Source organism: Carya illinoinensis, chromosome 3 (assembly GCF_018687715.1).
Source record: "Carya illinoinensis cultivar Pawnee chromosome 3, C.illinoinensisPawnee_v1, whole genome shotgun sequence".
Taxonomy (NCBI): domain Eukaryota; kingdom Viridiplantae; phylum Streptophyta; class Magnoliopsida; order Fagales; family Juglandaceae; genus Carya; species Carya illinoinensis.
In genome coordinates, this window is record NC_056754.1 from 19,642,320 (window position 1) to 19,766,949 (window position 124,630).

A 124,630-nucleotide genomic window follows, 5' to 3' on the forward strand; every position below is an offset into this window, starting at 1 on the left:
AGCATAGTCCCCTTTGTACTCCTATATATATCGTTGAATCTTTTAAGAAATTCATAAGTTTCATAACCTCTCTGAACTCTATCTCTTTCTCTCTCCTTTTGAAAGTTTTATAATACGTTATGGCTCTCTTTTTTTTATGATTTCATAACAAGTATTCAGTTGTATACTATTATCAATGCATAAATGTAGATATCATACAATTGTTTAAATAAGACTATCATATCTAGTCTTTCAAATATAATCTAGTAAAGAATATATTTTTATCTAAATCTATAAAATAATAGCATAAATATTTAGATCATAAAATAAACTTAATAATACTTAATATTAAAATTCTTGTAAACTATTATTATAGTTTAATCATAATTTAATACTTAATAACATATTTTTAAACCACTTGATTATTTGAAGTAAAACTAAGCTTTTGGGCGACCATATTTATTTAATTAAAAACCAAGCACATGTAAGACATAATACAAATTAATCAAAAAAAAAAAAAAAACAAGACATAATACAATGGGTTTTTCTGGAAAAATATAATCTAGCTCAAGATAGCATGCATATCTAACTTAATATTCACTTAACATAAGCCCAACTCAAAGCACAACTTCAAGTAAAGACCCAGCCCATAACCCTGTTTAAAACACAAAACCAATTTAAAACCAAGCCCACGAAAATACCAGTCAAATAACACTCTGCCACAGCTTCCATATGAAAGGGGCGTAATTGTAATTAAACATAAAGTTCTACCCTTGTACATGACTACATGTTAAGGGCTACCGGCTACAGATAACAAAATGCTAGGGATCTTGAATCGAGGCGAGGCGAGGCGAGGCGAGGCTACAGTGAGGCTGCGACTGCTAGACTTCACCGTTCACTGCAGTGGGGTTCTACTCTATTTTGAGGAGCAAGATCAACAGAGGCTTGTGTTGGTGTACATCTCGTGGGGTTGCTAGCTTCGTGTCATGCGATCCAACCATGGTTGGCGGTGCAAGGGTGGGGTGGCAGGGAAAACCAACGTTGATGATTCTTTCTACGTCGGGTAGTTTGTGAAGGATGGGAGGTTGAGCGATAACTGTAGAGCTTGGAGAAGATCAACGTGCACTGTATAGGTCATGTTGTCCATATGACTAATATAAGAGGGGGTTGAATTGAGTTGTATTAAAAAAAAATAATTATAAATTAAATATACAATATAAAATATAAATAAATATAAAAAATAAGGGTAAGAGAGAAGCAAACTTAATATGTTAACGAAGTTTAACTCTACTGGTTATGTCCTCGCCTCAAGCTACTCCTTGATGATCTCTAAATTTACTATTCAACCTCGTTCAGATGGAGATAGAAACTTATTATACCTCTAAACAATACTGTTACAAAAGATCCGTGTAGAACACCATCTACACTCGTAATCACTTTACACGTGGTGATTCAACTATTCCCTGTGTAGAATACTTTCTACATGCACAAGAGTTATACACACTCTTTTACTGATACAAAAGCTGATAGTGTGTAAGTTATCAGAGAACACTCCTCAATGAGTGAAATAAAAATAATACAGTGTAAATTATATCTCTCAAAATGAATAAGGGTTAAGGCTCAATACTTAGAGAAAAGAGAATGAAAGCTTTGAATGAATATTGTATGCTCTTGGTGTTGTAAATGTGAAGTTCTCAAATGATCTATTTATAGGCATATGAGACTTTATATTTAAATTTAAAAAGATTCACATGTCAAAGATAACATTATTCATTTTTCAAAAAATTCAAACATAATATTTTTACTTTTTGTATATGACAAAAGGAGTACACTTTACTTTTCAAAAATTTCAAACCTAATCTTTTTATTTTTTGCATATGACAAAATGAGCACATTTTACTTTTCAAAATTTTTAAACAAAAATATCTACCTTTTACATAAGTAAAAAAATGTATTAATCACTTTTGAAAATATTCAAATAAAACATGCAAAAGTGAAAGATGATAATCAATTATCTTTAATATTTTTAAAATTCAAACCATTAATCATGTAATGTACATGTGAAAGATGACAATTAATCATCTTTCAAAATTTTTAAATTTAATTTTCAAAAAATTCATGCACATGTGGAAAATGTATTTTAATGTTTTATGATAAAATATTAATTTTGAGCCTTAATCTTAATTTCAAAATTTTAAGAGATTTACAATATTACTCTATGATTTTAATGTAAACTTGTTTTATCCTTACTCATGTTTAGTTCTTTGATATGTTTAACTCCATTGTGTAAATAATTTGAACTTGAAATTCCTTTATTCTTTAAATTTATTTGTTATCATTAAAATTTATGTATAGATATATAATTACATAAAATTTGAAACTTTAAGTTCAACAAATCTATATACATAATATATATATATATACTAGTTGAGGTGCAACTTGTGGTGCACGTTTACTTCGTTGTATTGTTAACCTGTTTAGTTAAGTTACAAAAATTTGTCAGCAAAAATATTACACAGATATAAACAACAAAATAAGTTATGGATTTGTTTTTTTTTTTTTTTTTTTTTTGTGTCATTCTAGTACAGGCCCATATTGGACAGGATCGATGGAGATAATATTAAAGTTTTTGTGCCTCTATTGGTTGAATATTTATAAGTCTACAACAAGTTAAATCATCTCATTCTGCAACTAAATTGAGTTTTATAAATTTTAATATCCTTGTAAATTTTTATTCTTGTTTTTTCATTTTAAGTTTATTTGTCCATCAATCCTAAAATTTATTGTAATGCATTTTGTTTTTTCATAAATTAGTTTGTAACAATTAAATATTATGTACAAGGAAATAACTAAATAAATAAATATCTGAATAAATTGTCATAAATCTTTAATTCAAAAGAACTAATATTAAAAAAGAATACATGTTCAAGTTGAAACCCAAAATGCAAATTGAGATGCCAAAACTGAAGCAAGAAATTTCAAAAAGTTAAAATAATAGGAGAAAATAATTTTACTTAATAGTAAATAGTACAAAATGAAGAAAATAAATATGAAATCAATCTTATACTAACATATAGGCAGTGTAAATGATAAAAAAAGAAACCAGAATCTGATAAAAAATAAAATAAACAAATTTGAGAAAGTAACAAAAAAATAATATTATAAAAGTATTGAGATTAGATTTCTTGTAAAGTTCTATTTAATTTAGCTAAAAAAGACATTGTATCAAATTTTTTCCCAAAATTTACTTATTTTTTAAAAATCTCAAACATTTCATTTGTTATTTTTTACCTATTCTATTAAAATAACATTTTTCTATTCCTTTTTTATTATTATTTTTTTACTTCTATTTACAAATTTAAGAACTTAATATTTTTTCTTATTTTTTTAATTGTTACTTTAGTACATATTTTAAACAAAAAATTAAATCATTTTTCGTGGCTATGATAATATTTTTATAATTAAATTTTTTATATTTCCATAATTATTTAAATTATTTTTAAAATTATTATTTAAAACTATAATAAATATGAGTATAATAAAAAGTGTAGATATTCCTTTTTTATTATTATTTTTTTACTTCTGTTTACAAATTTAACAACTTAATATTTTTTCTTATTTTTTTAATTGTTACTTTAGTGAATATTTTAAAAAAAATTAAATCATTTTTCGTGGCTATGATAATATTTATGTAATTAAAGTTTTTATATTTCCATAATTATTTAAAATATTTTTAAAATTATTATTTAAAACTATAATAAATATGAGTATAATAAAAAGTGTAGATAATTGAAAGTAAATAAATACAATAAAAAGTTTCAATGATTAGAAGAAAATATTAATAAAAAAATAATATTTAAAATTAATTTTATACTACGTATAAACGGTGTAAATGATGAAAAAAGGAAACCAAAATCCTATAAAAAGCAAAATAAACAAATTTGAGAAAATAACAAAAAAGTAATCTTATAAAGGCATTCACATTAAGTTTTCCAGAATTTTTTTTATAATTTAGCTAAAAATGAGATTTCTTAAAATTTTTCTCTAAATTTTACTTATTTTTTAAAAACTTGTAACATTTGATTCCGTATTTTTTATCTGTTATATTAAAATAATATTTCTCTATTCTTTTTTTATTATTTTTTTAACCTCAATTTACAAATTTAACAACTCAATATTTTTTCTTATTTTTTAAATTGTTACTTTAGTGAATACTTTAAACAAAAAATTAAATCATTTTTTGTGGGTATGATAATATTTTTATAATTAAAATTTTTTGTATTTCCATAATTATTTAAATTATTTTTAAAATTATTATTTAAAATAATAATAAATATGAGTGTGATAAAAAAATGTAGATAATTGTAAGTAAATAAATATAATAGAAAGTTTAAATGATTAGAAGAAAATATTAATAAAAAATAATATTCAAAATTAATCTTATATTAACATATAAGCGGTTTAAGTGATGAATAAACAAATGAAAATCTTAGAAAAAGCAAAATAGACAAATTTGGAAAAAAAAAAAAAAAGTAATGTTATAAGGGCATTCACATTAAATTTGTCATAAAATTCTTTATAATTTAGGAAAAAATGACATTTTTGAAAAATTTTCTCTAAATTTTACTCATTTTTCAAAAACCTCCAATATCTCATTATCTATCTTTTCTCTATTATATTAAAATAATATTTCTTTATTATTTTTCAGTAAATATTTTTTACTTCTATTTACAAATTTAATTTTTCAATATTTTTTCTTATTTTTTGAAATATTACTCTAGTGAATATTTTAAACAAAAATTTACATAATTTTTTTGTGGGTATGATAATATTTTTATAATTAATTTTTTTTTTTATATTTCCATAACTATTTAAAATTTTTTTAAAATTATTATTTAAAATTATAAAAAATATAAGTATGACTAAAAGTCTAGATAATTGAAAGTAAATAAATCTAATAAAAGTTTAAATGATTATAATTATATAAATATTTATATATATAATATAATTAAAACGTCTGTATATAAATATATGTACATATATCTAGATATAAGTAAATAAATCTAAATCCTAATCCGGTAATAAACAAAACACAACAGGGGTAGAAAAGTAAGTTTTACTCTAACCCTAGACAATCCTATATGAGCATCGTTAACACCAATTCTCTCATTTCTCCCCCTTCCCGTTTCAGCTGCCGTCCCCTCTCTCTCTCTCTCTCTCTCTCTCTCTCTCTCTCTCTCTTAAAACTTTCATCTTCTTCTTTGATCTCTGTTTGTATTTTCTTCTCCTTTTAATCTTTTGTACTTTCTTCCTTATTACTCATATCTTGCGTTTATTTAATTTATTTTTTGTTCATTTTTGTTTGTTTAGATTTAGATTGTTCTTTACGGTATAATAATTTTTTTTTTTTAAGCTTTCAGATGTGAACCATTTATTTCACATATTTTTTGTTGCTTTTTTATACATCTAGATCAAGATTATTCTTTACGATTTTTAATTTTTTTTGTTTTTACTTTCAGGTCTTAACAAATATATTTTTGTTTGATTTTCTTTGTCGTTTTTTGTTTTTGTTTTTGTCTCTTCTCTTATCTTGTTCTTATTATGTCTTATTTTGTTGTTTGATGTTTGGATTTTTCAGATCTGTACAACAACTTATCCCTCACGGCCTCTCTCTGTATATTTCGGCATCTCGTGTGTATTAAGGCACTGTGTTTGGGTCTTTTTTTTTTTTTTTTTTTCCGATGGATATTTTCTGATTTTTTGGTTAGATTTGTTCTTTGTTGGTTCTTTCTCGCATCGTGGCTAAGATCCGCTGCCTATGGCCGCGCGTAGCAGCCCACGACCACTGTGGAAGGTGAGATTTTTCTCACTTGTGTATTATTTCACCATTGTGTGTATTAAGGCACTCTGTTCGGGTTTTTATTTTTTTTTATTTTAAATTTTTTATCTGATCGATATTTTTGGTTTATTGGTTGGATCTGTTGTTTCTTGGACAAACTTTTTGTTTTTCCTGATGGATATTTCTGGGTTTTTCAGTTGGATCTATTGCTTGTTGCATCTCCCTTGCATCACAGTTCACATCCGCTATAAATGGCCACCCGTGGCAGCCCACGACCATGTCGGAAGGTGAAAGTGTATTATTTTAGGGTATTGATATATATTATCAGTATAAATATTTTTCACATCTAAGAGGGAATTTTTTAAATCCGAGATTTTTTTTTTCAAAAATTTTGGAATTGGGTTTTATTTTTTTACTCTTAACTACAGTTTTTTATTTTTGTGTTCTCAGCACATATGAAGAAATTAGAAGATGAAATTTCAGAAGATCGAATTTGTTTGATGGGTTTTTATCTTTCAATTTTTTTTTGCTATAATACATATGCATATCATGTAATTACATAATGTAACAAATTCATTCACACAATACAATTAATTTTTAGAATACTGAGAAAAACAATAAAAACGTACTTACAATTTCTGAACGAGAGGGCAGAACACACGGGAGAACTCAACAGACGAAATGAAACAAATTCTGATATTTAAACTACAGTTCGATTCACTTTCTCAGATCAAGAGATAAACATTAAGGGTAAATGTGACGCCCCCAAATCCCCACACCCGAACACGGGAAAATCGAGACGTCCGGATGGTGACAACCCGGGTCACCATCCTATCGACGGGTGTCAAGTGTGTGCAAAGGCAACATATGTGCACAAAGAAACACGCAGCGGATAACGAAAGTCATAACTAAGTACCAGAATTTCTTCTTAACGTAATACAAGCTGTTTAAAACATACATAAATAAAATATTACAAGATACAAACATAGGTTTAAATCCAAATACAAAACATAACATCAGCAACTCGGCGGAGCCGCATCCTCGGGCTTAGCCTCCTCCACCTCATCCTCGAATCCTGCACCAAAATCTACGGAATCAAAAATGGTACCGCAGGTAAGTAAAATCCAAATACCACCAGATAAAAGCATATAGAACTCAAACAATATGCATGAAATGATGCCAATGCGCAAAACCCATAAAACATAATTTTCCACACACGCCAAAAATTCCATTTGGCCCAAAAACATAACCTTTCCAAATATCACGCCAAAAGTCACATTTGGCCCATATATCCGTCTCAAACCATTATCCATTTTATTCGTATGCACCATGACCTCCCCTAGGGGTCATCCGCACACCCTGGCTCCAGTGCCACACCGTAGAGTACCACCACGCATGTGACACCTAACGAGCGATGCCCAGTTCCACGCCCCGCGTGTTCGTAGCCAAGTATTCTCTAGCCCTCGCCAGCGAAAGGCCACGGAGTCGGTGCGTAAAGCGATGCCCGGTTCCGCGCCCGGCGCGTTCGTAGCCAAGCATCCCCTAGCCCCTGCTCCCGTCGTCGCCCAGCGACAACCCAGGGGACATCACTCAGTTTATTCCGCTCCCGAGTGACCAGAGGAGCTCCACCGAGATAATACCTCATCTCGGCTTAGGGTCGTGATACACACGCACCCGTAAGTCCACTTACGCCAATAAAACAGGCTTTCCTCAATTAAACAAAAACACACGTGCATGCACCATGTAATGCCATAACAATGCACAAAAATAACCAACCAACATAAATCAATAAAACAAGCAACTCCGTCCTCCATCCATCCGACCCCCGAACTCCTCGGACTCAGTCCGGAATCAGCCAACCAGCAGATAAAATAATTGAAAGAGCAATATATATTTAAATCTGAAAATAGGGTTTGGAAAATACTTACAGCGCTATATGGTATTTTTAGAAAGCTTGCGGCGTTGCAAACGGCGGAAGAAAAGCAACGTAACAGTGTAATTTACACTGTTGCCGTGGGTAATAAATTACCCATTTTCGAACGGGGACAAACCAAGGCACGAAATTGATAGGGAATGGTCTTGAGATATTTATGAAGCTAAAGGAAATGAGTTTTGGCCGTGGGTGGTGGTGGAAATGGCAGTCGAAGGCCAAAAAGGGGCTGAACGGAGTTGAGCTCGTGGGAGCTACTCCGGCAACGGATCAAGGCCGGAAATGAGTGGTTTAGGTCGGCAAGAGGTAGGGGAAGAAGCTGTGAAAAGATGGTGGCCGGAGGTGGTGTGACGGCGCCGGAATCGGTGAAAAACCGTATGGTTTGGAGGAGCTCGTGGTGGCTAACGGTGCCTTGGATGGAGATGAAACTTGGTGGGGATGTTCACCGGTGAGAGGGGAAGAAAACTGGATGGGTGGTGTAGGCCACGCCGCCGGCGAGCGGCGGTTCTGGGTTACGAAAGCAACCGGCGACAGGGGCAAAAACAGAGCAGGTGCAGCGACTTCCGGCGGCTCTCGAAAGCTAACGGCTGGTCCGATGGCTCTGAAAATTGGTGGGGATGATCTCTGGTGGAAGGGGAAGAGAATGGTGGTGACGGTGCACCAAACGGTGGCCGGACGGCGGAGAACTGACCGGTCAAAGTGGCGGCAACGGGAATGAGAAAAAGGGGCAGCTGGACGTACGTGGGAGAGAAAGGAGAAGAAAGAAGAAGAAAAGAAAGAAAAAGAAAGAAAAAGAAGGAAAAAGGGAAAAAGAAAAAGAGGAAAGAAAAGAAATGAGGTCCAATCCTCACTCCGGAGACCAAAAACCGATCCGCCGAAAACGATATTAAAAACCGTAAAACGACTAAAATAAATTAAACACATCAAATAAATTAAAACCAATTTAAAATACATTAATTTAAAATAAATAAACCAATATATTAATTAAATTAAAAACTACCTTTCAATGAAAATACACATAAAAACGGGTCATCACAGTAAAAAGACAAAAATATCAAGCTGGCAAAACAAAACGACATTAAGGAGAAAGAAGTAAACAATAAAATTAAGGGCAAAATCAAAAATACAATAATAAAAACCAAACTCTCGGTGGGAAGGCAGAAAGACCAAAAAAAATGTCGGTGAAATAAAAGTAGAATACAAACTAGGGTAATTACCAAATAAAATGAAGGGTAAAATGGGAAGAAAAAAATTGGACAAAAAAAAAAACTGAGGGGCAAAAAATTACTGTTCTTAACACTGTAGATCACAGATTGCCGCTTATATTACCACTATAGATATATATATGTGGTGGCTGTAGCGAGGTAGTTCACGGGGAGGCCGTGCATTACTAAGAGGGGCTGAACGTGTGGTAGTAGGGGGTTTGTGACGTGGGGCTAGCTAAACTGTTGTGAGTGGCAGTTGTGGAGAAGGGAGACGGACATGGGGGCTGCCTCTGGAATGGGGGCTGCCTCTGGAAGAGATGGATAACATAGAAGTTTAAATACATCTTTAATTACACTTATAATAATAATATTATTAGTTAATGTAATTAAGCATGATTAATTTAATAATAGAGTAATATTGCTAAAGAAACAATTCAAGAAATGGGAGGAGAAAGAAAGAGGAGTTATTTTGTTTTTTTTTTTTGGGATGCATGAGAGAGAGAGAGAGAGAGAGAGAGAGAGAGAGAGAGAGAGGAAATCACTCGGCTAATGGGAAAACTTTGATCGTGGCCCATTTGAGGTCGAAATGGCAGGACTCAATGAGGTCGAAATGTCATGAAGTTCGTACAGTGACCCTACAGCCAAAGGCCAACTGTCTAGAAATACGTTGTCCTCAATACTGTTTGTATGATGAATGAGGAGCTGTGATAGGTTTGTTTTATTGAGGATTTTCATTCAGCTACATCGCAAATTGCATGATATTAAACCCAATTTGACTTGGAAACATTGGTTGAATTGAGCGAGGGACACGTATCTCTTTTATCTTATCTTAACAGGGATGTCTGGAAAAGAGTTTCCCATCTCCTTTAATCTCGTCTCATCCCTTTCCATTTCCCAGCATCCCTCCTTCTAATTAACTGACCCAACATTTTTCTTTCATTGACCGCAACTCTGTCCCATCAAACAACTCACAAAACACTGAAAATGTCTTCACCTTGACACATTTTTCTACCGAACCAAACAAAAACAGTCCCTGTCCAATCTGCCTCCAAACAAAGAAACTGATCGCGCTGCCTTTGTATACCGCTTGATCATGCCTAAGCAAAGATCAAGGTCGTCTAAAGGGTACAGAAATAGTCTTTACGTGGAGTTCACTTAAAGATAGAGAATAGAAGTCTTTAAATTTAGGGATCATGTTCATGTAAGTGCAACAAATCTTAATTAAATTTGCCAAACGCATAGCTTACGGTTGAATATAAGAATTCAATTGATGTCACATATTTTAAAATATTTAAATTATTTTTTATTTAAATAATGAACATCCATGGTGAGAAATTGATTACGCTCGTGGATTATATATATATATATATATATAGATTTTTTCATTTTGAAAAGCGGTCTATTTACACATCAGACTATCTTCATAAGAACCCTACAACTACGTTAACGCGGAAATGTCAAGTAAAGGCATTGACTTGACCTCCACAGTCTACTAAACCGAGAAAAAGGAAAGCTACCGTGTAAATGCCCCAGTCTTTCATTGGAAGCGAAATTTTCCAATAAAGAAATAAAAGCATCGTGGAAAAGAAAAAAGAGGCAAACCCCAAATTCTCCTCTTAACACCACCAATCAAAGCCCAATTGGTGTTGAAAGGAAAAGCAAAGCAGATAGCGTCTGCTCTCTGTGTCTCAGTTTTTTCCATACTCCAAGGGTATGAGTTTTCATCCCTTGTTTTGATCCTCCGCTGGTTCTTGCTCTGTTTCCGATATGGGGATTCATCATAGAAAACGGCTACTATCAATATTCGGTGTCTACATTCCTCCTCCTTGTCCACCTTCACAACTACAGCCGCCACCACCACCAACACCAAGACCAACACAAAAACCAGGCCCTTTGCATGACAATCATTACAACCAAATGCAATTGATTAGGATCGGTATTTTTATAAGTGCATGCGTAGTTGGCGGAGCTCTTTTCGTTGCAGTTATGTTAGCAATTATCAACAAGTACTACTCGAGGAGGAATAGTTCAAGGAGAAGAAATTCACCAATACTTTTTGATACCCAAGAAGACTTTCTTGATGAAGATCATGGACCTGCGATCGCCCACCCCATATGGTTAATCCAAACCGTTGGTCTCCAGCAATCTGTTATTGAATCCATCACAGTTTGCAAGTATAAAAAAGATGAGGGGCTGATAGATGGAGCCGACTGCTCTGTTTGCTTGAGTGAGTTTGAAGAAGATGAAAGTCTCAGACTCTTGCCGAAGTGCAGCCACGCCTTTCACCTTCCTTGTATAGATACATGGTTGAGATCCCACAAGAATTGCCCCTTGTGTCGTGCTCCTATAGTTAGCGACGCTGCCGGTTGTCGGGTAACTGCAAGTGAACCTAATATGAATGTTCCAGGTCCAATCCAAGAAACCCAGGCAGAGAATCTTGAGAATTATAGTGGGGTAGAAAACAACAGATACAGAGAAGGAGGGACCAGTGAAGTTGGGGTTGGAGATGGAAAGTTTAGAGCTTTGGCAATTGAGGATGGCAGATGTACTGAAATATCAAACAAAATTATCATTCACAGTTCAAGTTCTAATAATTGTCATTCTCGAGCACGAAGTAACTTGCCTGACAATCAACGAGTCATGGAAGAAGAAATACAACCAATGAGAAGGTCAGTTTCATTAGACTCAACTTCTGCACTGAAGATTTATCATGCTGTGGCCAAAATTGTTACAGATCAAGGAAGTTCAAAAACCCAATCAACACACCAAAAAAGTTCGGGCAAGAAGATTGTTGTTGATAAGCCGGGGAGTGGAACCTCGAGCTTAAGCAAACTGGTGAAATGTCCTTCAGCTGGGCGTTCCCTGCAGAAGGGGCCGATTTCGATGAAAAGGTCTTTTTCTTCTAGCAGAAGGTTCATGTCATCCAGACATTTCAAAAGTGTGAGCTCAATACTTCCCTTCTGAAGATGACAAGGGGCGTTCCGTTGTGAATTGTTCCTTGGACAGGAAGAAGCTGGCTCCGGTATGAAGCATTCCTCGAGAAGATGGTTTTGGTATCAAAATTCAAGCTTTTGAAAATAATTAAGAACATATGGATCCAAATTAGTGGTTTGTAATAAATAATTAGATTCTGGGATCTGAAAGAATACTTTTTGGCTATTGTTATTACTGTTAATATCTTGGATCGCTGATGACTGTCGCATGGTTTTGGATATCAAATTCCTCTTAATCCATTCTACCTCATCTTATTTTATTTTATCTCAACATCCAAACACTATAAATATAAATATTTTTTAATTTTAAATTAAATAATTAACTTTTTTTATTTAATCATTACCTAATTATTAAAACTCTTATAAACTTTCAAATAAAATACAAAAAATAATTTAACATTTTCAAATTCTAAAATTAAAATAATATTTTAACTTTATAATATTTTTATTCAACTTTTTATTGTATTTTTCAAAATTCCATCAAACATATTAACTCAAATAATTTTAGTGTTATTTATAAACTATTTTACTATTATTTATTTCTCATCTCATTATCTAAATCGAACTTAAATTTCAAGAGAAACAAAACATATTTAAGAAGTAATAACCTTTATGCAGTAAATATAAGGATGTTAGTTTAGAAAAATATATACATATATATATATATATATATATATATATATATATATATATTTGATGTGCTATATCAAATAACGCATCAAATCACATTAATTTGATGTGTTATATCAAATTATAAAATTAATTTTATTATAAAATAAAACAAACATATCACATGAAACTGTTATAATATTACTATACTTAGAATATATTTATAGTACTATAATATGTATGGTAATATGACTTATTTTCTGCCATTGTTAGTTTATTGTGTAAATCAATTAATATCAATTAATCATATCAGTTTATGATTTTATTTTTATGAAATTTTTTATATTTGTATTAGTACTATTTAATTAATATAACTTGGAAATAACTTATGCTTCTTTTTCTTTTCTTTTATGTCTATGAAAGACTAATCCGTTTGGATACTAAAGTGTTATGAAGTATTCTTAGATATTTTTGGATATTTCATTCTCAAATATCCCTTAAATATAAAATATTTTTAATTTTAAATATTTAACATTTTCATCTAATCATTACAAATTTTTTAAACTCACAAAAAAATACAAAAAATAATAAAACCTTTTCAAATTTAAAAAAATAATATTAAATAATTATATTCAAATAAATTTTTAACTTTATAATATTTTTATTTAATTTTTTCTTTCTATTTTTTGAAATATAATAAAATATCTTAACTCAAATTATTTTACTATTATTTACAAATATTCTGAAATATTTTAAATATCTAAACGAATGATAAATGACTTCAAACTTGATTCCAAATGGCTTCATAGAAGACTTATTCAAGATTATTTTTAAAATCCATAAACTAAATAATTTACTGCACACTCGACTTAACAGTGCTTAAGGGCTTGTTTAGACGGTTAGATATTCTCAAAACTTCTTATAATTTTCTTCAAGAACATCATTTAAATATAAAATATTTTTTAAATTTAAATATTTTTCATTTAATGATTATCCAAATACAAAACTTAATACACATTTTCTAAACTTTCAAATAAACACAAAAAATAATATAATTCTTTTAAATTTTAAAATAAAAATAATACTAAAAAATAATATTTTAATTTTTTTAACTTTATTTTATTCAACTTTTTTCCCAATTTTTCAAAATCCTTCATTTTTTTTCGGCCTTATAAAGTTTCACACCACTTGAAATATATGAGTTCTTGACATTGTCCTCCTCATTATTTTATTTAATAATAATTAATTGGCTAGTTAACGAGTGACCAAGAGCTCCCATGTGATGCTCTTGGTCACTTATTTTAAAGCGTGATGCTTATACACCAGACTAGACCACACCACACCACACCACTATCATGTGTCAAGAGCCTATCAGAGTTTAGCAGGCAAAGTATATATTTTTCATAAATTCAAAATCATTCAAGCCATAATTGAATTAGTCAAAAAAATAATATAATATTAATTTTTTAATAATAATATTTTAATTTATTTTTCATATTTTACAATTACACTAATCATATATTAATTAATAATTTAATTTATACTTAAATTATTATTTCTCAACTAATTTTTTTTCTCAACTTAATTATACAACAAATACATTTTACCAACATTTCTTCTATCCAATAATCACATCTATTTAGAAATATGCGTGGCCCTGAAATGATAGATTGAGATACACTGGGGATGCTTGGTATGCTTTGAATGGGCTTCAAGCGCGGTACTGGGGTAAGGAAACTTCTGAATAAGTTCATATGCATAAATATTTGACAGCATCAAAATTGCTTACTCTGAAATGATTTAAGTTTTTGGGTACTAACATTTTTCAATATACTCCATTATTATTAATTACTTTATTATTATTTATCACCTACTTTTTATTACTATTAATTATTTTTTATTACTATTAAATATTCTATTAATCATTTTTACTTATTTTTTCACTACTATTCACAGCATACCTCAACACTTCTCAACACCTCCAACCTTATATTAAACAAACAAAATAAGCAATTTCCTGATTGAAAAATGGAAACAACGACACTGATTGATGCAGCAACGGAATTCACTTGCAGCGTGAGCAATGGAAACAACCCACTAACTAGTTAGTAAGGAATGTATATATGAAAAAAACCAAGTAGTATGATGAATATTACCACACTAAAGTTTACATGATGAATGTCTATTTGCGATCCCCGGAGACATCCCTTATGTGCATGCATATGAGAAGTTAATATAATAATGAAAAGGGATTACCCTCGGTGGAAGTATGCCACATTGCAAGTTGCAACCCTGTTTCAATATGGGCTGCCACATCAGCCAATGCCATGGGGGTTCACCACCGGCGGTTGTCTATAGAAGAACTGAAAAAGATACAAAGCATAAGCACCCAATTTTACATCACAAAAACAAAACAAACCCAACGCAAAGGTTTGTCATTTATTTAGAATAGTACTCGGGAAGTCCTTCACAAGCCCACTGGCAGGAGAAAGTACTAAAATACTACACTGCATGAACGGTTTTGGGAGCAGCAGTTCATCCTTGCAGACCAATAATACCTGCACAAAATTCAGTGGTAATATTTAACATCATGTGAACACAAGGTAGAAGACAAGATAAAAGGATATAGAAAAACCACAATGTAGATTTTTTAATAGATCAAATAGACAATATATGCTATTTCCTGAGAGAGTGAGAGAGTAGTGAGAATACCTACAAATGCGAAAACGAGGACACTTAAAAGAGGACACAGAAGTCCATATTAGAAACCAATTCAGAGGGATTAGGAGGGTGCTTCCCTTCGACGTCTTGAGCTTCATGAACTCTAACTACCAGCACCGCTCCACCTTCAAGAGAGCCCCCTAAATGCATCCAAATGCAGGTAGACAAACCTTGAAAAGTTGGTGGTAGGGATCCTAACATAAATGCTTCAAATTCAAAAGACTCGATTTTATATTTCAGGATTTGCTCAGCAATTATAGGCTTTGCAATCTTCCTTGCAGTCATGCAAATCGCTTATGAGAACATAAAGAGCATCAAATACTTATGAAGAGATATATCGAAGCAGTTAAATACCATAAAAATAGATCAAATGAAACTCAGGAGCAGTTGGACCTTGCAAGATATGGCCACATATACTCAAGAAACTTGTTTATCCAGTCAACCTTCACAAAAACAAACACAATTGGAACATCAAAAAAATTGAGATTTTCAAGACAAAACCAAATTAAAACACAGAATATGTGGCAGCATAATAAAGAAGTTATGAATAATACTGTACATACTCAGATCATAGTCTGGATTTTTCACCCAAAGTGGTATCTCAGGAAACATCCGCTGCAAAGTTTCTGAGTCTTGCTCTACCAAGGGACGTATTACAAGATCCTGATCAGACAGTATCATTCATAACCTGGGAGCAAGAAAATTCAAAGCCAACAAAAATAACATGATCTTTCATAACACATACATACTGCAGGAGATCAATAAGGCATTATATCACCTTTTTTCCCTCTTAATTTAATGTGTAGTCTAATCAACAACAAAAAAAGACCAAACTGAATTATCCACATTGGCAAATAACTAACTTAGGAGAGTGCTACGGCCACCGCTGGGGGTCCTGCTAGGCCAAAAAAAAGTTTTCTATTTTTGTTTTTTTTTTTTTCACATCATTTTTTTAATGTTTTTAAATATTTAAAAAAATATAAAAAATTCACAATAATATTAAACAATTTTTAGTTAATCATTAAGAAAAAAGAAAAAGAGAAAAAAATTGGGAATGGTACCTCTCAGCGGGATCCCCCAGCGGGGGATCTAGCATTTTCCAACTAACTTAATATACAACATGATTAGTTCACGTGTCAGTAATCCAATTTATTTCTTTTTTTTCTTTTTTCCCTCTTTTCCTTTCCTTTTGCTTTCTCAACAACCAAACAGAGCATTCGAAGGCTATAACTCCAACTCCAAACCTATATCCATTGATGAGAATATACAAAGCAATAAATATACATAATGCGTGTTTATATATTTATATATATAGAGAAAGAGAGAGAGGTACCTGAACATCGTTGGGTTAGAAATAGATGAAGAAGAAATATCCAGCAACAACACCAATAGAAATCCCAACTCCAAAACCGCCAAAAACCCAATATGGTACTGAAGATACCCATCCCAAAATTCAAACAAAGTTCTCCCACGAATTAAACACCCCCGAATCGCAACTTTCTCCCGCTCGCTCTCAACTGCTCAAAAACTCCAATGAAGAGAAAAAAAAAACCCCCACTTCCAGTTCCGTCGATATCTCCTCAGATCTCCTTGTATACTGTCCCTGCCGACTATACAGAAAGCTACGAGATAAAAATACAGAAGGAAAAAGAAACGAAACTGAGAGAAAAAGAAAAAACAAAGAGAAGGGGAGGCGGGAGTGTTCGGCAAGGGAAGAGAAAAAGGGAGAGAAAGAGAAGGGAAGGGAGAAAACGGGCTTATGCAAATTGGAAAGGGGGTTCGGCGAGGGTGGGAGGAAGAGGAAATGAAAGAGGGGCGCCGGAAGTTGAAAAACGAGGAAACACAGATGTGGTTGTTCTTCCGCATTTTGGAATAAAAAATTCCTTTGGCCTGTGAACAGTATCACGTCAAATTTGGAGAGTGAATTGGATTCACTGTAGCTCAAATCTTGAGCTGAGGAGTTATACCCACTCCAAAGCATTCAGAAAAGTGGGGCAAAACTTCAAACTGCGTCGGAAGTTTTCTGGAAATTGAGAATTAAGAACGGTATGATGGGTTGGATTTGGTTTTTTTTTTTTTTTTAGGTGCTTGAAGAAGAACGGTGTGATGGGTTGGATTTGGTTTTTTTTTTTTAGGTGCTTGAAGGACATAGCTATGCTAAGAATGCAGGAAAACATTTGGATAAAGAAAGAAAAAAAATCATCCATGTCCTTTTCTGTGGTGTCCCTTCGAGATTTCAAGCTTCCAAATAAACTCCATCACAACGAATGGTAAACAAAACCTTGCTCTTTGAACTCAGCTGAAGTATAGACTATAAAAGGTCAAGGGGAAGTTTGTAGGGTGGTTGATGAATATCAATGGACTAATTTCACCAGCATCTGGCAATGGATTGTCGAGTCTGAACATTTGAAGCCACACTTTATCGGTTTCCAAGCTGCATCCAGACACTCCTACAAAGGTTGTGGCAAACGATATGCTCGTCTCTTACATTACCCTCATATAATATTTGGAACTCGCTTTCTGGCAGAGGCGAGATTGCTCCTGATATTCTCACATCTCAGCTGTGACAAAGTCAACCAAGAGAGCAAAGATGTGAACGTCTACTTTACCAGTAGTCGCCACAGGAGCAGATTCCATTCTTGAAATGATGAAATCGCTTTACATCCCTCACAACAATCTCTCTGTTCACAATTTTGGTTATGAATTTCGTTGCTTCATGGCAATCCCCACACATCCTAAGATTCTTTGTGATCAGTAATCTGGTTCCTTGAGCCGTGTTTAAAAGACCGAAAGCAATAGCAAGCCTCTCGCTGTGATTACTCAACATTTTTTCTTTAACTTCCTCTTCGAGGTCATGCAAGACAAATTCAGTCTTTGGGGCATATCCAATGGCTCTCATCTCATGATCCAACTTATCCAAGAGTTGCATAATATCTTCATATTGATTGTGGCTCTTATCTTCCATGAGAAAAGCATGGAGCTTCCCTTTCACATCCACTACACTATACCCCGGTACTTTCTTCATCCCAGTCTTCTTCATGATTTTTCTAACACCAGCTACTTTGTCCCACTTCCTCACCTTGGCATAGTAGTTTGATACCAAAGCATAAATTCCCAAGTCATCAGGATTTAACTCAAGTACCTTCTTTGCCGCAATCTCTCCAATCACTAAGTTGCCATTTTTGCAGCAACCTGCCAGAAGGGCAACCCAAACAGTAAGCCCTGGTTCAGTATTCATGGAATCTATTAGCTTGTGAGCCTCTTCTACTCGACCTGCACGAGCCAAAAGATCAACCATACAAGCATAATGCTTTTCTGCTGGAGGTATGTTATATTCACTAATCATGAGATTAAACCAGTATTGACCTTCTCGCACAAGACCTGAGTGACTAAAGGCCGAGAGAAGAGAAGCAAAAGTTGCATGATCTGGTTTTAGATTTGTTTTTGTCATCTTTAGGAAGAGTGACAGAGCTTCTTTCCCATGACCGTGAATTCCATAGCTGCTAATCATTGCATTCCAAGAGATCGAGTCTTTGGAATCTATCTTATCAAAGAGAGTACGGGCCCAAGAAAGAGCTCCACATTTTGAATACATGTCAATTGCAGCAGTACCTAAAACTTGATCAATATCAAACCTTCTCAAAGTATATCCGTGTATAGACTTCCCCAATTTCAAAAACCCAACTTGGGAACATGCTAAAAATGCACTCAAAAGAGACACTAAATCTGGTCTATATCCACAACTCTGCATCTCTACCACGAATTCAAGTGCATTCCCTGCGAAACCATTTTGAGCAGAGCCAGAAATCAATGCACCCCAAGATGCAACACTCTTATAAGGCATCTTCTTGAACACACGATGAGCAAGCTCCAACTGCCCATTCTTTGCATACATATCCACAAGGCCAGTTTGAACAAAAACATCCGTAGAAAGAGCTCTTCGAATTAGATATCCATGAACAGAAGGACCTAATTTTGAGTCTCCAAGAGTCGCACAAGCCTGTATCAATCCCAACATAGCAACCCCATCTCCTTCCATTCCCTCCTTTTGCATTCGCCTATACATATCAACCGCTTCTATTGGCTGGCCACTCCGTGCAAGCCCACTTATCATAGTTGTCCAACAAACAAGATCCCTTCTCGGCATCATATCAAACAGTCCGATCGCTTCATCCATCTTCCCACACTTTGCGTACAAATTCAAAACAGAAGACATAATAAACACATCAAACTCGTACCCACAATCCAATGCTCTATCCCAAATCTCCTCCCCCGTTTTCAAATCTGACAGGCGCGTGCACGCCTTGAGGGCCACCGTAAAAGTCGAGCTATCAGGTCTAACGCCTTCCAAGATCATCTGACGATAAAGATATACGGCTTCAACAGGGAAATCATTACGTGAATACGCAATGATCATTGCATTCCACGCATCTGTTCCTCTGTGAGGCAATAAATCAAACACTTTCCTGGCAGATACAATATCGCCTATATTTGCGTACGACGCTATTAGTCGGCCATTGCAGCTTAAATGAATGGAGAGACCGGTCAAGAGCATGAGAGCATGGACTTTAGCTATGGACGCTTTGTCTTTACAGGCCAAGAGAAGAGGTTTGAGGCGTTTTAGCCATTGAATTGACTGCATCTACGTGTGGAAAGCCGAAAACTTTAACTGTGTGCCGTTCCCGTAGAGTTAATTTATATAGCCGTTTGAAAGAGAACAGAAATCTGAGAAACGAGGGGTCCTAATTTGATACGATCAGATTATTACGTCGACTTGGAGAGTTGTTATAGCACTCTCAAGGGCTGTGTATCTTGTTATTTTTATATAAATAAATAATAAAAAATTCTATCTACAGGCCACTTAAAGCCTGTGTATAACATATTTAGTAAATTATTCATATAACATAATTTTATTTAAAAGATAAATTATAAAATTTGAATATTATAAATAAAATAAAATTTTATTATTTAACTAATATGAATAATATATTCTACACACTAACTTTAGAATAAAATAACTCATAAATAATGCAATCCATATTATAGACACTCTCAAGAGTCTTTTTATTTTTTTTATTTTATTTACTTACATATGAGCTAAAACCAGCAGACCAAAAGGCTTGGTAAACTTAGATGAGTTGTTGAGGAGAGGTTTGGATATTAAAATCATCTCAATACATCTCATCTCATCTAATTATTACAGCTTTCACAAATTTATAAATAAAATATAATAAACAATCCAATGTTTTAAAATTTCAAAATAAAAATAAGATTTTAATAAGATTTTATTTAATTTTCAACTTTTATCTCGTCTCAAGTTGAACTGTATATGTGGAGAATGATTTATTTGAATTAGCTGCTGCACTTTTGATGCTGTGTTAATATGTTATGGATGTGAAGATGATGCACCATAGATGGTGAGGAAGATGTTGATCCATATTACCATCAATCTTCGAACGAAAGATAAACAAGCACACCATTGAGATCTCAAGGTTGTTGAAGAAGAATGAGAAGTTCCTCCTAACCTTAGAAGTCTAGGGATATGTTTTCGAATTAAATTGTTATCAGATTATTATTAAAGAATTAAATTGTCACGAATTTATAAGTAGTTCATTATTATTTTTTAACAATTCACTACTATAAAGTATTTTACTATTATTTATAGATGATTTGAAATATTCTTAATATCCAGATGAAGCCTTAAGTGGTCAAAGTGATAGGTGAGAATGTGCCGTGGGCTATAACTTTCATTATAGAGTAATGTTACGTATAGTTATTTTTACGCACTTTCTGTACACTCTATTGATGTAATTAGCTGCATCAATTTTTTTAATACACAACTAATCATATAAGTGATATGAGCAAAAGAACACGTAAAAGTTACTACATATAAAATTTTTGTTCATTATATAACTTCTTAACATTTGCCTTTTTATTTTTTTTCCCCTTTATAGGTTCTAATTTTGTTATCTTCTTAGGTTCTTTTAATTTTTTGATCTAAATATTACATATAGTCATGGAGTGCGTAAGCACTATGTAATCACTTTGAAAATGAGTGTGATTTATTATTAAAAAATTATTTTTTTATGTAGATTCTGTATTTATTCAATTTTTTTTTTAAATATTTACGTACTCACGAATATAAATATTATTTCTCTTTTAATTATTCTTACGCATCACTTAGGGTGTACCACTAATGTATAAAGTACTTTTGATTCCTCTACAAGCAAAATCTATATAATCACTTAGAAAATAAGTTTGGTTTATTATTAAAAATTTATTTTTTCTGTGTAGATTTTGTATTTATTCAGATTTTTTTTTAAATATTTACACGTCGTTTACGCACTCACGACTGTAAGTATTATTTCTCCTTTAATTATTCTTATGCATCACTTAGGTGTACCACTAATGTATATAGTACTTTTGATTCCTCTACAAGCAAAATCTACTAGGTTTTCAATTAAAGAATAAAAAAAAAAATTGAGTGCTCGGCTGCTCAACAAAATTATGGAGATCGAGGTAGCATCACGGAGTTCTCACTTTCATGCGTGTGGAAAATGATATTTACAGTCGTGGTTGTGCAAGCGGCGTGCAGTCGCTTTAAAAAAAATGAATTAATATGGAACCCATATGAAAAAAACTAACTTTTTAATCATGAACCCTACTTTTTTTTAAAGTAATTATGTAACATTTATAATTCTACGACTATATATAATATTACTCTATGCATATATAAATCTAGTTGCAAGACCCTGGCATTAAGAAGAACTGAAATCCAAGAAGCGAAAGAACCAACCGGCATCCGTAGTATCTGTTCATAGTGCAATGACTGAGGCCTCAAGGTCATGCCAACTTAGTCACATCTAATATTTTTTTATTAATAAATTTAATTTATAATTGACTATAGTGACTTTGATGTTTGGCTTTAAAATTGATACTTTATTTGTAAATATATTTATAATAATGGTACACTGTACAATTATAATATTTTAGAATTTTTTTATTTAATCAATTTTTAAAATATGATAGTATTTTTTTAAAATAATATTATTTTTATAAATTATTTTATCAAAATACTTTTCAATTAAAATATAATTGTATAAAAAATTATAAAAAAAATTTATGTATAAAATTAAATTAATAAATTAACTCAAATTCGTTTCAGGAAAGCATCTCTTTTACATACAGTAAAGCATCACTCCCGTGCTTTTGGAACTGACACATTTTACATCTCAGAACGAATTTGTTCTTTCTTAAGTGTGTAGAAAATTCATGAAAGAAAACCAAAGTAGAAAAAAAGAGATGCAAATGCTCTACTTGGATTCCCAAGCCACCTGATCCCAAAGCTAGTTTACCAGTTGAAATCGATCGAAAAACTTGCATGTGTGAAAGGTAAGTTTCCCTCCCCTCAGCCGTAGGCGCAACTGTTGAGAAGAAAAGCTTCCTACACTACCTATAGGCGACACGGATCGAATTTCTGATATGTTTATCTAACTCTGATACTCAGATAAAGCAGTGTTAAATACCTTTGATATGGAAGAGATTTATTCGTTATTCTAAATTAATTAAGCAGTGTTCTGTTTGGCATCAACGAATCAAAGTCAGCTTCGATCCATGACGTTGATGTTCCACTCTCTTGGGAGCTCTCATGGATATAGTATTTATTCAACCCCCCCACTAGCTGGACTAGTCGGCAAAACCTGGCCCTTAAACCTGTTTCTTCCTTCAACCTCGGTCTCTCTGCTTCTCTCTGAGACCCAGAAACAGAATCATGGGAGACCGCAAGGAAGACATACGAGGAGAAGAGGAAGGTTGTCAGAAAATTCCGAAGTTGCCTATACCTGGGAAGAGGAACATACTCATCACAAGCGCTTTGCCTTACGTCAACAACGTCCCTCATCTCGGAAACATCATCGGCTGTAAATATTTCTTACCTTTTCTTGTTCTGTCTACCTGCATGTTTTTACGTACGCTTTTCTTTTGATATCCCTCGTACTTTAAAGTGATCCTTTAGTATTTCAGGAGTAATAATATAACTAATAATATAACTCCTCTCTCACAATGATGGAAATTACTTTTCTTGAATGGTGTGGTCTACTATTGCTTCCGAAGTATTGCTACTTTTTGAAGTGCATGAGTACAATTCGGAGCACAAAACGGTATTGAATTTGTGTTAGTAGCACGCTCTAGAATATGGGGTTTGCGTGTCATGTGCAATTTTCTTTTTCTTTCCTTTTATTTTTTTCTTCTCATTCTTACTTACTGTGAACAATTGTGTAATCTTTCTCCTTGAACGTCTGGTTCCTTGTCTCTATGGCTATTTGAAGTGTATAGTAAGTCCGGCTCCATGAGATTAAGCTCATGTGGGCTTAGGATTTCTGAAGTGAAGTGAAGTGAAGCCAGTGATCAGGTGACAAGGGGAAAAAAGTTGTTTCAGGCCTCGGTGAGCAACAAGTGTTAATTTGACCTGATTAATCAAGATCGGGACAACAAGGCATTTTCACTTGTGATAATTTATGAGGAAGACATGATTTTCCGTTGTGGAGCATGCAATCATGGAGAATTTGTGAAGTTCAGATTGGCAATTTCCACCGAAGTGTCAAATTCCTTTGGCATGGTGACTTAGTTATATTTGTACTCTTTTCTCAACAAAATTGCATTGTGATTTCTAGAGAGGTAATTCATTATGTTGCTTCTTTTGTTGGTGTTTCTAAAGACTTGGACCAAAAAATCTGGCCCTTCATCCATTCCAATTCATAAATATAACCAAACCATTGCTCAGGGTTGTTCCGTGGTTTTGCTCACGTTGAATGGTTTTTCAAGCTAAATCTTGGTGTTTTTGTTAGTGACTAAGTTGCAATGTGAGTGAATTGTGTTCTTAGCTTGAGCGTTTCAGATAGAATAACTTTTCGGCTGAGCTTGATTTGTTGAATTTTTTTATAAATATCTTTTTGTTACTGAAATTAGCTGAAGTTGTGGCCCAAAAAGCTAAAGTGGCATGCATAATGTAGGTGTTCTAAGTGCTGATGTGTTTTCTCGATATTGCCGTCTTCGTGGCTACAATGTGATATACATATGTGGAACTGACGAGTACGGAACGGCAACAGAGACAAAAGCTATGGAGGAGAACTGTACCCCACAAGAGATTTGTGACAAGTAAGCAAACTTTTCATAGGACATGTTCTATGATTTCAGTTGAAGTTTTGATTATTGTAGGTTTACTTTCGTTTGCATACCAAGAAAAAAACATGGTATGTAACTCCTTTACTGATTGGCACTGTGTAACATTCTTCAGATAGTTTGTATAAAGTACGTTAAATATGTAATACCATTTTTTGTCCCAATGAAGATTGTGGTGAGGCAGACTGGTCTTACTTTCCCTTTAAATTTTTATAGATGTTAGTGGGTTACTTTTTAGGTCTCTAATTCTGTGTCATAGTGCATTTAAATACTCGATTCCTCGAATGGAGTCTCTTTAGGTTGATCTTTGACATTTCCTTATTCTTCTTCTTATTAACCTTTTGCTCTTGGTCGCTGATTTTAATAATGTGGCCTTAAAATTCTGTCTAAAAAATCTCACCTTGTGTTTTACAGATACCATGCAATTCATAAGGAAGTCTACAATTGGTTCAACATTAGTTTTGATGAATTTGGGCGCACATCAACTCCTCAACATACTGAAGTTTGCCAAGATATTTTCAAGAAACTGATGGAGAACAACTGGCTTTCTGAGAACACAATACAACAGGTACTAAGTTTTGTTCAGCTGTTATTATGGTTTTGTTTGCATGTAAAACTTCTCCTTCTCTTTTCTGGCCATTGTTCCTTTTTTGTTGAGTAATGCAAACTTGCAACATTTTTTGGTTTTTAATTAATTTTAATTCAAACAAAAAAAATTCAGTTCTATTGTGACAACTGCAAACGATTCTTGGCGGATCGGCTTGTGGAAGGCACCTGCCCATTTCCAAATTGTAATTATGATTCTGCACGTGGGGACCAATGTGAAAAGTGTTGTGAGATGCTAAATTCTACCGAACTTAAAGATCCTAGATGTAAGGTATGTGTGTCCTAAACATTATTTTAACTGAACCCTTTTTCCTTCCTTTTGATTAATGGTCTTTGCTAAAATGTAGTTAAAATAGTCTCACTTTTTCTCTCTGCAAATGGAATATGAAAATATGTAATCATTCTTTTGAACATTCTCTGGTTTCATTATTAAGCTGTATTTAACAGGTATGTCGAAAAACTCCACAAATTCGTGATACGAACCATTTATTTCTAGAGCTCCCACTGCTGAAGGATAAACTGGAGGAATATATCAATGCCATGTCAGTTGCAGGGTCTTGGAGCCAGAATGCCATTCAAGCCACACATGCATGGCTTACAGGAGGCCTGAAGCCCCGATGTATTACCAGGGATCTTAAGTGGGGGGTTCCTGTTCCGCATGAGAAATTTAAGGATAAGGTTAGCACATAACCTTTTGTTATTTTTGGAGATTCTCCTTTCTGTGGAGAAATTCCTTTTGATAGTAATCCTAAAGAAGTTTGCAGGTTGACATCCGATCTTTTTGGTTTCACTGATTTATCTTCTCTCTTCAATTTATGATTATAAGGTTTTCTATGTATGGTTTGATGCACCTATTGGTTATATCTCAATCACTTCATGCTACACACCTGACTGGGAGAAGTGGTGGAAGAACCCTGAAAACGTGGAGCTGTATCAGTTCATGGGAAAGGATAATGTGCCATTCCACACTGTAAGAGTTTTCAACTGTTAAGTTCTAATTTGCAGATTTATAATCGTTAAACTGCAACTGCTTGTGTTCTCTGTGCGTATGTTCTTGTTGCCATGTTTTTGTTTGACAAAATGGATCACATAAATCATTCCATTAAGTGTACCATCATCTGCATGGCCTCGTGTTAATTGTTCTACACACAGCCCAACTCTTGTCAGGATTTTTATTCATGCGTTCATAGTAATTGACATGCATATAAATTATATTAACATATATGGAGTCCATTGTAAGACTGTAATAAGTGAATTCTTCGAAGTTAGTATTGATACAGTGTTATTTCCAGGTGATGTTTCCATCCACACTTCTTGGAACAGGAGAAAGCTGGACATTGATGAAGAGCATTAGTGTGACAGAATATTTAAACTATGAAGCAGGTATATTTTCGGCAACCCAAAGTGGTTCTTGCTATGCCACACGATTAACATGTGATGATTTTCTTATGAAAGTTTTAGATTTGTTTTTTTTTTTTTTTCTCAATATCATCACGATAAATTATCATTAGCATCAGCATCGGCATCAGTATTGTTATCAATCTTGCATGTCATTGCAGGAAAGTTCTCTAAAAGCAAGGGCACGGGTGTTTTTGGCAATGATGCAAAAGGTACCAACATTCCCCCAGAAGTGTGGCGATACTACTTGCTGACTAACAGACCGGAGGTAAGTTGGGTTGATGAGGCTTCTGGTGATTCTTGATTTCTTTGCACTACTTGCAAATTCTAATGGATTGATTTTCATTAGGTCTCAGACACATTGTTTACATGGACAGACTTGCAAGCAAAACTAAATACCGAGCTACTGAATAATTTGGGCAATTTCATTAACAGAGTACTGAGTTTCATTGTCAAACCTCCAGGTTAGTAAACTGATTGCAGACACCTTGTTTCAGTGAATTTTGTATGGTAGGAGGAGAACACCTTATTTTTCATTCCTGCATCTTAGCATTCTGTTCATTTCATACTCATAACCTTTTGGATCCTCATAGGTTCAAATTTTGCATTCCATGTGTTCCCTTCTTTTTTGTAATGATAATTAATTGTTTCAGGACAAGGATATGGATCTATCATTCCTGATGCACAAGGGGCAGAATCACATCTCTTGACAAAAACATTGGCAGAAAAAGTTGGTAACTATGTGGAGCAATATGTGGAGGCAATGGAAAAGGTGATTAAATATAGTTATGATCAATTTAGTTTTCATGAAATAGAATTTTCTATTTGTGGAACCATTGCTTAATTATTCTCTCTGCATTGTTTACCTAGAAGGGGAATTAACTATGTTCCATGTGACAGGTAAAACTTAAGCAGGCATTGAAAATTGGAATGAGCATCTCTGGTGAGGGGAATGCATATCTGCAAGTAAGCTTGTTAAAGATGAGTGGTTGTTAATTTAAGCTTGTTAAAGATGAGTGGTTGTTAATTTATTGATATTTCAAATTTTCTTGATAATTTGCACTATTTTTAATTACTGTTTGTTCATCGATGTTAATGTAGGAGAGCCAGTTCTGGAAGCTATACAAGCAAGACCAAGCTTCCTGCTCTGTTGTTATGAGAACTTCTGTAGGGCTGGTTTATCTTCTTGCATCTTTGTTAGAACCTTTCATGCCATCATTTTCTCTCAAGGTATGCTTCACATTCTGCATTCAGCACATCACATTCAGAAGTACCTTCCAAATCGTTATCTCAAGATGTTTTCTTCATGACTGAATGATTCTACTTTTTTTCTGACACTCAAGGTGTTGAAGCAGCTTAATTTGCCTCCTGATAGTACACTTTCTCTGTCCGACGAAGCTGGAGATCTTGAAAAGGCAAGAAAACCTTGGGAAGTTTTACCTGATGGTCATAAAATTGGAACACCAGAGCCTTTGTTTAAGGAAATGGTATTTGTTTGATATTCATCCTCCCACTAATAATTTTCTTTTCCTATTTCCCCCTCTCTCTTGCCATTCTAAATAATTGTATCCTAACCTTCCTTCTCTTCTGTACAGAAAGATGAGGATGTGGCATTCTTTCAGATGAAGTTTTCTGGAAGACAAGCTGATAGGGCTGAATAAAGCAGAGGCTGAAGCAAGGAATTGCCAAGAAATTACAAAATACATGGAAAGTTTCTGAAGGAAGGTTTATTGTGAAGTTGAAGTCAAGCTGATATGGTAATAAAAGGCAGAAGTTAAGTTAAAAGAAAATAGCAGTGAGCAATGAGGGAAGACAAAACATGTTTGATCTGTTTTCCCTGTTACATGGCTGGTACTCTAATAGACATAGTTGATATCCAATTAACAGTGTCATACCAGGGTGTTTGGAAGGTTTATCTCCTCTCCCCATACTACTTGAAATTTAAGATAATCTGATAAATGACAACTGTGAGTGTGATGTAATGGAAGGGGAGATCTCTCAATGATAAATAGCCTCACAGGATCCTCAGCTTTCCTTTGAATTATTAGTACCTGCCATATTCGTACCGAAGTTTTGAATTTCGTACTGTACAAACTAGTATGGCCGGTATTTCTCATATTAGAATAGTGACTGGTACTATAAATACATTTATTTTGTATCAAGTTAAATACCGGCTGAACCGGAGCATTTCAGTCAATACTGCTTTTCTTTGGTGTACCGGCCGTACCGGTATTGGCTGAAATTAGTGAATTTTTATAATTATTATAAAAATTATGATTTTTTTTTTATAATTTTCATTCCAATTATCACATCTGAATACTATTTTTTAAACTTAAAAGTATTGAGTTTTATAAATATGTATTTTAACTTTTTAAGACTACATTGATATTATTTTAAAATATAATTTATACGTATATAATTAATTTATTATATAAAGACTTTCAAAATAGTACCAATATTGAAATATTTTGTTTCAATGCCTTAATTGAAACGGCGACCGAAACGATATCAAAACTTTGATTCACACACTACTCTATTTTAGCCAGTGGTGCATATTTCTGCAACATCAAAAATTTTCTAAAAGGTTCTACCCGAATTTAAGGGTTTCAAGTGTGAGACTGACACATGAACTGGATTTTGCAACATTTATTAACAAGGCTAACGTTTTTATTTATTCTTCCCAACAATGAAGTCACTGCGAAATTTGGCTTTACAAGTTCCTTATAAAGCAAAGAAATTTAGGTAGATTTTTACAAGTTTCGCCATATCAAACGATACGGCGAAATTTGGCTTTACAAGTTTCTTACTCCAATTTGAAAGAAAAAGTAAAAAGAAAAGAAGAGAATTCTATGAAAATGTGAAAACAGATAATCTCTAATTAAGAAGTCACCAACTCAAAATAAATATCATATTTTTAAGGAAAAATCTAGTTGCAAGCATAATTATGCATTAATATGTGCATCAATCTATTGTGATTGGTCAAAAAGTAGATTTTATTAAAAATAGTACTAATTAAAATTTTAATTATGAAGAAATCAGTATTGATATACAGATTAATACGCGACTTTACTTATATGTAGCAAAATTTTATTTTTAATGAGTTTTTCTAGAAGTCGGTGATGCAAAAGTCAAATCACCTCTTTATTTTGTTAATATAACAAGACTTAACTAATAAAAAATTTTAATTTTAAATTTCTCTAATAAATTGTTCTATTTGAATATGTTTCATCTTTCTTGTTTCATTATTATAATATTTTTCAAAATTTTATATAAAATATAATAAAAAATTTAATATTTTAAAATTTTAAAATAATATATTATTAAAAAATAATATTTTTTTTAACTTTTATCTTAATTCATCTTATTCCAATTCATTATCTAAATGATATCTAAATCTTACCCTATTAATAAGGACTTGTTTGCATTGTACGAGTTGATTTGAGATAAAATTTAAAAAATTGAATAAAATATTATTAAAATAATAATATTAAAAAAAATTAAATTATTTATTTTATTTAAGATAAAAATTTAAAAAATTTATAATAATATAACGAGAGGAGAAGAAACACTGTACATAACGAGCACCGAGCTCTGCACGCTGAACTTCGATTTCATTTCTAATTTATTGATCATAGAAGCTCAAGCTCGAGCTCTTATAAAATGCTAAATCAGAGCAGGTAGAGCTCGAAGCCTTTCTAACCAAAGAAGCTTTCACCGCCTTCAAAGGATGGCTGAAATCTCCGAATCTCCAGGCGAGACGCACCAGATATCCGAAACAACTCACAAAGCAGAAGAACCCGAATCGGACTTCGACCCCGAAACCATGCGAAACTCCAAACCCGGAATCAAGCGCCTTATTCTCACCCTCTCAGTCCTCTTCTCATTCCTCCTAGGTCTACTTTCGCCAGCCTCTCTATTTACATATTCAGCGTATACATACAAATGTTTTTTCTCCGAGGGAGTATCATTACTGATATATTTATATGATGGTACTTAGGAAATTACCTATGCTCCAGTTTCTCAATATATTCTTGCTTTTGATTGCAATTTGTAGTTTTGATTTTTTGTAGGGTTCCCATTCCTATGGAAATCAGTGGAAATCTATCGTGCTCCACTCCCATTCCGCGAAATCGATATGCTCTCTGCCCAAATCGAATCGAACCCCTTGTTGTTCCCGTGCCATTTTCAAGCAATCTTTGTAGGTTTCGATTCCAAACCGTCCATGACCCCAGACGCCCTAGGATCTTCCATTCTCAGTCAAATGACCAAATTGACCTCCAAGCCTCCACAATGCGGCACTTGTAGCACAAACTACTCTATCGCTGTGACTGTAGATTCTAGCTTGGGTTGTATACAGACTCGAAATCTTGAAGATACGTCTTCATGGAGGTGTGGTTCGATGGGGACCACTGATTTCAGTGATGATGAGGGTGTTGATAAGGCTTTGGCAGATTCGTTGGGTGGGAAGGTCTATAGTGTGGTGGTGGTGCATGGGGATAGGGAGGAGGTGAGGGCTGTAGTTGGAAAGTATAGGCATGCTTGGGTTGTTGGGAGGGTTTCGGAGGCTGAAGCAGTGGCGAGGGCGGCAGAAATTTTTGTTAAGGTGTTTGTGAATGGTGGGAAGGAGGAAGGCTTAATTCATGGGGAGTTTATGCCTGTGGGGGCTGATGGGAAAATCGTGCTTTCGTTTAATCTGCTTAATTCGGATCCTCAAGATTGGGTCTATGATTGGTATGAAGCTTTTTTTTTTTTTTTTTTTGAGTATTTTCTTGTTTTGGAGTATTTTAGCTGTTTATTTATATGTTTGTTTGTACAGTTTTACGTTAAAGACGTGATAGAGCTGTTTCATTTTTTTTTCAGTTGTGTTTGGTATTATAGGAAACAATATGATAATCAGCTTAAAGTTAAGACTCTCCTGTTTGGGTTATGAGCTTGCTTGATTTCTGTTTGGAGTGAGTATTTGTTGCGTGCGGTAATGGAGGAGATTCTGCAAACTTTTTTTTTTCAACCATATTGATCTTTAGATGTTAGGAAACCTACCCTAACTTGTTGACCTTCAGCCTGTTTCAATATCAATAAAATATCTTCTTATAAAAAAAAACATGTTGACCTTCAAAGATATTTATTCCAGCTTGTGCTGGCATTCTCTTGTTATGACAGGGATTTCCAATCAATAGATGAGACCTTACTGTCCCCTGTAATTGAGGCTCTGGAGTCTGTAGCAAACATAAGTGTGGAAAGTCAGGTAATAGATATTCCAGTGCTGATTATTGTTTTTTTATTAAATATTTTGTTAGTATAGCTTTCTGGATTGATTCTCGTGTCTGAGATTATTATTTGATTATATTTTCTTCCTGACTGGCAGGTTTTATACCATACACCAAAGTCTTCATTTTCTCATTGGGATGATGAGCAGGAGAGCTACATCTTTAGTACCAAGGACCTTCCTTTTTTTGTATGCATCTTTAAATCTTTGACCTCTCATGATATGATTCTGAGGTAGAGATTTAGAAGATTATTACTAGTCATATTTAATTTTTAATTTCACTCAAGTCCGGAACTTTCTTGGTGCGACAACACTCTAAAAGAAATTTCTAGTGCGGGTGAGCATGCGTGAATGCATTGAGCACGTGTTCACTCTCCAAGGTCAAAATGGAGGAAAAGGAAAAGATGTAGACATCACATATTTACTCTATGTAAACTTGATTAATCTAAAGTAGTGTTTGGGTTTTCCCATGGGTTTTTAAATGAATGATCGTAGTGTAACAACCCAAGAAAAGTCAAAGACACATATGGGCTTGTACTCCAAAAGGTCTAGTCAAGGTTACAATGGGAGATCCTTTTTTCTAATATATAAGTAGGAAGAAGTAAATAGTTTAATCCCATGTACATAGGAAGTATAGGAACTTAATAAGATTGTGTACTTGGGCTATGCCTATTATTATTAATAAGATTGTGTTTACTTATAAAAAAAAAAAGGAAGTATAGGAAAGCAAAAACCTAATTACAAGTTAGGAACTTAAAAAAGACACTAGAAATTCATGAACACTAGTTCCATTGAATACAATGGGAGATCCTTTGAATCATTACAAAGGTAAAAACTTCTTCCTCCTGAATAATGTGTGATCCCAGTTACCACCTCTTGAACTCAATTTGAGGTATTACAACCAAAGTTTTAAATTTCGTTCCGTTTTGGTTGGAATGGTCAAAATTTTTTGTACCGGAATAGTAACCGGTACAGTGTAGTAGACCGTTTCATTTCGGATCAAATTCCAGTCATTTCAATCAATTTCGGCCAAATTCCAGTGTTTCGGCTGGAACAAGTATTTCGTCTGAAATATTCATAGCTAACAGGGAATCTAGGCCTTGGGCATGGTAGACTAGTGTGTCTACGTCTTTCACTTTTTAAATTCAAAGTTATGAGAGAAATGATGTCTATCCTGCTATGCACATGAACTGTTCCCCCCCCCCCCTTCTTTTTTTAAACAGCTTTTCTTTTTATTTTTTTCTTGAGAAAATTTATAAACTTGTCCTCAAGTGTTCTTTCTTTTTCCTTTTGGTTTATTTTTTTGAAAAAAATTTGTATACTTGTCATCTAGTGCTCTTAATATATTTTCATAAAACAATAATGTATAGTAATTTTCTAGATCATATTAATCAAATTACGATGATTTTTAATGCAATCAATATTTATCTATCTATTGTAGTTAGGCTTAAATAAGCTCCCATGGATTGGGACTTGATTGTGAATGACTGACACTGCTACCCAGTAGTATGTATAGCTAAGTAGCCTATATTCCTCATATAATCCTGTTGGTAAAGCATGTTAAGAATTGTATTGATGTTATTTTATAATATATATTTTTGTGTATATATATTTATATAATAAAAATCCCGAAATGGTACGCCGAAACGGAATGGTACTGAAATATTTCATTCCAATACTTCAACCGAAATGGCCACCAGAACGGAATTCAAAACTTTGATTACAACTCCCTTGTTAAATGCTCGTGTTCTCGTTGATTATTCTGTTATAGGTGGCATGGCTCAAAATCTAGACATTGCTTTAATAGAATTTGCAACAACCCAAGAAAAGTCTAAGACACATATGGACTTATACTCCAAAAGCATTAATCAAGATTACATTGGAGTCCATGGGAATCATTATAAGGGAAATAGCTTCTCCCTTACAAGCAATGCAGGATCCCATTCATCATGTGTTATACCCAAACTAGGGTATTTCACAGAATTTTATAGTTAAAACAAAATTCTAAAACAATACTTTTTTATAAAGTCAATTTTATTAAAAGCACAAAGGGGCACAACCCAAGTACACAAGGTGTATACAAGAGAAAGCAACTGACAATATGCTAAAATAGATTATGATGATATCATTTGTTGCAAAAATTACAAGAATAATTTTTTTTTCTATAAAATAGGAAATTCCTTATGAATAGCGGGAATAATGTTAGAACAATTTAATTCCAAACCAAAGAAAATTGTTGGTTGTTTAGTGACTTTTTTTTTTTTTTTTTTTCTATGGTGTTAGTGATGATGAGGGTGGCAACTTGATGGTGAGTAATGGTGGTATGGGAAATGGTGGAGGCAATAATTTAAATATGTAGGAAGTATAGGAATATCATAGTCAGGGGCCATTTCCTTATTTATTTGTCTGTGCGGGTGTGTTTTTCATATGAAATATCTCATTTGCCGTCTTGTGTACTTTTAATTTTAATTTTAATTTATTTATTTTTTATTAATGTTATTTGCCTAATTTAGGTGAATTCAAATGAGTGGCACTTGGATACTTCCATTGCAGCAGGCGGGAGGTCAAAGATTTTGCAAATTGTGGTGTATATTCTTTAGCTCGATTCTCCTATAATTATCATTGCAATGAAAGTATTTTGTCTGATTGTTAAATTATATTGAAAATGTAATGTGTGTCCATCCATTGACCATGCGATATATTATAAGCATCTGGTGATATTTAGCTTTTAGTTGATGGACATCCATATATTGAAACCAGTGTCTTGGGAAGAGGTTTCCATTCTCCACAGCTTTAATGTCAATTTTATTTTTCTATATTGTCAGCTATATACCATCTGCAAGGGAATGCCCTCTTTTACTACAACTTCCAAATGGAGAGATTTCTAAGACGAATGGGTTCATCTCTCCAGTGAGTTATCATGTCTTCACTCTTCAGTATCTTCATACTTGCTGTTCTTGTTCAATTTTGTAAAATTGCTAACTTGGATGATGACATCATGTAGATGTGGGGAGGTGTTATTGTTTGGAATCCCAAGGACTGTCTGAAGGACTCAGAAAGCCAGCATCCTCTCAGGCGCACAATTTCCCAGCAGGTTAGTTGTTTGTCTATAAAGTTTTCCTGTTGTGTGTATTCCATGTCTGTCCTTGAAATGGACTTAAAGTGCTGATACGTTTTGTCTGTTACATTGCATGTGTTTTATATTATTCTTAACATAGATTCCTGGTATAATATAATAGAAACCAAGTGTAGTGATGCTAAATTCTATTCGAGAATATTATATCCTTAGTTACACAGGAAGTATACAAATGGTTCTCTTACAATTTAAATTTTAAAAGAGAAACAAATCCAGCAAGAGTAGTACAGCTGAAGGCATGAAACCCCTCATACAGGGATTCGAGAGCAATAAAGATGATTTCAATAAGAGACTTCTCAACGTAATTTTTTTTTTTGATAAGTACTCTCAACGTAATTAAACTTGATATTCTTCCTCTATTCAAGTTTTTCAATTTGAGGAAAAGTGCATGCAAATTGTCGGTAAGACAAGGATCAATAACTGTTGCACAATAGAACAATGGATCACCAGATGATCAACCAACTTGCAACTACATTTGCTCACAAAAAAAACAAAACTTGCAACTACATTTATACGTTGCAACACCAATCCATTGCACTTTGCCCCAGTCTTTTTGTAGCATAAATGAACCTTATGATAATCTGAAGTCCCAAACAGAACAGATGTTGGACCATTTTCAGTAAACTGAATGCCTGCATGTTTAATTAAAGCCCAAAGCTAATTTATTGTGTGTTGTTTCCTTATAAAAAGATGCCCAGCAATTTATATAGGGTTCAGATGCAATATGAAAGTCTAGAATGAAGATCTGCACTGTTATGAATTTCATGAACTGGTCTATTTACTGGTTTGGCTTTTAGGTTTCAATTCATGAGTTGACTAAAATTCTCTATGTCTGCATATGAAGTTGAAATTTTCATGACATTAGGTGTCACTAGTGAATGCAATTTGCTTAATTTCTTCTGAATCGTATGAACTAAGTATCCAAACTTGTTCTGGCATAATGTTTGGGTCTTATCTGTATTGTTTAATGGCATTATCCTGCGTTATCTCCATTTTTGCTGTACTGTTTTTCTATTCTGCCCACCTTCATTTTCTTTTCTTTTTTTGCATGGTACTGTAGATTAGAAGTTGGTGACAGAACACATTATTCACATTTTTATCTGCACCTCAAAAATGAAAGTGCTCCATTTGTCTTCTAAGCAATAAATTTTATAAGAAATAAAAAATGAAGGGCAAACCTTAGAAGTCCATGTTATATTGTTGCAGTGGCTGTTAGTTAAATTTCTCTAGACTGATGAATCCACATTCTGAAACAGGATCTTCAGAAGGTTTTTGAAGTTGTAATGGGGCAGTTCCGACAACTTTTTGGTCTTAAATCTAACAATGTTTATGTTGGTGCATCAGGCACATCCTCTCTTTTAGCTAGTGAAAGAGGCTTCACAGAATGGTAAGAAGACTGATATTTTTCCAGGCCTATCAAAATGAAGGGGCTAGAGTTGGTTTTTTTTTTTAATGAGTAAACGATTGCTGGCATAACTCAAGTACACAAGATGGTATACAAGAGGTAACACCTATCTAGGAAGAAGAAATGGAAACAAGAAAATCGTGAAAATCAAGGCCACTGAAATCAACAGCTTTGGCCCATAAAAACAATGTTCTAACAAAAAATAATCTAAGCTCCTCTAATGAGCGCTCCTTGTCCTCAAACGTCCGGTCATTACACTCTTGACATACACACCACAAAATAAAAATAGTTATCATCTTCTACATGGCTGTGATTTGTGGAACACTGCCTAGATTTGTCCAATTGGCCAAAAGCTCAATCACTATAGCAGGAATGACCCAGGCCAGCTCTAACCTTCTAAATACATCTTCCCATAATGCTCTAGCAACCTCACAATGCAGTAGAAGATGATTCACAATCTTACCACTGTTTTTGCACATATAGCACCAGTCTACTCTAATCACCCTATGTTTCAGTAAGTTATCCATCATCAAATCTTACCCAAAGAAGCTGTCCAAGCAAAGAACGCCGCTTTGGGAGGCACCTTATTTCTTCAAATCCTTCTCCATGGAAAGTGATTGTTTGGCGATTGTGTGAGAGTTATAGAAAGAGTGAATCGAGAATATACCTTTACTTGTGGGTACCCACCACAACTTGTCAGATCTTTGAGGGCTTGGTTTTGTGGAGTACAAGAGTCTAAAGAAATCCTCGAAGCTATCAACTTCCCAATCTTGGGCCGCCCTAGTAAAGTTCACATTCCATTGAACTAGGTCACCATATATCTCCATCTGTTCAACCACTAAAGCTTTTATTTTTTATTTTTATTATTATAATTAATAAGAAATTTGATTACCAAGAATAGACACAACTCAAGTACACAAGATGTATACAAAGGAAATACCAACTACACTCTAGAGAGTAGGAAAAAGGCTAATACAGATTTAATACATTATCTTCATTCCTTACAAAAATCTTAGCCTACAAACACAAAGTACAAAAGAAAAAATTCCAAAGTTCACCCAAAGAATGCTCTGTCTTCAAAACATCTCCCATTCCTTTCTAGCCAAAGACACCACATTAAACAAAAAGGAATCATTTTCCATCTGGTAGCAACACTTTGCCTTCCCTCAAAACCTCGCCAACATGCAAGAAGATCCACTACTTCCTTAGGCATCACCCAATATATACATGTCCTACCAAAAACCTCTTTCCACAAAGTCTTTGCCACCTCACAATGAAGAAAGAGGTTATTTACAGATTCACCATCCTTCTTGCACATGACACACCAATTGGCTATACACAAACCATGTTTTCTAAGGTTTTCTGTGGTCAATACTCTCCCTAGAGCAACCACCCAGCTGAAGAACGGCACCTTAGTAGGTACCTTCACTCTCCAAATGATTTTCCAAGGGAATGCACAGCCGGACTGACATGTAAACGCCTTATAAGTCCACTGAAACTTCTTTCTCACCTGCAATCCTGAAGATTGAAGGAAATGAGTCCTTGAGGGCGTTATCTCTACACCATAAGTCATACTAGAATTTTATTCTTGAGCCATCTCCCAACACAAGTCTGGTGTGACGAGCTTGTCTAATATGCCTCCAAACTCCCACTCTATATGGCCCTTGTACCTTCCTAGTGCTCCGCCTTCCCCATATACCTCCATACTCGTAGTCAATCACTGACTTCCATAAAGCTTCTAGTTCCTTATTGTATCACCACAATCATTTTCCAAGAAGGGCCTGATTGAAAACCTTCAGATTTCTAATACCAATCTCATCAGAAGAGATATCCCACTTTTTTTTTTTTTTTGATAGTTAATAAGAGAATTTTATTCCAAGTAAATAGGCATAGCCCAAGTACACAAGAGGTATACAAGAGAATACACCTAAATACAAGCTATAACAGAACACTACTAAAACAGAACATGACTAAAACAGAAACAGACCATTACAACAGTTCTCATCCCTTACAAGATTCCTCAGCCAAAAATTTAAACTTGCTATAGAAAAACTCCCTAAGTTCCCCCATAAGAAGAGATATCCTACTTACTCAGATGGAATTTGAATTCATCCCCTAGACTACTCTGAAGGAAATCATGATGAAGTTTCTCAATGCGGGTTCCACAGTTGTTGTAATTGGGAATAAAGATAAAAAGTACGTTGGTAAATTTGACGGTTGCCCTTGATTAAGGTGATCGTACCACCTTTCGACAAGTACAATCTCTTCCAACCTGACAATCTATGTTCAATCTTTTCAATTACTATATCCCAGATAGGTATAGCCCTTGAGGCGGCCCCAAAGGAAGACCAAGGTAATTCATGGGAAGAGAGGAAGCCTTACATCCAAGAGTGCTAGCCAGTTGCTGGATGTTGCGATCATTACCAATTGGAACCAATTCCGATTAGGCTAAGTTCACTTTCAAATTGGATACAGCCTCAAAATAGAGTAGAAGTGCCCTTAATGCTTGAATCGAGCTTTGTTTTGCCTCACAAAATATTAGAGTATCATTTGCTAACAACAAGTGAGAAATGTTAAGAGTACCCCTATTGGTGTCACCAACCGGAAAACTAGCCACAAAGTTGCTGTTAACCAAGGCCGAGATCATTCTACTAAGCGCCTCCATGACAATGACAAACAGGAGTGGGGACAAAGGATCCCCTTGTCTTAGACCACGAGAGCTGTTGAAAAATCCATGGGACTACCATTCACCAAAACTGAGAGCTTTGTCATTTATATGCACTACCTGGTCCATGAGCACCATCTCTCCCCAAAACCACAACTCTCAAGCAAGTAAAGTAGGAAATCCCAATTGACATGATCGTAGGCCTTCTCCATGCCCAACTTACATAAAACATCCAAGTTGCCAGATTTTAATCTACCATCTATGCATTCGTTGGCATAGGGGTAGAGTTGCTTTTACTGTACAGAAACAATGCCCTTTTTCTGGCTTGGCAAATATGGCATTGACTATACTCTTAGCCTGGTGAACATGTTCCAGAAGCTAGAAATGCATTTTCATTTTATTTGTAATTATTCCCATACTTTTCTCAATTGGACGGTGCTACAGGCACCGTTGGTGGCTCCCGCTGGGAGTCACCGTTAGGCAAAAAAATTTTTTTGCCTTTTTGATTTTTTTTTTTTTAAATTATTTTTTAATACTTTTAAACATTTTAAAAAAATATAAAAAAATTATAATAATATTATAAAAAAATTACTTAATCATTAAGAAAAAGAAAAAATTAAAAAAAAAATAAAATAGGGCCAGCGGTGGCCACCAGCAGGAGCCACCAGCGGTGGCCCTATCATTTTCCTTCTCAATTTAGTAGTATACGTAGGTCTTCCAGAAGCAAAGTTCAGTGGATTTTGAGGGCTTGTTGTACTCTTTCAAACTTCTTTTTACCTCATATGTATTTTCTTCATATCATTTACTTGGCTTGTATTGCGCCCCAGGGAATTGGATGTCTTGTCTCGGCAACATACATGTTTCAATCTTCATTCATGTGCTACAACACTTGGATCTCTTTCCAGATTGGTATGTTCATTTTTTCTCCACATTTCATTTTATTCAGTTGAGATTAGGCATTAATAAATAAATCTCCCGATTTAAGAAGATTCATTCTTATAAAGTGTGTTAAATATTTCCATGTAGGTTCAATCATTGCCTAGGATGATTATAATGGATGAGATTGGTAAACAGGTGAGTTATCAGGATGAATGCTTATCAATTGGTCATTCTGTATGATGAGTAGCAAAGCTCGTTCTGTATACCGTGACTCTTGTTTCCAAGTATATTTCATTGGTTCTAGTTTATATGCAAGTATGCGGACACCCACATGCACAGACACAAACTCTTGCAATGTAATTTACTAAACACATATTTGTTCTTTTAATGTAATTTACTGCTTACTCCTGGACCAGGTAATGTATTCCCTTGAGGCTGCAACCTTGGCTCGAAGTAATGCCTCCCTTGGACTTTATGATTCTTCAGCTGGTATCTTACCATAACTCTTTAAGTGGTAGTTTAGCTTAGCTCAGTGGATGATTCTGTGTCTGTATTTCTCATTGCAAGGAAAACCTAATATGTAGTTTGCTCTTTTTTCTCATTTCTTTTCAGTGTCATCTAGGCAAGCAAGATATCTGGCAGAGGATGCCTTTTTTCACCCATCAATTATGTCTGTCAGCTACTACTCATTTGAACATTGTTTTGCTGTCTATTCGGTGAGTTATTTAAATATTTGCACTCTCTATGTTCCATTTAAAGACTCAAATATGGTTAAAATATCTTAATTGATCTGTACGTAGAGTTTGTGCATTCTATGTTCCATATAAATTTTAAATTGATACAATATCTGTGTAAATGTACTCTGCATTGCATAGATACAAGACTCTGTATGGTTACATAAGAAACCTGTTTATTTTCTTCAGACAGTAGATACGGGTAAATACAAATGTATGATTGCCCCCATTCACGTTCACAAATGCTCGTGGTAAACAGTTGAGCTTATGATCAATTTTTAACTATTTATTTGAATTGTAAAAAAAGATTTAGTTGAACATTAATATTTGCAGTTAACTTGTACATTACTTACAGAAAAGATTGTGGATAAATATCATGAAGCTTATATTACCTGCCACTTTTTACACAGCCTTTCTTTCTGCCAGTTTCGATGCATGTCCTCTTAGCAGCATTAAGAGAATGGAGGAGATACAAGCAAGAAAACAAGAAGTATTTGGCATGGAAGACCAAAGTGAAAAAAGATTCTTAATCATTTCCCTGAACCTGAGTTGACACGTAGTAAGGCTCCAATTGCACAGCCAAGATTGCACGGCTGAGACACTACAGCAATTTGGCTAGTGTAACAATCATAGATGGAGCCAGGTGGATGATTGTATTTTCTATTTGCCTTTAAACTTGGGTTTAGTTATGATTCCCCTCGGACAAGCAAAGCTCATCATACAAAAACCAATACCGTTGGTTTTTTTTACTTGTAAAGAATTGTAGACAGTGACGTCCAAGATTTTCTTTTCCCAGAGGCATTGTTTCGTTAGTGTTGGTATGATCGAGCCGTTAGTGTTGTTACATTAGTAGTATGATCCTTTTGGTCGTTTATCTCAACTTTCAGCCTTTGCTGCGAATGAATACTACTTATAACTGTGTTGATTTGTCTGCGTTGGCAGTAGCCTATAAGTTGTGAGAAACTTGATGATCTAAGAATTTCTTTTTACACAAGAAGAGATCTGACAAAGGGGGAAAAAATTATGCTGAAACTATTGGAACCCAATAATATTTTTCACTGGGGTTAGCGGGTGTGTTGTGAAATTTTGTATCGAAGAGTTTTCATAGGAGTGTCTCTCTGGTAGTCTTCTAAAATCTATTTCTATCATCCGACAAATAAAATAATACAAAAAAGAAAAATTAAAGTTTCAAATATAGAGCTGTGCACAAGTCCGCAATGAGATATCATCAGGAACAACCTCTATATAGGTAAATACTATAACAAAAAATCTACACCTCTTACTATTCACACAATTTTCACACCACATATTTTTTTATTTTAATTTTTTTCTTTTATGAAATATTTAATATATGAATAATGAATAGAAAAATTAAATTAATTTTAAAAGAATAAACTCAAAATTTTTAAAAAAAAAAATATTAAAAATTTGATAAAAAAAATAATACGTGAAAATTGAAAAGTTGTGTAGTATTGCTCAAAGATCCTATGGATACCAGTGGATAATATACCCAAATCCCAATCAGAGTTGAGGATTGAGTCATTGTTTACTTTTCGTCTTTTTCATTTGAATAAAATTTAGAGATTTTGACAAAAAAGAAGAGAAAATGAGCTGCTGCACTCGTATCAATATTCATCGTTTACGGTTCCCCCTGATTACACCACCTTAAAAAGGTTAAGTTCATTGCTCTTTTGCGTAGCAATAAGAACCGATTCTAAGATCACTACGACCACTACGACATCTATAAAACCATATGTTTCAAGTAATTCTCGGATGTTGCGGATGCAACCAAACATTTAAGCCAATTTGATCACATTTTGATCTGAGTCACTTGATGTGCCTGTCAAGGGTTGTACAAAGTTGACAATTCTACCCTTCGTACGTAAAAAATATATGTACCTTGTGTGGAGTCCAACCTTAGCCTTTAGAACTACCAAATCTCTCTCTCTCTCTCCAGAAAAATCCGAAAACAAAATAGCTTCATCAAATAAACCAGTAAATTCATTACATTAGAGACTCTACCTCGGCTGAAGGAGTTCATCACCAATGATGATTAAAGCCATTATCAGCCATCCAACCAGTAAAAGGGGGTACCAAAAATAAAACACTAAAAGGAGAAGAATAGAAGAGTCCACATGCAGCCTGTTAACATACAATTGTGCCTGATGCACGAATAGATCCGGCAAACGACCTGCTTACTCCCCTCCCATATGTCAGGCTCTTGATTCCAATGCTAACAGTATCTTCTTTCTTGGGCCCTGAAACCACCAACATAAACCCCAAAAGACTTAGAAGCTCTTTATGATGACTAGTGTATTATATAGTGTAACCAAAGGTTGCACATCCCACCACACGCTTAACTTTGGGGTGGGCTATGCTCTAGCATAGCTTGCCCAAATTCAGTGAGTAAATTTGTTGCAGTAAAATCTATAATACAGCTATTTCTCTTAAGAAAGTTATAAACCTATGGAATAGTGTTAAGATGGGTCTGGCATGGGGAAACCCCTCTCCTTACCATCCCTAACACCCAACACATAGCTCTAAAGCAAGTATTTAGAAAACCAATTGACCATCTTTTCAAACAACTTGGGAAACTATTAACCAATTCTCAACAAAGATGAAAGTTAACACATTGAGAAAGAAAGAAGTTCGAACATGTACAGACATCAAGATTAATTCATAAATATAGGACTTTAGGGAATCCAGTGCTATATTGAGATTTCTTGATGAGTTCTCCACTGGGATTTGATATGAAGGGGTTAGGAATGGCTAGGCAGGAAAAAAATTGGGTCTTCACGACCTTTGTGCCATTCAATCAGAAATCATGGTTGCAAAATTTACTGGAAGCTGGTTAGCCTAGGCAATTGCACTTAGGTTTCCTAAGCAATCATACCTAGGAAGGGGAAGGAAATAACTTCTCAAAAGCTTGCAAAGCCACCAAAAATTTTTATAGAACTTTTTTTTTTAATAAAGAAATGAATTTTTTTTTTTATTAAACTTTACTCTGTATTACAAATTCAAGAATGCCTTTGTATTTGCACTTTCAAGACCTTTTCCCACACGGGCTAGGATTTACAAGGGCAAAGAAAAAGGACCCTAGAAATATTTTAAACCCAGCTGGAAATACTATTAAAAAAAAAAAAAAAAAAAAAAAAAAAAGGAAACAGAGAATAAAAGATACCACAATATATAAAAATAAAGTCTAGTCCAATTCTGGAACAGCCCATTCCAAAAAATATGGAACCTAATTACAAATGTGGGTTGAAATTACTTATAAAAAAAAAAAAAGTGGGTTGAAATTTATTGTTCTTTTGAACAATTTTCAGAAGTTGGACCTCCCGCTCTAGAACTAAGATGATGGAGGAGAGAAACTAATCCCACTTTATATGTATGAAAGAAATTCCAAAAACCCAAAGTCAGCAAATAGAACACATATATTTATCTTGTCTACTTCCCATATACCAGGATTGTGCCCTATATAGAGCTATTCTTCTTAATGCAGTACTTAGAGAGAGAGAGAGAGAGAGAGAGAGAGAGAGAGAGAGAGAGAGAGAGAGAGAGAGAGAGAGAGAGAGAACACTTAAGATACTGCTAAAGACAAACAAAAAACAAGCAAGATGAAAGTACACATGTAGTGCTGAAGTCTCATTGGGTTTACCATCGGTATTCCTAAAGCCTTGAGGTCGTCGTCAGTCATGTGCAATAGAGCAGTCATATCAACCTGTGGAAACCAAAGGGGGTCCAAAAGTTAAGGCACCTGAAATTAAAGATGCAAAACAGAAAGAAAGTACACAATTTTGCAATACAAAGGAAGAAGCAAAACAGTTCCATACTTCCTCTGCTTGAAAAGTAATGAGATACTTTTCTAGACTCAAAGAGAGCAGAAAGTCATCCACTAATGTACCGGCCTGCACCAAAAGAAGCAGGACTCAGAAACTATAACAATCTGATATAGCGTATTTGTCCTTTTTTTTTTTTTGATAATTAATAAACTTTACTGAAACGACTGAAACTAGGTGGAGCCCATGTACAAATGTATTTTTCCATGTATAGGTGGTTTACCAGACGATTAATTCATTTCAATTGTTCAGGTCAAGAAAAAGAAAATATTTTTAGTTGGAAGTCCAGGTGCGAAAATATCCTAATAGCTCGCCACTTTTAACAGGCTTGATCCCAAGATTCTTATTTTCAAGCAAAGAGAGGTGTTTCAACCATCAAAGCTAAATTAATAAAGAAACTTGCATAGCATACTGGTGACAAATGTCTTGTTTCTCATATCCTTTGGAAATTATCTGAACCATTGGAAAGCCCCACCTCATGTGCTACCTAATTGGAGAACACCCACTGCTTACCCATGATAATAGTAGGATTTTATTGAAAATTTCTCCAGTATAACCCAAAGATGTAACATGACAAATTATTTTAAAATAAACATATTTCCAAGGGAAATACAATGCTGAGTGAGTAAAATAAATTCGATCATAGTCAAAGTGCTATTTTCCCCCTAAATAGTATAATACACTATGCAAGCATTAGTCTGTTAGTATAACCCAAACATGTTCTATGACATATTATTTTAAAATAAACATATTTCCAAGGGAAATACAATGCTGAGTGAGCAAAATAAATTCCTGATCATAGTCAAAGCGGTATTTCCCCCCTAAATAGTATAATACACTATGCAAGCATTAATCTGTTAGGATGACTATTTTCCCTCATAATTATGTTTTTCTTCAAGTTTGATATTAATAGAATTGACATTTTTAATTGCTAGTACGATAGGTAATGACACAACTTGCCCCCTCTCTAGTCCGACACAGTCATTGGATAACAGTAAAATCCAATTTTTATTTCAAAAGCAGGATTTCATCTAATGTTGTTTAACAGTGACAAGAACCTTCTTTGATCAGACCTTTTTTAACAAGTTCTTTGCTCAGACTGTTAGCAATAATGTTGCAATGCAAGCTAGATTTGATACGTGGACCATTCACCCATAACATTTCTTTTTGAAGTGAGGGTTCTATTGTTCTTCTCTAACTAATGAATCTCCTCACACCACTCCACAGGTGATAACAAGCAAACTGAAACTAACATATTCTCCTTCAAGTCCCCCACTTTTTTCACTGTAAAAATTTTCGACAAGGAATCCCGGAGACCATCCACATGCACATTTCTTTTACCTGGTTAAATCCCAGGCCCATGTAACACATCCCCATCACATTGTAAACTGCTTCTCTCCCTTCTTTTATCCTTTTCTTGTCTATAGATACAGATACTTCATTACCACTCCATACATCAGTCCCTTTTATACTACTCTATATTACCGGATATAACTTCAAGCATGCTATTGAAGTTAGCAAGCAACCCCAGCATAATTCACTCCCCATTTAGAAAATTTTTTAAAGCAAGTCCTAGTGAAACATGCACAATTACATGATGTCAAATCGGATACTTCTTAATTAGAAAAACTATTCCCTTCCCCAACCACCAAACCCATAAGATAATAAGAAACAGTGTCCGTTGTGAAAGAGTTCAGATAAAACTGTCACCTAAACTAAAATAATAAAACCTAACCCAATGCCAATACATTAATCTTCTCCACAGATTGATTAAAAGGAAAGAAAACGAGAAAGGCGGTGGATTCATGCCTTTTGTGGAGCTTTTTTTCGAGAAGCGGGGTTTGTGGCCTTTTTGGCATCTGGTGCAGGGGCTTCCACAGCTACACGTTTCCTGGCTGGTCTAGAAACTTCCAGGTTTGACTTTGAGGGATCAGTGTACACTGGTTGTGTATTAATCGGGCCAGAGAGCTTTTCACGTAGATCCCTAACACCTGAATGAGGCCCACTTTGAGAAGCTTGTTGAAGACTTTTCCTTTGGAGCTTTAAACGGAGATCTCGAGCCCCAACCGTGTGATCTTCACAAGCCATTAGAACCAGTCAAAACCACATAAAGAAGATTTAAGTGATATCCCATGATAAGCAAGCTTTCGATGCATGTCATAGCATCAGAGAGAGTTCCATACTTGAAATATGGGGCCCATCATCATTATAAAGATCATGCTCCCACCTGTCATCTTGCCTCTGCCTGCAAAAGGTGTGCCATTGACTCGATTATTGATATATTTGGCCTGAAAAATTAGGAGAATCCAACCATATAGGAAAACTAATTGCCACTTGATGAACCAGAAAGTAAGTTGACACTACCATGCAATAGAAAAAACTTTGCAATCCCTCTCTAAACCAGAAATACATAAACATAAAGGCAACTGGCGGCATACAAGACACAATCCTAGAGAGCTTACACATAAATCCTCTAGAACGTCCAAGGAAAAGGTAAAAAACACCATCTGTTAAGAATATTCAAAAGGCTTGATTTGCAATACCAGATAGGTAGTTTCTAACTAAACATGAAACCTTTATGGCAGGATTCCAACATCTCATATAGATTATTCAGTCAACCTCATGGATAGCAAAGGTGCATAAATGTAGTGTTAGGCCTTCACCCAGATTGCATCTCACTGCTCCAATCTTGGAAAAAATGGCATTGCCAACAAAAGCCCTCTCTCTCTCTCTCTCTCTCTCTCTCTCTCTCTCTCTCTCCCCTGCTTGTAAGCAGACTAAAAATGAAAAGCATTTTAATAAGGATTTTGACTAATGAAAAAAGACATTGTTTCGATTAAATTTGCATATAATAAGCAGCATTGGCAACATTATCAGAGTCAATCACCGGAACCCTAGGATTTTGGTATTACAAAAAATATGCAAAATAAAAGCCATATAGTCACACTTTATTCATGCTGGCATTAACATTTATACACCATAAAAATCTGTTTTTATTTCTCATAAAATAAAGACTCTACTTGATTGAATTTTGATTCAGAGGAACGAAAGCATGGGGCAGAAATAAGAACGACAATGCCCACATGGAAAGGAATTGCTAAGCAGATAAAAACTATATTAGTATGAATGCAAGGAACCAACTATACTACAGCCTTAGAGTTTTCTCTAAGTAAAATACCCATTGAGATTTGAGTTCATGTATGAACCCGGAGCAACCTGTGCCTCCAATGCAAACAACGCAAAATGATTCCCAATAAGCACCGAAGAAGTAAAACCCCAAAATGATAAAACAAAGATCACAAAACTCACGCGACTACGCTAGCAATCCGAACCAGCGCGAATCTAAACACCGTTAAACAGTCAAGACTATCTGGTAAAGTAAGCTATTAATCAAATAAAAAGGAGAGATTTCTAAGCGAGAGTTTCCGCAAAGTTGCTTTTATGTGGAAACAAGGAAACCAAGGAGAAGAAGCGAACCTCTTTCCAGTGATACTGACATGTCGGCGCCGAGCATCACCAATGGAGGTCCCATTCAGCCTATCTTGTACTGACCTCTTGCCTTCAGCCTCCACTCGATCAGCATACATCTTCTTATACCTTACTAATTAAATAACAAACGAGGAAGTACTATCCGCAGCCCTAATTGAGGATAGAAGAACAAGAATCTGCTGGAAGCGGAGGATTTGAAATCCTAGAGAGGAACAAAACCCTAATCAACCACTTCTTTTGGAAGGGAAGAGCTTTATTTGGGATTCCCGTGGGGCAGAAAAATCTGTCGAAAAAGATTGATTCGAGTAGCTTTGCATCTTTTTTATTTTTATTTTTTATTCCATTTTTAATCATAGTGATCGAATATTTTAAATAATTTCATAAATTTAATAACTCAAAAGAAAATTCACATAGAGGATGAATAATGTTTTTCTGCTTTCCAATCTTAATAAAAAGATTGCGAAGGAGGAAGTTGGAAGGTCAAAGAGTTTTATAACCGAATAAATTCATTATATGATTAGGATGACTGTTTTTAGAATAATGTTATATATAATAATATAGTATATAAGCGTCGTGTTGTTATTTTAAAAAAAAATAAAATTTATTATTAAAAAATTATTATTATTATATAAATTTTATATTAATTTTTTAAAATAGTTGAATGGCATTTGCACACTCACGACCATACCTAATGTTCAGAGATTTGCCAAACCACTCTCAAGACTTCGATTTGATAAGTGATCCGGCTACCAAAAGTGGGCGGGTGACCACCATTGACTTTTTTTTTCAAATTTTTAGTTTAATACTCAAATTAAGAATAATAGTATATTTGTAAACAAAATTGTGATTATCTTGAAAATCTTACTTCAATTTCTATAAAGGAGTCAATTCCTATTCCAAAAGGAATGGGAACAACAATTCTTATTCATTTTAAGAATTAAAATTTCTATTCTTAAAATATATCTTAAAATAAAAAGAATTTGTTACAGTTACCGTTATTAACAGGGAGTTTGGAGTTACGGTTAGTAGTTTAGTATATTTTTTTTTGATATATATCTTTTAATATTTTTAATTTTTTTTAAAATTATAATATTATTAAAAAACACTTCTTAATCATGAATTAAAAAAAATTAAAATAATAAAAAGCCAGCGGTGGCCTTATCATTATTTAAAATAAAAAGATAAATGAAAGAAAAGTTGAGAGAAAAGGAGGGTGGTATGGAGACTTTAGGGATCGGAATAGGTTAGCTTTTCTTTGGGCCCAACTGCTGAACTGCATCTTCTTCCCTTTCTTACTGAAACAGATTGTAATTGAAAGTTGAGAGCTTGTATTTCATACATTCATCATAGATTTCATCCTAATATGTTAAATTTTGGTGTACCATTTTATTTTCAGTAACCCATTACATTAGCAAAGTACGAATGGACATCACACCCCTATGGCCCTATCAACACCACTTTTATGAACCATTCGAACAAAAAAAAACAATTATATTTGGAAGTCTTAAATCATATACTGCCATCTAATCAATATGTAATTTGTTATTTTTATTCTTATATTTTAATGCTTAAATATGCGTGTTTAAATAGAATTAAAAAAATAATTTGTACACTTTTACACTTTCAACGGTTTATTATCAGCCTTGTATATGTACACGTGTTAATTATTCCAAAATATCCTCCATTTATTGTATTACTTGGCAATCAGTTATTCCCTCACGTGTAGAATGGTGCTACTTGATTCCAGAATGGTATCAGGAGAAAACCCTCCGCTTTGCCTTCTTCTATGGCTAATACGATGGATGATCATTCAAATCCTTACTTCCTTCATCAAGGTGATGGTCTTTGTGCTCTCTTTGTTTCACAACCACTCATCGATGAGAATTTCTACACCTAGATTCAGTTGATGACCATGGCATTAATTGAAAAGAACAAATATGCTTTCGTAGATGGAAGTCTACCCCAACCTACTGAGAACGATCCTCTGTATGTTTCTTGGATTTGTTGCAATAGTATGGTTCTGTCTTGCATTATTAATTTTTTGTCCAAAGAAATTATCTCTAGTGTTATATAAATTGATTCGGCTAAACCAATGCGAAGAGATCTCAAAGAAAGATTTTCACAGGCCAATGGTCCTCGCATTTTTCAATTAAAGAAAGATATTTCAAGTTTGGTTCAAGATCATAATTCTGTTAGTTCCTATTTCACTCGTCCAAAAGCTATTGAGATGAAATGCAAATTTTGTCTAATGCCAGAATGTACTTGTGGAGCATTGCAAACTGTTCTTGATTATCAGTAACGAGAGTACATGCAATCTCTTTTCCAGCTTGTGGAAACACAATTTGATTCCAAAACTTAAGTTACATGATCTAATACTGGCAATGAATTCAATATGACATAATTTTACAATTTGTAGAGGTGTTATACACCATAAAGGGTGTGTATACACACCTTAATAGAATAGTGTTGCTCAATGAAGGCATCAACATATTTTAAAATGTTACCGCAACTCTCAGATTTCAATCCAACATTCCTCTCACTTTCTAGTGTGATTGTATGTTGGAAATTTGGACCTCCAAATTCACTCTCCTAGGATCTACCATTTGCAGGAATAACAAGAAAAATAGAGAAATAATAACAACACAAGAAATTTACGTAAAAATTTCACAATAAGAGAAAAACCACCAGACCCAGAGAAGAAAATTCACTATGTGAAAAATTGTTACAATCATACAATTTTTCTTCTCACCACACCTACAAAGCTACCCCACTAGTAAAACTTTAACTTTACACCTCTTTCCCTTTTACAAAAGACTAATAGAGGAATTTAACTAAAGTCAAAAGTTACTAGGTAAGCTTTCAACTGGTGCACTTAAACTAAGAGGCTAAGCCTCTTATTTATAACCTAGCCTAATGCATATTTGTTTACATCCCACCTGTGTGGGACTACAAAAAAGACACAAAAGTTAACAATCTCTACCTTGTGACTTTGACTGGTCCCACAGCCAAACTTCACCTCAATGAAGATCTTCATAACTTCCGTTATCATGTTTCATCATAAAAACATACCCACTCAGAATAAATCAATTCCAAGCATTTCACTTCGGCCCATGTCGAAAACAACCTTGCTGAAAATTATGGTGTAACTTCTATGTTTGGCTCTCCTGGAAGTTCATCAACCATCAATATGAATTTCCACCACACATCCTGCATCAATGCCAAACCAATGCTTGTGTGCAAACTTGTGGACCCGCTAATATTAACACATTCTCTATCATGGCAACTTTGAAAATTAGTGGCATGCCATGAGGATGTACATATCTCTTTTTAAAGATCAAAATCTTCCATGGAGAGAGACACAATATTAGCATCAATACCAGTATCTCCATTTACTAACTTAGAGCCATTTGTCGAACCTGCTTCAGCTCTTGGACAATTTTTCTTGATGTGCCCAGATTGTCCACACTCCCAACAGACTACTTTCTTCTTTATGGAGTTCTTCATCTTCCCATTTCCAGCTGCTACCATCACTAAGTTCTCAAGTGGAACATTACTTTCACTACTTAGTCTTCTCTCTTCAGAAAAGATTTTACTGATAACTTCTGAAAAAATTATTTTCTCATTCCCATGTATCGAGATAGGTTTCATGTGCTCATAGGAAGGTGGAAGAGATCAGATGAGTCTCAAGGCTTGATCCTCATCATCAATTTTAACTTCAATAGCTTCTAGCTCAGCGGCAATGTCATTGAGAATACTTAAATGATCTGAAATAGTTGTACCTTCACTCATCTGCAGTGTATGAAACTGCTCCTTCAGGTACATACGATTTGAGACGCCCTTCGTCTGATATAACTCTTCAAGTTTTTCCCAGAATTCATTTGCCGTAGATATTCCATGCACATTTGTAAGAACATTTTTGGCCAAGCACAAACGTATCGCACTTGCTGTTCTCAAATCCAGATCCTCCCAATCTTCATCGCTCATTTTAGATCTGCTCATTTCACCAGTCACACTAATACCAGTGTTGACTTCAGGTGTTAGTCTGCCCTTCAATACCTTGTGTAATCCTGATTGAATCAAGACATCCTTGACTTGTACTTGCCACAAGCCAAAATTGATTCTTCCATCAAATTTCTCCACCTCAAATTTGACAAGATTTGAAGGCCTACTTCCTGACATTGCTTTGATGAATTTTACTGTAGAAATGAATAGTACCCCACTAAGTCAGTTCCCAAAAAAGATTGGAGGGTCACAATGGACACACTTAAAATTTTCAATCTCCTAGACAGAACCTTCTTAGACTGTACGTATCCACACTACCACACCAAAACTCTACCCCACAAAAAGAACTTAATGGCTCTGATACCGATTGTTGAGAATTTAGACCTCCAAATTCACCCCCCTAGGATCTAGGCTTTGCAGGAATAACAAGAAAAATAGAAAAATAATAACAACACAAGAAATTTACGTGGAAACTCCAAAACAGGAGAAATACCACCAGACCCAGAGAAGAAAATTCACTATGTAAAAAATTGTTACAATTACACAATTTTTCTTCTCACCACACCTACAAAGCTACCCTACTAGTAAAATTTTAACTTTACACCTCTTCACCTTTTACAAAAGGCTAATAGAGGAATTTAACTAAAGTCAAAAGTTACTAGATAAGCTTTCAACTGGTGCATTTAAACTGAGAGGCTAAGCGTCTTATTTATAACCTAGCCTAATGCATATTTATTTACATCTCACCGGTGTGGGACTACAAGAAAAACACAAAAGTCAACATTGTATTCTTACATCAATTTCCGCCATTGTTGTCTAACAAATCACCATTCAGAATGTTATTTCAGAAACTACATTTCTATCACCATTTTAAGGTCTTTGGATGTCTTTGTTATGTATATATACCTGCTGCTCATCATTCAAAATTTGATGCAAGGGCAGAACCTTGTGTCTTTCTTGGTTATCCCCCTTGAGTAAAAGGATACAAATTAGTTGTCCCATTTGGATATTGAGTTAAGTTGAGATGAGTTGAGTTCTTTATAAATAGTAATGAGTTAAAATGATATAGTGAGTTTAGTGGGGGCCTACATAAGATGAATTTAGATGTGTTTGGGTGTTAATATGAGTTTAAATGTATTTATGAAAAGTTGAAAAAGGTTGTGGGTCCTGTATATAAAGAGGTGTTGAGTTGAAAAAGGTTGTGGGTCCGATGTGTAAAGAGGTTTTGAGTTGAGTGATGTTTAGTGATTTGAGTGTTAAGTGTTTGGATGTTAGACTCAGCTTAAAATTAGATTAAACTGAGTTAATCTCAGTATCTTCTAACATCCAAATAGGGCCTAATCTTTCTACCAAATCAGTTTTCAACTCCAAAGATGTCATTTTTCATGAGAATTTTTTTTTTTCTTTTCAATCCACATTACCATCTTCTTCTGCCTCAAATCCATTTCTAGTTATTCCTTCCCTCATTATAGAAAACATTACTCTCAAGTCTATTCGTATCACATTTAAGTCCTCCTCCCACTCAAAGAATGTCTCTTGGACATAGAAGATAGCCCAACTACTTGTAAGATTATCATTGTTCAATGACCTCTATTAATTATCCTAGTCCAGCAGATTCCATAGGAGAAATCATTCACACAATACAAGTACATTATATCCTATATCTTCTACGCTCTCTTATTCAAAATTATCTACTGCTTACCGTATTTCTACCTTATCTATTTCGTCTTATTTTGAACCTAAAACCTTTAGCCAAGCCATCAAACACCCACACTGGAAAAAAGCAATGGTTATTGAAATAAATTCTCTTGAGGAAATTTAAACCTGGACTTTAACTAATTTACCACTTGGTAAGAAATCAATTGACTATAAATGGGTGTACAAATGCAAATTTAATTTAGATGGGACTTTAGAATGTTATAAAGCTAAATTAGTTGCAAAAGGTTACACACAACAAGAAGATATTAATTGTATTGATACATTCTCCCCTATTGCAAAAATTGTCACCAATCGATGTCTCTTAGCTTTGGTAACTGTTCATAACTAGCATTTACATTAGTTTGATGTAAATAATACTTTCATTCGTGTAGAATTAGATGAGGAAGGATATATGCAAGTTCCACTAGGTTTTACTAAGAAAAAAGATAGATGGGTTTGCAAATTAAACAAATCCTTATATGGATTGAAACAAGCTTCGAGGTTGTGGTTTTTAGAATTCACAATAACCTTGCTTGCCTAGGGATTTACCTAGTCAAAATCAAATTATTCTTTGTTTAAAAAGTCCTACTCTTCTACATTCATAGTCCTTGTTTATGTGGATGATGTTGTCGTTGTTTGTAATAATTAACTGCTGTAAATTCTTTAAAAATATTTCTGCAATCCAAGTTTAAACTCAAAGACCTTGGACACCTAAAAAATTTCTTGGTCTTGAAGTAGCTAGATCCAATGTTGTTATTTTCATTTGTCAGCGCAGATACACCTTGGAGATTCTTGCTAATTTTGATTTCTTAGCTACCAAGCCCACTACATTTCCAATGGAGCAAAATTTAAATCTTTCAAAATCAGATGGAGATTTGATTTTAGATCCCCAAGTCTTACAAAAGGATTATAGGCAGTTAATATAACTTACTCAGTTAATATTCTGAGTCAATTTCTTGCTTGACCACACCAACCTCATTTAACTGTAGTTCATAGGGTGCTAAGGTATCTTAAGTCCACACTTGAAAAGGTCTAATTTTTCCCAATGCATCCAAATTACAATTATGGGCTTTCTGTGATTCGAATTGGGTTAGTTGCCTTAATACTCATCAATCAATAACTGACTTTTGCATCTTTATTAGAGAATCTGTAGTTTCTTGGAATCCAAGAAACATGTTGTTGCATCTTTATCATTAGCTGTAACATACAAACCTAGAATAGGATCTTAGATTAATTCAGTTAGAATTTATTTATTTATTTGATTATTTATAATTACTATGTTATTATTTTATTTATTCATTTTATTATTTACTTTTTTTTTATCATATTCTTATAATTATTTTATTTTTTTTAAATGGGATAATAGACCAGATTAGTTAGAGTTTTTAAAGTAATTCCTCTTATCTTGGTTTGTTTGTTGTTGTTGGATAAGTTTCAAATGTTTTTTAAAAAAGATTCTTAGATCAAACCAACACTCAAACCACTTCCAATCTAACCTCCTGGAGACCCACGTAAATAAGAAACCCTTCCTCCATAAAAATCCCACGTTACACTCTGGTTCTTTACAGAAAAAGTTTTGCAGAAACACTTAACTCTCATAGGCTTCATTTTTCCTGCACTCTCAGCCGTACACCCAGAATGTCGGAGAACCACCTTTATCCACAGAAATCGCTGGCCAGTTTATCTCCGACGAACCCACTTCCTCTGGTAAGCCACTGCCGTCACACTTACCCTCCTCCCTCTCTAATTCTTTTCGATTTCAGCCTCTCACTCTAACCCCCTTTATTTCTCTCATTGTGTCGCACCACCCTATCTAGAGAAGCCCAGTACGTTGCTGGTCAAACCCAGCCACCAGACTGGTCTTTTGCTCGGTGAGTTGAGTCTATTTTCTGTTTGCATGGTGCTGCCTTGTGCTACGAATTTCTTTATTCCTCTATTTTCCACCCTCCTGTATGCCTTTTATTAAGATGGGTTTATTTAGGGGCTGGGTTAAGTTGTTTCTGGTTTTGTCTTTATTTGGGCGGGCTTTATTTATTTTTTGAATTACTGTAATAGAGTTTGTGGATTAAAGTTGTGTGTGGGTTTGAGGATTATATTAGGCTGGTTGTGTTTTTGCAGAAACTGATTTATAACTTTAAATGGGCTGCTTCGTTAATTAGGGGCTGGGCTGAGATTTTAAGCCAGACCAAGTTTTACAACCTTTTTTTTTTTTTTTTTTTTTTTTTTTTTTTTTTTTATATAAAGTGTATTTAGGGGATTTAAAGAAAGTCTTAAACTTTATTCTATTGAATTTTATGGAACTTATTATTTTAGTTTTTTCTCATGGGCTGGTTAGATCAGAGTGTGTAAATTTTATTATGTTATATTCTTTTAAATATAAAACCAAGGGATATTTTATGGGTTTTAAATAATATTATATATATTAATTTTAGTATAGCTGATTAATTGTTATATTAATTTATGGCATGATTCTTAGTACTTAGATGCTATGATATATTTTCCTAGATATGTTAATGACAATTAGCATCTCGTATAGGTAACGCGCTACAAGTCAAAAATTAGGAAACAATGCTAAAAAGTAAATAGTATGATCATATAAATGTATGGGTGATGTAAATATTATAATTGGGTATGATAATATGATATGGTTTTGATGATTATCTACGTTGCGCTAAGAGCCAACTCAAGGTTAGATCGCTTTCACGAACTTCTATGAATTACGATGATTTACATGAAAGCAAGCTTATATATGTTATGCTATTATGGATTGTTGATTGATGGATTGAATGTTACTAAAATCAAATGGAAGCCATGATATGATCATATAATAATTTAAGATAAGTATGCTATGCATTAAAATTGCCAGATCACGCATACTATATTCATGAAATACTTAGACCATGTATGCCATGTATTGTCATGCAATAACTTAAGTCAAGCATGCCATGTAATAAATAGCCAGATCATGTATGCCATGTTCATGTAGTTCTCAGATCATGCATGCCATGAAATGTTATAAAAGGTTTAGATCATATTAGGACATGTCATGTTATGCTACACTAAGTACAAGAAAATACCATGTACAAGTTACACAAGTTAAGGAAAATACAGACTAAGCATGTTTCACTCCATGCTGTGCAAGTTAAGTAAAACATGGACTCAAGCGTGTTTTACTTCATGTTATACAAGTTAGGTGAAACACGGATCCAAGCGTATTTCACTCCATGTTAATAAGTAAAACAAGGACTCAAGGGTGTTTTTCTCCAGCCATGCCATGCAAGTTAAGTGAAACACAGATTCAAGTGTGTTTCACTCCACGTTATGCAAGATAAGTGAAACATGGACTCAAGCGTGTTTCACTCCATGTTATTCAAGATAAATGAAACATGGACTCAAGCGTGTTTTACTACATGACAAGTTATATGGTGCCATGGACTCAAGCGTGGTTCACCATGTAATAAATATAATTCAAGATAAACAAGTTACCCATGCATTCACATTTCATATTTGCCATGATTTTGTATGTTTCCGCTCATGTTAAATAGCATGTTATGAAAATCTATGAATGTTATATGAAAGTTATGACAAGGCTTTAAAAATCCAATTTATGCTAAGCATGCCATGTAATAAATAGCCAGATCATGTATGCCATGTTCATGTAGCTCTTAGATCATGCATGTCATGAAATGTTATAAAAGGTTTAGATCATGTTAGGACATGCCATGTTATGCTATGCTAAGTACAAGAAAATACCATTTACAAGTTACACAAGTTAAGTGAAATATAGACTCAAGCGTGTTTCACTCCATGCAGTACAAGTTAAGTAAAACACAGATTCAAGCATGTTTTACTTCATGTTATACAAGTTAGATGAAACACGGACCCAAGCGTGTTTCACTCCTTGTAGTGCAAGTTAAGTAAAACACGGACTCAAACCTATTTTTCTCCATGCCATGCAAGTTAAGTGAAACACGGACTCAAGCATGTTTCACTCCATGTTATGCAAGATAAGTGAAGCACGGACTCAAACGTGTTTCAATACATGACAAGTTATATGGTGCCATGGACTCAAGCGTGGTTCACCATGTAATAAGTATGATTCAAGATAAACAAGTTAACTCATGCATTCACGTTTCATATTTGCCATTATTTTGTATGTTCCTGCTCATGTTAAATAGCATATTATGAAAATCTATGAATGTTATATGAACGTTATGATAAGGCTTTAAAAATCCAATTTATGCTAAACTAAATAATATTTTACGATATGATGTGCTATTTATTGAGTATTCGACTCATTTTTGTTATTGTTTGTCTTTTTATTTTCTTCTATGTTGATTGCCACAAATGGTAATTATGATGATGCAGAGCTGGATGGTCAGGAGTAGTTTTAGTATAAAAACTTAGAGATGAATAAGTGTCATTTACACAAGGATTAAGTTTTCTTTTATGTCATTTCAATAACTAGTCTTGTTTAAGACTAGCTCATGTTTTGTTTTATTCAGTTTTAAGTTTCAAGACTATTTATGTCCTTTCAATTAAGTTTTTTTTTTTTCCAATAAATGAGCTACTTCAGAATAATGAGTCTCTTTACCGGGTATTTTGTCTTGTATGTTAGTAACGTTTCTATACTACAGAACGGGGTGTTACATTAGCAGAAACTGAATACAGATGCATGGCATCAACTTGTTGTGAGTTGCTATGGCTTTCAACTATGCTTAAGGATTTTTCAGCTGAGATTTTGTCTCTTTACTTGCTCTTTTGTGACAATAAAGATGCCATTCACATTGTTGCCAACCCGATCTTTCATGAGCACATGAAGCACATAGATGTTGATTGTCATATGGTTCGATATTTGGTTTAATCTGGATGTATCAAGACTCTACATGTTTCTTCCTTTACCCCCACTGGCTGACATCTTTACTAAATGCATCTCCACAAGATGAGTGTAATTAGCATTGACACTCCATCTTGGGGGGGCGTATTATCAGCCTTGTACATGTACATGTGTAATTATTCTAGAATATTCTCCATCTGTTGAATTACTGGATAGTCAGTTATTCCCTCATATGTGTATATAAACAATTTTTTACATTTATACTTTTTACACATGATAATACGAAATACAATACTTCAACTTTACTTCCTTGATTCTAGAATTGTTCAAAACTCTCTAGTGCCACTTTTAGATAGTTTTTGACACATTATTATTGTTCGAACGAGCCATATAATCCTAAGCCCAACATATCATTTATGTCACAAAATATAGACTGTTATTATGAAGTTTTGAACCTATGTCCTCAAAATGAACATATGTTTACCAAATTTAAGTATTTAATTTCACAATTTACAATAAATATAATGTATGGTCTCTAGTACTCTTGTCAACCATGAAATGAAAGAGTCAAGAATGAAAATACATATGTGCATGTATGTTTTCACTTTTCATTTCCCAAAGTGTTTCGAGCCATATCAATTTAAAAGTAAAAATTATACATCATAAGAAAAATAGCAAAATCAATTATTCTCTTCTTTCAGCCCATATGTATCTTCAATCTTGTCTGTTTGAGGTTTCCATCTTCATCGGGGATCAACCTCCGAAATCGTTATCCTTCCAGAGCAACTTTCTTTTTCTTCACTGGTTAAAATTGCCCCTGTCAATTTTCTTTCAGCAGAAAATACTGCTCGATTTGGAATAGGAAGAGGCAGAGTTTCATTGGCAAGCATAGAAATAACATCAGATATGGTAGGCCTATCCGCTGCATAATCTTGTACGCACAAGAGACCCACATGAATGTGTCTCAAAATTTGGTGATCAAAATCAGAATTACCCAGAGTCGAGTCTTTTAGATCCAAACCTTTGCCTTTTGCCCATAATTCCCAAGTCTGCACTCAACCCATGTTTCAAAATTTGCAGATAAGTTAGTTGTATTTGGTCATTTAGAACCTAACAAAACAGTACCACAAACAAACCAAAAAGATAGAGATGAGATTCAGACTACTCACATATCCTACTAAGCTCACAGTGTTTTCAGGATCAAAAACATCTTTATTCTTGCGGCCACTCACAATCTCTAGCATCAAAACTCCAAAACTGTAGACATCTGACTTCTCTGAAAACTTGCCCTGCATTGCATATTCTGGTGACATATAGCCACTGTAGCCAGTAACAAAAGATTTTAGCCTTTGAGGATAAAGTAGTTGCACAAAGAACTAGTGAATGCTTGCTTACTATGTTCCAACTACTCTTTGTGTCTTAGCATCAGCTTCATCCCGCCCAAAAACTCTTGCCAGGCCAAAATCCGATATTTTGGGGTTCATGTCAGCATCAAGCAGGATGTTACCTGTTAGAGAAAATAATTTGATAAAACAATGTTATAGTGAGAAGTTGTTCTAAAATTTTTGTTTTCATAATTTCTATATGTCCAACATTTTTTGTTTGCTTTAAATAATTTTTTTATTTGCATAAAAAGCATGAGATCATATAAGAGATTCAAAAAAAAATTTCTACAAAAATAAACTTACAAACTAACATAGTTTAATATAGTACATCAGATTTACTTTATTATAAAAGATACTTTATAATAGACGGATCACATTACATCACATCAATTTTTTTTTTCAAACATCACGTCAATTTATGAGTTTGTTTTTGTGAATTTATTTTTTAAAGGAAATTTATTTGTGGATGAAGTATTTCTATTATTTAAAATGACCAAAATAAATAACATTATCAGTTTATCAATAGAATCTAACATTACCTGCTTTCAAATCTCTATGAATAATTCTTAGTCTAGAATATCTATGCAAATATAGAAGCCCTTGAGCAATGCCTTCAATGATAAGGCAACGTCGTTTCCAATACAGAAGCTCCCTTTTCTTTGGATCTATATGGTTTTGAGTAAACAATTAGGCACATCGTTGAAATACAATTAAAAAAAAAAAAGAATAAAATAATATGAACTGAAGAAAAAGAAAGAGAGCATGGCCAACCAAAGAGGAAACAGTCCAAGCTTTTGTTGGGCATATATTCATAGATCAACATCTTCTCATCTTCTTTAACGCAATAACCCAAAAGTCTAACAAGATTAGTGTGTTGTAGTCTTGCAATTAGTATAAGCTCATTCTTGAACTCCACCAGTCCTTGTCCGGAACGCCTCGAAAGTCTCTTAACAGCTATCTCTTGCCCATCTGGTAGTCTTCCCTACATATAGTATTAATTTATAAAAGGGTAATCAAGCTTTTAAAATTGTTAACAAAATTATAATGAAAAGAAAAATATTTTAATCATAAAAAGATTATATTAAAATAAACCTACAAACTACAAACCAACGTGGATTTAATATAGTACGTTAGATTATAAAACTATTTGTACTGTAAAATAGATCAAAACTCTTTTATAAAATTATATTAGTTTATAAATTTATTTTTATGAGATATTTTTGTGAAGTGTAAGGAGCGTTACCTTGTAAACAGGACCAAATCCACCTCTTCCAAGTTCATTTTCAGTGGAAAAGTTGTCGGTAGCAGCCGCAATGGATTGAAAACTGAGTACCTTCAAATCATTGCCTCTCTTCCCGTCGTTGCTAATCTCATTTGTGTCTCCAGATCTCCTTGAACTCGTCATTTCATACAATGTTGATGCTTCCCGATTTCTGTCCAGGTCCCCTGTTCCACAGAAGATTCATTCGTTATCTTGCTCAACAAATTAATTGCTGTTATCTTTAGAAGCTAAGAACTTACGATGGAGCTTCTTCCTTCTCAAAAACTTTAAGAATATGATTATAGCTAGAACAGGCACTAGTCCTACTATGATCCATATCCACCATATCTTCTTTCTTCTGGGCTCTACTAATCAAAAGCTTACATAGAGTCAGCTAAAAAGGAAAACAAAATGCCTCAAAAATCAACAAGTTGGGTGTGGGGAAGTCTTACCAGGTTCTGAAATATCAGTCAGAACGAAGAAATCTTCTAGATGGCTAGCTGTATCTTCTACAAACTCACCACCAAAGAACCGACATCCGGTGTCAGTGTCTTGAAGTGTACAAAAACCATCACAGGAACAATCGTTCCAGCATCGATCCCAACAATCAAAAACACTGATGCTTGAATTCTCATCCGAACGAGGTGATGATGAAACAAAATAACCTTTTCGCTTCTGAAACGTTTTACTGCTAGTCCTGCAAATGGGTGAACTCCGCGGCACACACCCTTGAGCGGAGGAATCGTCAAAACACAAACCATTGCTCACAAAAGGAGAATCTAGAAAATCCATAAGACCTCCACCTGAGGTCAAGATCCACCTTGGAATACGCTCACCCGGAACAGAATAACTGAAATAGCTCTCATTCTCATTAGTGACATAACTAAAGTTGTAAATGCCAGCATCTGAAGACATGGAACCAACATTCGCAAAGTCAGAATTGCTCCCAACCCCACTAAGCCAATACAAATCCCCTCGGTGTCTGATGGCCAACTGTCTTATTCCGTTTGCTACAAGGTTGATCCATTCAAGAGAAAAGCCTCCGGGGGCAGGGTTTTCGGCTGCTAAATACGAAGTAAGTGTCCATTTTTTCCCTGTTTTATAGTTGATGCCGAGTTTCATCCCAGGCAAAAGTGTATTTGTCGGATAATCAAAGCTTTCCCATATGATCCTCTTGGTAGATCCATCAGAATTCAACTCTTTCACCACGAAGTTGCCTGAGTTCTCGAGAGCAGCGATCGAGTTCGGTGCTGTTTTGTTAGCATTCAAGGGAATTGGACTCCCTCCATCATGCAGAATCTTCAACAGGCCGTCTCCATCCATTGTTAGATTTCCTTGACCAACTGATATAAGTGTGTCTCGGTTTGCAATCCATAACCGGTGGTTGAACGTATCATCTGTGTACCATATTCCCAAGTAAGCACCAACGGGATTGCTGAGGTCGAAAAAGCCAAGTTGAAATCTCCCGTCTGCTGAAACCAACTGCTGCGAATAACCAAGAACTTCCCCCGGTTTGATGGCGTCTTTCTGTGCATGAGAAAACTGCAGCGCTCCAAGGCACCAACATGACAAAGTGAAGACATATATTGCGGTTAGAAGCTGGGATTTCTGGCTAACCAATATTGGCGGAATAGATTCCATCTTTGGTGCTAATTAATGCTGCTTAAAGATGATGTTCTACACGAGACGTTTCACTTTCAATATTGCACTTGGTAGCTAGAGAGAAGCAGCAGCTGCAACTGTAGTCTACGTGCACACTGCATTTTATATTCATTTTTGAAGGTAGAAGATATATTGTAAATCATGACTGAGTTGACATGTCAAATCATTATTAGCATGCCAAAATTGAAAGTCATCTACTTACTGAACATTTTCTACAATTCCTGCGCGGGGCAGGAAATTGATCATAAGATTGAAGAAATGAAAGGCATATCAGAGAATGATCGAAGTTACCAGATGAATACAACTTCTAGGGATGAATTTTTGTTTGCTATGAACCTACATTACCACATAATATTAACATCAATAATTAAAAAAAAAAATAATGTTATATGTATATATATAATCGTGGTCATCATTATCAATGTATCATTTAATATGCCTTCAAAAAAAAAAAAAATGTATCATTTAATATTTTCCGGGGAAGCTTCTTCCTTTCACGTGGTCAAGGATGCTTTGCTGACAAATTCATACACATCAAAACTATGGCTCGTTGCTTCTAAGGACGTCTTTCTCATAACTCATATTGTTGAACAATTGCCAACGTCTATTTTTTCAACCTCATTTATTAACAAATTTTTCAAAGTGGGAGTAGATGATTTTCGACGGCATCTAGCTTATAGTTTGAAGATTATTCCAATACTTTCTTATGACTTTTCTAATCATCCGATTGGGTAAAAACAGATCTTGTTTTCCAATTCAAAATATCAGATTGATTGGTTTCCTTTTTGGAGGGGTTTAGATTCTATGATAACCCACTTAATTATGCATACTTTAAGTTTAAGCCCAAATTACCAGTTACGAGTTTGACTTGGAAAGAAGGGAAAAATAAATAAAGACAGAGAAAAGTTGTGATGAAATTCAAACTTGTAACGCAATTTAAAAAAAACCAAGTCCTCTAACCGGAGTGTCAACTTGGTCACCAATATTGATTATAAAAATCTGGTCATGCTTTTTAGATCGTATGGATTAATTTTAATTGGGTTGCTTTGACTTTTGATTTCTTCGGTGATGGGGTCCAATTGGAGAAGGTTATTTCTCAGGGTTTCAACGACCGCCTGGCCACTTCAGACTAAAACTGGCAAGTAAATAAAATAAAAAAATTAACACCTTTTATCCTTATGGTCTTGTTTTTTATATCCAAGTGGTTGGAAGTTTTAGGTTTGCTCAAATTAACAGTCTATTGGTTTGATGTACCCCTTTGTAATCTAGTTGTTATAGGGGATGATCAGGTGCATTTTATGCTAATGGGTGAGGTTCTTTTGCTCTGTTATTTTAAATTGTATTCTTTAGGTGTAATGCAGAAGGTGCTCTGGTGCTCTCTTGCAGGAAGGTTACTACACTTCGTTTAACAGCCAAGTGCTTTGTGTGAGTATCCAGAAGGTGTAATGCAGAAGGTGCTCAGATACTGGTGTTGCTTTTGGCAGGTAAGTTGTGTATTTGTCAATTTGACTAGATGGAAGGTTGCCATATGCAGGGAGTATATGAAGTCATTTTTGTCTATGTCTATGTGCATAAATTAAACATTTTTTTTTTTCTTTCAGATGCAACTTGCGCTGGATGGCACACAGCTGGAGAGCTTATATCATGATTAGCTCGTTCGATGATTCCCCTCCTTTACAGCATTGGGCACATGGGAATTTGTGGGCAAATTTGTCACCTTTGAACATACAGTGAAACTTTTGTAATGGAAAACCAATAATTTAGAAGGTTCTGACAGTGCCATCCCATTTGGTGTAGTTATTTGAGATCGAATGTATTGGTGATTTTTCCATTTCCGTTCTAATCATATTATTGTAGATTGTGAAAGATAATGATCATCGGTTTCCTTTTGAAGGCAGTTTTTATGAATATCAAATGTGGATAAAGAATAATTTTTTTAACATACCTTTGACATAAAAAATAGGTGACAAAAGAGCAGGATTTAAATTCCAAGAAAATGAGGTACCGCTGCTGTAAAAATTGCCAAGCAGCGCTCAAAGAAGATGAGGCAAGCTTTCAGCAATTTGAAACTAAAAGAACAGGATTTAAGTCCCAAGAATAAAAGACTCTGTGTTTAGGTAGTGAGAGTACCTCTCACCACTATTCATTACTTTATTATTACTTGTCACCTACTTTTTATTACTCGTTACTTTACTATTATATTTTACCTACTTTTTACTACTATTCTCAACAAGACATTCTTAGAATATAAATGTATTTAGTAAGATATTCTTGGAATATAAAAAATATACATGTACTTGTTCTTTCAGTTGCTGCTCTTAGAAGATATTCTTGGAATAGACATGTATTTAGTGCATTTTGAAAATAGTAAACTCTAAATTCAATAAAAGGTTCGAACGACTATAGGGTCTCAATTCACTTCTGTTTGTGGAGACACTCACATGTTCAATCTCTCCTGCATTGATCACAAGACTTTTATGTTCATTCTCCTTGACATCGATGAAGTTATGAGGATCTTCAAATTCCTTAGCCCGCCTTACATCTTCCCAGTTATCCGAATTGACTAGAAGGTATGATTTCTGATCAATCTTCATTTGTAATTCTTCTGCTGCTTCATGCACTTCAAATAGTATGTCTTTAGAGCTTAATTTTTCCATCTTTTCTACTTTGCTTCCAAGCTTAAGTAACACTTTAGCTACTTCAGTACCATCCCTCTCAAGCTCACTACTAAAAACCTTTCTCTTCTCTGTAGGAAATCTGTAGGCACTTCGAGGGGCCTGACCTCCACTTTATACTCACAATGTTCTAGAAAAATTGAAGTACCTCTTTCATTGATAATTAGCATATAAATAGAGGAATGAAAATACTTAGTCAAAGCATAACTGACGCACTCAACCTTAAAACCCACTAACAAGCAACTAACCCACTAAATAAACTAAAGTAACTTAATAACTAACCCATTAAACAAACTAACTCAACTGACTTCAACGTGGCTCATGAAATACAATCTGGAACCACCCAAAATTTGACACAATGGAACGGGACTTTGGGCCCACGCTTAACTCATAGGCCGATGGACATTGGCCTTGATCCAGTCCCTGTGACTTTACAACAACAACTCTGAAGATTAGTGTTCTTTCTTTGACGGCTCATAACATGTTCCCCCCCTTCAGAAGACCTTGCCCTCAAGGTCAGGGTGGGTATTGCAGCTACAACTCCTCTCAATCAACCCACGCTGCATCTTCTCCAGCCATGCCCTTCCACTAGACTAGCAACTCAACCCCTGCTTGTCTCCCTTTCTTGATTAAACACCGACTGAGAATCATCTCAGGCTCGGGTTCTAAGGTACCCTCCAATGTTATCCTCGGAAGCTCTATTAATGGCTGTATTTGTTGTCCAAGTGTCCTTTTGAGACACAAAACATGAAATATTGGATAGATCTGTGACTCTTGTGGGAGATCTAACAGATATACAACCTTGCTGATTCACTGTACCACCATGTATGACCCATAGTATTGCGGTGATAGTTTTAGATTTCTTCTTACTGCGACTAAAATTTGATAATATGGGCGAAGCCAAAGGTAAACTTTATCTCCAACTTAGAACTCATGATCTGTTCTTTTTCGATCTGCATAAAGCTTCATTTTTTCTTGAGTTTCCTTTAAGTTTTCACGGACTAACTTGTTGATGAGTTCTTGGTTCTTGAGTTCTTCATCTATGGCTTGAACTTTCGTGGACCCTAGCTCGTAAGGCATCATTCTCAGAGGTGGTTGTCAATACACTACCTCGTATGGTGAGATTTTTGTTGAAGTGTGTTCTAAGGTATTATATGCATACTTTGCTAACGGCAGCCACCGTGCCCAATCACAGGGTCTATCTCCTGTGAAACTCCTCAGGTAGCCTTCTAACCCTCTATTCATTATCTCCATTTGTTCGTATGTTTAGGGGTGGTAAGCTAAGCTTACCAAAAGCTTTATGCGACTGAGTTTGAAGAGTTCTCTCCAAAACTGGCTAGTAAACACAGGATCCCTGTCACACACAATTGTTAGGGGAAAATCATACAATTTAAAAATATTGTCAAGGAATACCCTAGCCACAGAGGCTACAGTGTATGGGTACGATAGGGCAAGAAATGGGCATATTTGCTCAATCGATCTACTACCACCATTATCACTGTACGCCCTCCTGAGGGTGGCAAACTCTCAATAAAATCCATACTTATATTATTCCAATTCCTTGTAGGGATTGGTAGTGGCTGGAGTAGGCTAGGAGGATGAATATTTTCCACTTTGCTTCTCTGGCATACATCACACTCACGAATGAAAGCCCTGACATCTCCTCTTAGCCCAGGCCAGAAAAATTCATTTTCAATTCGTGCATATGTTTTATATACCCCATGTAGTCCCCTAATGGACTGCTATGGAACTATTGCAGGATCTCATGCTGGAAGGCCACCAAATTTCCAAGGTGCAACCTGCCTTTGTAAAAAAGTAGGCCATCTCGAGTTTGGTACTAGGACTGGTCCAAGATTCCCTGATGGCAATTGCTTAACAGCTCCTGCAACTGGGAATCTTTGGGGTAAGTTTTCTTCAACTCCTTTACTCATTGTGTTGTAAAAGGCTTATGGCTTGGATATTTGATTGTTTGTTTTGTGGTGATTGGAGGAAGGGATTTGGTTGTTTGGGATGGTTTTAGCTAGCTGAGTTGGTGACTGGATTGTTGGTTTAGGTTTCAATTTGTTTTATAGAGGGTAGCCTAGATAGTGCATCTGCCACTTTATTTGTCTTACCACTCTTGTATTTCACTGAGAAATCATAGCTTAATAGTTTTGAGACCCACTTCTGCTATGTAGGAGTCCCCACTTTTTGTTCCAATAAATATTTCGAAGCCTGTTGATCAGTACCGACCTTGAAATGCTGTCCCAATAAATAATGTTTCGACTTTCTGATTGCCATTACCAACGCCAAGAGCTCTTTTTCATAAGTTGACAACATAAGACTCCTCCCTTTCAATTCCTGACTTAAATAAGCAATAGGTTTTCCTTCCTACATCAGCACAGCTCCCAACCCTTCCCCTGAAGCATCACATTCAACTACAAACATTTTAGAAAAATCTGGTAAACGTAGCACATGGGGGCTTACCATTGCTGCCTTAAGCTTCTCAAAGGCCTTTTGTGCCTTGTCCGACCACCCAAAGACATTCTTTTTTAATAGAGTTGTTAATGGAGCTGCAATGGCTCCATAGTTTTTTGCAAACTTCCTGTAATACCCCATAAGACCTAGAAATCCCCTTAAGGCCTTCAAATTCTTGGGTAGTGGCCATGTTTGCATAGCTGAAATTTTATGGGGATCAACTTTCACTCATTGAGATATTAAATGACCTAAATATTCCACCTCTCAACACCCAAACATACATCTAGACTTCTTTGCATAAAGCTAGTGAGACCTCAAAGTTTCCAAAACAATTTGCAAATGCTTTAAATGTTCTCCCAGAGACTTGCTGTATATTAACATATCATCAAATAATACCAAAACAAACTTTCTTAAGTAAGGTTTAAAAACCTCATTCATCAACCCTTGAAAGGTCGATGGCACATTAGTAAACCCAAAAGGCATCACCATAAATTCATAGTGATTTTCATGGGTTCTAAATGCAGTTTTTGGTATGTCCCCCTCATGCATTCTAATTTGGTGATAACCATAACGCAAATCCAATTTAGAAAAAATTTATGCCTCATATAATTCATCTAACAATTCATCAATATTATGGATAAGGTACTTATCTTTCCCTGTATTTTTGTTGAGTGCACGGTAGTCCACGCACGTCTTCCAACTTCTATCCACCTTCCTGACTAGCAACACTAGAGAGGAATAGGGCTTTGACTTCCTCTGATTATGCCATTGTTTTGCATCTTTATTACCAACCTTTTTTTTTTTTTTTTGATAATAAAGGTATTTATAAGGGTGCACACATGTTGGTTTTGATCCCTACAACAGCTCAATCTTATGGTCATGACTCTGAGGTGGAGGCAAACTATGAGGTTTAGCAAACACATTTTCAAAGCCCTTGAGAACTTGTTCCAACACAGGCTCCTTGACTTCCTCAATCTGCTTCATCTCGTCACCTAGTAAATGCAACCATATCCCCTTTACCGATCCCTTGTTTAGATTAGGAACATGTTCTACTTCCTCCAAAACATCACTTGGTGGTTGTAAGCCCTATAATGTAACTTTAGCACCCCTGAAGTCAAACTGCATGATAAGGTAAAAAAAAGTTTCAAAAAATTGATCCCAAGTTTCGTAACCAATCCACCCCTGATACCACATCACAACCTCTCAAAGTTAACAAATACATATTAGCTAGAACCCTTAAATTTGGTAATATGAACTATCCTACAGTAACCTTGACATGGTAGACTATCCCTACTAGCCAATTTAACTGTCAGCTGGTTCCTCTCCACTAGTCGTTTGGATTTCCTTGCTATATATGGATCCACAAAACTATGCGTACTACCTGTGTCAATAAGAATAAAGACTTGTAGTGAAATGCCTAGCAGTTCACCCATCTCCTTCTCTTCCCCTCCCACGTCCTCAGATTTTATAATTTCCAAATTCCCTTCATTAGGCTCAGCCTCCTTTCCTTCATCCCCTTCAAATCCTTCCAACAAAAATAAGTTGGGTATACTACATTTGTGTTTAGACAAAACTTTTCATCATAGTAATAACAGAGTCCATTTTCCCTCTTTTCTTACATTTGGGCTGGGGAAATTCTCTTTATGGGAATGGTGGGTTTTCTGTTTGGGTTATTGGTGTTGGGAAGGCTTGTATTTTCAGGTTTGGGCAGTGGTGGTGGTAATCTGAGTAATGGTGGTGGTGTAGGGAGTTTGGGAAGGTACGAGTGAGTGGATGAGGTTTGGTTTTGGATTCCATTTGGTCCCCCCTTATTTCTTCTTATTACCTCTTCCTCCATAAGCCCCTTCATTTTATTAGATAAGGCTTCAAACTCAATTTGATAGTCTTCTACTGTGGTTGTTTGTCTTAACTTGGTAGATGTCACAATTGGATTATCATAAGTAGAGGGCTCAAAACGCACCTTAAGTGCTGAGATAAAATCCTCCCATCCTCTTATGGGACCTGAATCCCTTAGCCAAAAATACCAAGATAGTGCCTTCCCTTCCATATGGAAGGAGGAAATCTGTAACTTGTGTTCATCAAGTGTATTAAAGTATTCAAAAAACTGTTCAGCTTTAAGAATCCATTCCATGGGTTTGGATCCATTGAATTTGGGAAAATCCAACCTAAGGGTCTTAGCATGTATGCCCCTACTTCCTTCAAACAATGGATTATTATTGAACTGAGCTTGAGTATTGGATGATCCTTCTCCCATTTGATGCTTACATGTTTGCATTGCTAACTGCTCATAACTATTTGCCAAGTTGCTGAGTTGCTGCAACACTGCTTCCAGCATATGCTTTTGTGTGTCTTGTTCTTCTCGCAGGTGCAAGGTCTCCCCTTTTAGCATGGACATAGCTTTTGCTAGTTGGGCATGGCGTGTACCCTCAGCCATTTCACATGAATGTGACTCTAATACCACTATTATGGCTTAAGGAATTTCTGCAATGATAAAGTAGGAAATCTGTAGGCACTTCGAGGGGCCTGGCCTCCACTTTCTACTTACAATGTTATGGAAAAACTGAAGTACCTCTTTCATTGATAACTAGCATATAAATAGAGGAATGCAAATACTTAGTCAAAGCATAACCAACGCCCTCAACCTTAAAACCCATTAACAAGCAACTGACCCACTAAATAAACTAAAGTAACTTAATAACTGACCCATTAAACAAATTGACTCAACTGACTTCAATGTGGCCCATGAAATACAATCTGGAACCACCCAAAACGTGACACAATGGAACGGGACTTTGGGCCCATGGTTAAATCATAGGCCCATGGACATTGGCCTTGACCTAGCCCCTGTGACCTCACGAAAGCAACCCTAAAGATTAGGGTTTTTTCTTCGACGGCTCATAATAGTATGCATGGAAATGAAATTGAGAGTTACCTTAAGGCCCTGATTGCCCAGTTTTACTCTTGGAATTTGGACTTTGTTTCCTTGTGCCATCCTTTTAGAACTTTTCTGTCCTCAAGATTTGATGTCTCCATGTGTATATATTTAGCTCCAAATTGACTTCCAAACTAGAGTTTCATTTTGGTTCCTTTTGATTAATAGAAGTCTAACCCGAGAAGGTAGAAGGGAGGTCGCTGGCTTAGGGGAAATAGGAGGGACGTGGTATTAGGGTTAGGGAGAAGTGGATGCATGGAGAAGTGAGAACGATGAAGGAGAAGCCCCAAATCAGAGGCGTCAAAACGGTGTGTTTTGACTTTAATTGAAACATACCGTTTCACTCAGTCCCACCACCCCATTCGTCTCTCAATTTTCATCTCTCTTTTAAATGAAACTATTTGTTTCATTAAAATGATGTGGCGATGATTAGCCACCAATTACACCCGCTAGTTGTATTTAACATTTTTCTCGTGAATCCTGCACCCTATTCCTAGGAAAAATAAAATAAACTAATAATCTATGATCGTTAAAGGGAACTTGAATGGTCTTTTGGGAAGTGAAAAGGAAAACGTCTTTTACAAATTCAATGATCTTTTATGTAACAAATAGTCATTGTCCCGTTTGGATTTTTGGATGTTAAGATGAGTTGGATTCTTTATGAATAGTAGTAAGTCAAGATGGTAGAATGAGTTTTGTGGATCTCACCTAAGATGAGTTTAGATATGTTTAAATAAGAGTTTAGAGGTATTTATGAGAAGTTGAATAAAGTTATGGGTCCTGCATGTAAAGATGTGTTGATTTGAAAAAGATTGTGAGTCTTACATATAAAGATTAGATTTTGAGTTGAAATGAATTTAGTAATTTGAAAATTGGATGTTTAAATGTTATACTCAGCTTAAAATTAAACTAAACTGAATTAATTTCAGTTGAATCTAACTTCCAAATGGAACCATAAATAATAGGAAGAGTGCAAAAAATAGGTATGATGACATATAAAACGAACGTTCACATGCAAAAATTTCTAAATGCCTAAGTAGTTTTTTGACCAAATTAATGTCTCATTCCTTCTCATTGGGGAATTTCCGAAAATGTGTTTACATATATACCCCAATCTCTCGTTGAGAAAAAAATAAGAAGTTTTGAACAAATAAAAAATATAAACAAAATTATTGATACACGGGAAAAAAACAGAGGGGTGAAAAGTGGGTTTTCCGCTTGTAAATATCTCATCTCTGTAAAAAAGTGTTAAAAAAAAGTCTTATCAAACACATTTTATAATTTTAAAAATAGATGGATACAATTTTTGGACCTCAAAATGTTAAGTGATGTATGTGAATAAAGTGAGCTCTAACATTATAGATGTAGAAAACTGCACGTGAGAAAACAATATTCAATGTGTATTGATAATATACAGCAGTGGCCTATTTATAGTGCAATAAGGCATGTATTATTATAAAGGAAATACATTCAATACCTAGATACAAAATATTATCTTTAAAAAAAAAGATACAAAATATTATGACCTAGAATATTTATAGAATATGATCATATTATTCTTACAATCTTAAACAAGATACTAATCTAATTAAGGTAGGTAAATATATGCTAATATCTCCATCAAACTTAAGATGGTGAAGCCAACTAGAGTTCGGAAACAAGAATACCTAGCCGACTAGGTGGATGAGATTTTATAAAATATCAACAAGATTGTCTTTAGATGATATAGAGCAAAGATGCAAAGTGCCTTGCTAAAGGTGATGACGAATAAAATGGCAATCTATCTCAATATATTTAGTACGTTCATGGAAGAAATTGTTATGAGCAATTTGTATGGTACTAGGATTATCATAGTGAATGGAAGAATTGGTCTTCTGTTGAATGCCCATGTCTTCTAAGAACCATCAAAGTCACAATAATTTAGAAGTGGTGTCGACTAGTGCACAATACTTAGCCTTAAGACTAGATCGAGATACATCTGATTATTTCTTACTATGCCAAGATATCATATATGTCTTAAGCCTATGCCAAGATATCATATATGTCTTAAGAAAAAAACAATAGCCAGTGATAGAGTGACGATCAGTGGTGTCATTAGCCCAATCAGCATCTGAGTAAACCTGAAGCTCAAGATAAAGAGAAATGAAGTTTATCTAATGAAGTGTCCTTGATATAGCATAGAATATCAAGAATGGAAGCATAATGAGTGGAGCATGGTACACTTAAAAATTGACTGACCAAATTCTTGTCGCATATGATTAGGAATGAAAAAAAAAAAAATCCGTGAACTGGTAAATCGGACCAGACTGAACCGAATCAGTGGATTTGGCCTGTACTGGGTTTGGTTTGGTTTGGTACTGCTTTTCATTTTTCTCAAAATTGGTCAAAATTGATCTGGTTCCGATTTTCATTTTCTAACACTAGACCGGATTGGTTCATATATATATTTTAATTTTTTATATTGTATAAAATATATTTTCTATGATTTTTATATAATATATAATTTATATATAAAGTTATATATAAAATAATATTAAATTTTAAGATCCTATATAAATAACTATATATTATCACTATAGTCTATTGTATTAATAGTTATATTAATACTATACCACTATATATTATAATATACTACATTATATTTTATAATAGAACAATACTAGGGTGACTACCAAATGTGCATACTAGTACAAATGAGATTTTTTTTCTCTAATCATTTTTTAATCATTCTTAACCATTAAGAAAAAAAATATAAATTTACTAATAGTCACTTCCTTAACCATTAAGAAAAAATAAAAATATATAAATAGACACATTTGGTGGACATATTTGGTAGTCATACTATCATTTTCTATTATAATATATCACTATAATCTATAATACAATTATAATATTGACTCGCTAAAAAATGAGCAGCACAAAGACTCTTCCAAGTGTAAGAGGATATCGCGTAATAATTAGGAATAAAATTTCTAGATCGTCTCCTCAAGGAAAGTGTATTTAAATTTAAACTCATATAAAATGGTAAAAATATTTATAAATAAGAAAATAAAAATAGTGATATATACAATAAATGGAAGAGTGCAATCGGAATGAAAAGGTACTGGTTGTAAACCATATTCATATTGTTGGATTTTTTAGTGTAGCAAAGAAAAGTAAATGACATTAAATTGAATAAGCAGAAATTTAAAAGCAAAAAAAAAAAAAAATGAGATCAAATTAAACACGCAAGAATTTAAATGAAAACTTAAAAGTGCAAGAAAAATAAATGACATTAAATTAAACAAACTGAAATTAAAATAAACTAGAGAAAAAGGCTACAAGAGGAGGAAGAAGGATGGACAACAAGAGTTGGGCCAAGGGGCTCTACAACTATGATGTCATCTCTCTTTCACAAAATAGACTGAAAAAAAACTACAGCGGAAGAAGAAGGATGGGTAGCAATAGTGTGGCCAAGGGGGCACTACAACTATGCTGTCATCTTTCTCTCACAAAATAAACTAAAGAAAAAAAAAACTACAAGCGGAAGAAAAATGATTGGCAGCAATAGTGTGGCCAAGGGGCTCTACAATTATGCTGTCATCTCTCTCTCACAAAATAAATTGGAAAAAAAAATGCTACAAACTGTGGAAGAAGGCTACAAGAGGAGGAGGAAGGATGAGCAGCAACAGTTAGGCTATAGGGTTTTACAATTACGCTGCCATCTTTTTTTCACAAAATAAACTAGACAAAAAACTATAGGCTGGGGAGGAAGGATGGGCAGCAATAGTTGGACTAGGGGATTTTACAACTACGCTGCCCTCTCCCTCTCCCTCTCCCTCTCCCCACCTAAGCTATCTCAAAAAAACTTAGCACAAAAATTTCTCTACTCTAACTTTACTCAACCGAAAAAAGAAAAAGACCCCCTTACACTACTCCTGCTCATCTCCTTTATAGCCATCTCGTGCATCCAAAAGAAATGAAGAAACAAAATAAATCACCTAGCCGCGTGTGTTGCTGCGTTGCTTCCTTTTAATGTGTCTCGCGTTCGTCCAAAGCTACTGCATGTTCAGTGTACTCAACATGTGTGTCAAAAAACATTTTTTTCTTTTTCGTTTCCTATCCAAGAAGCCGCTCAGTCGTCCAACAGCTCAAGTGCAGCGTTTCATCTGTGATGCCTTTTCCTCTGCTCAAGCCATGCCTTCCCAAAATGTCTTCCGCATGCCCCTGTCCATGCATCACTTTCTGCTCCTTTCAGTCTCACAGGAGCTGCAGCTCTCTTTTGTCCTTCACATAAAACATGTCAAAAACAAGAAAAAGTGCACATAGCCCCATGTGCTTGTGTCAGCACTGACTTCTTGCCTCATTTTTTTAGTGCATGTGACTTTCTAGACCAAAAATTTCATAGATTTCCAAAAGCATAAGTCAAAAAGTCTATTGTGCGAGCCTGCGTGTTTCATTCCCAAATAGCTTGTGCAGAAAGTCCAAATAGTTGATCACAAAACTAGCTTGCTAGCCAGCGCATGCATAAGTAACCAGGTGCTCTGTGCCCATGCTGTCTAAACATTTGTGTAGATGTCACAGTTAGAAGTAGAGTCATTATTTAAAAGCAGTAAAAACAAGAAAAAGAAATAACATAGATAGAAAATCAAAAATAAATTAAAAAGCAAAAATAAAATATCAAAAATATACTGTGCATGTGAAGAATTATTGTTTAATTAGATCACATGTTATAAAATTAATCATAAATAATGATATTAATCAATTTAAATTACCACTAGGATTTATTCCTATTAACTATTTTTTCATCTAAAACTAATAATAATATCAATGAAGTAATTAAAATATATTGGTTATAGATATAAAATATGCAATAATTCAGCTCAATCAAATATATATTATAATATACTACAATATATTATCACTATATTATTATATACTATAATATACTATATTATATAATATATATATTATATAATATACTGGAAAACCGGACCGGAATCAATAAAATTGAAATTACCTGTTTAGATGTGTAACCGGTGCGGTATTGATTTTTCAAATATCAAAACTGATATATACCGGTTTAGTTCTAAAATATGTCCAAAACCAGATTGAACTGGACCGGTTACATCTCTACATTTGATAAAGCTTAGTCTCGAGCTAAAACTACAACGAAGCATCATCAATACAATTATATTGCTTTGAAAAATAAATCACATGCAGCTTTAGCATATTCAAGAATAGGGAGCAAACTATGAGTAAGAGGGAAAGAAGTGTTAATAAACCAAGAAAGGATCCTATAATGCACATTATACCAATCTTCGAGGTGGCTTCAATAGACTTTAATATTTTCACCCTTTTGTTGCTTAGAAGCAACAATATCTCTCGACACATAGCGCTGCAATTTATGGCCATGCCGAAAAAATTCTATATTTTGAGCTCACATATTATAATTGGATCCATGTAAAACATTATCAATGAGACGGAAAGTATCAAGGTTGGAAAAACAGTACATTTTGAGAGGTTTTTTTTTTTGGAGTTTTGTTATATACAAACAAAGTCGCGTATTAATCTACGTATCAATACTGATTCTTTCATACTTAAAAATTAAATTAGCATTGTTTTCAATAAAATCTACTTTTTGATCAATCACAATAAATTAGTGCATATATTAGTATACAAATGTGCTTACAAATAGACTTTTCCTTCTTTTTGTCAACAGTCAAAGTCAACCAAAATGCCAATGGTTAACAATTAACCGTTGGTGACATGGCAAGAACTATGGGATGAGAGTGTGGACTATGGGATTAAGAAATAAAGGTGGGCTATAAAGTTAATAGGAACTTACTTGAAGTGGATTGGGCTGCAATGAGCTAATAGGGTTGAAATATGGACCAAGTTATTGCAAATAAAGAGGGGTGTGTGGGTGTGCGCGTACGGAAATGCCGAAGGAGTGATCGGCATGTGGGCAAATGTCCAAAAGACTCAAAAGGCGTCTGCGGACGCGTGATGAATTGGAATTGTATGACTTTTGCATAGAATCACTGACGACAGCTCGAAGTAGTAAATGTAAGGAAGCAGCAACTGTCAAGTGTAACAGAACTAATGTAGAAACCCAGGTCGATTGTAAAGAAAATAGCACGGGAACACCAATGGCTACAACAAAAAGGTGTGACACGAACAATAGTGATGAAATATGGACCAAGTGATTGCAAACAAAGAGGGGTGCGTGGGGGCACTTGTACAGACATGCCGAGTGAGGAATCAGTGCGTGGGCAGACATGTAGAAGACTCAAAAGGAGTGTGCAAGCATGTGATGAACCGGAATTGTACGAATTTTGCACAAAATCACCAGCGACAACTCGGAGAGTCGTATGGTGGCCTGAGTTTATTGAAATTTGAAAATAAAGGATTCACAGAGCGGTAAGTGTGCGGAAGCTGAAACTGTCAAGTGTAATAAAACTAACATAGAAACCATGGTCGTTTGTTAAGAAAACAACACGACATAACACCAATGGCTACAACAAAAAGGTGTGACACGAATAATAGCAACTAGAGGCACTAGGATGGTGTCATCTCTGATGCTATATAGAAAATTAAATACGAGAAAACTCTAAATATTCCATGTGTATTGACAATGTATATGGGTGGCCTATTTATAGTGTAATAAGGCCTGTATAATAAAAGAAATACAATCAATACCTTTACAAAATATTATGACATAGAATATTTATACAATGTTACCATAATATTTCATAATGAGCACTGCTCATCATAGCCCGAGAACTCACCGAATCAGACAATTTTTTTTTTCATTTATTTTTTTATATTCTTAAATACTTTTTTAAAAATTAAAAAAAAATTCACAACATCATTAAAAATTATTTTTTTAATCACTAAGTAATAAAAAAAAGTACATTCGGGATACAAATTCGGGTGTCAAAGGATTTCTCTTTCATAATATTTACGGAAAGTTCTTGAAACAAACAAAACCTTTTTTTTTTCACCCTTGTTGAATATGTTGTATTGATGTTTCCATCTTCACCGGGGATCCATCTCTGTAATTGTTATACTGGTCGAACAACTTTCTTCTTCTTTATGTGAACTTTCCTCTGCCAAATTTCTCTTAGTGGAATATGCCACTTGTTTTGGACTGGGAAGAGGCCAAGTTTCATTGGCAAGCATAGAAATAGCACCAGACATGGTAGGCCTATCCACTGCAAACTCTTGTACGCACAACAGACCCACATGAATGCATCTTAAGATTTGGTGATCAGAATGAGATTCAACTAGAGTTGAATCTATTAGCTGCAAACCTCTACCTTCTCTCCATAATTCCCAAGCCTGCAACCAACCCATGTCTCGCAACTTTTATACAACTTCAGTTTGCAAAATTGTATGGAATAGCAATTTACATATTAGATTAGTCATTTATTAGAATGAACCAAAAATCAGAAGGAAAATTCTAAGAGTTAGCGTCCTTACATATCCTACTAAATTTAGGGCGTGCTCAGGATGATCAATACCATTGTTCTTCTGCCCACTCAAGATCTCCAACATCAGCACTCCAAAACTATAGACATCTGACTTCTCTGAAAACTTACCTCTCATGGCATACTCTGGTGACATATAACCACTACACCCAGAAACATCAAGGAATATTTTTAGCCTTTTGAGGATAAAGTACTGAGTCTACTGATTCAAAATAAGTTAAGTGTTTACTTACTATGTTCCTACTACTCTCTGTGTCTTGGCCTCGGCATCATTTCGGCCAAAAACCCTGGCTATTCCAAAATCCGATATTTTGGGATTCATATCATTATCAAGCAAGATATTACTTGCTTTCAAGTCTCTATGAATAATTCTTAGCCTAGAATACTTGTGCAAGTAAAGAAGCCCTTGAGTAATCCCTTCAATAATGTTGTAACGTTGTTCCCAATTCAGAAGCTTCCTTTTCTGTAGATCTATAAAATTTTGTATAAACAATTAGTACTTTCTTGAGGCTCAAGATACAGCTAAAGACAAAATCAACCAAATAGAAAGATAAAAGAGCATGGCGAACCAAAGAGGAAAAAGTCCAAGCTTTTGTTGGGCATATATTCATAGATCAACATCTTCTCATCCCCTTCAACACAACAACCCAAAAGTCTAACAAGATTCGTGTGTTGGAGTTTGGCGATGAGTATAAGCTCATTCTTGAACTCCACTAATCCTTGTCCAGAACTCCTCGAAAGTCTCTTAACAGCTATCTCTTGCCCCTCGGGTAAATTTCCCTGAATTAACATAAAAGATGTAGCTTCTAAACTTGTTAGCAAAATCATAATGGAAGCGAGAGAGGGAAGGAGCCTTACCTTGTAAACAGGACCAAAACCACCTTCCCCAAGTTTATTTTCAGTGGAAAAGTTGTCAGTAGCAGCTACAATGGAATGAAAATTGAATATCTTCAAATCATGACCTTCCTTCCCATTATTCATAATCTCATATGTGTCTCCAGATCTCCTTGAAGATGTCAAGTTAAATAATGTGGATTCTCGATCTCTATCCTGGTCCCCTGTTGCACAAAATGTTCATCCCTACACCTCTGTTTATCTGGCTTAATAACTTAATTGCTGTTATCTTCAGTTTTTAGAAACTTACATTGCAGTTTTTTCCTCCATAAAAAGCATGCCCAAATTGATATAGCTAGAGCGCCCACTGGTGCTACTATGATCCATATCCGCCATACACCCTTCTTTCTTCTGGGTTCTCCTATTCAAAAGCTTATAGAGTCAGCTAAAAAGCAAACAAAAACTTCTCTGAAGTCTTGGAGAGGCGGGTGGGGAGAGGGCAATCTTACCAGTTTTTGGCATGTCAGTTAGAACATAGAATTGCTCTAGATTGCTAGCTTTTTCTTCTACAAAATCACCACTATAGAACCGGCATCCAGTCCCATTATTGTGAAGTGTCGTATAACCAACACAGGAACAATCACTCCAGCATCGATCCATGCAATCAAATAAGTTGACGCTTAAATTCTCATCCAAATGAGGTGACGATGAAATAAAATAACCCCTACGCTGCTCAAACTTTTGACTGCTTGTTCTGCAATTGGGTGATTTCTGCTGCACACACCCTTGAGCGGAGGAATAACCAAAACACATGATACCGCTGACAAAAGCAGGCGTTGGAAAATCAGCAAGTTGCCCATCTGGGGTCAAGACCAACCTCGAAATACGCATACCCGGAGCAGAATAACTGTAATAGCCCTCATTCTTATTAGAGACATAACTAAAATTGTAATAGCCGGCGTTAGAAGACATAACAAGATTCACAGAGTTGGAATTGCTCCCCATCCCACTAAGCCAATACGTATCCCCTCGGTGTCTCATGATCAACCGTCTTGTTCCGTTTGTTGTAAGGTTCCATTCAAGAGAAAAGCCTCCGGCTGAAGGGATTTGGCTTGTTAACCATGAAGTAAGCGTCCATTTTTGCCCTGTTTTGTAGTTGATGCCAAGTTTCATCCCAGGCAGAAGTGTGTTCGTTGGATAATCAAAGCTTTCCCATAACATCCTCTTGGTAGATCCATCAGGATTCAACTCTTTCACCACGAAGTTGCCCGACTTCTCGAGAGTAGCGATCGAGTTTGGTGCTGTTTTGTTAGCATTCAATGGAATTGGACTCCCTCCATCATGCAGAATCTTCAATAGGCCATCTGCATCCATTGTCAGATTTCCTTTACCAACTGAAACAGGTTTCTCTCGGTTTGCAACCCATACCCGGAAGTTGAAGGTATCATTTGTGTACCATATTCCCAAGTAACCATGATCCGGACTGCCGATATTGAAAAAGCCAAGCCGAAATCTCCCATCTGCTGAAACCAACTGCTGCGAGTAACTAAGAACTTTGCCAGGTTTGATGGCATCATTCTGTGCATGAGAAAGTTGTGACCCTCCAAGGTACCAACATGACAAGATGAAGAGAAATATTGCAGGTATAAGGGAATTCGGGCTAGCCATTGTAGGAATAGATTTCGTTTTGGTGCAAATCCTGCTGCTTAATGATATTTGTTGGTCGAGAGAAGAAGAAATTGCTGTGCTATTTCACGTCGCCATAGATGTCAACTTATTTGAACATGTCTACTTATTCTCTGCATTTTCTGCACCGGTAGGACTTTACAATAACTTCATAAGCACAATGGAAAAGATTAGGCATAGACGATGACGTTCCAATTTCCAAGCTGCCAGCGCACCGTTGAAAGTTTGAATCTAAACCATCAAACCTTGGACTTTTTAGAGCATCCATATTTCATAAATATTCTTCTCTTCCAAATAGTATTATATTTTCCACATGTCTTCTGATAAGTCGAGACGAGTTGAAACTTGTTGAGACACAGAGACCAACTCTCCTAGAACTCATTCAAATTCAAAAGCTGCTACACACAAGGGCTCTTGCTTTTTTATTCGATTTGGGTAGTGTTGAGGGTACTCCAGAATCCTCTCTTAATATTAAGCAATCCTCGCTATGATTGTAGAGATATATTATTTATTATAAGATTAATGAAGTAATTTTTAATGTATTGATATTTTTTTTTTATTTTTTAAAAATATTTAAATATATTAAAAAAATATAAAAATAAAATAAAAAATAAGATACCTGGGCAGGCCCAGCGGCAAATGTGTCGGCATAGTAGCCCAATCCTACAACTACTAGGCCATGAATGAATTCATTTTTGTTAGAAAGTATCAACACTCTCCGTAATCGGTTTTTAGAGAAAGATACTCTCAATTTTCTCTAGAAAACTCCATTCTTATGATAGCCATTGTCGGAGAAGAGAGTAGAGCTGTGGCTTTCACAATTCACCTTCCTCCTTCTCTTTTCCTTTCCGCATTGTGTATACACTTTCAAAGTAATGTTTTTTTCCTCCTCTCTTCTATGATTCGGTTTTGGTTAGATCTGTTACTCTCTAGCCACATTCAGCCTACACACGCCGTACCACTGCTTCCTATAGCTGCTGATCTATTGGGACGATGCAGAGCCGTGCCAAAATGCTTGGCGCGTTGTTCTCACGAGCGACTTGTGCCATGTGTGGTCTACAAGTGCCGCCGCACTCTGACGCCTTTGACGGCTACACGCGCTGTACTAACCACTTCATCTCATCGAAATCTTTTAGATTTGGGCCACCCCATCCTCTTCCCACCGGCGCGTGGCAGCCTCACACCATCACAAGTGTGCGGGATTATAGATGATCACTGGCCGCAGATCAATCCACCCGAAGAAAGGATTGCAGATCTCTCCAAAAATCACCTCAAGACAACAAACAACAGTGTACCCGCCACTCTCACCGCTTCTAGTAGAGCTGTTCGCAATTTATTGAGAAACGTTTTATTACTGTCTTTTAAGACGGCATCCTCTTGATTGGACATGGGTGAAGGTCAAGAAATTGTTTGCTAAAATCCGTTTTCTTTGTTTTTTTATCTATCTCTTTGCACTATTGTTACTATTCTAGGACATTTGTTGGGGAACCCCACCCCTCCTCATGTATCAATTTTTTTACTTTTTTAATAAAGTCTACTCGCTTGCTTAGAAAAAAAAAAAAAATTCATTTTTGTTTGCCACCTTTATTACCATATGATATTAAAATTAATAATAATAAAAATAATGTTTTATATATTATATATTGTGGTCATCATTAATTGTCATTTAATATTTTCCGGGGCAAGCTCTTCCCTTCACGTGGTCAAGCTAGGATGTGCGCCTTGCTAGCTGACATATTCATACACATCAAGACTATGGCTGGCCGTTGCTTCTAGGGACTTCTTTCTCAGAATTCATATTGTTGATGTTGAACAAATGTCAACGTCTATTTTTTCCTACGGATTTATTGCAATTTTTCAAAGGGAGTCGATGATTTTCGACGGCATCTTATAGTTTGGAGATTAGTCCAACTTTCTCAACTCATCGATGGCTCCAAATGAACCATCAATAATAGGAGTGAAAACCGATCCATTCAATGAGGTTTTTGAGTAAAACTGAAACTGAAACCGATGTGAATTTAAGGGAAAAATGCTGACTGAAACCACTAAAGAATGGAGATAAAACCGACTACCATCGGTTTGTTGGTTCACATCGGTTTGTTGGTTCACATCGGTTCATCGGTGCGGTTTCGGTTTAGACATAACACATCAAAGATTCACAACAAATTAAGCCAAACAAATTAATCGGTATCAATTTTTTCTATATAAGTTGAATCAAAACAAATTAAGCCAATAAGTATCAAAAAACTACTGTTAAAAAATTAAGCCATAACAAAAAAAGAAAGAAAACTAATTAGTACCTCAGTGGAATAGCGCAAATGGATGAAAGCTGAAACGACGCAAATGAATGGAGGGAAGGCAACAAAAGAAGATCCATGTGGAGGAGGGAGGTCGTAGACTCGCAGTGGAATGGTGTTGAGGTGAAATTGAGAAGAAGAAGAAGAAGAGGGAGGCTGCGAAGCGGAGGCGAGAAGGAGAGGAAGGCTGGAAGTGGAGGCTGCGAAGTGCAAAGTGGGGGTGAGAAGAAGAGGAGGGATGTAGTGCATTGGGGTGTTTAAACCCTAAAATGAAACGGCGGTTTCATTTAGTTTTTTTTTTTTTTTTTTCAAACTATAGATTTTAAACAACACCGTTTCACTCATTTAAATGAAACAGTGTCATTTTAGATAGGTATATTTCAAAAAATAAATAGACAACTGACGTCAGCTGATTCAGCAGTTTAGCCCAGGGTCAAACTGCTGTCGAATCGATCAACGTTGGTTTTGAATAAATTGTACTGCCAACTTGCCTGTTTCGACTGCTTCCGTGCGGTGGAGGTCGATTGGAGTAAGTTGTGGTTAGCGGCATCGGTTTTTGTACAACCCTAATCAATATATCAAGAGAATTATGGCAATGACAACAACTATATGAGTACAAACATCATACCGTCACATGCCCAAGAACCAAGAAGAGTCCAAGAAGAAGAGAGAGAAGAGAGAATAGTCTAGTATTATAGAAAAAATATAGTTGCAAGCATAATTGTGCACTAATCTGTGCATCAATATGATGTGATTGGTCAAAAAGTAGATTTTATTAAAAATAGTATAAATTTAAATTTTAAGTATGAATAAATCAGTATTAGTGCACAGATTAGTACGTGACTATACTTGTATTTAGCAAAACTCAGCATTATAACTCCCTATTTAAATTTTGTACAATTGTTTATTCAACAGTCCCACGCCCAAAATAACCCCTCTTCCGAATACCAATTCTTTTACATACAAGCGTTTTGGCAGACCAATCCGCGAACAAAGATGACATGGCAGCAATTTGGACTTAAAAGGTTAAAACAAAAATGAAAAAAGAAAGAACTAGAAAGAGCGACAGCGAGGAGATGAGTTCCTACGAACCGAAGTGAAGAAGAAAAAAATGAACTGGAAACGAGATCGTTGCTAGTTCACGTCTTGTGACTCTCATTGAGTCTTTTTCACAAACACCTCTCGTCCACTCTCATTACTCTTCACCGTGTTTACAATTTACATTTCCAATCCCACATTCGATTACAATCATAACCCAGGAAGAGGAACATAACATACTACCCTCCTCTTGATCGTCATCTTCAGCTTGAGCGGTATCTTCTCCTGCTGCTACCGCTGGGACAGTTTAAGATCACTACGTGAATCTTTCTCCCATGACCAAGATCACAACACCGATCAAGATTTCGAGGCGGCTTCACCCTCCAAATCCAAACCCACATGCACGGTATATATATATGTATTAATATATATTCCTCGTCCTTGGCCAATAAAATTCACCCAGATTTTTCTTTCTTTTCGAAGACCTATCTTTTCAAGAGTTTGAAGTTTATGAAAGAAAAAATAATAATAATAAACACTGCATGAATTGGATTATATTTGCTAATGTTTTGTTTTAAATTTAGGATTTAAAGCATAATCAAAGCCAAAGTTGTTTGCCTGTACTGATGCTCGGAGATCAGATTCCAAAGTTTATAGCATTGCCATGCCCATGTAAGCCTCCACGTCCAGATCATGAAAAGGCTGTCGTGGCCGTGAAAGTGAAGAAACCACCGAAGCTACCGCCTCATTTCCCAGTGCCGTGGTATTAGCCAAAAAGGCAATTATGAGCATGCAGTTGATCATGTATATGTGACGCTAGTGATGGCCGGAATTAAGCCGATCATTAAATTTTACTTGGAATTCACCTATTCCCCCGCCCCCCGGCGAGGAATGGAGAGAGAGAATGTGGAGAATAGGGCTGAGCATCGACAGATCGGAGTCGATATCTGGGTCGTCCGACTCCGATTCCGACTTTGTCGGAGGCCGAGTCTCATTTCCGACTCTGGCTCCGACTTGTCAGAGCGGAGTCGGGACAGAGTCAATGAGATCGTGGGAGGGCAGTGGGCACCGTGCGATGACCCAAATCTGTGACGGCATGGGGACTCGGGGCAACAGCCGACGGGGACTGCCGAGTGCCGATTGGGGCACCTGAAAGCTTCAAAAAAACCAAAAAACAAATCAAAACCAAAACCATAACAGATAAAAGAGAAATCAAAGATTCAAAACAACTAAAACAGATTTCAAAGTTTCAAAGTTCAAACCCAAGAACGAATCGAACGATTTCTGTTAGAGAGAGAGGAGATACCGGAGAAGCAACGACGTGTCAGAAGTTGGGGCTGGGCTGCGGCTGAGATCGTGGCGCCGTTTCGTGGCCGAATCGTGGGGGCTGAGCAAAGTTGAGACTGAGAGTAAACTGTAAAGTAGTAAACCCTAAAGCAAAAGCTGAGACTAAGAGACGAGAGTGAGGGACCGGACTCAGGGGGAAATTATCTTGTTTGGCCTGAAGTAAACGACACCGTTTACCTCCAAAACGGCGCCGTTTGGGCTCTGTTTTGGTATTTTCAGCCCCCTTTTTTTTTTCTAAACCCTAAATTAAATATTAATTTTGTTTTAATACTATATATATTAACTATACTATTATATATAATATAACTATATATTATATAAGTATAACTATATATATTATATAAGTATAAATATATATAGTCTAATGACTCTAATACTATACAGTATATATGTAGTTATATTGTATATTGTATATATATAAACAATACTATATATATAATATTATAATATATAAAATAAAATAAGATATTTGATATTAAAATAAGGTATAGTAACTTATAGTAAATGAGTAATGTAAATTAACAATATAAGGTATAGTTATATAAAATATATAAATATATATATGATTAATGTATAAAAAATATATAGTATAGTAACTATATATTATATAAGCCCTTAATATATCTAGTATATATATAATCTATAATTATATATAATATAACTATATATTATATATTAACTTGTAGTAAACTAGTAATGTAAAATATAAAATAAGCTATAGTAACTTATATAGTAACTTATATAGTAACTTATAGTAAATTAGTAATGTAAATTAACTATATAAGGTATAGTTATATAAAATATATAAATATATATGGTTAATGCATAAAAAATACATACTATAGTAACTATATATTATATATTGACTTATAGTAAATTAGTAATGTAAAATATAAAATAAGGTATAGTAACTTGTATAGTAACTATATTAACTTATAATAAACTAGTAATGTAAAATATAAAATAAGCTATAGTAACTTATATGGTAACTTATATAGTAACTTATAGTAAATTAGTAATGTAAATTAACTATATAAGGTATAGTAATTTATAGTGTACCTATATTAACTTATAGTAACTTATAATAAATTAGTAATGTAAATCAACTATATAAGGTATAGTAACTTATAGTGTAACTATATTAACTTATAGTAACTTATAATAAATTAGTAATGTAAATTAACTTATAGTAACTATATTAACTTATATTATTCATTATAATGTTTATACATTATTATTTATTAGATGTTACTATATTGAAAACACATATTTTTATAAAATATGCATAATATTGAAGTTGGAGTCAGAGTCGGAGTCGGAGGATGAGTCGGAGTCAGATTCGGTGTGTCGGAGTCGGATCGGAGCGGAGTCGGAGTCGGAACACCTCCACCTCCGACTCCGACTCTGACTAGGAGCAGAGCCCGAGCGGAGTTAGAGTCGGAGTCAGATTTTCGGATTTTTGCTCAGCCCTAGTGGATAAGAAGAACGATGGAATTCTTTTCCCACCCAAAACTCAATTCACTCCCCCAAAATAAAAACGCAGCGTTTCATTAAACAGTATAGTTGAGATTGGTGCCCAATCTATTTCCAACTTGCCTTCATTCAGACTTTTCCTTTTAAATATGGTAAAGAGGGATTGGAAAAGGTGAATATTAATATAATAAAAAATAAATAAAGATAATTTTAATAGAATAAAAAATAAGACGTAGGAAAATGTGAATTTTGAGGAAAATTTATATTATTCTCAAAGACATTATAATTTTAAAAATTTGATTGTACCGGCAAAAAAATAAATTTCAGCTTTGTGTTAATATTTGCCAGAAAGTAATAGTTTAAAAAACAAAAAAAATAGTGAGTAGTTAAGATTGTAAAAGGAAGTTAGAGAAAAAAGTAATAAAGAAAGAATAAAAATAATAATATTTAATAGAATAAAAAAAGATTGAAATGTAGGAAGTTTTTACATCTTCTTTATGCCGATAATGTAATGGTGTTTGCCAATGCTTCAAAAGGGTCAATTCGAAGTCTGGTGGAAACTATAAAATTGTATGAGAGGTCATCAGGTCTGTTGGTCAATTATGACAAGTCCGTTATATATTTTTTTTCTAAACATCTACCTTTGCGTCAAACTAGGGAGATCTTGAATGAGACAGGCTTCTCTGAAGGTATTTTTCATTTTACTTATCTGGTGCTCCAATTGTAGAAGGTCACTTAAAAATTTCTCATTTTGAATCTTTAGTTGAGAGGGTCTCTAAGAAGCTGGCGGGGTGGAAGAATAGGTTGTTGTCGCAAGGTGGTAGACTAATTTTGCTTTGACATGTTCTCTCCAGTATGGCAATTCATCTCCTATCAGTTCTTAAAATGCATAAAGCTGTGATAAAGAGGTTACATTTATTGTTTGCCTATTTTTTCTGGGGTGATTAGGGTGGTATGGGTGAGTGGAAGTGGAGGTCTTGGAAGAAATTGTGTGTGCCAGTGGAGGGGGGGTGGGTAGGTGTGCGTGATATTAGTGAAGTGCATAGAGCCCTTTTTATGAAATTTGGTTGGCAGTTGCTACTCCAGGATACTTTGTGGGCGAAGTTTTTTTGAGCAAAATACATGAAACATATTCACCTTGTTCTGAACTTAGAGTGCAGGGCAGATTCTGTGTTTTGGAAGATAATTGTTAAGGAGATTCCTAGTTTATTGCAGAATCCAAGTTGGAAAGTAAGAGAATGAAATATATCTCTATGGTACGATAAATTCTTGGGTAAGAGAGGAACAGGCCCCCAGGGCCAACAGCTTAGCCCAGGATCTTCAAGTGACCCAAAACCAAGCTAGTCGAGGAGGCCCCCAGGGTATGGGCCTTGGTTGGGCTGAAAACCCATCACGAATCCAACCCCCCTCAAGGTTGCACCAAGGATTGAGGCCTCAACCGTGTCGCTCCAATCCAGGAAAGGAAGTTGGGCCCATCCAAGTATGGGTAGCCCAAAGCACATCGTATTTATGACTTGCATAATCGTGGGTGGCCAAAGTCATGTCGCATTTATGACTTTCCTAGTCATGGGAGGCTAGGGACATGTCACATTTATTATATGATAGAATATACCCGCACGCAACCATGGTATGACAAGACATCACCGAATCAGGGATGAGACAGATTTGACCCAAACATACCTTGGAGCCCCATACTCCCCCTCAAAGACATGATCCCGGCCAGATATAAATATCCAAACCCCTTCCAAAAAAAGGATTTGAATACTCTTTACATGCGCTAGAACTCTCAACTAACTTAAGCATCGGAAGACTCACAGGCTCCACCCAAGTCCATTCTTTATTTGTTTTGTAGGTTCAACAAAGTGGGCCCGAGCTACTGCCAGGTTGCGAAACACTACGTCAACAAAAACAGTGGATAGAGTAGTAGAGCCTATGATCCAATTGAAGGATTTGATGATTAGTGATGGGAGGGATGTGGACAAATTGCAAAATATGCTTGGTGATCCGTTGGCAAGGAAGGTTATGGAACCTGTGGGGAACTTGAAGGATGCCAAAGATGTTTTAATCTGGCTTCTTGATAAGTATGGCTCATCTTCTACTAAATCGGCATGGGAATTAATCCGAGTGAATGGGCAAAATTTTGGATGGGCAAAATTAATATGCAACAAATGGCTTCCATCTAAGTTAGTTATTTGTATGTGAAGAGCGGCTTTTAATTGTTTAGTTGTGAATGCATAGGTCTAGAAAGTTGGTATACCAATGGTTTCTTGCTATAATTGTTGTGAAGTGAGGCATGAGGAGGACCTGGAACATGTTTTAAATAGGGGAGACTTTGCTCAAGGGGTGTGGCGGAAAGTCTCGGTGGAGCTTGGCATCCCATTCGTCCATCTGTTGAGTTGGCATGCGAGAGTTCAAGCATGGTTCACTCGGGCATCTGGCAATCTTAACTCGACATTGTTCTAGGTTTAATCCAGTCTATTGTTGTATGGAGGTTATGGCGTCCTCGATGCATAGCCCTGATGGAAGATAAATGGGAGAACCTTAATGCCGTGTGGAATTCCATCAAATACTGGATAAGAGTGCTGGCTGGAAATGTACAGAAAGTTGGCAGTTTATCAGTGGTTGATAAACACATTTTGGCCCTTCTGGAGGTCCCATTAGTGGTGTAGAGATGTAGAACGCTGCAGGTGGTGAGATGGTCCATGCCAAATCCAGGTCGGTTCAAGTTTAACTTAGATGGAAATAGCTTGGAGAATCCAGAGTCCTGGTGTAGGAGGTGGAGTGCTTCGAGACAATGATGGGAGGTTAACATTTGCTTTCTCAAAATCTTTTGGGCATTGCTCCAATATTGAAGGTAAGTTAAGGGCGGTTTTAGAAGGAGTGACGTGGTGCAAGCAGTTGGGTTATTTAAACATTGACATTGAATGTGATTAGATGGTGGTGGTGTCGTGGATTTTATCTAAAGTCTATACAGTATGGTATCTTTGGGATTTTTGGAATAAATTGATGTTTTTATTAGATGATTTTGGTTTCTCTATTAATCATTATTTTAGAGAGAGAAATAAGGTGGTTGATTTTTTTAGCACGAAAAGGTGGGGGGAATAAGCTGTATAGAGAAATAGACCTGCTGAATCGGGAGGTTAGAGGTTTGTATAGATTGGATAAAACGGGATTGGTTTCTATTCATTATGGTTAGAGCGGTGATTTTTTTATTTTACTGGCCTTTATGGATGAGATGGATTTATTGATTATTTGTCTTATCTATAAATTTCAAGTGTCTGTTTTATTACCATAATATTTCTTCACCATAAATGAGGATTATTAATAAAATTGAGACGGAGTCATTATTAGACATGTGACATTCGACTCTTATTATTATTATTTGTTGAACTCAAGGTTTCAAGTTTCATGTGATTATAAATATACACATGGATTTTGATGATAACAAATAAATTCAAAGAATAAAGGAGTTTCAAACTTAAGTTATCCACACAATGGAGTCAAGCACATCAAAGAATCAAGTATGAGTAAGAAGGAAACAAGTTCACATTAAAGTCATAGAGTAATGTTGTAAATCTCTTAAAATTCGAAATTAGGATTAATGCTCAAAATTAATATTTTATCATAAAGCATTAAAATACATTTTCCACATGTGCATGAATAATTTTGAAAATTAAATTTAAAAATTTTGAAATATGATTGATTGTCATCTTTTACATGTGCATGCCTTGATTAAAGGGTTGAACTTTGAAAATATTAAAGATGATTGATTGTCATCTTTTACATGTGCATGCCTTGATTAAAGGGTTGAACTTTGAAAATATTAAAGATGATTGATTGTCATCTTTCACATGTGCATGTTTTATTTGAATATTTTCAAAAGTGATTGATACTTTTTTAGACTTATACAAAAGGTAGATGATTTTGTTTGAAAATTTTGAAAAGTAAAGTGTGCTCCTTTTGTCATATACAAAAAGTAAAAAATTAGATTTGAATTTTTTGAAAAGGAAAGTGTGCTCCTTTTGTCATATGTAAAAAGTAAAAGATTAGGTTTGAATTTTTTTTTAAAAGGAAAGTGTGCTCCTTTTGTAATATGCCAAAAGTAAAATATTATATTTGATTTTTTTGAAAAAGTGAATGATGTTGTTTTTGACAATTGAAAAAGAAGAACCTTTTATTTGAATTTTTTGAAAAAGTGAATGATGTTGTTTTTGACATGTGAATCTTTTTTAATTTGAATATGAAGTCTCATATGCCTATAAATAGATCATTTGAGAGCTTCACATTTACAACACCAAGAGCATACAACATTCATTCATTCTCTATTCTCTAAGCATTGAACCTTATTCCTTGTTCATTTTGAGAGATATAGTTTGCGCTGTATTGTTCTTATTTCACTCATTGAGGAGTGTTTTCTGATAACCTACCCACTATCAGCTCTTGTATCAGAAAAAGGGTGTGTATAACCCTTGTGCGTGTAGAAAATATTCTACACGGGGAATAGTTGAATCACCACGTGTAAGGTGATTGCAAGTGTAGAGGGTGTTCTACACGGATCCTTTGTAGCGGTGTTGTTCAAAAGTGTAATAGGTTTCTATCTCCACCTGAATGAGGTTGAATAGTGAATTTGGGAATCCTCAAGGGGTAGCTTGAGGCGAGGACGTAGGCAGTGGGGCCGAATCTCGTTAACATACTGAGTTTGCTTCTCTCTTACACTTACTCTTTATATTTATTGTTATTTCATATTTTGTTTATATTTTATATTATATATTTGATTTATAATTGTTGTTTTTTTAATACAACTCAATTCACCCCCCTCTGTATTAGTCATCTGGGCAACAATTGGTATAAGAGCTAGTTGACCTGTACTGTTCATACAGGCAGATCACTCATGGGAACTCTCGCTTGTGACTGTGTCACTGAAGCAAGACTCTCCGACCATGAGTGACGGTGCACCGGTAGAGACGGTGGCCGGCTAATCTGGTAGGTACAATTGTTAGGTGACATAGGTGCGGCCTATGATCAGTAACAATTGGTATCAAAGCTAAGAGCTCTATTATAAGATTAACTATCTTTTGAGTTAAGATCTTATGGCTAACATTTCAGCTTCATTTGGTGAAGGTCAATCTAGCAGTCGGCCTCCACTCTTTTGTGGAGATAATTACTCATTCTGAAAAGTTAGAATGAGAATATTCCTTCAGGTTCAAGGTCGAGAAATCTAGAAATGTATTGTAAATGGACCTTATATTCCAACAAAAGTGGTTGATGGAGTAAAGGTCAAAAAGGAAGAAGAAGAATTTGATCGTGAAGATGATAGACTTTATACTTTGAATTTAACTGCTATGAATTTATTATTTAATGCTCTCAATGGAAATGAGTTTAATAGAATAATGATTTGTGCTACGGCAAAAGAAATTTGGGATAACTTGAAAGGTACTTATGAAGGAATTTCGCAAGTCAAGGAATCAAAAATTTATATTCTTACTCATGAATATGAAATATTTAAGATGAATGATGATGAATCTATTTCTAGTATGCACACTCGTTTTACTAACATCATAAACAGCTTGACAGCTCTTGGCAAAGTTTATTCTAAGGTGGAGATAGTAAGAAAAATTCTCAACTCTCTACCAAAACGCTGGGAATTAAAAGTGACAGCGATTCTTGAAGTTAGAGACCTCAAGAAACTCGAATTGAATGAACTCATCGGGTCACTTATCACCCATGAGTACACATTGAAAAGAAGAGAAGAAGAAGGAAAGCTAAAGAAGAGCTTGGCACTTAAAGTTGTTCCTCATAAAAGTAAAAGTGATGAAGATGAGGAAAATGAAGACAAAGATGAAGAAGTTACGATGATAACAAGAAGAATTCAGAAGTTCTTAAAGAAAAATAAAATTCCTCCGAAGAAATCCTTCAAAAAGTTTTCCAAGAAAGATTCAGGTAAAAATGACACTTTAATTTATTATAAATGTAATAAGTCTGGTCATATCAAGCCAGATTGTCCTCTGCTAAAGAAAGATCGAAACAAGGGCAAGAAAGCAATGAAAGTTACATGGGATGATGATTTAAGTAGCTCAGATAGTGAAGCAAGCAATGGAGAATCAGCAAATCTTTGTCTTATGGCTAAAGATGATATTGAGGTAATAAATCTTGATAATATTGAAGATCCTTCATATGAAAAATTGCAAAATGTTTTAGAAGAGGTTTATAAGGAATTTGAAAAATTGGGTATCAAATATACTGCTTTGAAAAAGAAAAGTTTTTCTTTAACAAATGAAATTGATATTTTAAGAAAAGAAAATATCATTTTGAAAGATGAAAATCTTGAATTGAATAAAAAGAAAACCGATTTAGAAAATATTGTTGAAAACTTTACGAATGGAAAAAGAAATTTTGAAAAACTTCTTGGTAGTCAAAGATGTGTTTTTGACAAAGCAGGCTTGGGATATATGCCAAAACAAAAATACAAACCTTATAAAAATTTCTTTGATAATCCTTCTATATCAAAGACCAATAATCAAAATTCTTTTCATAAAAATAATTTTGTCAAAAAAAGATATTATTATAATCATTCAAGTTCTTCATATATATGTCACATGCTATTTGCAATTTCTGTAATAGAAATGGTCATAATTATCATACTTGTCCTATTAGAAGAAATCATACAATGACTATTAAGGCCATATGGGTACCTAAAAATCTTGTTTCTTCTAATACTAATAAATAAAAGACCCAAAGAACTTGGGTACCAAGAAAAATCATTTTAATTGTTTTTATAGGTATGCATGAAGTCATCCACAAGCAAAAACAAGTGGTTTTTAGATAGTGGATGTTCAAGACACATGACGGGAGACAAGACTAAGTTCTTTGATCTTAGATCTAAAGAAGAAAGACACGTGACATTTGGAGATAACTCGAAATGGAAGATCGTGGGAATAGGTAAAATTAATAATGAATCTTCTCTCATAATTGAAGATGTTCTACTTGTTGAAGGTCTAAAACATAATCTTTTGAGCATAAGTCAATTATGGGATAAAGGATTTACAGTTACTTTCAAAATGGATAAGTGCATTATTTTGAATGATCATGATTGTAATATTTGTTTTATTGCTTTTAGAAACAATAATGTTTATACAATCGATTTTGAAGAAATTACCTCACAAGATGCTATTTGCTTTTCAGTTCAAAATGAAACTAGTTGGTTATGGTATAGAAGATTAGGTTATGCCAACATGGAACTTATTTCCAAACTTTCAAAAAATGATCTTGTGAGAAGTTTACCAAAAATAAATTTTCTTCAAGATAAAATTTGTGATGCACGTCAATTTGGTAAACAAACAAAAACTTCTTTTAAAACTAAGAAACATATTTCAACTACTAGACCATTGCAACTGATACACATGGATCTTTTTGGACCAAATAGAGTTGCAAGTCTAGAAGGAAAATATTATGCATTTGTTATTGTTGATAATTTCTCTAAATATACTTGGGTCATCTTTCTTGCTCATAAAGATGAGGCACATAATGTTTTTACCAAGTTATGCAAGAGAATTCAAAATGAGAAGAGCTATACTATTTCAAGTATTCGAAGTGATAGAGGAAAAGAGTTTGTTAATAAAAATATTGAAACATTTTGTGATGAAAATGGTTTTGTGCATAATTTTTCTGCTCCTCGAACTCCTCAACAAAATGGGGTAGTAGAGAGAAAAAATAGATCTCTTCAAGAGATGGCAAGAACAATGCTCAATAAGAACAACTTGCCTAGTTATTTTTGGGCCGAAGCGGTAAGTACTACATGTTATGTTATAAATAGAGTTATGCTAAGGTCTAAATTAGATAAAACCCCCTATGAGCTTTGGAATGAGAAAAAACCCAACATTGGTTACTTTCATGTATTTAGATGCAAATGTTTTATTTTGAATGATAGGGATAATTTAAGCAAGTTTGATGCAAAATTTGATGAAAGTATCTTTCTCGGGTATTCTACTAATAGTAAATCTTATAGAGTATTCAATAAAAAGACTTTGACTGTACAAGAATCTATGCATGTAGTATTTGATGAATCTAATTCTCCACTCTCCAAGAAATCTATTGATGAAGAAACAGGAGGTATAAATAACACGGAAAGTCTCAATCTCAACAAAGAGAAAACAATAGAGGAAGTTCAACATGGAGCCATCAGGAAATATCATCAAAATTTAATACAAGATGCAACCAAACAGTGGAAATTTGTGAAAGATCATCCAGTGGAACAAATTTTGGGAGAACCTTCACAAGGTGTAAGTACTCGATCATCTCTTAGAAATATTTGCAATCATATTGCTTTTCTATCTCAAATTGAACCCAAAAATATTGATGACGCACTTCTTGATGAATCTTGGATTCTAGCTATGCAAGAAGAGTTGAATCAATTTGAAAGAAATGATGTTTGGACACTTGTTTCTAGACCCAAAAATCATACTATTATTGGAACAAAATGGGTTTTTAGAAACAAGAAAGATGAGTCCGGAGTTATTACTATAAATAAGGCTCGACTTATAGCCCAAGGTTTTAATCAAGAATAATGAATCGATTATGATGAGACATATGCACTAGTTGCAAGATTAGAAGCTATTCGAATGCTACTTGCATATGCTTATTATAAAGATTTCAAACTTTTTCAAATGGATGTTAAAAGTGCTTTCTTAAATGGTTTTATAAATGAAGAGGTATATGTTGAGCAACCTCCAGGTTTTGAAAATCATATTTCTCAAAATCATGTTTTCAAACTCACAAAAGTACTATATAGACTTAAATAAGCTCCTAGACCTTGGTACGAGAGACTCAGTGGTTTCTTGATTGAAAAAAGGTTGTTCAAGAGGAAAAATCGATACAACTCTTTTCATTAAATATGAAAATGATGATATTTTTTTGATTCAGATTTATGTTGATGATATAATATTCGGTGCTACTAATGAAAATATGTGTCAGTTTTTGCTAAGACTATGCAGGAAGAATTTGAAATGAGCATGATGGGAGAACTTACATTCTTTCTCGGATTGCAAATTAAGCAAGTAAAAGGTGAGACATTCATCAATCAATCAAAATATATTAAGGAATCACTGAAGAAGTTTGGGATGGAAAGTGCTAAGGAAATTGGAACACCAATGAGCCCATCAACTAAACTTGATAAAGATGAATCCGGTAAGCCAGTTGACTCGAAGATATATCGAGATATGATTGGTAGCTTATTATATTTAACAGCGAGTAGACCAGATATTATGTTTAGTGTGTGCTTATGTGCACGCTTTCAATCATCTCCAAAAGAATCACATTTAATTGCAGTTAAGCGCATTCTTAGATATCTTAGTGGTACAATTAACCTAGGGTTATGGTACTCTAAGCACACATCTTTCGATCTAATCAGCTACACAGATGCAGATTATACTGGCTGTAAAATAGATCGAAAAAGCACTAGTGGAGCATGCCATTTCTTAGGTCATGCACTATTTTCCTGGTTTAGTAAAAAATAAAATTCTGTTGCACTATCTACTGCTGAGGCAAAATATGTTGCTGCGAGTAGTTGTTGTGTTCAAGTTCTCTACATGAAACAACAACTTGAAGATTTTAAACCCATGTATAATCACATTTCAATCAAATGTGATAATACAAGTGCTATAAATCTTTCAAAGAACCCAATACAACATTCTAGAACTAAGCATATTGAAATAAGATATCATTTTCTTCGAGATCATGTGCAGAAAGGCGATATAGTACTAGAATTCACAAACACATACGATCAATTAGCAGATATTTTCACAAAGCCTTTACCAAAAGATAGATTATGTATGATCAGAAGAGAAATAGGTATGATGCATGCTATGAATATCTCTTAAAAGATAGACTAGACTCAATAAAAATAGAGATAGATTTTCTAAATACTTTTATATAAACTTGAGATTCTTAGCCTCATGTTTGAGACACTCATTCTCTTCATACAATATCATGTCATTCTTATCCATGGGAACCGGCAAGCAGAATGAAGAATCTAATAAAGATTTCAACTGTTTATTCTTCTGCCGAATGATTCCTTTCCTTGTGTGAGACTCTTGAACAATTCGTTGAAGTACAAGAATTTGTTCTTTGAGCTTTTCAACTTCATGATTTTTGGCTTGTAGCCGCTGAGAAAAAGCAATAATAGAGGAAGAGTAGCGAGTCCCAACACTCACCAAGTCATAAATAGCATCAGAATCTGACTTATTAGTCAGATTATTATTTTCGTGCTGCAACATGGCACCAATGACAGCTGCAGAAAGGACAGGAGGTTGAGATGCAGAATGCCTCATGGATGGATCTAGAGAAATATTAGAAGAATGAGCCATTGAGAAAAAAATAGAAGGCTTAAAACGAGAATGTTGAAGGAATGCAGATGAGTTATAGAGATGAGAAGAAAACTTGATGCGGATTGGATGAACTTCAGGACTGATTTTATAGAGATAACATAAAGAATAAGATAAACTATTGTCTCTTCAAATCTTATTTAGTCAAAAGAAATACAAGATATGCTGGACACACATTGTCAAAAGTTTTCTTACTAAGCCAACGAGATTAACAGTAGATTGTCCCTATTTTTATAGTAAACGATGAACCTCTGCTGTTATCTGTCGATGTTGACCTTGTATCTGAACCCTTTCTCGTTCCAGCTCCTCTATTCGTGGTTGCAGATCATGAGCATACCAATTTGTAAATTTTTTCAACTCTTGGTTTTCTTGCTTTAGCTTTTTATTCTCACTATCCTTATTAGCAAGCTTCTGTCGTAACTCAGATATTTGCATGTTAAGATGATCAATCTCACTCACCCTCGCCATTAACTTCCGAGACATGATCGTAACAGAGGCAGCATATTGACTACTGAGCATTCTTGATTCTGCAATAATCTCAGAATCAGCCTTACTAGAAAAACGGTTCTATGTTCCTATCATGGTATTGATGGCCTCAGGAGAGAAGATTGATGATTGATGCGTCAAGGGTTCCTGATTCAAGTCTGGAACATTAGTGGAAGAGAATTGCTCAGCCATTCTATCGTTGTGGAAAAACAGAACTCAGGTCAAGAAGCGATATATTTTTTTGGCATCTGATAGATGAAAATGCTCATTTTTTTTATAGAAACTCAGAGCCTTCAATCACATTTGTCAACAACATCAGACAATTGTTTAAATCTCCAGCTGCACGAAATTCATAGAGTTAGGCCTTGAGACTTTGCAGCATTTGTCGGGTCACGGACGGCTCCTTTTTCAACTATCTACAGTGACTATTAAACGCATCGTTTTCTTCAATCCATTTACTTGTTGCCGATCCTTTTTAATGATGCCAAAAGAGGGAGAAGTTCTAGACTAGAACATTAACATTGTTTAAATTGCTAAACTTGTTATATATGTTTGGAATTATATTTATATTTTTGCTTGAAAAACTAACGCATATTTTCAGGGGGAGTTTAAGTATTAATACGGGTTTCAAGTTCTATCAAGTATTTGTCATCATCAAAAAGGAGGAGATTGTTGAACCCAAGGTTTCAAGTTTCATTTGATTATAAATCTACACATGGATTTTGATGATAACAAATGAATTAAAAGAATAAAGGAGTTTCAAGCTCAAGTTATCCACACAATGGAGTCAAGCATATCAAAGAACCAAACATGAGCAAGAAGGAAACAAGTTCACATTAAAGTCATAGAGTAATATTGTAAATCTCTTAAAATTCGAAATTAGGATTAATGCTCAAAATTAATATTTTATCATAAAGCATTAAAATACATTTTCCACATGTGCATGAATATTTTTGAAAATTAAATTTGAAAATTTTGAAAGATGATTGATTGTCATCTTTTACATGTGCATGCCTTGATTAAAGGGTTGAACTTTGAAAATATTAAAGATGATTGATTGTCATCTTTCACATGTGCATATTTTATTTGAATATTTTCAAAATGGATTGATGCTTTTTTAGACTTATACAAAAAGTAGATGATTTTGTTTGAAAAATTTAAAAAGTAAAGTGTGCTCCTTTTGTCATATACAAAAAGTAAAAGATTATATTTGAATTTTTTGAAAAGGAAAGTGTGCTCCTTTTGTCATATGCCAAAAGTAAAATATTAGGTTTGATTTTTTTGAAAAAGTGAATGATGTTGTTTTTGACAATTGAAAAAGAAGAACATTTTATTTGAATTTTTTGAAAAAGTGAATGATGTTGTTTTTGACATGTGAATCTTTTTTAATTTGAATATGAAGTCTCATATGCCTCTAAGCATTGAGCCTTAATCCTTGTTCATTTTGAGAGATATAATTTGCGCTGTATTGTTCTTATTTCACTCATTGAGGAGTGTTTTCTGATAACCTACCCACTATCAGCTCTTGTATCAGAAAAATGGTGTGTATAACCTTGTGCGTGTAGAAAGTATTCTACACGAGAAATAGTTGAATCACCACGTGTAAGGTGATTGCAAGTGTAGAGGGTGTTTTACACGGATCCTTTGTAGCGGTGTTGTTCAAAGGTGTAATAGGTTTCTATCTCCACCTGAAGGAGGTTGAATAGTGAATTTGGGAATTCACAAGACGTAGCTTGAGGCGAGGACGTAGGCAGTGGGGCCGAACCTCGTTAACATACTGAGTTTGCTTCTCTCTTACCCTTACTCTTTATATTTATTGTTATTTCATATTTTGTGTATATTTTATATTATATATTTGATTTATAATTGTTATTTTTTTAATATAACTCAATTCATCTCCCGTCTTGTGTTAGTCATCTGGGCAACATTATTATTTTTAAAGTAAAATTTACGAAAAGAATTTTTTTGGTCAAAATTAAGAAAAATTTCGGCCCTGATTATATAGTTAGTTCCGAGGCAGTTTCTCGGTGTCACAACTATGGAAGACTGATTAATATTTTCATAGTATTTTGTATAAGAATATTAGTCATATTAATTAAAAGATTAATATTTATATAAGTAATTATAATTCCATGAGATTGAAATATCAAAGTATTCTTAAATAATTAATAATTTTTCAAATATAAGATTTTTCTCTTAGCACGGTGATTTTACTTTTGTCCCTAATTAGTTATGCCCCCCAAGATTTTTCAATAATTCAAAATTTCTCCTAATTGTTTCCTCAAAATTCTATGTATAGAGAAATTGCCTCCTTCCAATAAAAAATTATAGCCGTCACGTGCTCTCCAAACCTCTCAAAAATCTGTATACACATGGGAATATCTCTCTAATTTTTTCCTGTATGATCTAAAATTTTATTTAACCTCTATATATCATGCATTTTCTATCATGTGGCCTCTTCAAAATTCGTTTTTTACACCAACAATTGTTGTAATTTGATGGGTAAATTCTAAAAAAGCTTAAAACTAAAATTAATTTTATAAGAATAATAAACTTATTAATATGAAATCCACATTTTTTTATTATATGATATTAAGCTTTTTAATATATAATCCAAAGTGACATAAACACTCGAAGAATTATTCATGGTTGGCATTTTTTATGAAAAAATTAGTTGAGAACTTTTATCGTTTAGACTTACTTATAAATGTGACATCAAAATATCCAAACTTCATATATAATTTGTATAGACTAGTTTATATATTTGAATGAAAGATGAGTTTATAAAAAGTCATTTGTAAGTTTTTATTGAGAACAAAATCACTAAAAATATCATCACAAAAATGATAAGGATAATGAATGAATATTATTCCGAGATGCTAAATTGTGTGTTTTAAAATTTTATTTCTACATGTATATGATAAATTATAATTTTTTTTCTTCGAAATAAAATCTTTTTTTGAAGAATGTTTTCTCGAGACGTAAGTTTTATATATAGTTAACATTTTACGACTTAGTGTAGAATCAAACTTATGATTTATCTCTTTTTATTTTACATAAATATTAATGGATTGTTTAGATAGTAAGATAAGATAAAATAGTTTTAAATAAAAGCTGAAAGTTAAATAAAATATTATTATAATATTATTTTTAAATATTATTATTATTTTAAAATTTGATAAAATTGAATTATTTATTATATTTTATATAAAAATTTAATAAAATTATAATAATACGATAAAATAATATGAGATGGTTTCTTAATCCAAATGACTCCTAAACGTTCGAAAAATTAGTCACCCACAAAAAATGTCTGGTCCCGCTACTCTCCCTGATGGTTATCAAGTACAGGAGTTCCTGGGGGCTGGGGGTGGATGGCAAACCTGCTGGAATGGACTATATATATCTGCTTCCTCTTTTATAACTATTTTAAAGCATATTTTCATGCTTAGAGAATTTTCATGGAAAAAATATAAGTTTATTTAAATTGTAAAGCATATTCCATAAGGTTTGGGTCAAACTTTATTTTTAATGGAAGACCAGAAGGGTGTTGTTCAGAAGTCGTGGAAGTGACCTCCTTTTATGTTTATGCCCACCAATTTTGACGAGAACTGAGAACAAACCAACTTTCTCAACTCATTGGGTGGCTCCAAATGAACCATCTATATATCAAGAGAATTACGGCAACGGCAACAATTACCATATGAGTTCAAACATCGTACAGTCCCACGAAGAGTCCAAGAAGAAGAGAGAGAGAAGAGAGAATAGTCAAGCATTATAGCTCCCTATATAATTTTTGGACAATTGTTTATTCAACAGTCCCACGCCCAAAAGCAACCCCTCTTTCCCATATCTATGTAGAAGGGTCACCCAATCTCTTTTTTTAAATATGGTAAAGAAGGATTGAATATTAATATAATAAAAAATAAATAAAGATAATTTTAATATAATAGAGAATGAGGTAAGAAAATGTGAATTTTGAGGAAAATTTATATTATTATGAAAGACGTACTAATTTTAAAAATTTGACTGTACCTGAAAAAAAAAATTCAGCTTTGGTGTTTAAAATATTCGTCAGAAAGTAATAATTCAAAAAATAGAAAAAAAAAGTGAGTAATTAAAATTGTAAAATGACGTTAGAAAAAAAATAATAAAAAAAATATCATTTTAATAGAATAAAAAATAGAGTGAAATATAAGAAGTTTTTAAAATACAAGTACAAGTTAAAGAAAAAGATTGTTTTTTGTTACAATTTAGAAAAAAATTTCGGCTTTAGTATATAGTTAATTTTGAGGCAGTTGCCTCCTTCCAATAAAAATTATAGCCATCATGTGCTCTCCAAAACTCTCAAAAATCTGCATACACATGGGAATATCTCTCTCTAATTTTTATTTTTGTACATGATCTAAAATTTTATAGCCTCGTTTGATTACGCAGTTTAGATAAAATGAGATGTTTTATTAAAATTTGAATAAAATATTATTATGATATAATTTTTTAATATTATTTTTATTTTAAAACTTGAAAAAGTTAAATTGTTTATTATATTTTGTGTGAGAGTTTGAAAATATTGTAATGATTATATGAGATGAGATAGTTTAGTTTTATGTAACCAAACCAACCCTTAACCACTATATATCATGCATTTTCTATCATGTGGCCCCTTCAAAATTCCTTTTTTTCCCCAACAATTGTCCTAATTTGATGGATAAATTCTTGAAAAGGTTAAAACTAAAATTTAGTTTATAAGAATAATAAACTTATTAATATGGAACCCAAATTTTTTGATTATATGATATTAAGCTTTTTAATATAGAATCCAAAGTGTGATAAACACTAAAAGAATCATTTAAGGTTGGCATTTTGTATGAAAATAATAGTTGAGAACATTTATCATTTAGATTTCATTAGATAAGAAATTATAAATTTATTTGAATTCTCAATTGTAGCATTATATACTTATAAATGTGATACCGAAATAACCAAACTTTATACAAAACTTATATAAACTAGCTTACATACTAGAATGAAAGATGAGTTTATGAAAAGTCATCTTTAAGTTTTTATTGAGAACAAAATCTCTAAAAATATCATCACAAAAATGAGAAGAATAATGAATGAATATTATTCCGTAAAATATTGTCGTAAGAAATTTAAAAGAGATGCTAAATTGTGTTTTAGAATTTTATTTCTACATGTATATGATAAATTATAATTTTTTTTCTTCGAAATAAAATCTTTCTTTTGAGAATGTTTTCTTGAGATGTAACTTTTATATATAGTAAACATTTTACGACTTAGTGTAGAATCAAACTTAAGATTTATCTCTTTTTATTTTACATATATATTATGAAATAGTTTTTTAAAAAAATGTCTGGTGCTGCGCTACTGTCCCTGATGGTTTTCAAATACAGGAGTTCCCGGGGGCTGGGGGTGGATGGCAACCTGGCCTGGGAATGGAATATATATCTGCTTCCTCTTTTACAACTATTTTAAAGCATATTTTCTTACGTAGAGAATTCATGGAAAAAAATAAGTTTAAATATTTAAATTGTAAAGCATATTCCATAACGTTTGGGTCAAACTTATTTTTAATCGAAGACCAGAGAGGTGTTGTTCAGAAGTCGTGAAAGTGACCTCCTTTTATGTTTATGCCCACCAATTTTGACGAGAACAGAGAACAAACCAACTTTCTCAACTCATCGGGTGGCTCCAAGTGAACCATCATATCAAGAGAATTACGGTAACGGCGACAACTATATGAGTACAAACATCATACCCTCATTTCATTATGCTTCTGGAGAATTTTCATTATAAAATATAGCATAAAATGTTATGCATCCTCCCAATATTGACTGTATTCATAGAGGAACTTAACACGAGATATACACATGGCATTCACAAGCATGTAATCATCCGTAGCCAAATTTCTTTCATTGAACCTCATATCACACTGCAATCATCTCTTACCCACTTAGAACTCCAAAGAAGGGGTTGGTCATTGCAGACTTCAATTCAAACCCCGCTGTGTTTAGCACTGCCTCATCAACCTTATCATGGGCAAGGTATAAGTACTCTCCTCCTCCTGTTCTCTCAAACCCACAGAGCTCTAGAAACTCCACACCTCCTCTCAAATTGCCAAATCTATCCTGTCAAATAGATGTAAGTGGAAACTTTACAACAGAAGTAATAAACAGATATGAGTCGGGTTGATGAAACCATTTCCTTTTCGTTTGGTAAATTATTTATAGTGACAAAAATGCAACTCTAATCAACATAACAGGAAATTAATGACAGTTTTCTATACATCATGAGGTCTACGGAAAATGAGTTCAGAACATTCCAGTCAATGGAAGGCTCCAAAGAGCGCTAGTTTACGGGGAAGTCAAAACACGTCAATTCTGTGCATTTTTTGACAGTATTACTAAAAAAAGGTTTACATCCGCCATCCAACAACCAAGTGGATGAGCTCCTGGCTCCACAATGAGGCCACCTTTTTCATAAACGTGGACCTCATGAAAAAATCTATATGTGATTAGTTAATATGGTCCAAATAATCCCAACTGCACCAAAAATAATCCAATTTCCCTGGACGATGGTTTAGCAATTAGCATAATCAGTCAAGCCTTGTGGCAATAACCAATCCCACAAGCGTCAATCACAAGGACAATCTGGACTTTGGTGAAGATTACAAAATGGTCTTGCTAGTCACTTCGATCAGCTCTCAATACTCGTAAAGTTGGGACTAAGGCTTAATTAAAAGAAGCTCAATCGAAGGAGCTTACCTGGAATAATGGGTTACTAAGTCTGATCTTCCTGAACTTTTCCTCATCAGGATTTTTTGCGACATTTCCAATATAGATCAGAAGAGTTTGGAAGGCCCTCCTAACTCTGGCACCATCATCCTAGACCAGGGAAAGGAAAATGGAAAAATGAGGCTGGTGTTAAGTCTACTGGGAAAAAAGGTGACTAGCTTTTGCGTAACAAAAAAAGTAATATGCTCGGATACTGTCAGTGGTGCAACCTAAGGTTCATGATTCATAGACACCTTTGTAGATGAAGTCAATGCATCAAATCCATGGTAGATTCCTAAGAAATATAGTAGGCTATAAATGGTGCAGTTTCCTTCTACTCAGTTTCATTAAAACATATAATTGAAAGATATGAAACCAAAAGTCTTATAAACATTATTTTTCTTTCAAAAGTTTTTGCATGCAACTTGCGGAGTCTTTAGCATATGATTTCTTTTTACAAGGCAGTGGAGAGGAATCTATTAGCATATACTTTCTTTTACAAGGCACTGGGAAAGGAATCCATCTTGTGAAGCCCATTCTTCTGAACACTCTGGTACATAGGAAATCCATTGTAGTGAACATTTACGTGTGGAGTTCTTTAACCAATGGATTTCAGGTAAACCAAAAACTCTCTGCTCATATGTTGAGCAAGCCTTAGTTTCACTGAAAAGAAGTCCACCATGCCAGAAATGTTCCAACAGCTTCAAAATTTGGGTTCTCGTTCAAAAAAAAAAAAAGTTGCAGAGAGAAAATCAACCACCATTTGAACTTTGTATACAGCAGGCTACAATAGTAAAAGACTGGTATCAGATAACTTATGTAACCCGGTCTGGACTTGTTCAAAGACTGGAAGCTAGAGAGGGCAATAATAAAACAGATATGGACATGGTAAGCTAGATAAACACAAAAAAATGGACTCCAAAATACAAAGATCTTTCATTTATCATTGTATCATTGTGTCAACGTGAAATCCATCTCCTTGACACGAGTCAAGTTCATGGGCCCAGATCTAGTTTTTGAAATGATTCCCAAGTCGTGTTTTTTTCACCACCAGCAGAATATGCTGGACACAGAGCAAAGTTATTTACCTGGTAATTATGCTTAATAGTCCTTAAACATTCCTTCATGTGCTCTGCCTTTGTAACAGACTTCACAGGCAATGAGGTTTGCAACTTAAACAGGAATAAAAACAGCATTAAAACAGTCTTGAGATGATACCTTCTTTCTGGAGGCAATCCGAGATGATACCTTTCTACCTGTGAAGACATGCAAACAGTTTTTTGAGTCACACAACAGTCTTGAGAGCAGTATCAATTCTTGAATCAGAGATATTGAATTGAAATCCTCGGTATGGATTGTACTAAACCAACTGCAAAGGATATAATAGTGATATTTTATGATGCCATCTCAAATTTGGCAGCCATCTTAAACAAATCTTTTGGGCATGTGTTTGGCACATAAAACTATTGACCTCTTCTATTGTTCCTGCACATAAGAGGAACATTTTTACATCCCAGAGAGGGAGAGAAAGAGATATCACTAGATTTGCAATCGTGACTAGTTGTCCCTGCAATCATCTTCCACCTTTGTAAAACTTTTCACTTGTCTTTGCCAGGGATGCAGGTTTAAGCCGTACCACACCCAATTTGTGTATGCTTTTCTATGTTGAATTTGGCTGTAAGTCTTTCCTCTCCTTACTCATTGCCATTCTCACTGTATAATTATTTATCTGATCAATGATACAGGTCCCTAAAGCTGATGCTATTGGAAAGTAGAACATATTCATTCATATTTTCTCTCGTGTAGGTTTGGACACTCTTTCAGCAAGTGAGGCTTCATACATAAAAATTCCTAAACTGAACGAGAGAGATAACATGTAGACATGGTTTGAACTCCAGGCATCTACTCTAGTACAATGATAAATCACAATTTATCCAGATGCCCATCTATTTTGAAAACATCGATCTTGAATTTCCCAACTAGCACAACTTCAACAGTGTGTAGATTTACACAACGTACACCAATGTTTCCCATTACTTATTCTTGGTTATGCCCAAAAATGTTTTGCAGTGATAATTAATGTTGCTGAACGTTAGAAACAGGAGTTAATCTCTCTAAAAAGAAATGGAGAGACCCTAGGTGAATGGCTTTTAAAGACTATGATTGAAATCTACCAAATACAATTTACTAATCTTAAAAGTTCATCTTTGCATAATTTTAATTAGCATAATGAAATGTGGCCAAAATTTTAAAGCACCTTATCCTGTTCTAGTTTCCGTAGAACTTTATCCCTTCATTCCCTTGCTCTTTTCCCCCCTTCCTTTTCTGCTTTCCGCAAGGCTAAATAACTGAAGAAACAAAGTGTGGATATTCATATATAACTAAGAAGGAAATACAATTTGTGGTATTTATCTAGAGAAGAAAAAGGGACAGACACATGGATGGTATAACTGCTATATGAAAAGAGCAGTTTATGGGATTAAGACAGACCGTTTCCTTTCATTTTCTTCAGCAAGTTGCTATGTCTTAGAGAGATCCTTGCTGGCTTGAATCCTCTGCTGGAACAATATCACCGTCCAGGTTGCAGTAAAGAAAAGTATAGAATGTGAAACAATTACATAACAGAATTCCAAAACAAAACCAAAAGAGTTTGATTTCACAAAAGGCAACAACTGCATTAGGATCAGATTATCTAAAAAAAAAATTTGAAATTATGATAGGAAATATAGCTTATAGCTTTAGAACTTATAGTTTGTAATTTAAATAATAAGTTCTACTATTAAAAAATTATTTATTGTTTGGTAACCTTATTTTTAAAACACTTTTAAACATATTATGTTTGTTTGGAAAAAAAATTAAAAAAAAATATTTTCTAGAATAAAAATGACGATTATTTGAATTTTTAAAGATTATAACTATATTTTTAAAAGTTTAAAAATTATAATTATCTTAAAGTTGAATGAGTATTTTCATCCATTGATAGCTTTTTTAAAATTCGAATTACGTTTCACACTATCCGGAAAAACACATTGGAGAAAAAACATCAAAATAATATTTTTCTCAAACATACTTTTTAACTTATTTGAGATAAAAAAATACTTTAATATATAACACTCAAATAACCTAATTTTTTTATTAAAGAACTTTTAAAACTATTTAAATACTTTTTAAGACTCATCTCACAATCCCAAAAAAACCTAAAGAGGAAACCAATAGTTATTACTTACAATAGTGAAAAAGTGATAAAATGGTAAAAGGGTAGAATAGTTAGGAAGGCAAATGGCAAATAATGAAAAACCAATCGTCTTTTGTCTTCAAAACATTCTTTAAGATTTGTGTCAATTGGTTGATATGACGTAATAAGATTATATAAATATATATATATATCTATTTATACTCTTTTTTTCTTTTTAATAACCACGTTTTTAAATTTTATTGCATTTTATTTTATTTTTTTTATCGGCCATACTCTCCGAAATTCATCCATTCCCAAAGACTATATTTTCAATTATTGGTCTCTTCCTAACTGTCATATTTTATAAACATAACCATTTCGAGACACGTTTGGAGCCAAATGAATATCAAGAAACCAATACAGATTTTAACATAAATAAAAATTCAAGAAAAGATGCCAATTGTATATCCATGATGGATATCATGCTACCCACGCTACAACAATTTGCAAAAACAATTCGCCCATTCTTCTTTTCTTCTGATAGAAAATCACATGAACAATGTTCTTAGCACAACAATGTTTCCATCCTCACCGGGGATCCATCTCGGAAATGGTAATAGTGGCCGAAGCTGGAATACTTTCTTTTTCTCCGCTGAGTAAACCTGTCTCCGTCAACTGTCTTTGTGTGGAAAATGCTGCTTGCTTTGGAATAGGAAGAGGAAGAGATTCATTGGAAAGCATAGAAATAACATCAGACATGGTAGGCCTATCCACTGCAAACTCTTGTACGCACAAGAGACCCACATGGATGCATCTTAAGATTTGGTGCTCAGAATGGGATTCAACCAGACTTGAGTCCATTAGCTCCAAGCCTTTACCTTCTCTCCATAATTCCCAAGCCTGCAAACAACCCATGTTTCACAGTTTATATACAGTTCAATTTGATAATTTGGGACCCTTGGGTACACAGGAAACATAAAGATAGCATACGATGTAAAATTTTAAGGAATAGCAACTTATATACAAAACCACTTTGATCATTTTATTTAGAGTATAAAACAAAGCAAGAAAGGAAAATTTGAGGCTTAGTGTCCTTACATATCCCACTAAGCTCAGGTGATGTTCAGGATTATAAATGCCACTGCTCTTCTGCCCGCTCACAATCTCCAACATCAGAACTCCAAAACTGTACACATCTGACTTCTCTGAAAAATTACCTCCCATGGCATACTCCGGCGACATATAACCACTATAACCAAAAACATCGAGGAAAATTCAGCCTTAGAGGATAAAGTGCTGACACAAAATTGTACGTATTTACTTACTATGTTCCCACTACTCTCTGTGTAATTGCGTCAGCAGCATTTCGGCCAAAAACTCTGGCCATGCCAAAATCTGATATTTTGGGGTTCATATCGTTATCAAGCAGGATGTTGCTTGCTTTCAAATCTCTATGAATAATTCTTAGTCTAGAATATCTATGCAAATAAAGAAGCCCTTGAGCAATGCCTTCAATGATGTTACGACGTTGCTTCCAATCCAAAAGCCCCCTTTTCTTTGGATCTATAAAATTTTGTACAGACAATCAATACACACTAGAGAGACAATTAAAAGACAAACTGAACCAAAGAAAAAGATAAAAACATGGCGAACCAAAAAGAAAGAAGTCCAAGCTTTTATTGGGCATATATTCATAGATCAACATCTTTTCATCTCCTTCAACACAACAACCCAAAAGTCTAACGAGATTCATGTGTTGCAGTTTTGCAATGAGTATAAGCTCATTCTTGAACTCCACCAATCCTTGTCCCGAACTCCTCGAAAGTCTCTTAACAGCTATCTCCTGCCCCTCAGGTAATTTTCCCTAAATTAATATGAGGATTAACTTCGTTAGAATAAAAGTTAAATAATTAAATACACTTCTTGTGATCAGCTTAAACTTGCAAGGACATTTGATTATTTGTACCAAATCAAAGGTTGTGAGTTCGAATGTTGATTCCCATACATTTAGCTAAATTGAAGAGTTTGAGATTTCGAGACAATTGGTGACTTAACAAGCTCTACTCTAGTTAGAAAATATATAATGGGTCATAATCGATGATTCGATAGAGCCTTACTTTGTATACAGGACCAAAGCCACCCTGTCCTAATTTATTTTCGGTGCTAAAATTCTCCGTAGCAGCGACAATGGAAGGAAAACTGAATACTTTCACATCATGACCTTTCTTCCCATCATTGCTAGCCTCTTTTGTGTCTCCAAATAGTAAAGCAACTTCCTGATTGCTTTCTTGATCTCCTGTTGCAGAATTGAATCATATATAGTTAAATCTGGCTTTATATATGAATCAAATCATATTCTTTCAGCAGCTAAAATACTTACGTCGTAGTTTTTTCTTCCTCAAAAAGTATAAGCATCCCAAGATCACTGCAGCAAGAACAGCCACTACAGCTACAATGATCCATATCCACCATTTTTTTGCTGGTGTTTTAGGCGTAATAAGAACATAGATATTTTGAGCATTAATGCCAGTGTTTTCTTCCACAAATTGACCGCTTTCATGAAATAGGCATCCAGTTCCATTTCCTGAATATGAATCAAAACCAACGCAGGAACAATTGCTCCAGCATTTAGTCCAGCAATCACCAATACTGGTGTTCGAATTGTCGTCCCATTGAGACGCTCGTGGGCCTAGAAATTGAACCGATCGCTGTTCAAATTTTTGACTGCTAGTCCTGCAGGCGGGTGAATTCTGCTGCACACAACCGGGTTCCAAGGAGTAACCGAAACACATACCTCTTGTCACATAAATAGGTTTTGGATTATCTGTAAGCATCCCATCTGAGCTCAAGACGAGCCTCGAAATTCTCCCGTTCGGAACAGAATAACTGAAATAACTCTCGTTCTCATTAAAAATATAGCTAAAATTGTAGTAGACATTATCTAAAGTCATCTTATAACCAAGATTCTGAAAGTCGGATTCACTTCCAACCCCGCTGAGCCAGTACATATTCCCTCTGTGTCTCATTACTAATTGTCTCGTCCCGTTGGCGGGACTCCATTCGAGAGAAAAGCCTCCGGGGGCGGCGACTTGTTCGGATAGCCACGAAGTAAGTTTCCATTCTTTCCCTGTTATATTGTTGATACCGAGTTTCATCCCGGGCAGAAGTGTGTCTGTCGGATAATCAAAGCTTTCCCATAAGATCCTTTTTGTAGACCCATCAGGATTCAAATCTTTCACGATGAAGTTCCCCGAGTTATCTAGGGTAGCGGTTGAGTTTGGTGCTGTTTGTTTAGAATTCAACGGAATTGGACTCCCTCCACTATTCACAATTCTCAATTGGCCGTCTGCCTCCATTGTGAGATTTCCTGTACTGACAGATATAGGCCTGTCTCGGTTCGCAACCCATAATTTGGTGTTGTAAGCATCATCGGAGTACCATATTCCCAAATAGCCGACATCCGAAACATCCGGACTGCTGAATGTGAAAAAGCCCAGTCGGAATCTCCCATCAGCCGAAACCAACTGGTCCGGGTAACGAAGCGCCTCGCCAGGTTTGAGGGTGGATTTTGCCTGAACATGAGCAAGTCGTTCCCCCCAAAGGCACCACCATGACAAAATGAAAAGAAGAAACTCCGGAGGTAAAAGGGATTTCAGGCTAGCCATGTTCCGAAATAGATTTATTTTATCGCTTTGACTTTGCTACTGAATGAGACAATGCTCCATCTCAAGTTGCTCATATTTTGGCGAATGAGTAGCTTAACTCTATTTAAAAATATTGAATGAGGCTAGCGTGCGGCATAGCTAGCATGTTAATGGTATAACTTTTATTTTTTTATTTTTTTATAATTTTTTAATGTATCTAAATATTTTAAAAAAATAAAAAATATAGTAATATATTAAAAATTATTTTCAAGTAAAAACATTAAAAAAATATATTTAAATACATGAGCAGTCATAATGAACGGGCAATTTTATGAGTATACTAGCATTTTTCATGTGGAAATGATTTGTGAATCTATTATAGAGTTTTAAAAAATAAGGAAGAAAAAATTAAATAAAAATATTATAGAGTTAAAATATTATTATAATATTATTTTTTAATATGTTTTTATTTTAAGATTTGAAAAGATTGAATTGTTATTTATATTTGTTTGTAAGTTTAATAAAGATGTAATGATTAGATAAAAAAAATTAAAAATTAAAAATTAAGAAATGATTGTATTTATAGTGTTTGAATATTGATATGAAATAAGATAAAATGAGTTTAGAGAATTTTATTATCTAAACTAGACCTAATTCTTCCCCTATTAGCTGTAGATCTATTTTGATTTTTGTATAAAACTTTTTATTTTTATATAGAGAACAAACTTAAAATTGATAATATTGTAAAAAGTCTAGTAAGAAGTTCCCTTATTATTATTATTATTAATTTGTTTGGATTCTTCTCTTATTAAACTCTAAAAAGTCATACATATCGGCACTACATTTATGTTCCTTGTCTAAATATCCGAGAAAAGTTTAACTTGTGTGTTCAAAGACCGTCCACATCTAGCTCCCTATTTTAGGGAATGTGGATTGATAAAGGTAAAAAAAGATCTCACATATTGATAGCGTGCACACTAATCAACTTTTTATATTTTCATTCCCCCTCTCTTCCATCTTCAGCATGCATGTCTCCTTCTTTTCTTTTGATGGCCTAAGGTGGATGAGTTTAAAAATCTATTATAAGTTTCAAATGAGTCAATCATAAGAGAAATCTTTAAAACTCAGTCCACCTTAAAGCCAATCACCCTTCCTTGATCCCTTTTCCAAATCCAGCGCCGCCGCAACCCAACTCTGACATCGCTACACTACCACAACTCCTCCGTTAGACCCTTTAGAAAAGTTGCCCCAAGATTAGCCTTGACACACTCATTGACATGCCTAGTTGGTCCCCATGGTGAGCCATCATCATGCCATGGCCCATGCCATGGCAACCCCATGGACCAGCCAGCCAACAGCTCGGCCAGCATGCTTCAGCACATTGGTGAGGCTGTTGGCCTCCCCTTGGTGCCGCATAGCATGCACCAGCATGCTGGCGAGGTTAGTGGGCTGGTCTGCCAGCCCAGCCCGGCCAGCCAACACGCCCAGTAGGCAGGCCAACATGCCCAGCCAGCCAAGCCACCTGCCTGGCTAACAACATGACCAGCATGCAAGCCATGCATGCTGCCCATCAGCACTAGTCATGCAGCAAGACCAGACCAGCCGGCCACCAATCATGGCACTAGCCATGCGGCTAGACCATGGCTAGCCAGTAAGCGCTCATGGCCCATGCCATGGGCCATTTTCAGCACCGGCCAGCACCAGTCAGGCCGTGGGTCCCACATGGGCCCCACGGCCAGAATTTTATTAGCATTTTATTATGTTAATAAAATCATCTAGCATTTATATATTTCATTATTTCCTTGTTTTAGTACAACTAGAAATTAATTTCTTAGGTTAGTGTTACTAGGAATTAATTCATTTTTAGGATTTATTTCCTTGTTCAAACACCATTAGGACTCTCCCCTTGTAAGCCTATATAAAGGCCACCCTAGTCCCATTTTTGGATCAACTTTTGACAAATTCCCTTTGTGATTGGTATATTTGTTCTTGAGATCTCCTTCGGTGCTTGGCACTTAGGCTATTTGGGTGCAACCCGTGTGAATCCCAAATAGAGATTCAACACCTTGACGTTTGTGGACGGGTGTTGCTTCATCTATCAATCTATGAGCAAGTTTGTTTCTCTTTTTCATTATTGAGTTTCAATCTTGTTATTTACTTGTTATTTGCATTACTCTTTTTGCACTTAATATTATATCACACGCCCCATATCATCTCAACACACTAGATCTACTTTGCCAAGTAGATCTAGCCTTGTTGGATTATTCCCTTCATATTTCATTCACTTCCATATCATTCCATCACCATATTACCATCCATATACCTTTTATAATCCTAGATCTAAACCTCTTTCATCATAAAGTCCTAGATCTACACTAGATCTAGTGCCTCCATATTCCCTACCATAAACCCTAGCCTCCATAAGGATTTTCTATATTTTAGGAAACCTTAAACCCTAGCCTCACTTCCATATTTACCATAATACCAACCAAGGAGCGCCTACCATAGCCTAATCACACCATTCGGCTATTATCATACCATACCATACCATACCATCATCATACCATACCATACCATACCATCATCATCCTATACACCATACCATCCCACCAAGATCCAATTCACAAACTACAAACACCCACCATCCATATTCACCAAATCTCATCACTCAAGTCTAGACTCAAGTAAGAAGGCGAGCAAGAAGGATAGACTCATCGGTCATAGTTGGGTGAAGCGGATCTAGAGAACTATAATGTTTAGGGACTAGACCGAGGTACCTAACATTAATTGGTGCTTTCATTGAGAGACTTGCCTATTTCATTACGGCTTGCCTCTTTCCATTGATAGTCTTGCCCATTTCATTGTGAGCATTGCCTTATTCGGAGATCTAGAGAAGTCCTTACCATGCAAGAGAGTATAACGGGGCCCGAGAGGCCAAGTGGTTCCCATAGGGACCGAATTGAAGTGCTAGAAGGACAAAGTACACGGATCCATAGCGTCCTTGATGAGGTCATGACTGTTTTGACCGAATTAAGGATGGCCATGAATGTGAGCAACCGGAACAATGAAGAGAATAGAAGGGTCATTGAAAGTTTAAAGAGAGAAAGGCATGAAGACATTGAAAGAATTGAAAGGAGACTAGCCGAAGGGCGTGGCCAAGGCCACCACCTCAGCCCAATGAACCAATGCACGATGCCTTTGTTGATGAGGTTGAGACAAGTGTTACCGAGTCCATGCAAGAGCCACAAAAAAGTGAGTTTCGAAGAGGTGGTCGTGTTGAGAATTGTTGAACCCAAGGTTTCAATGTTTGTGTAATTATATATCTACACATGGATTTTGATGATAACAAATGAATTCAAAGAATAAAGAAGTCTCAAACTCAAGTTGTCTACACAATGGAGTCAAGCACATTAAGGAAACAAACATGAGCAAGAAGGAAACAAATTCACATTAAAATTATAGAGTAATGTTATAAATCTCTTAAAAATTTGAAATTAGGATTAAGGCTCAAAATTAATATTTTATCATAAAGCATTAAAATACATTTTCCACATATGCATGAATATTTTTGAAAATTAAATTTGAAAATTTTGAAAGATGATTAATTGTCATCTTTTACATGTGCATGCCTTGATTAAAGGGTTGAACTTTGAAAATATTAAAGATGATTGATTGTCATCTTTCACATGTGCATGTTTTATTTGAATATTTTCAAAAGTGATTGATGCTTGTTGAACCCAAGGTTTCAAATTTCATGTGATTATAAATCTACACATGGATTTTGATGATAACAAATGAATTCAAAGAATAAAGGAATTTCAAGCTCAAGTTGTTCACACAATGGAATCAAACACATCAAAGAACCAAGTATGAGCAAGAAGGAAATAAGTTCACATTAAAGTCATAGAGTAATGTTGTAAATCTCTTAAAATTCGAAATTAGGATTAATGCTCAAAATTAATATTTTATCATAAAGTATTAAAATACATTTTCCACATGTGCATGAATATTTTTGAAAATTAAATTTGAAAATTTTGAAAGATGATTGATTGTCATCTTTTACATGTGCATGCCTTGATTAAAGAGTTGAATTTTAAAAATATTAAAAATGATTGATTGTCATCTTTCACATGTGCATGTTTTATTTGAATATTTTCAAAAGTAATTGATGCTTTTTTAGACTTATACAAAAAGGTAGATGATTTTGTTTGAAAATTTTGAAAAGTAAAGTGTGCTCATTTTGTCATATACAAAAACTAAAAGATTAGGTTTGAATTTTTTGAAAAGAAAAGTGTGCCCCTTTTGTCATATGCAAAAAGTAAAAGATTAGGTTTGAATTTTTTGAAAAGGAAAGTGTGCTCATTTTGTCATATGCCAAAAGTAAAAGATTAGGTTTGATTTTTTTGAAAAAAATAAATGATGTTGTCTTTGTCAATTGAAAAAGAAGAATCTTTTATTTGAATTTTTTGAAAAAGTGAATGATATTGTCTTTGACATGTGAATCTTTTTAAATTTGAATATGAAGTCTCATATGCCTATAAATAGATCATTTGAGAGCTTCACATTCACAACACCAAGAGCATATAACATTCATTCAAAGTTTTTATTCTCTCTTCTCTAAGCATTGAGCCTTAATCCTTGTTCATTTTGAGAGATATAGTTTGCGCTGTGTTGTTCTTATTTCACTTATTGAAGAGTGTTTTCTGATAACCTACCCACTATCAGCTCTTGTATCAGAAAAAGGGTGTGTATAACCCTTGTGTGTGTAGAAAGTATTCTACACGGGGAATAGTTGAATCACCACGTGTAAGGTGATTGCAAGTGTAGAGGGTGTTCTACACGGATCCTTTGTAGCGATGTTGTTCAAAGGTGTAATAGGTTTCTATCTCCACCTGAAGGAGATTGAATAGTGAATTTGGGGATCCTCAAGGGGTAGCTTGAGGCGAGGACGTATGCAGTGGGGCCGAACCTCGTTAACATACTGAGTTTGCTTCTCACTTACCCTTACTCTTTATATTTATTGTTATTTCATATTTTGTTTATATTTTATATTATATATTTGATTTATAATTGTTATTTTTTTTAGTACAACTCAATTCACCCCCTTCTTGTGTTAGTCATCTGGGCAACAAGAATGACCATGTGGCGGTTGAGAGGTGGATCCTGAATCCACTACATCGCACTAGATCTCCTAGTGTGAGAGAAGAATCACAAGATGTGAGATTTCAAAAGCCACAAAGAGAAGAAGAGCATGAGGCCGCATATGCTCATGAGAGGGAGAGGCCTTACGACCATGGAGACCACCAAGAGAGAAGACGTCATCACCATAATAGAGATGGTGGACATTATGTGCAACGATATGATGATGAGTACCATGATGATCGAAGAGGAAACCGGCCTTATGACCGGGGACCAAAGAGGCCAAAAGTGAATTTTTCCAAGTTCAATGGGGGAGATCCATATGAGTGGTTGGACAAGGTAGATCATTACTTTCGTTCCTATGAGATACCTAGAGAAGAAAGAGTATCAACGGCTTGCTTCTATCTAAAAGGAAGAGCAAGCAAGTGGTGGCGTTGGACACGAGACCAATATGAGAAAAAAAGGAAGAGATTGGGATTGATGGCTTTTGAAAGAGAATTCTTGATGCAATTTGGTCCATCGCCCATCATCAACCATCATGGGCAACTTGCTAAGTTGAAGCAAGAGGGGAAAGTGCACCACTACATTGAGGAGTTCCGACAACTCCAAACCTTGGTGAGGGGTTGGTCGGAAGAGGCACTAATTGGCACTTTCATAGATGGTTTGAAACCATGGTTGGCTAAAGAAATCAAATTAAAGCAGCCCACAAAGCTTCAAGAGGTAATGAGGATGGCTGAAATTATAGAAGAAAGCACACGCATGGAGAAACACCAATTCAAGGAAGTGGGGAGCAAATTCTCCAAACCATTGCAAACCAAAGTTCCTTCGAAAGGTAAGAATGATGCTTTGAAGACTAAGCCACAAGAAGTGAAGAAGTTGTCCCGTGAGGAAGTGCAAGAAAGAATCAAAAAAGGTTATGCTTTAAATGTGGAGAAAAGTGGAGCAAAGAGCATAAGTGCAAATCCTGGCAAGCTTATGTCTTGATAGAAGATGAAGAGTATGAAGATGAAGTTGAGCATGATGAAGAACCATTCCATGAAGAATCCGAACAAGAGGAGGCCGAATCTAGTGATTCACTAGAAGAGGCCGAGTTGTCTTTGAATGCCATCTCAGGTGTTCAACGTCCTACATTTATGCGAGTCATGGCATGGGTTAGAAAATTTGAGGTAACCCTATTGGTGGATAGTGGATCCACACATAACTTCATCAATTCCAATATAGTCACCAAAATTGGGTTGAGTTCGGGTGCCATAGATCCATTTGAGGTGAAAGTAGCCAATGGCGACAAGTTGAGATGTGAAGAGCTTGTCAAAGAGGTAAAGATGAACATACAAGGTGTGAGAATTGTTGCCTGTCTACATGTTTTGGCACTTGTTGGTCTTGATGTGGTATTGGGCAATGCTTGGCTTAAGGGCCTTGGTAGAGTAATTCATGACTACCACAACATGACCATGGAATTCAAGATCGGTGCAAAGAAGAGATTATGGACAGCATTGCCATCAAAAGAAGTCAAGTCATGTGAGACCATCATATTCCAAAAGTTGTGCAAAGGCGGAGCCCATTGCTTTGCTATTGTCATGGTCGAGAATGACACCACTTGCTACATAAAAAAAGGTGCAAATGAGGGCAGCAATGACGACTTGAAGGGGCTGCCCATGGAGATCTGAAAAGTCTTGGAGGACCATAAAGGGGTCCTAGAGGTGACCACTTCATTACCACCTTCTAGGATCTTTGATCACCGGATTGTGCTTATTGATGAAAACAAACCTGTAAGTGTTCCTCCCTATCGTTATGCCCACTTTCAAAAGGGGGAAATAGAAAGACAAGTTGATGAGATGTTGAAGGATGGGTTGATAAGATCTAGCACAAGCCCATTCTCTTCTCCGGTATTGCTTGTGAAGAAAAAAGATGGATCTTGGAGGTTTTGCACGGATTATAGGGCTTTGAATGAAGCCACGGTGAAGGATAGGTTTCTTATCCCAACGGTGGATGAGATGCTTGATGAGTTACATGGAGCAAGATTCTTTTCCAAACTTGATGTGAGAGCCGGGTATCATCAAATAAGAATGAAGGAAGAAGGTGTGCACAAGACCACTTTTAGAACCCATTCTGGGCACTTTGAGTACCTTGTGATGCCCTTTGGGTTGTGCAACGCTCCATCCACTTTCCAAGCCGCTATGAACACAATCTTCAAGCCACTATTGAGAAGATTTGTCTTGGTCTTCTTTGATGACATCTTGGTTTATTCCAAGACCATTGAAGAACACAAGGAACACTTGAGGATCGTGTTGAAAACTTTGGCGAAGCATCACTTTTTCATAAAGGCTTCCAAATGTGCCTTTATGAAGAAGGAGTTAGAGTACATGGGTCACTTTATCTCGGGTGATGGGGTAAAGGTGGACCAAAGGAAGATTGAGGCCATGGTTGATTGGCCATTGCCCAAAGATGTTTTGGCCCTTAGAGGTTTTTTGGGACTAACCGGTTACTATAGACGGTTAGTGAAGAACTATGGGCTTATTGCTAAGCCACTTACCTCTTTATTGAAAAAAGACAATTTTGATTGGACACAAGAGGCAAGGGATGCATTTGAAGAGTTGAAGAGGGCCATGACCAACACACCCGTGTTAACATTGCTTAACTTTGAAAAACTATTTGAAGTGTACATGGATGCAAGTGGTGAGGGATTAGGGCTGTTTTAGTCCCAGAGAAGAGGCCTTTGGCCTTTATTTCCAAAGCGCTTGGGCCAATGAAGAAAGCTTGGAGCACATATGCAAGAGAGATGCTAGCCGTGGTCCATGCCGTGAAGATATGGAGGCCTTATCTATTAGGCCGAAAATTCATCATAGTGACGGACCAACAAGCTTTGAGGCACCTACTTCAACAAAAGATAGTCACTCCCGAGCAACAAAAGTTCCTTGTCAAGCTACTTGGGTTTGAGTACGACATTGTGTACCAACTGGGCAAGGAAAACAAGGTAGCCGATGCCTTGAGTAGAAGAGAGGGAAGCACTACCTTATGGGTAGTACATGAAGAGGATGAGTCCTCTATGTTGGCCTTGAGTGGGGCCGAGTGGAGGATATGAGACAAGATCCATGAAGCCACAAAGATTGATGCACGATCCCTAGAGATTATTGAACTCTTAGAAGCACAAAGGGAGGGGGTTGTAAACTTCAAGGTAAGAGACGGTCTTGTCTACTACAAGGAGAATATCTATGTGCCGAATGTTCCTAATTTGAGAAAAGAGATCATTGATCACTTTCATAATAGCAAGGAAGGGGGACACTCGGATTGGTTGAGGACATACATAAGAGTGAAGCACTTCTTCTATTGGGAAGGGCTCATGAAAGCGGTGAAAACTCTAGTAGTCGAGTGTGATGTATGCCAAAAGAACAAATATAAGACAAGACCTCCTTCCGGGCTCTTATAACCTTTGCCAATTCCAAACTTGATTTGGGAGGAATTGTCAATGGACTTTGTGGAGGGGCTACCCATTGTGGTGGATTTGAGGTGATTCTAGTGGTAGTGGACCGCCTTAGCAAATATGGCCACTTTATCCCACTTATTCACCCCTACACGGCCAAGAGTGTGGCCATAGCTTTTGTGAACAATGTTGTGAAGCTCCATGGTTTCCCAAAGAGTATTGTGACCGATCGAGATAGGGTGTTCATGAGCACCTTTTGGAAAGAACTCTTTGAGCTCTAAGGGAGCAAATTGAAGGCAAGTTCTTCTTACCATCCTCAAACCGATGGGCAAACCGAAGTGGTCAATAGAACACTTGAACAATATTTGAGGTGTTTTGGCCATGAAGAACAAAGGAGATGTGGAGATTACTTGTCATGGGCCGAGTATTGGTATAACACATCATTCCATGCTTCCATTCAAAGAAGTCCTTTTGAGGTAGTGTATGGAAGACCACCACCTATCTTGGTGAATTATGAGAAAGGCATGGCCAAGAATGATGAGGTGGAGAGGGAATTAATCACTAGGGATGAGATCCTAGTGAAGGTGAAGAAAGAGCTCAAGAGAGAATGAAAAAGTATTATGACAAAGGAAGACGTGTGGTTGCATTCGAGGTAGGTGATTATGTATACCTAAAGCTACAATCCTATGGACAAATGACACTAAGGAAGAAGCTTAATTTGAAGCTGTCCAAGAAATATTATGGGCATTTCAAGGTGATTGAGAGGCTAGGAGATGTGGCATATAGGTTGGAACTTCCTTCCACATCAAAATTACACCTGGTTTTTCATGTGATCGTGTTAAAAAAGGGAGTTGGTGACCCTAAGCTCATTGTGGAAGAGTTGCCAAAGTTTGATGAAGAGGGGATGATGTTTTTGCAATCAAAGGAAGCACTTGATTATAGAGTGAACACACGAGGAAGAAAGAGGAGAAAGATGTGGCAAGTATTGATCCAATGGGGTGGAGTGCCGAGAGAAGAAGCCACTTGGGAAGACTATGAGGATATGGTGTCGAAGTTTCCTCAATTTATCCTTGAGGGCAAGGATGTGCTTGAAGGGAGGGGGAATGTTAGACCCTCGAGAAAAGTTACCCCGGGACAAGCCTCGACACACTCACTGACATGCCTAGTCGACCCCCATGGTGAGCCATCAGCATGCCATGGCCCATGCCATGGCAAGCCCACGGACCAGCCAGCCAACAGCTCGGCCATGGTGAGGCTGTTGGCCTCCCCTTGGTGCCGCACAGCATGCACCAGCATGTTGGCAAGGTTAGTGGGCTAGTCTGCCAGCCAGCACGCCCAGCAGGCAGGCCAACATGCCCAGCCGGCCAGGCAGGTGCCCAACCAACCAACCAGGCCACCTGCCTGGCCAGCAGCATGACCAGCATGCAGACCATGCATGTTGCCTATCAGCACCAGTCATGCAGCAGGACCAGACCAGTCGGCCACCAACCATGGCACCAGCCATGCGGCTAGACCATGGCTAACCAGTAAGCGCCCATGGCCCATGCCATGGGCCATTTTCAACACCGGCCAGCACCAGTCAGGCCGTGGGTCTCACATAGGCCCCACGGCCAGAATTTTATCAGTATTTTATTATTTTAATAAAATCATCTAGTATTTATATATTTCATTATTTCCTTGTTTTAGTACAACTAGGAATTAATTCCTTAGGCTAGTGTTACTAGGAATTAATTCATTTTTATGATTTATTTCCTTGTTCAAGCACCATTAGGACTCTCCCCTTGTAAGCCTATATAAAGGCCACCCTAGTCCCATTTTTGGATCATCTTTTGACAAATTCGCTTTGTGGTTAGCTTATTTGTTCTTGAGATCTCTTTCGGTGCTTGGCACTTGGGCTATTTGGATGCAACCCGTGTGAATCCCAAATAGAGATTCAACATCTTGACGTTTGTGGACGGGTGTTGCTTCATCTATCAATCTATGAGCAAGTTTGTTTCTCTTTTCCATTTTTGAGTTTCAATCTTGTCATTTACTTGTTATTTGTATTACGCTTTTTGCACTTAACATTATATCACACGCCCCATATCATCCCAACACACTAGATCTACTTTGCCAAGCAGATCTAGCCTTGTTGGATTATTCCCTTCATATTTCCTTCACTTCCATATCATTCCATCACCATATTATCATCTATATACCTTCCATAATCCTAGATCTAAACCCCTTTCATCATAAAGTCCTAGATCTACACTAGATCTAGTGCATCCATATTCCCTACCATAAACCCTAGCCTCCATAAGGATTTCCTATATTTTAGGAAACCTTAAACCCTAGCCTCACTTCCATATTTACCATAATACCAACCAAGGGGCACCTACCATAGCCTAATCACACCATTCGGCCATCATCATACCATACCATACCATACCATCATCATACCATACCATACCATACCATACACCATACCATCCCACCAAGATCCAATTCACAAACTACAAATACCCATCATCCATATTCACCAAATCTCATCACTCAAGTCTAGACTCAAGTAAGAAGGCGAGCAAGAAGGATAGGTTCATCGGTCATAGTTGGATGAAGCGGATCTAGAGAACTATAGTGTTTAGGGACTAGACCGAGGTACCTAACTCACTGACGTCGCCTTTCTCATCCCTACCACTGCCTAGCCATCTTCTTTGTCCTATTGTCAATGTCAGAATGTTGTCATTGTCACCCCTCACTAGTAGGTACTCTCTTATCTCTCTTTGCGCTCCAGGGTACAGTGGCTGGTGAGGGGTTGGGGAGTGAAAAGAGAAAAAAAATTAATTAATATGAATAATATACTGCATCAATTTATAAGACCTCTTTGTATCACTAATATCTTTCTTAGAAATTACATTTGGGAGTTAAACAGTTACTTCATGTATTTATCAATCATTGTAGCTCCCTATTTAATTTTTGGACAATTGTTTATTCAACAGTCTCACACTCAAAATCAAGCCCTCTTTCACATATCCACGCACGTCTTGCACTACAAGTATGTCCGATGTAGCAGGCGACGCGAACCATGTTCACCCAATTCCCTTGAAAAAGGAATTTGAAAAGACGAATTTTAATATAATAGAAATGAAAAAATAAATATTATTTTAATATAATAAAAAATATAATGAGTAAAATGTTGGAAAAGGCAAATTTTGAAAAAAAATTATATTATTCTTAAAAATGTAATAATTTTAAAATTTTGATCGGCAAAAGGATAATTTTTAGTTTTGTGTTTAAAATATTCACTAAAGAGTAATAATTGAAAACAAAAGATAAAAAAATAAAATAATGAGTAGTTAAGATTGTAAAGGAAAGTAAAAAATATTATTTTAATAAATTAGAAAAAAAAAATAACGAGTAAGATGTAAGAAGATTTTGAAATATAAGTAAAATGTACAAAAAAAAAAAAAAAAAAAAAAAAAAAAAAAAAAAAAAAAAAAAAAAAAAAGATGAGTTTTTGCCAAAATTTAGAGAAAATGTTGGGGAGCCAGACGTGTTCGTTCCCGATTAGTTGGTTTTATGGCAGTTTCTCGGTGTTATAGCTATCAAAAACTCTATAAAGTCGTTTTCTAGTACTTTCTATAGAAGATTATTATTAAATATTTTCAGAATATTTTATATAAGAATATTAGTCATATTAATTAAAATATTATTATTTATATAAATAATTTTAATTCCATGATACGGAACTATTTTTAAGTAATTAATAATTTTTCAAATATAAGATTTTTCTCTTACTACGGTGATTTTACTCCCAAGATTTTTCTATAATTCAAAATTTCTCCTAATTTTTTCTCAAAATTCTATGTATAGAGAAATTGCCTCCTTCCAATGAAACTTATAGCTATCATGTGCTCTCCAAAACTCTCAAAAATCTGTATACACATGGGAATATCTCTCTCTAATTTTTTCCTGTATGATCCAAAATTTTATAATTTAGAATCTAAAGTGAGATAAATACTAGAAGAATCGTTAAAGGTTGGCATTTTGTATGAAAAAAATAGTTGAAAACTTTTATCGTTTAGATTTCATTAAAGAATAAATAAATTTATCTGAATTATCAATTGTAGCATTATATATTCTGTAAGGGAAATATTCTAGTCACAAAGGGATTACACAAAAAATCTCACAAACTGATATTGCTTGATATAATTCATCAGATATAAAATTAATTTTATTAAAAAGTAGATCTAACGGATCAGATGAAACTATATCATTTTATAAGATTACTTTTGTGTAATTACTTTGTGCATATAGCAGTATTCTGCTTGTAAATGTGGCACCAAAATATCCAAACTTTATATAAAACTTGTATAAACTATCTTACATATTAGAATGAAAGATAAGTTTAATAAAAATCATCTATAAGTTTTTATTGAGAACAAAATCTCTAAAAATATCATCACAAAAATGATAAGGATAATGAATGAATATTATTCCCAAAAATATTGTCATAAGAAATTTAAAGGAGATGCTAAATTGTGTGTTCTAGAATTTTATTTCTACGTGTATGCGATAAATTATAAATTTTTTTCTTCATATAAAATATTTCTTTAAAGAATGTTTTCTCAAGATGTAACTTTTATATATAGTTAACATTTTACGACTTACTGTAGAATCAAAC

The 124,630-nt window shown here is 34.9% G+C and overlaps 8 protein-coding genes, 1 long non-coding RNA gene and 1 pseudogene across 22 annotated transcripts; 5 read left to right on the plus strand and 5 right to left on the minus strand.

Moving 5' to 3' along the window:
• Positions 1–5,434: 5,434 nt before the first annotated feature.
• LOC122303287 lies at positions 5,435–6,461 on the plus strand. Its single transcript, XR_006240645.1, has 3 exons — positions 5,435–5,833; positions 6,016–6,105; positions 6,269–6,461. It is a non-coding gene; the product is annotated as an uncharacterized LOC122303287 (long non-coding RNA).
• Positions 6,462–10,474: 4,013 nt separating this feature from the next.
• On the plus strand, positions 10,475–12,155 carry LOC122303667 (RING-H2 finger protein ATL52-like). The gene has a single exon (XM_043115541.1). The coding sequence runs from the start codon at positions 10,721–10,723 to the stop codon at positions 11,915–11,917; it is 1,197 nt and encodes a 398-aa protein (XP_042971475.1). The 5' UTR covers positions 10,475–10,720; the 3' UTR covers positions 11,918–12,155.
• A 2,524-nt stretch (positions 12,156–14,679) lies between these two features.
• On the minus strand, positions 14,680–20,029 carry LOC122303668 (putative pentatricopeptide repeat-containing protein At3g25060, mitochondrial). 8 transcript variants are annotated; one of them, XM_043115547.1, is made up of 6 exons: positions 16,610–20,029; positions 15,840–15,964; positions 15,631–15,719; positions 15,268–15,470; positions 15,011–15,113; positions 14,680–14,918 (listed from the first exon to the last, which is right to left on the minus strand). In XM_043115547.1, exon 1 carries the CDS (start codon positions 19,916–19,918, stop codon positions 17,882–17,884), a length of 2,037 nt encoding a protein of 678 aa, XP_042971481.1. In that variant the 5' UTR covers positions 19,919–20,029; the 3' UTR covers positions 14,680–14,918; positions 15,011–15,113; positions 15,268–15,470; positions 15,631–15,719; positions 15,840–15,964; positions 16,610–17,881. The 8 variants fall into 8 exon arrangements, with proteins under 8 accessions (XP_042971481.1, XP_042971484.1, XP_042971479.1 ...); XM_043115550.1 differs by adding an exon at positions 16,338–16,520 and having other exon boundaries at positions 14,680–15,113; positions 15,840–15,939; XM_043115545.1 differs by adding an exon at positions 16,338–16,520 and having other exon boundaries at positions 14,680–15,113.
• Positions 20,030–22,561: 2,532 nt separating this feature from the next.
• Positions 22,562–28,497, plus strand: LOC122303671 (annotated as a pseudogene).
• Positions 28,498–30,025: 1,528 nt separating this feature from the next.
• LOC122303672 (GPI transamidase component PIG-S) lies at positions 30,026–41,476 on the plus strand. 2 transcript variants are annotated; one of them, XM_043115554.1, is made up of 13 exons: positions 30,026–30,353; positions 30,531–31,191; positions 31,621–31,705; positions 31,826–31,915; positions 34,240–34,313; positions 34,552–34,636; positions 34,731–34,820; positions 36,119–36,249; positions 39,760–39,841; positions 39,959–40,006; positions 40,228–40,300; positions 40,424–40,527; positions 40,972–41,476. In XM_043115554.1, the coding sequence occupies exons 1-13, from the start codon at positions 30,188–30,190 to the stop codon at positions 40,990–40,992; spliced, it is 1,710 nt and encodes a 569-aa protein (XP_042971488.1). In that variant the 5' UTR covers positions 30,026–30,187; the 3' UTR covers positions 40,993–41,476. The 2 variants fall into 2 exon arrangements, with proteins under 2 accessions (XP_042971488.1, XP_042971487.1); XM_043115553.1 differs by having other exon boundaries at positions 30,027–30,353; positions 40,956–41,476.
• A 1,029-nt stretch (positions 41,477–42,505) lies between these two features.
• Positions 42,506–48,196, minus strand: LOC122303673 (ankyrin repeat and SAM domain-containing protein 6). The gene is made up of 6 exons (XM_043115555.1): positions 47,862–48,196; positions 46,568–46,629; positions 46,194–46,459; positions 44,379–44,453; positions 44,204–44,266; positions 42,506–42,803 (listed from the first exon to the last, which is right to left on the minus strand). Exons 1-6 carry the CDS (start codon positions 47,969–47,971, stop codon positions 42,759–42,761), a joined length of 621 nt encoding a protein of 206 aa, XP_042971489.1. The 5' UTR covers positions 47,972–48,196; the 3' UTR covers positions 42,506–42,758.
• Positions 48,197–58,823: 10,627 nt separating this feature from the next.
• Positions 58,824–62,900, minus strand: LOC122303678 (G-type lectin S-receptor-like serine/threonine-protein kinase CES101). 3 transcript variants are annotated; one of them, XM_043115562.1, is made up of 8 exons: positions 61,509–62,898; positions 61,317–61,424; positions 61,039–61,241; positions 60,567–60,777; positions 60,335–60,460; positions 59,806–59,917; positions 59,580–59,730; positions 58,824–59,459 (listed from the first exon to the last, which is right to left on the minus strand). In XM_043115562.1, exons 1-8 carry the CDS (start codon positions 62,695–62,697, stop codon positions 59,154–59,156), a joined length of 2,406 nt encoding a protein of 801 aa, XP_042971496.1. In that variant the 5' UTR covers positions 62,698–62,898; the 3' UTR covers positions 58,824–59,153. The 3 variants fall into 3 exon arrangements, with proteins under 3 accessions (XP_042971496.1, XP_042971497.1, XP_042971498.1); XM_043115563.1 differs by having other exon boundaries at positions 61,317–61,421; positions 61,509–62,889; XM_043115564.1 differs by lacking the exon at positions 61,317–61,424 and having other exon boundaries at positions 61,509–62,900.
• A 14,735-nt stretch (positions 62,901–77,635) lies between these two features.
• Positions 77,636–83,308, minus strand: LOC122303676 (G-type lectin S-receptor-like serine/threonine-protein kinase CES101). Of its 4 annotated transcripts, none has more exons than XM_043115557.1 (7): positions 83,075–83,308; positions 79,598–81,005; positions 79,399–79,509; positions 78,824–79,312; positions 78,488–78,725; positions 78,247–78,397; positions 77,636–78,105 (listed from the first exon to the last, which is right to left on the minus strand). In XM_043115557.1, exons 2-7 carry the CDS (start codon positions 80,754–80,756, stop codon positions 77,803–77,805), a joined length of 2,451 nt encoding a protein of 816 aa, XP_042971491.1. In that variant the 5' UTR covers positions 80,757–81,005; positions 83,075–83,308; the 3' UTR covers positions 77,636–77,802. The 4 variants fall into 4 exon arrangements, with proteins under 4 accessions (XP_042971491.1, XP_042971493.1, XP_042971492.1 ...); XM_043115559.1 differs by having other exon boundaries at positions 78,824–79,034; positions 79,113–79,312; positions 79,598–83,308; XM_043115558.1 differs by having other exon boundaries at positions 79,399–79,506; positions 79,598–83,308.
• Positions 83,309–106,410: 23,102 nt separating this feature from the next.
• On the minus strand, positions 106,411–111,503 carry LOC122303677 (G-type lectin S-receptor-like serine/threonine-protein kinase CES101). The gene is made up of 8 exons (XM_043115561.1): positions 110,144–111,503; positions 109,881–110,059; positions 109,417–109,627; positions 109,089–109,326; positions 108,862–109,012; positions 108,356–108,663; positions 107,079–107,146; positions 106,411–106,936 (listed from the first exon to the last, which is right to left on the minus strand). Exons 1-8 carry the CDS (start codon positions 111,426–111,428, stop codon positions 106,929–106,931), a joined length of 2,448 nt encoding a protein of 815 aa, XP_042971495.1. The 5' UTR covers positions 111,429–111,503; the 3' UTR covers positions 106,411–106,928.
• A 9,158-nt stretch (positions 111,504–120,661) lies between these two features.
• Positions 120,662–121,285, plus strand: LOC122304588. The gene has a single exon (XM_043116848.1). It carries the CDS (start codon positions 120,662–120,664, stop codon positions 121,283–121,285), a length of 624 nt encoding a protein of 207 aa, XP_042972782.1.
• The last annotated feature ends 3,345 nt before the right edge of the window (positions 121,286–124,630 follow it).

Bases quoted from the DNA above. Each gene is read 5' to 3' on its own strand.
- LOC122303672 (XM_043115553.1), top strand. From the start codon at position 30,188: ATGGCTGAAATCTCCGAATCTCCAGGCGAGACGCACCAGATATCCGAA. The intron at 39,842-39,958 runs GTATGTTCATTT...ATTTCCATGTAG, and splicing joins TTGGATCTCTTTCCAGATTG to GTTCAATCATTGCCTAGGAT. The intron at 40,007-40,227 runs GTGAGTTATCAG...CTCCTGGACCAG, and splicing joins TGGATGAGATTGGTAAACAG to GTAATGTATTCCCTTGAGGC.
- LOC122303678 (XM_043115562.1), bottom strand. From the start codon at position 62,697: ATGGAATCTATTCCGCCAATATTGGTTAGCCAGAAATCCCAGCTTCTA. The intron at 61,425-61,508 runs GTAAGACTTCCC...GCTTTTGATTAG, and splicing joins GACTGATATTTCAGAACCTG to TAGAGCCCAGAAGAAAGAAG. The intron at 59,460-59,579 runs GTGAGTAGTCTG...GGTTGAGTGCAG, and splicing joins CTGTGAGCTTAGTAGGATAT to ACTTGGGAATTATGGGCAAA.
- LOC122303677 (XM_043115561.1), bottom strand. From the start codon at position 111,428: ATGGCTAGCCTGAAATCCCTTTTACCTCCGGAGTTTCTTCTTTTCATT. The intron at 108,664-108,861 runs GTAAGGACACTA...GGTTGTTTGCAG, and splicing joins ACCTGAGCTTAGTGGGATAT to GCTTGGGAATTATGGAGAGA. The intron at 107,147-108,355 runs GTGAGGATGGAA...ATATTGTTCCAG, and splicing joins ATTTCCGAGATGGATCCCCG to CAGAGGATTCAAGCCAGCAA.
- LOC122303668 (XM_043115549.1), bottom strand. From the start codon at position 19,918: ATGCAGTCAATTCAATGGCTAAAACGCCTCAAACCTCTTCTCTTGGCC.
- LOC122303667 (XM_043115541.1), top strand. From the start codon at position 10,721: ATGGGGATTCATCATAGAAAACGGCTACTATCAATATTCGGTGTCTAC.
- LOC122303676 (XM_043115557.1), bottom strand. From the start codon at position 80,756: ATGGCTAGCCCGAATTCCCTTATACCTGCAATATTTCTCTTCATCTTG. The intron at 79,313-79,398 runs GTAAGTTTCTAA...TTTGTGCAACAG, and splicing joins ATGGAGGAAAAAACTGCAAT to GGGACCAGGATAGAGATCGA. The intron at 78,726-78,823 runs GTTCGCCATGCT...AAAATTTTATAG, and splicing joins CTTGGACTTTTTCCTCTTTG to ATCTACAGAAAAGGAAGCTT.
- LOC122303673 (XM_043115555.1), bottom strand. From the start codon at position 47,971: ATGTATGCTGATCGAGTGGAGGCTGAAGGCAAGAGGTCAGTACAAGAT. The intron at 44,454-46,193 runs GCATGAATCCAC...CTTTTGGTGCAG, and splicing joins GAAAAAAAGCTCCACAAAAG to GCCGGTACATTAGTGGATGA. The intron at 42,804-44,203 runs GTAAACCCAATG...TGGTGGTTTCAG, and splicing joins AGGCTTTAGGAATACCGATG to GGCCCAAGAAAGAAGATACT.
- LOC122304588 (XM_043116848.1), top strand. From the start codon at position 120,662: ATGACACTAAGGAAGAAGCTTAATTTGAAGCTGTCCAAGAAATATTAT.